This window comes from Electrophorus electricus, chromosome 15, assembly GCF_041902795.1.
Source record: "Electrophorus electricus isolate QZ-2024a chromosome 15, ASM4190279v1, whole genome shotgun sequence".
Lineage (NCBI taxonomy): Eukaryota > Metazoa > Chordata > Actinopteri > Gymnotiformes > Gymnotidae > Electrophorus > Electrophorus electricus.
Window position 1 is genome coordinate 1,191,238 of NC_137511.1, and position 144,179 is coordinate 1,335,416.

General features: G+C 44.0%; 5 protein-coding genes and 1 long non-coding RNA gene across 10 annotated transcripts; 4 read left to right on the forward strand and 2 right to left on the reverse strand.

Annotated features, from left to right (window-relative positions):
• Positions 1 to 3,925: 3,925 nt before the first annotated feature.
• On the reverse strand, positions 3,926 to 7,539 carry tmem26b (transmembrane protein 26b). The gene is given in 9 exon segments (XM_081697988.1): positions 3,926 to 4,339; positions 4,342 to 4,371; positions 5,253 to 5,338; positions 5,691 to 5,761; positions 6,090 to 6,191; positions 6,436 to 6,547; positions 7,032 to 7,057; positions 7,059 to 7,206; positions 7,364 to 7,539. Coding segments are annotated over 9 exon segments (966 nt in total). The 3' UTR covers positions 3,926 to 4,124.
• Positions 7,540 to 8,669: 1,130 nt separating this feature from the next.
• On the forward strand, positions 8,670 to 21,690 carry cabcoco1 (ciliary associated calcium binding coiled-coil 1). 3 transcript variants are annotated; one of them, XM_027009388.3, is made up of 8 exons: positions 8,670 to 8,796; positions 9,102 to 9,196; positions 9,381 to 9,550; positions 9,711 to 9,858; positions 11,702 to 11,774; positions 13,832 to 13,945; positions 14,927 to 15,073; positions 16,566 to 21,690. In XM_027009388.3, the coding sequence occupies exons 1-8, from the start codon at positions 8,710 to 8,712 to the stop codon at positions 16,647 to 16,649; spliced, it is 918 nt and encodes a 305-aa protein (XP_026865189.2). In that variant the 5' UTR covers positions 8,670 to 8,709; the 3' UTR covers positions 16,650 to 21,690. The 3 variants fall into 3 exon arrangements, with proteins under 3 accessions (XP_026865189.2, XP_026865190.2, XP_081554169.1); XM_081698043.1 differs by having other exon boundaries at positions 8,697 to 8,796; positions 9,086 to 9,196; XM_027009389.3 differs by lacking the exon at positions 13,832 to 13,945.
• A 4,650-nt stretch (positions 21,691 to 26,340) lies between these two features.
• Positions 26,341 to 93,376, forward strand: arid5b (AT-rich interaction domain 5B). Of its 2 annotated transcripts, XM_027021639.3 has the most exons (10): positions 26,341 to 26,417; positions 26,704 to 26,958; positions 33,200 to 33,434; positions 47,409 to 47,639; positions 69,672 to 69,793; positions 70,832 to 71,033; positions 73,504 to 73,556; positions 76,234 to 76,331; positions 86,617 to 86,812; positions 89,258 to 93,376. In XM_027021639.3, the coding sequence occupies exons 1-10, from the start codon at positions 26,397 to 26,399 to the stop codon at positions 91,400 to 91,402; spliced, it is 3,558 nt and encodes a 1,185-aa protein (XP_026877440.2). In that variant the 5' UTR covers positions 26,341 to 26,396; the 3' UTR covers positions 91,403 to 93,376. The 2 variants fall into 2 exon arrangements, with proteins under 2 accessions (XP_026877440.2, XP_081554167.1); XM_081698041.1 differs by lacking the exon at positions 26,341 to 26,417 and having other exon boundaries at positions 26,460 to 26,958.
• Positions 93,377 to 118,032: 24,656 nt separating this feature from the next.
• Positions 118,033 to 119,499, forward strand: adoa (2-aminoethanethiol (cysteamine) dioxygenase a). Its single transcript, XM_027021672.3, has one exon. It carries the CDS (start codon positions 118,312 to 118,314, stop codon positions 119,071 to 119,073), a length of 762 nt encoding a protein of 253 aa, XP_026877473.1. The 5' UTR covers positions 118,033 to 118,311; the 3' UTR covers positions 119,074 to 119,499.
• A 2,324-nt stretch (positions 119,500 to 121,823) lies between these two features.
• On the reverse strand, positions 121,824 to 124,404 carry egr2b (early growth response 2b). The gene is made up of 2 exons (XM_027021680.3): positions 124,012 to 124,404; positions 121,824 to 123,692 (listed from the first exon to the last, which is right to left on the reverse strand). The coding sequence occupies exons 1-2, from the start codon at positions 124,187 to 124,189 to the stop codon at positions 122,620 to 122,622; spliced, it is 1,251 nt and encodes a 416-aa protein (XP_026877481.2). The 5' UTR covers positions 124,190 to 124,404; the 3' UTR covers positions 121,824 to 122,619.
• Positions 124,405 to 129,196: 4,792 nt separating this feature from the next.
• Positions 129,197 to 133,144, forward strand: LOC145651390 (uncharacterized). Of its 2 annotated transcripts, none has more exons than XR_014117329.1 (3): positions 129,197 to 130,053; positions 132,642 to 132,693; positions 133,018 to 133,144. It is a non-coding gene; the product is annotated as an uncharacterized LOC145651390 (long non-coding RNA). The 2 variants fall into 2 exon arrangements; XR_014117330.1 differs by lacking the exon at positions 133,018 to 133,144 and adding an exon at positions 132,925 to 133,009.
• The last annotated feature ends 11,035 nt before the right edge of the window (positions 133,145 to 144,179 follow it).

Here is a 144,179-nt window from a genome sequence, read left to right on the forward strand (position 1 = left end):
TTGTTCCCGCTGAGCTGGTCATTTTTCTTTTGTTGGTTATGCTGTTCTAATAAAAGATTATTTCATTGGAAGAGAAGCTGCTGGTTGCTGGTTCTTCTTCTCCACTGATACTACAATATTTAATAAAACAGCAATAATTTGGGTTACAACACTAAGACAACAGACTACAAGCATTTAATATAATTTACAAGAAGTGTTGATCCCCTGAGAAGCAACTTTGACAAGTAAATAACAAGTATATTTACATCTACATTTACATTTATGCCATTTAGCTGGTGCTTTTATCCAATAATAATAGTAATAGTAAATGATTCCTGGAGCACAACCATGCTTGAGCAAAAGTGCAAAAACCTTTTTTTACAGAGGATATGATGGAATATTTACTGACATGTCAATTCACATGCAATCAGATGGAGTTGTATGAATGTGACAGGTGGGAGAACACTATACCAGTCTGCCAGAGTGGGGGAATTTTTTTACTGGTTGCATTTACACTTTGCAAAGTGAGTTGTCATGTCTATGTGAGAGAGAGAGAGACAGAGAGAGAGAGAGAGAGAGAGAGAGAGAGAGAGAGAGAGAGAGAAAGAGAGAGATATGGGATAGATATGGGAGGGCACTGCTGAGACTCCCTGCGGTTGTAAATTAGTTTAAATTTATGCATTTGTCTCAAATAGTTTTTTTATTAGTTGATCTTTATGAATGGTTTATGTGATTTAGGTTGTGTCTGTGTTTAGTTACTGTACTTACGTGGTTTTTTAATTACCTTCTGCCACTTTAGTTGTCCCAGTTCTGGCTCTCTGTGTAAGAGACTTTCCAGCAACAGGAACAGCACCTTCCTTGCTACAATGACGAAGGCCCCTGAGAAGCAGACTTCACTTAACCGTGGTGGCTGTGGCTCAGCTATCACAAAATGGCTGCTTTCAGAGACGTGAAAGCTTAAGTGGGAACACCTAAGCGAGCAGGTGATGGAACTGAGAACGACGGTTGGGCAGCCATACTCAGCTTTTGAAAATGCTAAAAGGAAGCACTGGTGTGTGGCACATTCCTGAAGGGGTAGCTCAGTGGTTAAGGTACTCAACCAGTAATTAGAAGGTTCCCAGTTCAGGCACTGCCCCTGCCTCGTTGGGCCCCTGAGCAAGGCCCTTAACTCCCAGTTATTCAAGTTGTATTTGGTCATAATTGTAAAACTACTTTGGATAAAAGTATCAGCTGAATGTGAGCTGAGATGTCATATGCAGCTCACTGTACCAACATCCACCTGCCAGGTAGAGAGAGCTAGAAACCCACAGCTGGGATTGCCATGATGCTGTGCAGTTTTAAATGAGTTTAAATTTACCTGTTTGATGTGATAAATCTGTTTTTGTTAGTTCTTTCTTTATAGTTTATTAGATTTAGGTCTTGTCTTCTTTTAGTTAATTGCTGTGTTTAGTCTTTAGTGACCATCGTTGTGCCATGAAGTGTTTTTAATGACCTTCCCCTGTTTAGTTCTTCTACTTTTGGCTGTCTCTGTGCGTAGCTCAATAAAGATTATGTGCCTGAGCAGAAATGTCAGCAAACTCTTTACCACAGCTGCATGCCCACAGGAAGCAACATGAACTCACCAACCTTCTTTTGCTGTCCTTAACTACTCTAAAACAATGCAGAGGTAGGCTGAGAATAATTGCAGATGCATGTTTGTCACCAAATGTTCCAGGTACTGCTCACTGCTTGCCAGCTAACTATACCAGGATGTGCGACTAGTTAAACTCCTCATGCATGCGAGTCAGGATCTTGGTCAGTTAATGAGTGAAAATGTCCATTCCCCACAGGCTCATTTGGGCCTTTCCCATTCTATAGACACATTAGACACACCTGTAACATGTCACCATGCCACAACTGTTCCTCTAAAATTCAAATCCCCAAGCATGAAGAAACCTAGCTGGGAGCAAATATCTTTTTACATGCTAACAGCTGATTTCTGACAAGTTGATGCCTGTCAGGAGCAAACTGGGCGTGACAGCTGTCATAGGCATAGTAGCGTTGGAACAGTGTCAATGCACCATTATTGGAGTGGTGACTTCAGCAGTGTGTGATCAGCCATCTTGGTCTAATAGTCTAGTCTAATAGTATTTAACTTTTGTAACGGGTAGGAGTTAAAAGGGAATGTAGAATGACAGTTGTACCATGTGTATTAGGACCCAGCGGAGTTGGTAACTCCTAGGGCAGAACACTGTGGGTCTGTTTTAAACTCACCTGTGGCTGAGTTTGAGTTTGTGATTCATGGCATGTGCATGTGTGGGAGAAGGTGATTTCATTTGGTCTGTTTCTGGCCTGCCTGTGTGGAAGTGAAGGTAAACTTCATCACAGAAGGTTTTCTTGCTAATACTCATATTTCTGCCATTGAGGTGACCGAAATCAGAGCCACTGGGAGACCCGAGGAAGGCCTTAGACGATCAGGGTCTCTTACATTTTAACCTGGTTGGTATTCTCTTGGAATTGTGTTATTGTTGGTGTGACAAAAGGCAGAGATAATGAAGCCTTCCTGACTAATGGTGGTCCTGGGACAATGGGAGGGGTCCAGATGGCAAATAACTGCTTCTAAGATGGGGCAGTTAGCCATACAGGGGTGTACGGCGGCATAGCACTAGCCCCTATTTTGTAATATTGTTTTTGATACTATTCTTTTGTTTTGTAGTATGGTTTGTAATTTTGGTCTTATATTGGTCTTATTTTCTGCGGGGGGTGTTGTCTCTTGAAGCCCTGCTATTATAAACTGAGATTAAAGTCTCATCTTTTACAGTGTTGTTTGCAGTTTCCCTTGCTGATAATGGTGAAGCCCACTGTTGTGTGTGTGTGTGTGTGTGTGTGTGTGTGTGTGTGTGTGTGTGTGTGTGTGTGTGTGTGTGCGTGCGTGTGTGTCTGTCTCATTTATTTGTTATTGGTTTGGTGGTGTCACTGTGATTGGAGTGTTTAGTTTAAGGCCCCCAGTGGGTATCCTTTGTACACTTGGAACTTGTTGGAGCTTGTAGTAACATTATAAAAGTTCATCTTTTATTAGATTGACTAATAAAGATCATTTCTTGCACCTCTGCCATCTGATCATTTAATTGAACAAGCGTTATGAGGGGGAAGGATTCGTCGTTAGTGCTTAACATCTCATTACCTGTGACTACATTACATCGATCAGTGACTCTCATCCTTCAGTTGAGAGTGGCATTGCTGGGCTTGGGTTCAATATTCCACACTTTATTATTTATCTTTTTACTTGATTTTCTTTTTCTTACTCAAAATGTATTTATGTGACTACTTTTATTATTTCCAGGTTTAGATTGCATGTGTTTGTGGTCTTGCACATGTATCTGCTAGCATTTCGTTCCGTACAGCCTGTGTCCTACCTGGAGGAGCTCAGTAAACAAGCTTTATTGGAATCCTGATTCAGGCACTTTATTGCTTCTGGCAAACTATAATCCAACAACAGTGTGTCATACAGTTTATACCAAACCTCCCACACACATATTAAGTGAAACATTAACTGCCAATTAAGTGTTACGATATAATCAAAGGTCTGTTTTCACCTGTGTTTCCTCAATGCAAAGAACCTTATAGCTCTTTATACACTTTACACCCCACTGTTAAACTATTTTATTTACTCTCCCTACAGCCAGCAGTAAAGTCAGTAAGAGGGGGGATTCTCTCTCTCTCTCTCTCTCTCTCTCTCTCTCTCTCTCTCTCTCTCTCTCTCTCTCTCTCTCTGTTTTTTGAAGTGGTAAAGGGGGTGACCTGCGGCAACACATGACAAAATGAAGCGAATGCAATAAAAACACAATACGTCTCAACAGACAGAAAGGTTCAGTCAAGCAGAGTACATTTTATTCTCAGTAGTAGAGATCAGCTACTACAAAGTAAAAGCACCTATTTCTGCTGCAGCAACAGCCACCAAAAGCAAAGCATATGAAGTCTGTGATCAAAGTAGTCAAACAATGAGAAGTTAAAGTAATTATATATCATGTATTTGACATCTTGCATTGTTCTACTTCTCTAACTTTCTCACTCTGTTCTCTGTCATAAAGAAGTAACCTACATCTCATTCCCATTTTATCACCAAGGGCTTTTGACAGAAGGACCTGAAGGTTCATCTTGGATACTCATCTTGAGTCCCAAAAAATTACCCACAGCCGGTACACGTTTAGGGCTACCACTATGAAGTTTTTGATGGTAAAGCAGACCAGCATTTGATGGAAAATTTGAAAACGGATCATGAGACTCAACCGGACGAATAAAAATGGGCCATCCTGAATGAACAGAGCCTCGGCAACACTCCAGAAGTCTGTTCTGTGTTTGGAGAGAAGAGAATCACTCTCTCTCTCTCATCTTTTGCTTTTGACTTCACCACTGTGGATAGAAAATGGGCAAACACAAAAAGCAGATGCATCAAAAAGCAACTGGGGTTGGTTAGCAAACTTTGTTTTTCACATAGACTGGAGACTTTAATCAGATGAGACTTTGTTTACAAAAGACTTACAGAAAATGTACAGTGAGACTTGACTTTGGATAAAATTAATATTCCCTCTCAGATTGAGATCATGTTAGCTAGCTAATTATCTAACAAAGTGAGCATGAGTTGTCTTAAAAAAAACAAAAAAACACAAAATTTCCACTAATCTCCGACCAGTATAAAAGAAAGTAAGCAGATACTTCTGAGACAATAGTTTACAACAGTGGTTGGCTTCAACTAACCTAAAGGCTGTCCTGGTCAGTGTGGTAGCAAGAGAGCTAATGTTATTTTATCACTGTATATTGTTAGCAGTTGATTTACTTCATTTGAGTGTCCTGCTCATTTTATTGACTGTAGTCCAAACAGTTACACGTCTTTTTCTCTTGTCTCAACATGTTTGTCCCTAAAAAAAACCCTGATGGAACTGAACTGGTCTGACTTGTTTGAGACTTGATTCAAGACTTAAAGGTTAAGAATTGAAATTTGTATTTTGTATGTAGGTGTGCCTCTTTCTAACATACATGTACTGAACATATTACTTACATTTATGTATTAAAATATGGCAGCGGAAGCTCAGTGGTTAAGGTAATTGGAAGGTTGCTGGTTCAAGCTGCCAAGTTGCCACTGTTGGGCCCCTGAGCAACACCCTTAACCCTCAGTTGTGCAAGTTGTACTCAGTCATAATTATAAATTGCTTTGGATAAAAGTGTCAGCTAAATGCCATAAATGTAAAATGTTATGGTGTAACTGAACATGCAGTATTTGCATGAGTACATACCTGTGAGGTGAAAGGGGAACTGTAACATACTCCATGTCCATACGGACAGAATTATGTAGACCAACTCTTGGTTATCATTTTTGTTACTGGGAGGATTAGAAGGGGTTAGAAGGTCATTAGTGAGACCTGCTATATGGTCTGCTTTTTTTAAGCCATAAGCTCAAATCATCTATCATGGAAAAAACTAACATTGAGACTTGAAAGGTGTGTTTTTATAAGGACAAGGTTACTGAGATTTTTTTATTGTAAAGTACTGCACTGACAAAGTATACTTTAAGCAGACTTTAAGCGGCAGGATGTAACAAAATACATCCGCAATATATGGGCATTAGAGTGAATCACGGCTTGGATTGAAATACTAAGTCCACATAAGAAACACTACATCCAGAAAACTACACAAATACTGTTCAAAGAAAATGGAAAATTAATTTGATTGGCTGGGTATGGATCTGATGGAGGGTCAGGATCCAGTTGCTGAGACATACCCATGAGAAGAGCCATATAAGGACCTGCAGAAAAATATGAGCAATTACACTTACAGGTCCTGAATACAACAGGGACACACAGTCACATCACCAAAATGTCTCCCACGGATGTTTGGTCAGTGCTAACCAAAAGGGGTCACTGTGTGAGACCAGAAGAGTGTCCCAGCAGCCACTAGCTGCTTTTACTGAATGGCTGGAGATTGAAATTACAGTCTGCAGTCATCATTTCAGAGCAAAGGGAAATAAACTTTGTTGCTGTATTTTACAATAGTCCCATACAACTACAGGAGATGCAAAAGCTAGTTTCAGAGTCTACACCAGTCTGTGAAAAATGTCTGCATAGTGAAGGCACCTTGAATGAAGGATCCAGTGTTCCATTTCCATTTCCATTTGATGAGTTGGTCAACTTATTAAAAATGTCCTTGATGCTCTCTGTTGAATCAAGGCTACTACACTGAAATGATATAAATAATGAAAAAAAAAAATCTAACAATCTACCCCAATGCAGGAAAATGTCAGAATCACACTTTATAAAAAACAATACACAATATTGCATTTCACATGGTATATTCAGCAGTGTTAATTGCATATGTGAATGTTTTATACATACTACTGCTGGTGCAGATTTAATCTGCCAAGAACATATGATCTAATTAGTACATCTAAAAGAGAATTAATTTTGTTCTAGGAGATCGTACCTTCTCAGCAGTGGACTGAGTTTGCTGTTGATGCAGTTCAAAGTGATGGAGATCAAGAACCCAAATGGTGGGTATATTACTGACAAGGAACAGGAAGACTGAAGGAGAGAACCTGTATGGGTCCAAGTCACTTACAGCTAAACTGTCTTCCCCATTACCCAGCAAGGGCCCACATTCTCCTTTTTCATGCTTCTAACTACATACACTATACATTTGTTTCAGTGCAGTTAATGAACAATTTACTTTAGTTAATGAATATTATGCTATAAGATTAATGTGTAATTATAAACACATTACATTTTAGTCATTAGCATAAAGAAACAAAAGAATGCTCTGTGTTCACAAACAAAACTCACTTTAAGAGGCAATAAAGCTCTCATAGCTTTATTTATACAATAACTATTAATAAGGTAATCGATTATTTTTATGCATAACGTATCCCTTTACAAAGCCCATTGATTTGTTTATCCTACAGTTCTTTGTGTGTACTGTACCAGTACTAATGTAGTCTACACCAAATAACTTTATAAATCACAGTGTTTTTAATGTTTCACTATAAGAAAACTTTTTCTATCTGAGACTAGACTGCTACTTACCACTAATAGTTCTTCCCTTTTCTCCTGTCTCAAAGTTAAAATCAGATCCACTATGAGGGGGAGAAAAAGGATATTGAGAAGCCAGTACAGCTCATCCTTTTTTTTTAGCAGTGTCACTCTCCAGACACCAATGAGAGAGATTAAAATAAAGAGTGATCTAGTGATCACTGCACAAATTTACATACATGAGTGCACATAACAGGGGCAACTGACATGATTGTGCGCTAAATGTATAATGCAAGTTAATCTCTGTAAAACGCGTTAAATGTGCCACAAAAACTCAGAAATGAAGTACTGTGGGTTTTATTTTAGATTTAACCCCAGACCCCTACCCCATTCTCGTAGCGGGCAAGGGGCTGTTCCCTTTCATATGTATCCGGACATCCACGGACTCCAGAAGCCCTACGATGTCTCTCGGAGAAGCTTTCGGACTTGCCACCCTCAGCTCGGGATGACCTCCTCGCTCTGATTGAGAGATACCCCTCACTATTTTCTGATACTCTTTCATGTACTTTTGCTGTTCAGCACTATATAGATGTAGGCTCACACCTGCTGATAGAACAACATCCCTATCGAGTAAACCCCGGTAAGCTTGCTTTGTTGGAAAGAAAGCAACATATCTGCTTGATAATGGTTTATCCATCCACAGTAACAGCCCTTGTCTGCTGGTTACGAAACGTGACGGAACCTTTCGCTTTTGCACAGATTATCATAAAGTGAATGATATATACATTCCCCCTGCCTCGCATGGAGGATCTGCTAATTTCGTGATTGAGATTGACCTCCTACAGGGTTACTCCTCAGACACTTCAGCTTTTGCCACCCCTGATAAATTCCCACAGTACACGGTTATGCCTTTTGGTCTCAAAAATGCACCTTCAACCTTTCAGTGATTTAGGAATATTGTGCTGGGTGATGTGCCGAATAGTGAAGCCTACCTGGATGATATAGTGGTTTATACTCGTACGTGGGAACAACACCTGCAGACTTTAGAAATGTTTTTTTTGGAAAGTTGCGAGACACTTTGCATGTTTAAATCTAGACAAATGTGATTTGGTAAGGGCAAGGTAACATACTTGGGCAAACTGGCTGGCCATAGGATGGTTCGTCTTCTGGATGTCAAAGTCCAGTCAGTCTCGGAGGTTTTCTGGGTATGGCTGTTTTTACAGATGTTTTTGTAGAAATATTTCTGTAATTGCGACATCCCTAACAAATTTACTCTGTGAGAAAGTTCCCTTTGAGTGGTCCCCTATGTGTCAGGATGCTTTTGATGCTATTAAAGCATTATTATGCCATACTCCTGTTCTAGCTCGTCCCTTTATATTGGCGGTTGGTGCTAGTGTCGCAGGTGCTGGGGCTGTCCTCATGCAGGATACCCGAGGCTTACAGCACCCCGTGTGTTATTTCTCAAAGAAAGTTGTAAAACACCAATTAGCGTACAAAAAAGGAAGTGAGAATGTGGCATCTGATGCGCTGTCCCGGTCTTAGATTTATTTGGTGTTTTAGAATTGTTGTAGTTGTTAATGTATTTCTTAATGTGGAACTTCTGGGGAGGACTTTTGTTTTTGAAATTCTCCTGAAAACCAGCAGTTCCCAAATCAAACGCTCGATCCGGGTAGGTGCGTGGTGGCCCCGCCTAGTCGTTACCTGGGCAACTCTGGTTGCCAACATTTCTGCCATGGCTGGGCTTGAGAGGGCGAGAGAGAGAGTGAACTCAGCCGAAAACCCAAACATTGTTCCTGAAAAAAAGGATGTTCTGTCAAACGTACGTAAGCTTGATCTGAAGGACAAGTACAAGTGACGTTAATCGACTTAATGGCGCTGTTTCATTGACAGTAACAACAATGTCAATGCGAGTCAGTACCTGGGCAGCTAGCTAGCCATGGCCTAGTGAAAAGGCTTTCACATTAATCTGTGCTTTCAAACATGTAAACATTACAGTGGTTCATGGCAGAGCTTTTTTTTTTGGGAAGTATTGTATTTATTTGTATTTTTATTCGGCTAAAATGGTAAAAATGAAAAAAAGACAAGAGGTTAGTGTCTTTCTGGTGTAGCTGTTTTGTATTTCAGGAAAATGGAGCCGCTGAGATCCTTCCCCAGTGGACACTCTTGCCACAAGAACAAATCAGATTGCTGTGTGGAGTCTCCGTGGACGAGGTGCAGCTGTGAGTACAGTGTCCAACACATGTAAAGTCCTGTCCCGAGGGCTGCTCCAGATATACACCATGTAAGCTGTGTGTGTGGAATTTTAGGCCTAATCTGTAACACGAACTTTATGATTATCCAGTAGGCTTGTATTTGTTTAGTCAAAACGGTTTTCTAATGCAGTTTTATCTCTCTTGTATTTAGGCAATTTGAGGATGTACTCAATCTGAAAAAGCATCAGACGTGCTTACAGGAGGCAGCGTTGTTGGACTGCTTTGTTGCAGGATTTTGGTGGGCCAAAGAAATGAACTTCACTTGTCAGCAAATCTCATTTATCATGGCCGTGTTACAGCTGTTACTTGACAATATAAATGGTAAATTTAAAATTGTTAGAAGTTTAGATGAAGATTAATGTGATTTAATTAGAAAGTCCCAGTTATGTATTCTTGTAATGAAGTACAGTGTCACGTTGCAGTACAGACTCAGTCATCTCAGGGTTATTGGAACACATTTCCCTGTTTTGCTGTGTTTCAGATAAGCAGATGTCGTTTATTGAGAATTTCAAGGTGCTTACGCAGACACTGCTTGCCACCAGAAAGTCAACAGCTTCAGTAGACACTGATGTTAATCCATTATTTAACTCAGATCAAATCAGATCCATTACAGACTACTTCAGGATCGGGTAATATTTCTTTCTTAATAACACATCTCTTAATTTAGCATACTTCTGAATAGCCCGTAATTATCTTTAAGTTATGTGTTGGCATGATGAATATGAATGAGATCATTCTATTTTTCCTGCTCCCATAATTAATGTCTATAAGGTATTTTCTCCTTTGCTCCTATAGACAACAAGCAAATTGGATACTTTTTGTATCCTCCATAATTAATACTATGCATAATGCATAAACCAGAGAACTGGGAATCATAGAGCCAATGCATCACAAGACTGTCAGTTTTAGAAGCAAAACATGTTCCTGTAGCTCACCAGTTAGACCAGGTGGAGAGTGGTGCTAGTAACCCCAATATCATCAGTTCAAATCCCAGGGAACAGACATGCTGTCATATTGATAACAACGTACATCTTCCTGGATAATACTGTCTGCCAAATGCTGCATATGTAATTTGACTTTTCAACTTGTTTGAAAGCCTCAGGACACTGGTTTTATGTTCATCTAAAAGCACCCACTGGGTCATTCCTGCAGTGTCTTAATGCTGTCATTGTGCTCAATGAAATGGCCTGTTTGCTGTGCTGGCAGATGTTGAATGTAGATGAGAGACAGCACACGCCAGTTCTAGTCTTTTAGCAGACCTGCCATTAATTTGATATGCTGTGGACAGTATTACTGGACTTTTAAAGGGACCTAAAACATTTGGCCTTCTTAATTTTGACTAATTTGTTTTCTGTCTCTATAGTAATCATTTTGATTATTATAAACATGGCTAATTAATAATTTAATAGTAAATGGTTGTTTATTATGTGTTGTTCAAATATGAGTCATATTTTACATGTTTTGTAAGCTTTTAAAAAGATTTATATGCACCTGGAGAGGGAAATACTGTAGTGATTTTTACATGTTTTATTTACATTTCCAGGCAGAAAAAATTGTTGTGAGGGATATTCTCCCACTACATATAAGAAGCATTATATGTTCTGTTGCCCAGTTGGCCTAATTTGTAATATCTTCAAAAACTTTTACATTGAAGATTAGTTTAGTTAATATTAGCACTTCCTGAAAATCACTTCCTTTTCTGGTGGGTTAAAATACATAAGTATGAGCTCGCTAACTCTGTCAAGTTATTGTGATTTGACCCATCACATCAATGGAGAACATATTTCTGCAATATACATATTTCTGTAATATTAGCATCAAGTACAGGATTGCCTCACACAACTACACAACATGAGAGCTTCTTTATTAAACTAGGAATAAAAACAACAACAAATATAGGTGTACATATAGCATCTCTAGTTTGCATTTATATATATATATATATATATATATATATATATATATATATATATATATATATATATTAATATATATATATATATATAAATATATAAATATTTATATATATATATATATATATATATATATATATATATATATATTAATATATATATATATATATAAATATATAAATATATATATATATATATATATATATATATATATATATTAATATATATATATATATAAATATATAAATATTTATATATATATATATATATATATATATATATATATATTAATATATATATATATATATATAAATATATAAATATTTCAATCACTTCCATATTCTGAATAAGTGTATATATTATGCAGAGTATGGAAGTGATGGAAATTTTCTATTTATTTACAAATAAATATTTGCACAGCAATGTAACATTTTTTAAGTGTAGGTGCAGAAGAAAGCCTGCCTCCCAGTGGGCAAACCACAGAATTTATATACATTGTTATTTTTAACAAAATGTAAACGTTTCTGTAAAGTCCTTCTAATTATGTTTTGTGCTTTAGTGTTTTTCAGCACTACAAGCTGTATGAGTTCCTGTTCAATCACCCAAGAGATGAGATGCTCCTAGGAATGGAGGTCAGAAGTATGGTTTATAGTGTGTGTGTCTGTGTCTCTGTGTGTGTGTGTGTGTGTCTGTGTCTCTGTGTGTGTGTGTGTGTGTGTGTGTGTGTGTGCGCAGAATCCAGGATTCAAGCCATTTTTATTTTGCCTGCTTTTGTAGATCCTTTTATTTATGAATTTTATTCAGTTGATAAAAGTGCTCTGATGTTTGTTTTTGGTACATCAAGCACACTAATATGCCTAATGGAGTTATGAATTAATGCTTCTTCTTCTTCCACATTCATCGTGCATCCCCTCTGATCCAATAAAGAAAAAATCTAATCATTTCTAGCTAAACACTGTTATTACACTAGTATGAGGAAGTGTCCTATGAAGACAGGAACCTAAACAGAGTTAGTGGGAAGGGCAGTGACCTATGTAGAGAGAGACCAGCCTTTCCTGTGTTTGTTTCCAGTAATATGCTATCTCTCATCCACAGTCTAACGCAGCCCACTTACAAGGGCCTTCCTTTTCATTTAATTCATTTATTTTGTAATACTGGGTTGCCATGGGCTGCCTATGACACAAACCATTGCTGGAGTGCCCAAGATACGCACAGACTACAGGACAGGTTTGACTTTTATGGGAAAACGAGGAAAAGGTCACATGGGATTAAATAACTACATCCTCATTTCTTGGTTTTGGGGTAATTCACAGTGAAAAGTGGAATTATTCTTATATTGTTCAACTGCTTTGAATAAGGCTAGGTTTCTTTTTTGTTTGTTTTTATTATTTTATATTTTCTGTGCGTTTCAGCGCATATATAAACTGATAAACTATCTTAATTATGCCCAGTGAAATGGAGAGTGAGTCACGGGCCACCGATAAAATGGCTTGTTTGAGTTCATTTGTCATCATTTTAATCATCGTGCAGCCATTTAGGAACGAAGCCCCTTTTAGACGCTAAGCGTACTTGCCCATCGGTTACTTCTACAATAAGCCAGATGCTCTGTGGGAATTAAAGCAACAATCATTTCTTTTGCGTGTAGTCTCGGCATCAGAGTGCGCGCTGGCTCCGTCTCCTGCAGGTATTGAGCAGCATTACTGAGAGCTGTCATCGCGCGGGTTCTGCCTCGCAGCTCATTTGTGCACCCATTATTAACGCGCGATCATTATATTCCGTACACATTTTCAAAATGTAAGACAAGAGGAAAGCATATTGCTAATATTTTTTAGTCCACGTGTCCATTAATATTCATGTTGTACAGTTGCTGTCTGTCTCGTGGAACATGAAGTGGAAGCTTCTGAAATAGGGGAAACTCAGATCTGTTTAGCGACCGAATGGTGCTTTAAACCGCTGTGAGCAAATAATGATATTTGCTGTTGAGCATCCTGCAGTGAAACGGGATCAGAAACCAAATCTAGGTCAGGCACTGCACCACAGATAGAATGGGTCCCGAATGTCACATAACACAAGCGCTTTTTATTTGTTTTGATGGAGAGTTCAAAGCTCCGTATGAATATTAATGTACTCATTTCTCTCCCGCCCTCCTTCTCTCTTTGTCTTTATTGGAAACATTTTAGTGACTCAAGATGTTTAACAAATTACACAAAAGCAAAACAGAACAATGAGCCGCAGTGAGCGTTCTATTTTTGCCGCATTAAAGCGATGCCATTAACGTTAATTCATTTATTGCGGGAGATGAAAAAGCATGCATCATGTCAGCGGGAATAATGCGAAGCAGTGGTGTAATGAAGGAGCATTGTTCTTCCCCTCTCCCTCTGTTTGACATTGCAATTATCCCCAATATGTAAACCATACTGCCTTTGTTTTTCTTATTTAGCTGAGTTTGGGATCTTGCTGCCAAGTGAACTGTAAAAGCGTTCCAGCCAAATGATGAGAAAATGTAACTCGCCCTAATCCAGGCCTAAATCTCTCCCAGCATCCTCGACTAAAATAGTATTAGCGTAATAGAAAACGAACCTTCGGAACATCTTTATCCTTATGTTTCACGGCAGCGCGGACATGGTCGTGCTGCCGTATGGACTTGTGCTATTACTGATGTTCGCTGTCCGTGTGTCTGATATTGCAGAGAAACGTTGAAATATTTAATTGCACCGATTTTGCTGCTCCTCTAGAAGAGGGCATGCCGGCTGACGTGTACTTCCGTTACATAGCTCCGCCCCACACCACGCCCCCCGACCAGGTACGTTTTTTCCTCCCGTGAGGCTGCGCGAGCTCATGAATGTAGACATTGGAACGTGACGCCAGGTGGACCTCGCACTTGTAGTTAATGTTAATGTTTTTTTTTCGGGCTCGTGATATGAACAGTGAACGAGAAAATGTGTTTCACATGTGAATCATTTCGAAGAGGAAACATGAATTTGGTTCCAAGTATGAGTAACATTTTTTCCTTTTCGGCTCACACGGAGCGGTGATCCAGCTGTAAAGCACAGGCCGCGCGCTCCGTCGCGAGGGAAGAGAGGCACTGTACTTAACAAACAATCCGCTCTCTGTCCTCAGGCCAAAATTCCACTCAGCCCCCCCCCCCCCCCCCCCCCCTAAAAAGCCCTCTTTGATATATAAAAGTGTTTTGGTTTTTTGTTTTTTTTTAATATAAGAGGAAAATACTGTGTTGCACTCAGGAAAGGTCTAATATACAGCACGCACAAGCTGATTCTCCCGAAACAAGCATGTTATGAAAGGACACCTGAAGTACAAGCCACTGGAAACACTGTTCTGTTGTCCTTTGACGTGCAGTTTAAAGCAGGGCCACAAGTTGGTGCTCTACTTCCTTTAATGACTTTCTTATGAGATCTTACATTAGAACAGATTTTCTCCTGTGTCAATGCGGTATTTTCCTGTATTATTGCCTTGGGTGTAGTTTTTCATGGTTGTTCAGAATCTTATCCAGTAAAGCCACAAGTATGGTATGACATGCAAATGCTATTTTCCTAGTATCAAGTTAATATTCCCATAATAGATGGGATATTTACGTTATGTATTTCACACTTTATTGACCAGTTTTCCTGTATTATGGGAATGATTATAGTTTAAAGGTTAAATAAGTTGCAACATGTGTCAGGTGTGCATTATCACTTTTACATCCTTCTTTGTATGTTATTCACCATACATGGCCTTCAGCCTGGAGCTGTATGTAGTGTATAATGTAGTCAAATGCCTTCAGGGGCTGGACGATCGTCTAGAGAAGAACGAGGAAGATCCTGGTGAAGGCAAACAGGGCAAGATGTGTGAAACCCTGCAAGGCTTCGGCGCGGAAGATGTGCAAGAAGTGCTTGGGGAAGTAGCCAAAGAGATGCTGGCCAAGCTGCAGGTACTCTCTGTCATACAAGGAGACCCTTCTCAAATGAGTATAGTTCTCCTCCTGCTAAGTAACAGCTCCCATAATTACAGTAACGCGAGAAGCCTTGTCTATATATTTAAGATTGCTCTGGCACATGTTTCCTTCTGAACAAAGTATGCCAATGAAGAAGATCCTCAGATATCGGAGAGGATGTTATATAAAGGGAAAGGACCAAAGGGAGACACTGCAGGCTATGTACAAGCATGATATTACTGCCTATATCGGGTCTGAGCTCATAGCCTCCCACCAAGTGATTATGCCAAAAAAAATGTAATATTAAAACTTGAGTAATGTTCTCCATCTTAATATCATTGGTATTCTCCACATAACATGGACTACATTAGACAGCTCTTGGCAGATATTCTGATTAATTTTACGGTAGACTTAAGGTGGAATCGAATTACTGGGTGTGCTGCGTTGCAGAAAACAGCCCTGGTGGATTGCTCAATTGTGTCATCCCTATCGTGGGTTTTCACAAGCCAAACAATTTGGTTTAAGAGAGTATCACATAGGCAGGAAAAAAAGAGTGGGGGTGGTTCATTTTGACAGGATTAATGATTGTAGAGACACTTCATGGTTCATGAAGACCTTTCCCTCCCTCTGATAATGTATTTCATATGGTGGGCACTCTGTAATTCGAGAGGCCATTTGTAGCGTCTTGTGTCTGAATGATCTGCTGTAAGATTGGTGCTATTTCCATCAATTCTCCTGAGCTTACCCCACTTTAATGTCTGTGGAAGGTCAATTACATATTTCACTCAAAGCTAAATTTAGCCTTGTGCGAAACGACTGGTAAGACATCCCCCCCCCCCCCCCCCGCTTAAGTAGATCACACTGGCTGGCTGTTGTGTTCTTTTTTGCTGTTCACATTTGTAGATTTTCTCTGGGGAAAGTGTTAAGTCATTGAACAGTGTGCTTAGTATCACAGTCTGCTCCATCTAGTCTGAAGCGTTTGATTTTGATGCGGATTAGATCTGCCACTAGAACAGCTCCTCTTTCTCTGTTGAGCGAAGTTTAATAACATCCGTTTTTTTTCCCCCTCTCTGGGATATTTTAGTTGCGAAAGTTCCCAGGGGTGTCATAACTCATGTGGATCTCATCATACCTTATATGGTAGAAACTCTGAAAAAGGCAATTGCTGGAAATGCTGTGGGTGACTTCCCAACCATATTGTTACCATTCCAGATGTGCACTGGAGGCATTTAATAGGCCTGTGTGTACAATGAGAATCAGGAAAACAAAGTTTTGCCCTCCCTATTAAAGATTAGACCCTTCATTCAGAGTTTGTAACTTTTTCCCTGTGGTAGAACATTTTTGTAAATTGTATATACAAATACATATAGTATTAAATTTTGCACCATGTCAATTCACTGACCTCAGTGTCATCAAAATGTTTACCTCCTGATTTCAGCCTCTTGGCTTTGGGGTGTTATGGATGCATGCATTCTTGTGTTTCCAACAGGAAGATTTCGCCGAGAGGCTGTGCATTGAGGAGGAGACATACACCGCCAGGCTAGAGGGTCTTAAGCATGTGGCGTACAAATAAGGCTGTCGAGGACCGGGGGAGATGTCTTCTCCCAGCTCCTCACTAATTAAATCACATAACCATCCCTTCCCGTATTCTTTATAAAGCAGTAGAATGAAGCATTACGAGATGGTTGAAAGCCCTTACATTCCTGAGGGCTTACACAATCAATAGAATATAATCGTGATTTAGTGAAAATGTGTGTAAATGTGTGGGGGTTTTTTTCTCTGCATACTTGATTTATGATTATTTTTATGAAGTATGAATTGAATGGTTTGAATTATGTCAGTCCCTCCGATGTTGACAGCAGCTTGATTACACTACTTTCAGAGAAAGACATTCATTCTGGATTCATTAAAAAAGCCAAGGTAAAATGCAGAGCTAGAATATCCCTTAACAGCCAGTGAGCAAACGGAATATCTAATTGAGTGGTTTATATAATGTTTGTGTGTAGCTTTTCCCACAAGTCATTAGCTGTCTGAAAGTAGCCCAGCACTATGGCAACGCAATGTAACTCACAAGCTAAATAGCTGAGTTGCCATATAAAGTGATGTATTATTAAAGCTGAATAGTGGCTTTTCCTCAGCATTTGGGGAAAAAACAAAAGCAGCTACTTACAACTATAAATACACCCCGTACCCTAGCTCGGAGATTGCTGATAAAATGCTTTCTCCCATTCTCTTTGGTCCCATGTTTCCCTCCATTTTCTCTACACAGTTTTTCCCCCTTTTTCAAACATATTGTCCAGTCCATATGCTCACTGGGTTGCCTCAAAGACACTTTATTTATTTCATACCCTTACTCTTGCAGAGAGGAGAGCTGTCTAATTTTACCCCACAATATACATTTTTAACATACTCTGATTTATGAAGTGAATAAACTTTAACGTGCATGTTTAGTCGACACAATATCAGTTTACGTTAATATTCACCCATGTTTCTTGTCACACTCCTTTTTATGCCCTGTTGATTTAGTTCCTCATTAGATGGTGGCCCTTTATGTTGACACAGTGGGGCAAACCGAGATGCTTAGCCTGAATTCCTGAAGAACATGTTCGTGCAGATTGTTGTTTGGAATCATTCTTTTTGTTCCCAGCCTGATTGATAGAGTTGTTACTGAGCCAAGAGCTCAGTGACCTTTTCCATAGTTCACTGAGCAGATGAGCGTCTGCTCTCATCTGCTCCCTCTGCTGGCAGGTGAAGCACATTACATGTGTATATCACCTACCACACAGATGGATAGCTTTCACTTGCTGTTAACGCTGATAAAAGAATGTTATGAGAGAAGAGCTAGGTTTGTGGCCATTGTCTTACGAGCAGTAGGTTCAAAGCACGTCTGAAGAAACAAGCTCTGCTGATGAAAACAGTTCCTTTTCAGTCCAGTGTGTAATCTCTGTCTTCAATGGCCTGCTCCTTTGTGGCAGGGTAAACATGTTTTATGTGACATGTTTGCATTTCTCTCTTGAGCAGTTGGTACAGTCTTGTTTCTCGTCCCTGCTATGGGGGATGTACTCAAGAGTCAAATGTCAAATAGAAAACTCTGTTTATAATATGTTTGCTGTAAAAGGCACATATGTGGTAAACCATGAAGATAATCAAAAGTAGATGTTATTACTCTTTTAAGTATTGTGTATCTTACTTGAGCATTCCTAGATGTTATGTGACATCAAGATTTATGTTTTTAATCAAGACCAGAAATCCACATGAATCAACTGCTTGGCAGTGAAGACCTCCGTGTAAAATATTTCGCAACCACCTTACGTCAAACAACAAAGACTCTGTTGCTGACACTACGAGATCTGGCCTATCATACTTAGCCCTTTGGTGTCCTAAGTAATAGAACATGATGAAAAATACCAAGGTCAAACTCACGGAAAAAGCTCTTGTACTGTTTATCTTACCCAGCTCCCACTGTATCGGCATTCATCAGCTTTTAAGATGTTTTCTTGTGTCTGCACCGGTTTAGGCTTTGCTCCCAGATTCCATCCTGATCGTATTCAGAATGCTGTTAATTGCGATCAAATGCCTGTGTGTGTATACTTCCTGCTGAACGTGAGCACATGTCTATACAGCTCTGTGAAACATAATCCGCTCCTCTCTCAAGTGCTTGCCTGTGACGGGCTCAGGTTTGCCGGCAGAACAAGACCTTGGTAAAAAATGAGATGGCCTCCAGCTTCAGCCGTGATAATATGCTTAATGTCAGAGGGTGTGGAACAGCGTATACAAGAAAGAACGTTTAATTGTGTTTACTTGTTCTTCTTTAAGCAAATGATTACGAAATACCGCTGTAATTCGAAATGTGAGTCACAGGCTTTATATGCCTGTTGAATGACTACAGCCATCTGGCAGCCTCAACACAATGAAGTCCAGAATACTGAATTGTAATAATTTTCCTTCCTGTTGAAAGTAATTCCAGTGTTGGATTCGGCAAACAAATGAGAAAACAACATACTTTTTTTATAGCTCTTTCAAGGACTGCCTATTGTCAGCAGAAAATAACTCACTGTTGTGTTGTGGTATAGTGTAACATTTAATATGTTTTAAAGTGCAAGTTGGATGGAAAAGCTTTGAGAGTCCCTCACTGGTCATGGACCTGGGAGCAGATGTTAGATTTTCCTTGAGCAGAGGAAAGTTATGAGGGCAATCTGGAATGCCTGACTGGTAGCCTTTTGACTTTCCACACATTCCTAAATTACCATGTAATTTAAAACTGTGTTTTCATTGCAAAATACTGGAGAGCTACAGTTAATTCACTGCAGTTATAGCCATGCTGCTGAACACAAAAATAATGTTTGCATTGTTGGGGGAAACCAGGCAAAACTGCTGTTCTGTGGTGGTAATAAAAAGTGGGACAATCATGCCGTGATATAAACTCTCTCTGAGTGAACGGGTTTGGCCCCGATTATTGCACTGGTCTCATATCCATGCAAATGCTACAGATTGCTTTGTTTCCATGGAACTTTCAACTGCCGCTCCCCGTATCATTTACATAAAAATAGTTCCTCTTTAGTAACTCGATACTTTAACACTAACAACATGCTTCCTCTGTTTCAGCCAGATTTTGCAAGAATGCAGCCCATAGTTCAGCCTCATTATCTATTATGATAGTTTATATTCGTCTTCAGTCCTCTAAGGCGCCATTAATGTTGCTTACATAATGAAATTTATTGAGTGTACAAATCATTAATTCCACCTTATACAAGCTGCAGTAAAGCAACTCCACCTCTGCCTTCATTTGCTCCTTTTTCATATGTTCATTTTTTCCCCTCTAACTTGAAGCGATTTAGCGGTGGCCTTAACTGGCGAGATCCTCTGCATTCATATTTACTCGTACTTATTTTAAACAGAAGAACAAGGGAGCACAAGAGAGACAAAACAGTTGTGGAGGTCAGATTTTATTGACATTCTAGTCCCTTTCAATTTATAGCAAAAGAATGTAGTGTGTCTCCACAGAACACAATGAGAAATGTTCCTGTACATGTGAAAAATGTCATACCCACTTGCCCCTGGCTGCAGCCCTGAAAGTGCTGCTGTGTAAATGATTGGATACACCTCTGCTTGCTCATATATCACTAAGAAGGTCAGAATTTTTGAGGTCAGGATCTTGTGAGCAGTGCTTGGTTATGCTGATAAGATAAAATCACCCATTGTATTTGAAAGCATCCAGTAGATGTGTTATATTTATTTGAGCCAAGAGTGTACACTGAGCACTTTATGTTTCCTGTCAATAAACCAGAAGCCCATAAAAAGGTCATTACAGCTGGAGCCAGACAGTAACTTTCTTTGTACTGTGATTAGAACACAGTGTGGCGCTATGTCATTCACAGTGCATAATGTGACAAAACCTTAAGTAATTACAGTAAGTCTGTATATAAAGGACATGACTTTTAGGTGATAATATCAACTTGCCAGGGTTGATATCCAAGTACATAACTGTACCACATAAGTAAGTTGAGCTGTTATGTTTGACATGGCCTCTGATCAAGGCAAGGAATACCCCACATTTGCACTCCTGCTTGTCAGCAGAGATGTGGGAGAATGCTTGAAGCCTTTTCATCCATATTGGTGAGATCTGTGTGTGGGTGTTTATTCATGTCATAACCAGGGACACCAGAGATGGATATTTGCTTTCAAGAAAAGTGGAAATAGTATATCAGGTTGGCTGGGACTAAGCATAGAACCCAAGCAGGTAGAATTGACAATATAACCACCTGAAGATTTTGAGACCACAAGCCCTGACTGTGCGGTTAGCTACACGAACCTCTTCCTGTGGCCTGTACTTTGCTTAATCCATTTACAGTTACAGTAATGTTAAGATTTATATAATGTAAAGCAGTCATGTGCCTCTGTGACAGATGAAACGTGTGTTGTATAACAAGCCGAATAATGCATTTTTAATATCAATCCTAAAAGCACAGGGGCTCCTCTGTAATGAATTGCATTATTACATGCAGGAGTTTGAATTATGCAGAGGCTTCAGTAGGGCTTGCACTGTATGGTAATTACTATATCCACTGCCTGTACAGTTAGCATATTCAGAATATGATCCATCATAACCATATCATAAAAAAATAAAACAATGTCTCCAATTAGCTTCATTTCAAAGGAAGGGCCTTTAAGCAGTAATATAATAAAATCCAATATGTGCCTGAATGATGAAGAGCAAATGCAGCTGTAGGAGCAGACACACATATTGATCTAATATTATCAGCCTGGTGTCATATTCTTCAAGGCACACATTGATGCTTGTCAGCAAATAGATCCATCTGCAGTGAAGCAGAGACCAGAGGGGGCACCAGTCATCTGGAACAATGTGTCCTCTACTCTATTAACCTATGATGTCCATGAGTCACAAGGGTTGTTTTCACTAGTTGTAATAATTGCCCAAGACTAATATCTATACTGTCAGTCAAGATAGTGCCATTTCAGTCCACTCCAATTACTGATCTTACATATCTGTTTGTCTACAATTACAGTATTTACTTGCTTTTGGTTGATTGTAGTTTAATGCATTAAAATAATTTCCAAATAAGAGTTCACAGATTAAAATAACTACACTTAAATGTTTTGCTGCTTTTATTGTATCCACTCAACATGCCTTTTGTTATATCATTTTCCTGATGCTATCAGAAAATCACCAAGGAAACTGGTAAAGAAAAGATTGAACTCTTCTACATGAGTATTCAAAAGAGAAGAGGCATGGCATAATATTCTCATTGAATTCCTCTGTCGATCCACAGATTAAAGCCATCCATCCATGTGTTAATGATAGCCCTCCGTCAAGTTGAGCTGATGACTATTACTTTCCAGAGCTTTGCACATAGACCAAGCCCCATTAACAAGACTATTTATGTTGTACTTATGTGTGTTTGCATTCGCCAAGCCATATTGTCTCAAACTGAGGTATTCCTCTCTTGCAAGCAGCAACCTGCCATTGGTTTCTCAGAAACTTGCAAACACACATCAATTTCAAGCACAGATACAGAGTTGTTACTGGCTGTAATATCCTGTGGGATGGCATGTTGTTCTCATCATTATTGTATGTGCAATAGCAGTGATAAACCAAATCATAATATAGAATTTGATGAAAACAGAATGATTTTATCTTGAGAGGGGAAATTAGTCATGAGTTTCATGTTGCTGAACAGTCATTCCTCTTAATGACCAAGATCAAGAAGTAATGGGGCAGGGGGGATTAATACAAGCACATGCATCTTTCACATGAAACAGCGTTGCTGTTTGGTAGGGGAGGTTGGTTTTACACTGCAGGAGAGTATTCATCTGTCCTGTAGATTATGTTGTATATGGCCTGAAGATAAGAGTGACTGGTGAAAGCCTTTGAGGAATGTGATGATACTTCTATTTTTAGGGGGAACTGATCTATTGCATTTACTGGCTGTTGTCATTATGCTTGCCAGTTCCATACATCATCCTGTTTATTTGTCATGGCATCCAAACCAAAAAGGAACAGATGGGGCTTATAAGAATGATTGATAAGTGGTCTTAACATCCCAGCCATCTCTGTTTTAACAGTAAATTGGTGCAGCGAGAGATTAGGGAAGATTTGACTCTCATAGCTAATAAATAAATAAACAACATGAGGATGAATCCAGAACATGGGCAGTCTGTTTTCATCTGATCTTTTCCTTATATGGCCTTCTCTGGCCTGGCAGCCTGCTTTGCACATGTGCTTTAAACATATATATTCATCTGCTACTCAGATCTGGTAGGCTGGTTTTTTGGCCCAGCTAATGACTGCTCCATGGATGGCACAATTTCTAGAACCAATTGTTTGTGGGCGAGCAACCGAAAATAGGCATTATTCATTTCAAATTATCTTAGCATGCAGGCATATAAGCTACTAATCTTCAGTGGTGTCAAAATAGCAGGACACACACGGTGATCAAATTTACACATAAACGGGATTTCTATAGAAACGTGAGATAAATGTTTCAAAGGATAAAATGCCATAGAAGAGTTTTTCTTAAGAGCACGATAAGCAAGCCCTTGCGGTTTTAAATGTCTTCACCTGCAATACAGGTAATTAATCTCAAATGAAATGGCTGTGAGTGTACATGCTTACAGATACGTTTAGTCTGCTGTGCTGTTTGGGTGGAACTGGGATGATGGGAGAGGGGGAGGGAGTGCAGTGTGTGATTCCTACCACCAGGGGCAGTGTGGAGCTTGTAGCGATTTGTCATTAATTTATCTGTTATCTCCAAGGGTAGAAAAAACTGCTGACATGGTTTTTGCTCCCACCCTGTGAATTACTAACGGTTAGGTGAGCAGCATTTGAATGCCCTGAAGCAATCTCTTTAAATGCTTCTACTTCTAATTCAAAACAGGTTTTTGAAACCAGAGAGGACAACATATAATTATATTGCTTTTGATAAGTAGGAACACTAATGCTTCTTGGGGAAATGATTCTTTACACATCCCTTTTCAATTTATATTTTAAAGTAGCAACACTGACATAGAAATAAAACAGTTTGTTTATTATATTGTATCCCCAAAAAAGAGACAGATATGTGGATCAATGGACTGTTAACTTGGAGAATACTTATCCATCTAGCATAATATATTGACAAACCAAGCGCACGCGCGCACACACACACAAACACACACACACACACAGAATTCAATTTTTCCACAAGCTCTCAAACTGCAAATGTGCCTTGCAGCTCAGAAAGAAGGATTAGACTATCAATCTACTCTACTCATATTGTCACCAGGCAGGAGAAATCCATGCTGCACGGCAGATACTGAAGCACACAGTCTGTAAGGCAAATTTTTCTAAACATTGTTGTCATTCTCATTCATTATAATGACAGGCCGAGCAATCTGGAGGCAGTACAATATTTAGAACTGCTTGTAAAGACGGTGTATCAGCTTTTTAAGACATAAATACCCCAAGCAGCTCGACTTCCATGTACTAAAATAAGAAATGTAACACTTGTGACCTATATGGAGCATACCTAGAAGAACAGATATACAGAGTATAAACAGTTTCATTTTAAAATCTGACATTATTCTGGTAGCTAAATCTCGGTGTACATTCTTTGTGCAAATATACAGTAAATCAGTCTAATATGTAGATACATATCAGGCCTGCAGCTTTTTTTTCTCAATTTCCTTGTAAACAATTCCTTAATCTCAAAATACCCTGGTCCACATCTATCGAAGCATTTAGCACATTTGTAAAACTGTTTGCACATGCAATTTCAGTGCCGTAGTCAATGATTACAGAATCATGACAAATGTCTCGGCCAATCAATGGCTCGCTTACTCATTTCGTTCCAGGCAAATATTTCTCGCATGTGCCAAATGTGTTAGTAAGTCTGGCCCTAAGACGAAGCAGAGCAGCGGGGTCTTCACCTCCACGTCAGTGACAGCGTGGTGTCTTGCGTCTGTGCAGGATGATGGACGGGGGAGTTGAGGGGTCTCGGCATTAGCGCTCACTGTCTCAAATAGAGCTTAATGATTGTTTGACATGATGACTGCGCCATCTCTTCCACCAATCACAGGCGTCCGCCATACTATCCTGGCCACTATTGTAAAGTATCGTGTTACAATGTATTGACTATTGATAGGCTATTATGCCGTTGTCAGACCTAATAGACACTTCTAAAATATTCATATTTCTTACGTTGGGCTATGACTTTAACCTCAATAACCTGTATTACTGTAGCAATGTAAGTGATTTTACATAAGCCTGTGTTTCCTTAAAATAACATTTGTTGGAGCCATATATAAAGGCTTCTTTACATCCATTATTGCATTTTTCTACCACCAATACGCCCACCTCTATTGTTTTGGTAGACTATTCAGAAAGCCACTTTGAAGCCGAACCCCCGCCCCGCCCGGAGGATTAACATAAGCTAAATGCTTCATATTTAAGTCCACGAGCTCAGGACATACCGAGCACGCACGCCCTCGCGCCACAATGGTTAGCCTATCATCTCAAGTTTCTTGTGACTGCCATCCAGTCCATAGTTACAAGCTTCTCTCCTCGTGACTAGAGATAAAACATTGCATAAGGCATAAAAAGCTGACGTAAATGTTACATCCTGTAATTTAGGCTATAGGCTGCTGGATTTCCTCTCAATCTGACAGCCCCTACTTTTATAGAGTAATATCACTCTGAACGCACGGTGCAGCTCCGCATCTATCCAGCTGGGTACAGGCATACTACGCTTCATGATTGTGTTGTAGGTTATCTTCATGTCATCACTGCTCGAAAGCTCGATAGCAACAAACCTATTTCGAGTTCCTCCTGAAACCGCGAGCGTAGGATGTTTACACCCCTAGATTCGGTCACCACAAATTGGCATTGCGTAGTTATTCAGCCCCAAACACAACCATCTCCATCGCCAAACATATAGGAGCTGATTAATCACATTTGTTACGATGAATATGCAGGCTACGTGTTTCTGAAACACGAGGACTGTACGGCTGTTTTAGAACCAGCGCTATGTTGCTCGAGCATAATGAAAAGCACAATGGCAGCAATTCAGAAAAACAATGTTTCCATTGCGCATTAGCAGTGAGAGCCTACGTAGCAATAAAAGATTTATCGACGAATAAAACGTTGCTGTTGTATGCTTTCTCAACCTGACCTCTTAGAGCCCAGTGCGTGCTATCGCGGAAGTACGTTAATTGTGAAAGAGTTATCTTACAATATTCGTGCGAAAATAGTTACAGTAGCCTACAAAGCCACTAGAAATAGGAAGAAGAGCGCCCCTGAATCTCTGCAGCTCTGCAGGAAATGCTCTTTCTATTACACATACAAACGTCCTCGACACAGGTCCTGTCAGGAACATAAAGCTATATTTGTACATTTACCGATATTATTAACAAATCTGAGGGTTTAAAAAGTTGTTTAGTATATATTATGTTCAGTCTTTGCTTATATAATTATGGTGAAGTGTCATTTCGCAACATAAAACATCGAGGAATTTTTTGAAACGATGAGGATTCGTGGACGGCTTGAAAGAGACTATTGTCCATATTGTATTTTGAATTTAATATGAGTATTTTGGACAAAAAATGTTCGGAAAATGATATGCAATTATACAATAATGCTTGAAAAAATATTAGATCATAAAAGCACACATTTTTTGTCAAGTAAATTTCTTCAGCGTCGATTTCATATTGACGGTTGGCGAACTACTGAACGCGCAAATATTGTAGCCTTGCAGGACCGTTAGCAATCCATTCAAGCCAACAAGTTTGGAGAGAATGTTGAGTTTAATCAATTCAGAACGTCGAGATGGAGCTCAACTCACTCATGGTATTATTACCCACTCCGCTTATGCTGCATTTTACTCAGAAACAAATTGGTTGCGCACGTATATTTAACTGTATGCTTTGATATTGAGTCAATGAAAGAAACTTTAAAACTTATTCTTTTATTATAGAGTATTATATTATCAATGTGAATATGTTTGTGTCTTATACGTTGCGTTTTTATGGTGGTGATGTCTAAAATATTTTCATATATTTCTATGACTTTGTCTTTGTAACGTACTTATTATATGTAAATGGTTTAAATGAATTACTTATTGCTGTTTCCGCAGTGGGTAGGCTCTCCTTGTGGTTTGCACGGACCGTACATTTTCTACAAGGCATTTAGATTTAACCTTGAAGGCAAACCAAGAATTTTGTCCCTTGGCGACTTTTTCTTCGTAAGATGTAAGCCAGAGGACCCGATTTGCATAGCAGAGCTCCAGCTGTTATGGGAAGAAAGAACAACTAAGCAACTTTTATCCAGCTCCAAACTTTATTTTCTCCCAGAAGATACTCCCCAGGGAAGAACTGTCAGTCACGGAGAGGTAATTACATATTTTTCTTGTTTCCTGCTTTCTGTGGGGTGTCCGCTTCGTCGTAACGCGTTTGATATAATTTAACACTGGTATCGATGAAATATGAGCTTTATGTTTCTTTCTGTCTATTCCGCTTTCTGTTCACTGTGTCAATGAGACGTAAAGTGATTTCCTTTCATTTAAGTCATTTGATCGCGTTATTCATACCATATTGCCCTTCACGCGAAACCAGAGCGCATATGTTTGATAATAGCCTGTACTCTATAGACTAATGCCACAGCTCTCGCCTGCCGTTGGCGTATCAGCGCTATCATATACATTTAAAATAGCAACTTGATTGCGAAGACGATCGGTGTGGTTGTGTAAAGTTGTCACAATATCTTTTGCATGTCTCATCTGATACAATAGTGCGGAAATTGTACAAGGCAAGGCAGATCAGACGTGTACGCGCTGGGCTGTGAGGTAATACAGTATTTCCACTGGTGTGATAGCCTACATATTGTCGATTTAGCAAAACGGGCAAGGGCGAATATTTCACGCATTCTACGAAAGCTGAATGCGATACGACGCCGTTTGAAGGTTTCCAGTGGCAGGCTGTGCAAACATCGCAGAGACGTTGTTAAATGCCCCATGCACACACAAGATTAGAAGTGCTGGACGTGGACGTTTCCCAGCGCGCGCTCAAACGCTTTCGGTCAGTAAGAATTGATTAATAATGGCACGCTGATAAAGACAGGGATGCCTTAAAGGGAACGAGCGGCATTTCTGAAGGTTATTATGGCAAAGTGCTACACACTTGTGCCGTATTACACATAGACAGCGCATATTCAAACAATTTGCGGAAAAGAAAAGCGTGTTGTTTTTTTCACGGGGATTTAACCCGTCATGTGCTAAACATGTTCAGCTTTTCTTTATTCGTTGCGCCTCCACAGTTGTGTTGCAATACGCAGCGCTTTTCTAGCACAGCTGCCGGCTTCCATGGCTAATGTAATGAGCTCTATACCTGTTTTATCTTGCACTCCTGCTCTAATCAGGGAGCCAGAACACAAAAAAGACAACTCCTCTCTGTTGAACTTTTATTGTACTTTCCTCCCCCGAGGAGTCGAGTATCAAATTTTCTTTTCATAATAAGCAACAGGTTTTATGTGAAGCCTCGTCTCAAATAAATGTCAAGGTTATTTCGCGAAAAAATAATGATGAATGTTACGAGTAGGCAAACTGTCGACTGTATCGACCTTGGGCGCTCGCTGTTTACACAATGTAACGAGGCGGAATTGGGGAAACATTAAGAGTTAACGCTCTGTTTGTTCAGTTGATCAGAGTCTGTCCTCTTTCCAACTTGACACCAGCACAACCCCCCCCCCCCTTTCCCTTGCGACCTGCGCTCCTCCCCCACTCACGAGCAATGCCAACTATTTGCTTTTCAAATTTATTACGCATACACGATTGCTGATCTTGAAACGGCAAAGGAGATAGGATTACAAGGCCAAGGACGGTATTCGGCTTTAGACACAGCCTGCTGAACAATACGGTGCTGGAGTATGGCGAAATAGATTTTTATCTGTCAGCTGCTTAGGAACTATTTTTAGGAAGTATAACACGTTTAGTCGTGTTATGTGGCCCGTTCGTTCTAGTTATAGACGGGGGTGTTTAATCCTAAATGTGGAAAAAAACGAAGAATTGGGGGATATGCATGAGTCTATTGTACTCAGTGTCCTTTATGTAGTTGTTAAATGAGACATGCAACATTTAAATAACAATGAGATTGAGTGTCAACCTAACCACCTGCAGGAATATGAGCCCCACAACGCCTCTGCCTTTCCAAGGCCGATGCACTCAGCAGATTGTCCAATTAAATTACATTTGCATTTTCACAAAGTAATCCACACTTCTCTGCATAAAGTCAACTTGGTTACAAAAAACAGGCAAGTAACTGCAGATGATGAGACATTTTCTGCGTTTTGCATTGCCCAGGGACATCATATTCTTGTAATGAAGGGTATGCAACAGTGTTTAAACCGTTCCCCCTTGAGAATTTGTGATGGATTTGTTTTTAGCCACAACTGCATTCCGTCGTGAAGCATTTACAGCAATAGAACCGATAATCGTCTTTTACTCAAAACGACAGCCAATGTGCTAATGTTTAGCGAATGTGGGTGTACGCGATCAGTAAATAGCTATGATTGCCGGGATAAAAGCGGGCACTGTGTTTCCAGATGCCTTTTTGTTTCTACACCCAGGTGATGTAATTTCCCCTCTGGCTGCAGTTAGTCATTCATTAGGAGGATAGCAGTGGCGGCTGCAACAGTGCAAGGCCTGCAGCGCTCTCTCTCTCTCTCTCTCTCTCTCTCTCTCTCTCTCTCTCTCTCTCTCTCTCTCTCTCTCTCTCTCTCTCTCTCTCTCTCTCTCTCTCTCTCTCTCTCTCTCTCTCTCTCTCTCGCTGGCTGTTGGCCTATAGAATTTAACACTTAGTTTGTGAGCCTAGAGAGGGCAACATTACACTGTCGTTCAGACACGTGACGTTCTTACTTTGTTGAGCTGACTGTATATGCTCTCTCAGGGCTTCCTCAGCATGCTGTCCCCCCGTCCTGTCTAGGCTGTCTTGATATTCTGCTTGGTGCCTCTTGTGGGACCATCCTGCTTCTATAATCATTTCTGTCTCTTCTCTTCTGTCCTTCTGGAGTGGATTTCTCCTGAAGCATGCGATTGTGGGTTTTTTGTGTTGTTGTTATTGGTTCTTTTTTTGCTGTCATTTTTTTATGTTGTGAAAAATGTTTGTGTGCGCCCCCTCCCTTACCCCTCCCCCACTCGATTATTCTTCAGAGCGAATATGTCTAATTTAGAAAGAACAACGTTTATGGTGAGTGGAGAAGACTACTCCCACAGAGGGCTTTTCCCCCTCCTCCGTATTTAATTGGCGCCAGTTGTGCTGCAGCTTTGTTGCTTGGTTGCCTGTAATACCAGCGCTTTGGCAGGAGAGAGAGCTGCATCCACGTTGGCAATACTTTTGAATTGCACTTATGTGACATAAGGGCAGAACTAACTGGGGTTTGCGCATTATAAATAGGCTCCCTATCAGATTCCAGCCAGCACTTTCTGAACACTTTCTCTATCTACCATAGTTTGCATAGCCAAGCGTAAACCTTGGCTGTGTGGATCGATGGTGGTCATACATTTAGCGACCGATCCAAATGTGGACCGAGCGCCTCTGTGTTGTGTGTGGATCTGGAGGACAGTGGTAATACCTAATTAGTCACATCTCTTTACTGTTGATTTGGATGACAAAACAGCTAGGCTTGTGAGCTCAGGTCCAGACATCCTCACTGCCTGGCAGATGGCCATGTCTGTATTTTGAATGCTAGGGACATATTTATACTTCAAATGAGATCACCAGTCTCCTGCTTTTCTTTTTTTCTTGAAAGGCAGCATTCTTCGGCATGAGCTGAACGCTTCACGGCAGCTGCAGAATGCGGCAATAATATTAGTTTGTTACATTGTGGGCGTCACAGCCGATGTTACACTGGATTTTCAGGCATCCTTTTAGGTATGGAGTTTCTCAGTAACCGTGGTGGCTGTTTGTTAACCACAGGGCCAACAGAGAGAAAAGCAGGATTGTCGTCTTGCTTTCCCCCAATCCTATGATGTCTGGGCACGGGCATTTGCATGGCAGGGCTCAGAGATGTAGTGTTTCAAGACAAATGGGTTTCATTTGGTTATGTGGTGTCATCATATTTCACAACTAAGCCATTCTACAGGCGTGTTGTCCACTCACATCCAAATTCGCATGTTAAGCGGCACTGGGAGTAGGTTTCAGTTGCACATTTGGTAGTTATTTTATGCCCGTTCTAGTGATGTTTCCTCGACACTGATGGGGCTAATTTCAAAAGTGTAGGTCCTTGGTATATGTACCACAAGATACAAATCACATTTGTGGTGATAATCCTGTAGAGAAGTGCAATACCACTTTGACAAGGTCTTGCCTCAGGAAATCACTCACTTTGTAGGTATTAAAAAGGGAAGCTCTAACATGAAGTAAAGTTGTTTCACACATATTAGTGCAAGCTACAACTGAGGACCATTGATTGCAGTATTATCCTGATTTTGTTTATTAACTTGTTATTAACTTGAACTGAGATCAGTTAAAAAAACTATTCACTCTACTTAAAACTTTCCTCTAGATCTTTTAGGCACATTTTGTCATGTTAGCAGCTCAATAATTGAATAGGCTTGTGAACAGGTGAACAAATCTGGAGTGACCTGGGGAATTCTTCGCCTGACCCCTCTGACTCAGTGGAGTGAGATGGGCTCAGTGTGATGGTGCTTCACTTAGTTCCTTTGCTGCTCTGAGCAGTTAATGTCTCTGCCCCCCCCCCACCCCCCAAGAGGAATTACAAGAAGCCAAGTGTTATTAATGTGGAACATTATATTCTGAACATCTGTGTATGTGTTTTATCTATCTATCTATCTATCTATCTATCTATCTATCTATCTATCTATCTATCTATCTATCTATCTATCTATCTATCTATCTATCTATCTATCTATATATATATATATATATATATATATATATGTGTGTGTGTGTGTGTGTGTGTGTGTGTGTGTTTGTCTCAATAATATGTATAGGTATATGTATATTATATATTATATATGTTCTTTCATTTCAAAATATATAAGGCAGTCTTGCTGTAGTATTCCAATCAAAGCCTAGGAGCAGTGTCAAATCTTCAAAGGATCCGTCTGGGCCACATGATCTCATAGTAAAGTTTGCTGCGTCGCCATTAGGATTAACAGTGTTTGACCCACTTAGCTTTATAGGGGCATGGAAACAGATGCCTTTGCGCTTAAGTGGTTATTATGCACAGAGCTGCACTCTCCGCCACGGTACTGCAGTAACTTTAAGGTGCGTAATGTAGAGTGCCCGCAGGGAGGCCGTTTCCATTTGTGGGGAGAATGAAAAAAATGTTGTTTAGACTGCTGTAATATGCGGACGTTGAGGAGGAATGCTGTGTAAACCTCTTGGAATGCACTCCCCTCCCCCCCATGGAAAATTAAAGCAAATTAGAGCCATTACATTAATATCCTTGCTGGTTTTATTAAGGACTGACCCCACTGACATTGTTACTGAATGTTGGTATGAGACACAGTTATGAAATTTGTTCATTGATTACAGTGTTTTGTGGGGAACTTTAATGTACAAACTAGTAGATGTTTGAAGATATTACTTGAACAAGACTCTGGTGTCCATATGAGTCTGTTTTACTCATAACCATGATGCTGTTTGTTTCAGTAAGACAATGGGCTCTTTTGTTTGGCAGCCCAGAGAAGAGGCACCACCCCCGTGTTTCAACATAAAACTGTGCTAATTGCATACGTTCCGATCAGGAAAAGATTATTATTGTCTACGCATGCAAAAAAAAACAAAAACCACACTTAAAGAAGATTGGCTACATTCAGCCACTGTAAAGAAGGCTTTTCTCTGTGATCTGGATTTGCTTTTATTGGGTCATGTCTGGAAAATGTCACATGGCCAGAAAGATGTTTGTGACTGTGCAGTGCTACTCCAGTAGGAGAGAATGTTGGAGAATAAGTCAGAAGTGCTTGTTGTTTGGCCCTGGGAAACACTGGAGCATCCAGCTCCGTCCCCTTTCTTTTCTAGGTGCTCCGTTGTCCTCTGCCAGGTTGCGTCCTCCTCTTGCTCTTTTCTTTTTTTATAAAGAAAATAAGGTCTGTTGGTTTACCAAAGCAGCGAGGAATTAGCAGCGCTGTTGCAGGGTTTGATTAATAGTAGGCTTAGTAAAATAAAAATATCTATTTTGAAAAAATAACCCTTATTGCGAGATAGGATCATAGACGAGATAAGTTATTCAGACCAGTCTCTAGCCTTTTGTATTATTGGGATCCATTTGTTTCTGTGCCTCAGTCTACTTTCAATTAAAGCGTTACATGGTGTTCTGCTGGTGTAATTACAGCATTTTGCGTGCGGGGTCTCACCGCCTACAGACTGCTCCATGTCTAAGGAGTCCACACAGTTCCTTTTGATTGCAATGTTTTCATCTGATGCCGAATTTATGAGAAATAAATGCATGCATCCACGCTCAAACACACATACGATCCGTCTCACCGCCCAGCCCCACCGTACCCCACACCCGCCCACCCCCACCGTACCCCACACCCGCCCAGCCCCACCGTACCCCACACCCGCCCAGCCACCTGCAGCCTGCCTGACGTCCCGTCTTTCTCCCGGCAGGATGAGGTGATCGCAGTGTCCGAGAAGGTCATCGTGAAGCTGGAGGACCTGGTGAAATGGACGGTGTGGGACACGTCGTGCTGGACCAAGGGCCTGCGGGCCGTGCCCCTGAAGGCATCCATGCTGAAGGAGCTGAGCAGGACCGGGCAGAGGGAAACCCTGCACCGCTACCGCGAGTCGACCCTCAATAGCGGCCTCAACTTCAAAGACGTCCTGCGGGAGAAGGCCGAACTAGGTAACCCGTCAGCAGGCTTTTCACTTCTTTTGTTCTTCGGTAAATGGTCCACATATAAATGGTGATTTGGGGAAAGGCTTTGTCTGTTGTTCGAACACTTCCTAAAAGTATGCTGGCTTCATCTTTTATGCTTCCGTACTGTTCTGAGCTGGGCCTTGGATGCCGGGCCGATGAAGACTCCAGCGCAGCAGTATTTGGTGCTATTTGGTGCTGTTTGCGCCAAAGCTCTCTTAAGAAAAAGGAGGCCAATCCACTGTGGCTTTCTGACAGCAATCTCCGACTGTAAGCACACGTGCCAGATCCAAATAAAGGACTGCAGATAGAGAGCGCACGGTGCTCCGGACAGTGTGTACCTCCCGATCTTGGAAAAATATGCTCCCTGAGATCTGCAATCAATCATCGGGATCTTTTAATCCTTCAAATATTTGTGCCCCATTTCAAGTGGGCATTAACCTGCATCGGAGAGCAAAGTCATGTTTGTAGTTGGCTGTGGCGAAAAGGATTTGTCTTCGCAGATATGAACACTGCACTCCTGTTTGCTTGTTTGGCCAACACCGTCGTCGATGGCAGGGGAAAGGAGTGAGTTTTTATTTCTCTCTGTGTGAAGAGAGCGGCCAGAGACCGACACCATGGTCGCTAAATCAGGCACGTTGCCACCTCCTCATCTGTATTCCCTCCATCTTGCCTCTCTCTTCTGTTTACATCTCTCATTGGCACTGAACAATATGGTGTCTAAATGTTCATTAATTTAGTCACAGACTATTCTCAGTGTGATTAAGCTTCTTGTCTGATTGCACTGTTAAAAGAGTGTTAAAAAATTTCCCAAGTGAAAGGTTACTGTTGTATTTGCTTTGCTGCGGTGTCGAGTGGCAGTCTGAAACTACACGACATGCATTTCTACATCTGTAACATGCCTCGGTTATTGTGGAGTCCTTCACCGTCCAGCATCAAAGCCTCACTTCTTTACGGCCTTATAAATATGTCATTTTGGCTGCATTCCTGTGTGGCAGACATTCGCCGTGAGCCAAGAAACGACAAAACAAGAATACCCACAATCTCTGGAAGCGTCTTATTTCAGTGCAGGAGTTGGTAGAGAGAACTGTCCATTTGTAGTGTGGAGTGTTTCTTCTTGCAGGCAGTTTGAAGGGACATCTAAGAGAGCTATACTTACATATTTCCCCATTTAGAGGATGGACTAATTATACAGCAGGGCTCAGATCTCTTTTTCCCCCCTGACTTTGCCAGTTGCTAGAATTTGCATACAGCTTTGTCTCTGTCCATGGAAGCAAATGTTAAATTGTCCTTGAATTGGCTGATGTATTAGTTGCCTGGGCTGAGATTAGATAGCAGAATCAATAATGGATGCTTTGTCACATAAGCTTTACATGGAGGCTACAGCTGCAAATGCAAATCAATAGGAGGGCGACCAAAAAAGCTCTGTGATTTATTTACTGTCACTCTTCTAACCTTATTATTTGAGCATATTGCGAGTGCACATTTCTGTATTGTTAATAAGTCGGTTTTTAATGACTATATTAGCCTTGTTTGTGTTGTCACGATTCTAAATGCACTTACTCAAAGTGCCTCCAGATCCACTTGGTAAGCAAAATATTCTGGCAGAGACCCAAAGGCCATCTCTCTCTCTCTCTTCCTCTCCCTCTCCCTCAACTCCCCCTCTCTCTCTCACTCTCTTTCCCTCACTCTTTCTCTCTCTCTCTCAATTTTCTTTGTTACCGAGAGAAAGAAAGGATTCATTCAGAGGCAGAGCTGCTCTTTTCAGTAGCAGAATGCAGCCTTTAAAAGCAGCTCTGCTGATGGGAAATAAACCATTAATTGAAACTGCCATATAAATTAGACATGTCGGTTTTGGGGCTCAGTTTTGACCTTTGAGAAAGTCTATTTACCTTTCTGAAGAGTTGAATTAGTGCAAATTGCTGGTGACATGGAATAAACTAATTTGACTTTTAATTTGTAATCACAAACGGCAGCAAGGTGCCTTTGGATTTAGGTTGATGGCTCTTCCATCTGCTGCCTTGGACAGAGCATTTCAATGGCACTTAGCTCAGGTGAAGAAAGGGAGCACTTGATGGGAAGATTACCTCCTTCATAAGTGAAACAGCACAGTACATGCATGGAGAGAGAGAGAGAGAGAGAGAGAGAGAGAGAGAGAGAGAGAGAGAGAGAGAGAGAGAGAGAGAGAGAGAGAGAGAGAGAGAGAGAGAGAGAGAGAGAGAGAGAGAGAGAGAGAGAGAGAGAGAGAGAGAGAGAGAGAGAGAGAGAGAGAGAGAGAGAGAGTTTGGTTATAATTGAAGCCCCTAAATAAAAAAAGCAATTGTTCACCAGCAGATATGGGGAGTGTTTAAATAATTAAAGGAGAGGCCTTTTTCCAGGGCCTTGTGTGTGGATGAAAGCCTGCTGGAGAGTGTGCCAGAGAGGGAGTGAGAGGGTTCCATAACACGAGCTCCCTCCAATATCTGTCCAGAGAGATCATTTGCCTTTAAAATCAGTTTGGGCTGCGCTCACCATCTCGGCCGCGATTGGCTGCCCTGTTTGGCGATTGATGAAGACTTTTGGAACGCGTTGGAAGATTGCGTGTGCTGATCCAAAAGGGTGGGCCTTCCTGCCATAATTAGGTTTTTAAATGCTCTGCCCTGCCAGGTGGATTTAACAGCGCCGTGAGAAGGGACCGTTATAATTTGAGCCTTGTCTCGGAGGGGATGGGAGGACAGCTATAAAGATTTTGCCATATTAGGCTACAGTCGGCACACTGGGGGAGGCCGTGCAAAGTCGTAACGCTGCGCTCGGGACCAACGTAAGTCTAGTTAACGATGGCCTGTTTCAATTTCAATCATTCTCAAACCCACAGTGTTATTTCAAGGCCTTCAGAAATCTCCAGCTTGCTTCTCCTACCTGTCCTAATTCTGCATTGACACGGCTTTGGCTGGATCATGAATGAAAATCCTCCAGCAGTGGCTTCCACTTGCTAGCATAATTTATCATAGATAATGATCTCTGCAGAGTGGCACTAAAAGCGTTTCTGTATAAAGAGTCGATGTGGTCCAGTAATGGCAAACACAGTATAAGGAGACTTGCTTATACATGCTTATATTTCTTGTATGAGCTGCCAAGTTACTGCCTTAGATGAGAGAGGGAAAAAAAGAAGTTTAATGACTTTCACTGAAGCTGAACACAGGAGAGGGAAAAAAGAAAAGAAAAACAGCTTAAAAATTGACTTGATGCATTCCTGATCTTGTAATTAAAGTATCTCCCTTCTGGCCTTGTTACATTCAGATGAAGTTTGACTTTGTGTCTTAAGGATATATTTTCCCTCATTAAATCCCCAGATGATACAGATAGCTTGTCTCCTTCAGCTCATTACACTGCACGCGAATGGGATTCGGGTTACAACTCTAACAGGAGGAATCGTCCGTCCGTCCGTCCGTCCGCCAGCCTGCCAGTGTGCCGAGCTTTAAATAAAAACATTCCAGGCCGACTCGGACTTCATCCGTATTCCGGGTCGCTCCCCTGCGACTGTCGAGGAGGGCTGGGTGTGATGTCACCGGAGAGTAGGTGCTTGTCCGTACACAATAGACCTCTGTTGTCATGTTTATAGGTAGTTTCGAATCACGCCCTGTCTCCCGATGATATGTGTGACGGAAATGCTGCTCCAGAGGTGGAATCCAACACCAGGCAGGGGATTTCGGAGCTTAACGAGGGTTAATTTGGAGGAACGATGCCTAGCGTTTACATGGAGTGTGGAGGTATTTGAGTAGGCCACAGCTGAGGGAGGGCAATATATTTGAAATGTCTTCTCTTTCACAGAGGATAAGATGTACCCTCACAATTGCTCCACCAGCAGCTGAACAATAGCTCCTAACAACCTGCATGACATATTGTGCCCACAAGTACACAGGGAGGGGTTTTCTCTCTTGGTTAAGTGAGATAATATTAATGCAGTCTGACAGCATGGTGGCGGTGTAAATCGGAATATTTATTTACTTTGTTAGATTGAGGGAGATTGAGTGTTAGATCGAGTGTTAGCTTTTGTTAGATTGAGGGAGTGGTGTGAAGGGTTCTGGGGTTTGGCTTGTCAGTAATGTGATACCGGCTTAGTGTTGGAACCTTGACTTTTCAACAGACTTGGAATAAACTTGCGTGCTTAACCTGATAGAGGACAAAAGGAATTTATTACAGTTTATGGACTGCTCTGAACCTTTCCATCCTGTCACCCTTGTTTATCAGTATCAAGCAGTAGTCATTTATTTGAATATTTTTAATATTATTTATTTGGAATATTCTGAATTGCATTTTGAGTTTGAATGATAAATTGTGCATCCTGACTCTTTGATACATATCTGCTATTACATGAATTCTTCCTGTATCTTTTTTAATGACCATCTGTCCATTCACCACCCATCAATCCCTTCCCCAGCATCTGTACATCATTCCTGTATGTCACTCCGTCTCCACGTGCTTCCGTAGCTCAGCGCTTCCCTCACTGGGCTGGACACACCATAGTTCCTGCATCTCTCGAAATTAAGCCGGAATGACACGCTCGCCCCGTATCACGCCGGGATTCTGCTCTGGTTTGCAGCGACAGGCCTTAGTCGCTCCTAGCCAGCTGGTCGCCCACGGCAGCAGACAGAAGAGAGGGCAGTAGCTGGAATGGGGCCCCTCGCCGGATCTGAACGGACGTAGGAGCGTTTCAGGACGCTCTACCGCTCTCGGGGGCCCCGGCAGGACCCGGCAGGCCCCGCAGATTAAACGCCATTCACATCCAGAAGCTTCCATGCCACCTTTGATTCGGTACAGGGGATCTTTTTGATGTTCAGTCTTCATACATTCTAGAAATGGCAGCCCACGCAGCATTTGTGCTGATTCAGGCTAATGCCAAAAGAGGGTGAAAGGGAGAAAAACAGATTCCATGCTAGCGGTCGCAGTCAAGGTAATACATTCTGCACCGAATACAAATTATTGTGGTACATGGGGATTGCATGCAGGAAATCATGTCCTGTGTTCAGGTCTTGTATAACAACGCGCATTATTATGCAGATACTCTAAGCATATTTCTTTGTTTCAAATTATGTTCTTTCAGCTGCGGTGTGGACTTTTCCCAGTTTTTTCCCACAGCAAAACAGATTGTGGTTATTACTATTAAAGGCAGTCCAAGGAAATGAACAACACACTGGGATACTGTGTTTGTAGTCTGTAACCAGCTCAAATAGTCCTCTCATTTTTCTTTCAAATCTCTTAAAAACTGTATCAGGTCTCTCTGTGCGCACTTAGCCTGCCTCATTTTTTTTATAGTCATCATGTTTTGATTATTGGCAGACCCATTTGGACGATTACAGGGCTTATTGTCCATTATAACCCACTGATCTGCTCATATCGTCATCCCCCCTCGGACTAAACCCTGGATCAGCGCCAACCCTTCTAAATCGTTCAGCTGGGGATTGATGTGGAAAAAGTCTGTTAGTTTGCTAATAATGGCGGTGCAAGGTTTTCTGTGGAAATGTTTTTTCTCACACAAAAGGAAAAGAGAACTGGTGGGGTGGGGGGTAGAAATAGTGTGTGCCGTAATCACGGGCTGGTTTCAAGTCCTCCCCTGTTTGTTTTCTTGTGGGTTTCCTCCACTTGCAGCAGGACAGAACTCCCTGAGCAGGGCTATGTGTGGCGGGCAGATAGCGGCCAGGCCGGCGCGGCCTCACAACAATGCGCATGGCTCCCGAGACTGACCTTTGAGGAAATGAATAGTTTTATTGTCTGTCCATTAACTGAGGCTGAAACAACAGTTAAGTTATTGATGTGACTTTCTCCCTCTCATGACATGAAAATAGGTCCCCAAAACAACCCGAAACTCAGCTGGGGGGGTTCTTTGTGAAAGTTACTGACATGGAAAATCATTTATCTGAATACATTATCGCATTTTTGGACTCTTTTTTTTCTTCTTTTCTTTTTCCCTGCATTTTTTCTTTAAATGGGGGAAATTCAATTAAATGTTAATGCTGAGCTGTCCTGTTGTATTAAGTAGCCCCACCACCTCCAGGCAACCATTGTGGTACTTTACATTTGAACCTGAGGGGGCTGCCTGTGTTTGTCAGAACGCTACAATGTGGCTTTTTTCTGGTCCGTGGTGCCAAGCCCCATTCAGTCAGGATGACTAATCTGTTATTATCACCAGCCAATCACTTCATGTTGAGCGAGCCGTGGGGGTAGGAGTTGCGAAACCCGAGAAGCCTTCTCTTCTTAAATATTAAACGTCTTAGAAATTTGTGCTTTCCATATATCTGGGGCTAATTAATCCACAATTTGGTGGTGGGATCAAATCCTTGCACCAGTCCACTTTCTTCAGTCATAAAGCACTACATGCTGCCCCAGTTATTGTGTGTGCATGAAGCATTTAATTATTAACTAATTAAATTAATCTCTGTTCCTGCCGTATCCTAATATCTAGAAACGAGTTGGGTTGGGTTATTCAGGCACTTCATTTAAAAATGAAGTTGTTCTTTTTTAAGAGGAGGCTGTGGCCCCTCCCCCACTCCATGACGAACGTTGCGGACCCTTGTGAAGGAGCGGGACCCAGGGAGGGGAGGGGCTTCCACGCAGTGACAAATGTCCTTCCATACCCACATCACCTAAAGCTCTCCGGGCCAGAGCTGTCTGGTCTGGCTTGACACCCACCTGCCCGGGCTCTGCACGACTGTGCCAACTAAAGATGCTCGTGATGGCAGGTCTGAAGGCCACAGCCAATCAGCTGCCAGCCCTCGGTGCCTCGTACTGGCGGGATTGACCTTTGGCCCTGTGTGAGCGCATGGGGCCGGCAGGTAGCTGGCCACTCACCATCGGTGGCAGTGGCCTCATTCACTTTGTCCTGGCGTCTGACTCCGTGCGGGAAGATAAATTCACATCAACGCGGCATCTCTCAAACATAAGGTGGCGGGCGCTCACCAGGCTAGTGAACCGCTCACTACCACACTTCCTCCCTCCACCCGCACCATTCTTCCCCGCAACTGGAACACAGAAAGGGGGACAGTATTAGTGTATCGACTTTGATCAAGCTCCACCAGGCTCTGCCGTGGTGAGAGATCAAAAAAGAGAATCCAGCTAAAAAAAATCAACCTCTTGTTTACTTTTCACCTTTTTCTTCCACGGGCCATTCAAGACGCCTGAAAATGTCGGGGAATTTTTCAGTTTGCATGTCTTGTGTGTGACAGCTTATACAATTATTGACAATTTCTTCTTTGGGCAGTGTCTGAAAAGGCCTTGTCTATCAGTAACTGGATGAGGAAATCGACACAATGGTGCACTGATAGCGCACATCTCCTTATCCCTTCCTGGCGCCTAATCCACTCCTTTGTGTCACATTCTAAATACATTTTAATTGGTTTCATCGAGCAGCGCCATTCTTCTCTGCTCTTCTGTCAGCTGAGTGTAAATTGTAATCATTTCTCCCACTCATGTGCTAAAATAGAACGTTGTCATTGTTTAGAGCCAGGCTTGCCACAAAATCCAACATGCTCCCCATTTTACACTAAAGGAGCTTAAGATAATTGTTTTGATGCCGACGTCACTTGTGTTTGTGCTGCTGTGTTTGACACATGTGTCCTGAGTTAATACATATTTAAATTGCTTATTAGTTTGGGACAAAAAAAAAACTATATTTGGTTTTGCGTCATGAAATGGAGTGGAGTTGTAGATAACTGAACAGCGTGCTAGATTTTGTGTTTGGCCAGGGATTAACTCTCAGATATGATCAGGGTTTAACACAATTCAGCTTGGGTCATGTATAGAGATTCATTACCGGAGCAAAATAATTAATATCTTATGCTCTGTTTAATGACCTGATTGGAAATTAGTTCAATTTAACCTTTTCCTGTTGCTTCTAAAAGTTTTATTAGTGTAACTGTTTTAGCGTATTCAGTAGATAATAGTTAAACAATATAATCTCTCAAAACCTGCAAGTCATAAGACACAATTTCTAAAGAAATAATCTATTTTATAGATGCATGTCTCATTACTTCACCAGATCTTCAAGCATTTTTGAAGACTGGATATCAAAGATGTTTCACTTTAGCAGGGTTTAAACAATTCATAGGACTATGCCTGAGACCTCAGTTCGAACGCAATCAGAAATAAATATGATTCCCGTAACCAGTGAATCCCTGCTTCTGTCATTCTGCTGTGTGCCCAGATTAAATGTGCTTGTTGTGTTTCATGAAAAATACTTTTCTAGAATGCAAGTCATCTGTTTCATTTGGTGTTTAGGAACCTAGTAATATGCGTCTTTAAAGGGATTTAGTGAGCTTTGCTTTGACTATGGACTAAAGTAGCAGGCTTACAGCCTTATAGTTTAATTTGGAATTCCAGCTCAGTTACAGCTGTGGCAGCACAACTCAAAATTTCATCTTAATTACAGGCCTTATCATTGTAACTCAAAAGCTGTAGCAGTGCTCCACAGAGGCTGGAGCTCTCTACACTAAAACGTGAGATGTAGAGTATACTCAGATAAAATAAGACTGTCCTGTGTTACAGGCACTTCACTTGTGTTCCCTTGCAAATTCTCCACTTGGTGCACGTTCAAAACCACTGACCTTTTACTGGAGTGCTATCTGTGATTGTGGCCTCATTTTATTACAAGGATACACAATGGATAGGCAGATGTATGACTAGAAATAGCATACGTGGTTTTTTTAGTCTGTGGAAGAATTTAAAATGACCTAATACAGTACTGTGCAAAGGTCTTTGGAACCCAAGGAAAATTGGAGCTGCCATCACGTTACCCTGTTTCTATGGAGAGATGCTGAAAACACCGGACTCATATGGAAGACACGGCCAGCTCAACAAAATATCACCAGGTGACATACATCATCAGGCATGCAGTTTATGTGGAGATGGGGGGAAATATTCTAGGACCTACTTCACTTGGGGATATTTGTGTCCGGACAGGACACAATTAAATAAAAAGCAGCATGTTCTGGAGGTTGTGGGAGGTTGTGGGACGTTTTTGGCTCTACATGCTCATGCACATCTTGAGGAGACTATGATCTCTTCCACTACTGCAATAATGCCAGTTTACCAAGTGGGTGAGAGTACCCACCCCCTTCCACAACCAACACCCCCGCCACACACACACCGCCTGTAACGGAGCCCAGGAACAACAGGCTCCTGCTGGATTTTTCACGGCCCGTTTTCAATCGAAAGTCTCCTTTGGCTTCGGCGCAAATATGATATAGTTCGAGGAGTCCCCCACTACCGCGTGAAAGGAAGCCTGCTGGAAATATAATGGTGGCGAACAGAGAGAAATGTCTGAATAGGGTTGTGACGTTCTCCACCTCTTAAGAATCAGGGCCCGGTGGAAGGGGAATTAGAGTCATTTAAATATGAAAGGCTTTATATATTTAAGTAATGTGAGACCATGGCAGGCAATCGGGGACACAGGAATCCTGCACACATGGTTTGCTGACGGCCCCATACCTGGGAAATAAAGACAAACAGCTTGAGAAGCTGATGTCCTGCTGATCGCTGTGTCCTAGCTTTGTGTGGAGGTTACACAGACAGACGACTATTCACCAGGACAGGCGGAGGCCTTTAAAGGGTAAAAGATGAACCGCCGTGTGGGCGCTAGCGCCGCACATAGCCTTGACTTGCTATATTTGCTTGAAACAAATATATCCGTCCTAGTTTGCAGTCTCAAATATTTCGGGGCTGGCGTCGTATTGTTGTGCTGCCCAGATTAGTACTGCTGTGGATGGCCTGCAATTTCCTGCTTGTTTGGCATTCCAGCCAGAGAGTTACTAAAGCAATAGTATCCCTGTTAATGACCCAGCAGGGGTGCAGAATCCAAGCTGTTTGCCAAACGAGCAGTACAGTGTTGTTGGTTATAGGCTGTGGCTTATTTCTGCATGATAGCAATTATCAAAACATAGATTACATCAAGAAAGGCAACACTAAAACTACTGCACCTGAGGTCTTGTCTTTCAGCGTTCCATAGACCAGCAAAACTGAGCCCCCATTGGTTCTCGGCACTGTAATAACTCGGTAATAACACACCGTCATGCAGACACCTCGATTTACAGAACACAAATGCACATAAAACACGGCTAGCACATTGATTCATGGGTTTATGACCGAAGTGTAATTGTGTTAGCCATTATTGACGAGAAGTCTTCCATTAAAACAGTTGCCTTGGCAATGACACACATTTTCCCTTCGCTGCTGCCTTTCACGACGTGCAGCACGTTAGTATCAATAATAACACACGCCAATAATGTTCGCATCAACAGCCGTCTGTTTTAATAGGCTACAGTAACCTGGACACCTAATAAGCAGCTTCTGCCAGGAATATTATATTCACAGTGTGTCTCTCTCTCTCTCTCTCTCTCTCTCTCTCTGTCTCTCTGTCTCTCTCTCTCTCTCTGTCTCTTTCTCTCTCTCTCTCTCTCTGTCTCTCTCTCTCTCTCTGTCTCTTTCTCTCTCTCTCTCTCTCTCTCTCTCTCTGTCTCTCTCTCTCTCTCTCTCTCTCTCTCTGTGTCTCTCTCTCCTTCCCATTTTCACTCACTCACTCTCTCATGCTCGAATTGATATTTTGACCCGCATGTTTCAAAGAGACAGGTAGCTATTAAAGCTCATTTGTCAAGCCCGATTCATTCGACAGTGAGAATGTATTGGGCCTGGGTTGGTTCAGAGGGCGGAGCTCTACTGGAATGCACCTCAGCTCCTCTGTTTGACTTTCTGGGAATCCACTAGGCCATTTAGAAATCCTTTGAAGCTTGTGCATGTACATTAGTGGCCACCGTTCACTGGAAGTTGTTTTTCTTGCAGCTTAGTCACTGCACCCAGGCGTCTGAGGGGAGAAGGCAAAGCCAGCGCCCAACAATGTCTTAGCGAGCGCTCAGGTTTCCATCGGAGATAATCAAAGGTGCTTTTGATGTTGCTGGAATCCAGCGTTATCCAGATATTTGTAATTGCTGGTGAGACGGAAAGCTCTGTGTCAGGCAGACACGTGGAGTTCGCTAACAGGCTGACAGGTGATGTGGAGAACAGCCTCTGTAAACTTCCCTAACAAGCTCGGGCAGGTACAAGAGCAAGTTGCACGCAGGTATGGATCAGATGTTTATCTGGGTCACGTTGCCTTTCATACTCCATACATCATAATTACAATATGATACGCGCTAATTTTTAGTTAAACAAAACAAAAGGTGTAGGTTATAATTGATGGGTGTCTGTGCTTTTCCCGCGTTGAGCTGCTGTTTGGGCCAGATTTGTAAATTGACATTCTTCACCGATGGGAAATATTCAGGTGAACAGTCTGTTTCATCAAAACCATACCACAACAGGAGCCCTTTTCCAAATGAAGCCATTTCCCAATCTCTTTCTAAGATTGATGTCTCAGATCCTAAAGCCTGTCTCCTAAAATTTTACGAGGCAAAATAACATGAATTATTAAAATTCAGAGGCGTTTTACCACATACGTGCCCGTTTTATGTTTAATTGGCCCTTTTTGGCGGGGGCGCGGAGTGGAGAGGTGTTATGTAAATATATTCCCACAGAGGGCCATTTGACATTTTGTGGAGCACTTGAGCTGTAAACGAGGAGAACATTGCCATAGTTAAAAGTGTGAGTCTCTTCCTGGAGATCTGATAAGACACGTGAGGATTAGTCATGCGGATACGAAGGGTTGATCCTGTGACCAATCAGAGGCTACCTGCCACAACACCCCCACCCTCCCCCAGCTCACATCCACCCTACCACCCCACAGTTCTGGACAAGGGACTCTTGTCATGAGTATTAAAGTAAAATTGCATAATGCAATTTCCAGGGCCCTCTAATGATAGTGCAGCCCTTACCAATTAAATAGCAAAGAGATAAGAATGGCTTTCTTTGGGAAAGGTTACATGTTCTGAGAGAAATGACTGTGTGGCAGGGGAGGTCTGTTTCTTCATCATCCACTCCTCTGGCCTCGTCCCTGGCCCGGAGAAAAATCTAATCAGCAGATTGTTGGCAGGATCCCAGGGTGATTAACACAGGCCAGGCTGGCCCAGAAAAAACGTGGTCATTTTAAGACTGACTTCAGATGTGCTGACTGCAATTAAAGGGGAGTAGAAGAAGACAGCAAAGAGCGAGAGAGAGAGAGACAGAGAGAAAAAGAAAGAGAGAGAGAGAGAGAGAAAGAGACAGAGAGAGAGAGAGAGATGTCAGTGAGAGACAGAGAGAGAGAGAGAGAGAGATGTCAGTGAGAGACAGAGAGATAGTCTCATGTCAGGGAGTAAATTAATTATTTTAGTCATTAATGTCGCTTTTTCAGCCTATAATGTTAACTGCGGAGACAAATCTCCACTCAGTTAAAGATCCGGATGTATGTCTTCACAGGGACGTGTTTATGCATTCGTGTCCCTGAAGAGGAATATAGGACATATAAAGAAGGGAACAGAATATTTCCACCAAATCCAGCCTTTCCCTGCCACGTGTCCCATTAAAGTAAAGAATGGATAAGCCACAGAAGTGGAAGAACTCTAATTTTGTGGCTGAACTGGGGGCGTTATAGTTGCCAAACGCTGCATTTTACTAATTCTGGAGGGCGCGCACGCATTTATCACCATTCGGTAATTTGGTGGACAGAAATAAATGCGCCTGCGACACAGTGGGTGGAGTAGCGCAGCAGGGGGTGTGGCATTTAAAAGCCGCGCATGCGACATTGGGTTTGAACCATTTTGCCTTAACACAGCCCTTGCACTACCGCGTCCTCGGACCTGCGCTTATCGCAAACGCAAGAGCAACATAGTATTTTCAAGCAGGCACTTAAAGAACACAGTCCAGTTTCTCACAGTGGGAACTCGGCTTTCTAGGGAATGAGAGTGGTTAATCTGATTGGATGTTGTGACCACCGTTGACTGTGTTCAGTCTAACCCTCTTTTTGAAGTGACCCTGCTCTGCGTTAGACTTGTACCTCTGTCAGCTCTCTTCCCACTCATGTCCATAATGCTTTCTGATGCTGCTTCCACATCATACATTTATAAAAGCACAGTGTGTTTTTATGTTTTGCTTTTGGTCCTTTTTGTCACCCTGGTTCTCCATTTAGGAGCTCAAACATATTTTGTCCCAAACAAACAGATTTGTCCACCAAAGTGCAGCAGTGGGCTTCGGATCACCATTCAACTCCAACCACCAGATCCTTCGCAGGCCCGCCTTTACCTCGTCTGCCTGCCCCTGTGTCCAGCATCCTCAGTGTCTGCCTCTCAGCGTCCACCTGGACAGGGCTGCCTCCGGACAGGCCTTTGGACTGAACCTGTGAATGTAAACTCTCTGTTCGACTGTCTCACGGCGTTTTTTCTTCTAAGCCACCAGCATGTGTGAATGGCTCTGGAGTGCTGTGGTGTCTCGTGGTGTTGCGAGAGCATGCGTTTAAGTTGTGCAGGCGTTTGGGACTGTCAGCAGTGCCGTGGCTCTTCTGTTTTCATTGTGGCTGAGGGGATTTCGCAGTGGAGGTGGAAGACAGGCAGGCTCTCGCTTGGTGCTCTGATGGCACAGGCTTGAATGATGTGGCATCGTGCCTGAAGTCGTTCGTGCCGTCACTGCTCACAGCGAGCTGTCATGTTGAAGAAGTGGTTTGGGCTGGAGTAAAAAACTGTGTCTCATACGGAAATTTCAGCTCCGGCAAAAGTTTGCTTGGCTTATCGTGTCAGAATCAGCTTGGTAAGAATCGGGTTCTAGTTGAGGCGTGAGGCCTCGGGTGAGTTAAGCAACGTTCAGACCACAGGAGCAGGAGATGAGTGTCAGTGATGACGGTTTACACCACAGAACTTCACACAGCGTTACATGCGGTCACCTCCCGGCCAAAAGATGCAAAGCCAGAACACTCCACACATAAGCAACACTCACCAAAGCAACAAGTGCACTTCCTGGGCTCGTCAGTAGGGCAGCGGCAAGGAGTCAGAGGTGCCTGTACAATGTCTCTGTCCATGTGTGTGCTTGCAGGTGACGACCGGGAGGAGAGGAGAGTCCTGGTGCTGAGTTACCCGCAGTACTGCCGCTATCGCTCCATCGTGGCGCGGCTGCGTGAGCGCCCCGCCGCGCTCCTGACGGACCACGTGGTGCTGGCCCTGGGGGGCATCGTTTCTCTCACCGGCAGCACACAGATCCTCTACTGCAGGGACACGTTCGAGCACCCCACGCTACTAGAGAATGAGAGCGTCTGCGACGAGTTCGGTAAGCACCGGCTGCACAGACTGATGGGGTGTTGGCAGCGTCCTGCAACGGTGTTCACTGGCAAACTACCAGTCGAGGGAGTGAGTGAGTGAGCGACTGAGTGAGCGGCTGCCTGGGATAAATGAATGAAGGAAGCCATAAATTGATGGTTGGATGACTGAATGAAGGGGGGAACAAACAAAAGAATTGAATGAAGACCGACAAGCCAAATAAACAATCATGCTTCATCTCTATCGCCTGACCAGAGCTAGTCCTGCTGGGTTTCTTTGGTAGGATAACGAGACATGCTACTAGCAGAGGAATGGAAACCAGCAACTGCTGCAGCTCTGATCGCGCTGCCCGTGACTGAAACAGACACTCGCTTGCTTTTAGCACGGCCGGGCCGTCGGCCGAGAGCCAGAGGCAGCCAGCGATGTCGGGGAGGTTTTTTTACACCCGGGGTCAGAGCCGGTGCAGCGTGGTCTGTCAGCCACGTGCTGCAGACCCCAGGCCGCTTCTACAGGGTTGCCGCGATGATGGAGGAAAAGACACCATCTGTCCTCCTGTTGGCTGCATGGTCCAAGAGCTCCCCACACTCGTGTAATTGCACGCTGACGGTGCCGGCCCGGGCGACCTGTCTTTGAAATTGAAATCGCTGCTGACACACCGAAGGGGTTTTTATTAGAGCTTGAAGTGGTGCTCCAAGAACTTTCAGGTGACGGATTGCAGGTGCACTCACTTACTCGTAATCCGCATGTTACTGGCTCGCTGTGGGTCACGTGACCGCTAGACTTGACCCGTCCCAGACCCGATGTTGGAAATAGTTCTCAGGGTTTACCATGTAACTGTATAATCACACTATAAACATACCCAAAACTCACTTTTTTCTTTTTTCTTTTTTTTTTTTACAAATTTGACAAAGAGAAGAAACAGAGTGACTTCCAAGAAGCTGCTTTAGAAATAACAGCGAGAGATAAGGTGATTAATAATGCTTTGTAACTCTAACCTTGACAACCAAAATCCAATATTCTTTCACTGAAAAACAAACGTGTAATTTTGCAGGACCTCGGCGTGACTAAACCATTAAGAATGACGTGAATGTTTCATTTGTGGTGCTGTGTCTTCGACGGCGTACTGTAATTCAGCGTTGGACCTGGGGGTCATGCTCAGGGACATTGAGCCAGCAGCTCATGTGCAAGCAGGCACCCAGATCAGGCTGTCCTTACCAGCCGAATCGTGAGGCGCTGCCTGCTTTGCACACTAGAAAGCAGTACTAGCCTTGTTTGCATAATGATTTGTAGCAAGAACACATTTTGCATGAACAGCTCACAATGTGCTTAATGGTTTATCTGTTCTGTATAGAGGACGCATGAGCTGGCTGGGAACAGCACGAGATTCCTTTAATTACTTGAAAATATCTAATCCGCCATCTTAATTCTGGTATAAACAGATTTTTTTTTCCCCCTGTGTACACGTGGTGATTGTTGAGAAATCTGACAGCTTGTAGATAAGCGTTTCATACTTTGATTAAAATGCCTTTTCTTCCAGCTGAGGCTTTAGGCAGAGCTCAAACACACTGTAATAAGGACCATATAGCAAGCTGGAATTTTATTTAACTTACAAGGGCGTGTTATTTATTAGGTACCGAACCCAGCCGTGTGAAGTCACTGCTCACACGAGGCTTCCCAAGTGCTAGCCCACTCACAGGGGAGAGCGTCCGTGCTGGCCGCCTCGAAGCTCATCAGAGACATGAGAACGTCAGTGTGGAGAGAAAAGAGAACAGGAACAAGGGGCAGCCACCGGACACTGTTTCTGCCCCTACAGGTGGTCAGTTGCTGGAAAATGTTTCGTGTTTAGCCTGGCCATTAACTTTCTGAGGCGAATCACTAGGGTCCCAACGCCTTGGCACTGGAGCGGGGCGTCCGACAGTTTTGAGAGGACTCCAGACCTTCGCAGCGGAGAAGCCGGAGTAGAGGGGGATGTTCCAGGAGAGTGTGGCAGGAGTAGTGGTGCTCACTCTCGTCTGCACGTATTTTTAGCGAGTCGACTCTGGACGTCCACTGCCAATTGCAGTTTCATCTGCTCTGTGTTTTAACGGAAATATCCACAGGGTTTTGCCTCTCTCTCACTTTCTCTCTGTCACACACACACTCTCCCTTTCTCTTTTCTCCTTACTTCCCCTCTCTCTAATTCTTTCCCTCTACCTCTCCCTCAGTCCCTGGAGGAAACAAAGGCTGGTAAATTGACTAAAGTCTTATCCACACATGATTAGGTTCTGAGCCAGGTGGATGCAAGCCGCGTGCCCTGTTTAAAATTTCCAGTTAATCCTGTATTAGAAATGTAATTAGTACAAGCAGGAGTGTGTAATCATAATGCATTATATTGTGTGTGAGGTGTTCAAGTAAGATGAAGAAGCCCCAAAGCCCTAATCATACACCTAACTTCAGCAGGACTTAACCCTGACCTCAGCAGGACCCAACCCTGACCTCAGCAGGACTCTGTTCTGTTCTCAGCAGGACTTAACCCTGACATCATCAGGACTTAACCCTGACCTCAGCAGGACCCAACCCTGACCTCAGCAGGACTCTGTTCTGTTCTCAGCAGGACTTAACCCTGACGTCATCAGGACTTAACCCTGACGTCAGCAGGACCTACCTCTGACCTCAGATTAATTTAAACTTCACTGCAGTCAGATGGAACACTGACCTCAACAGGACCTAATCCTGACCTCAACAGGACCTAATCCCTATGCAGAGCACATGACTCCTGCTATCCTGGACAGTCACGTCCCATATTCCTCTCTGCCAGCAGCGCATTTCAAGCTTCTAATGTTGAGTGGTGAAGAGACGCCACCAGCCCTGTTCAGGACTTCCATAATTTGCCCAACTCCTCTCACCCCCAAAGAAAGAGAGATGCTCTGACAAAAGCTCGGAGAGAGGGAGAGAGAGAGAGAGAGAGAGAGAGGGAGAGAGAGAGAGGGAGAGAGAGGGAGAGAGGGAGAGAGAGAGAGAGGGAGAGAGAGAGAGAGAGAGAGAGAGAGAAGAGTGTGGTTAATGGTGGGGAGGGAAGGGGGGTTGGTGGAGAGTATTTGTACGTGGATGCTCTGTAATGGTCACACTGTTTTTCTGCCCTCCTGATTCATTTCCTGTCTGTGAGGAGGTTTATTTTTAGGAAGTCGGTATTATTATGTGGGCATATGCTTAATGATTGCAGAGTGAAGCAGAGCTCTACTGCATAATAACTGCATTATGGAGTGAAGAGGGGAAAATGGCTTACATGTTTTTTTTATTTTTTCATGTCAGAGACAGAAGACATTAATGTTCTCTGTGTTCTCTGATTGTTCCCATTGTGAGGACACATGTTTTGTGGCAAGCGTGATGTCCTCTCTCTCTCTCTCTCTCTCTCTCTCTCTCTCTCTCTCTCTCTCTCTCTTTCTCCCCTTAAAGCTTTATCTCTTTACACTCAAGCCTTGGGACTGTTTAGCAGGTCAGGTTAAAGACAGACAGAGCAGAATGATTATGGCTGTGAATAAAACCTCTCCACTTAGCATGGTGGGATTTGTTGTGTTTTTTTTTAATGTATTTTTATTTTTTGTTTTTTGGGGGGTTTTTTGGTCCCCCCCTTCAGCCCGATTGCCGTCCCAGCCCCTTCAGCACGGTGTGACGAGAACGCGGCGTGTATGATTACCCCTTTGATTGGTGCAGAGCAATGAGGGGGGAAATTAATGATAGCCTGTTGTCTAGTGGAGTGAGGAGGGGCCACTCACAAAGGAGCCCATTGTGGTTTAACTTCAAGGGGCCTCTTCTGTCGCCGCTGTTGTTCAGGAGTGTTCATAATTTGCGTTTAAGTAAATAGATTGGCGGGGCCAGTGGTGTGGTCCGCCGCGCACGGACGAGTGCGTTCGACGTCTGCCGCATACACTGCAATAAAAGTGGGTCATTTATTTTCCTCCCGTGGACAAAAAAAAAAACGTGCACGTGCATGAGCCGTTTCCAGTCATTTCATAGATCTCTGAGACTGCATCCATATGGGCGCGAGTGCAACTCCTGGAGATCTGTAGACGTTTAGAAGAGATGTTAGGGTGAGACTATACTTTGCAAGAGTTCAGCATTTGTGTGTGCATGTGTGTGTCTGTGTGTGTACGTAATAATATTTCGTCTGCATTGTCAGGACTGCAGATTGCTCTGTAAAGGACCAGGCTTGAGGCGTGTGAGGAAGAAAGGCTTGGGAGGAAGTGGGTGCTGGCTCCTTCTCTGAACATGTAGCTCACGGAACATTTGAATAATTAGATGCAAGGAAAAGATTTATCATCCTGGTCATGTGTGGAAGAAACGTTTTGGAATATTGAGACACACTGTAGACCCCTGTGCTGTTTCCTGGAGGTTGGGGGCGGGGCAGGGCGGGGTGGGCGGGGTTACCTATTACCCAGTTCCTTCTGCAATCAGAGCTGGTCTTCAGGCTTGTGCTTGAATAAACAAAGCATGCTCTCAAATCTGATTCAGCATTAAGACTTTCAAGAGAATTTGATGGACTACTCTCTCTTTCTCCTTCTCTCTCTTTGGCCCTATTTATAGCGACAATTTCTCTTTGACTGCAAATGGTATGAAATTCCCCCCATGTTCTTTGGTAATTAAAGTCTGGTATTTTGCTTGCTGTTTGTGTCCCACCAAATAGAGCCTCTTTTCACTACAGTGGGAAAATTTCCCAAATTCCATGACAGCCCTCATTCTCCCTCTCTCTCTCTCTCTCTCTCTCTCTCTCTCTCTCTCTCTCTCTTTCTCTCTCTCTCTCTCTCTCTCTCTCTCTGTTCCTCTATCTCTCTTGTGCTAGCCTGTATTTGGCTGTGCTGGATTTAATGCAGGTTATTAATGCCATCCAGATGTTGGAGTCAGATCTATTTCAGCACTGCACACTGAACACTTAGGCAAGCTGGGGCATTGCTCCATCTACACAGATCCCCTATTCCACTCCAGAAGGATTGCATGAGCAGTTAGGTAAACACTATGTAAAATGATGACTGTTTTCTGTGTACAAACCGTACAATTAGCCGTGACACCAGCCTTTACCCTGATCGTTTCCGTTAAACAAGAGAAAAGGCTTTTGCCATACCGCTAAGTTATTTGTACCCTGCAACTCTTTCTCTGTCTCTCCCTCTGTCTTTACGGGCTGGTTTGGTTTGACATGTGTTCTCAAATGCTGTTTTCTCCATTAGGTTTGATGATTCAGGTCTTTTTCCCCCCACTCATTTCACAATCTGGATTGAGTTACTAAAGGTCATGCATTTTTTAATAGCCCATATGCCTCATCCGTGTGTCATATTAAGGATTCAAGGCCAAAGGCTGACTCTCTCGATCGGCTCTGTTTTCCCCCGCCTCCATCCTCTGCGCGTTCGAAAGAAAAATACCTCTTAGAATCTGAAAACATTTTACCCTTGAGTGAAATTTGCATAATTGTCCAGATAAGTACAATATTTGGTAATGAATAACATGCAAGCCGGTCGGGTGCACATGGCTGCAGGAGCAGTGTTCAGAGTGGGGCACTGGCAGGGTGGGGCTGTCCCCTTCATGTGCTGTGTGGGGCTTTTTTGCTGCTGCGACTCTGTGGTCAGTTTTATCAGTGTGAGAATGTTATACAGTGCCAAGCTCGCTGTTGTCGCACACGGCAGATTGTCCGGTGGTCTCTCATCCCGCGCTATCCTCGCCTTGCTAGCGCCTTGATCACAAGGTCATGTTGGACATTCTCACGACTCTTTACACCCGTAGGTGAAATCTGCTTTTGTTTGTTTTGCTTTCACAAAATGGTGGCGATGTTGCTATATGGAGGGATGGCCTTTGACCCAGTCCCTGATCCACGTCATGACCTGGCGGGGTCATTTCTACTGCCTGTTCCGTGCCAGACTTTGGATGTTTGTCCGAGTTCCCTGACTCCTGCTTCGGTTTGTGTTGCTGCCAGCTTGGGTATGCCATGCATTCATGAATGGCAGAGATTTGGTCAGGCAGCCTTCCCATATGACTCCTGACAGGGGGACTTCCCCTCCAGAACTTTCCAGCAAGTGTTTGTAACGCATCACGTTAAATTAAAACCAAATTGCCATTATTTGCCCCTAATGTTGCTCAGGGCCTGTGCGTCTTTGCGTTCTGACAGCTGTGAGTGGTACGAAGTACTTTATTAAAGTGCTGAGAGCCTCTGAACACACACGCACGCGCGCGCGCACATTCCTTCGCTTAAACGGCCACCTCCAATCCCTTTTTATCTGTAAGCCATGGCTCTGAATGACATCATCACCACGAGACCAAAACTGTCTGTCAAGTGAGCAGCAGAGCATTGAACGGCCTCCTGTGGCCAAACGCATACAAACAAAGAAGCAGCGCACGAGAGAGAACAAGCGACCAGCATCCAGCCCGAGCGCGTAGATTTTGCGCTTAAACGACGTTGTTTTTGTGTATAATGCTCCTGGTAGAGGTTTTCAGGTTCGCCCTGCTGGAATGGATTATCTGTTAGGCTTGACATTTGAGGTTGCGCTGATATTTTTAGTATCCTCCTCAGTGATTTGGACTAATTACGCTACTGGCTCCATTTCTTTATGAAAGCTCGTTCTTGGCAATACGCCCTTAGGAGAAGCGCGAGAACTCGTTTCTTGCCTGAAACACAACTCGCCTCGAGTTTGTCGCCTTTTTCCTTTCGTTCTCTTCGCGAAAGTGGCTCTGGAGTTCTTAAGTAACGGCATAAACATAACCACGGTGTGCATTGATTTGGCAGGCTATGCAGCAAAAGAAAATATTAAGGTTGGTTTTAGGCTCGCATATCCCCAGTAGACTACTTACAAGCGAAATAAATTATTCATGCTAAAAAAATCTTCCTTTCACTGCCGCCTCTGTTTAGTTTATTTATTGTTACGACACTGATATGGCGAATTTCAGGTGCATATATAGAGGAATTACTGCTATAATGTCACTTAAAGACCTTTGCAGGTTAATTCCTGTCTCGAGGAGCTGCGCTACCTGGGCTGCGTTTCCTGCTTCACGGGCCTCGCTGACGCTCGCGCTAGGGACGTTTAATGAGACTGGCGGTGGGCGCGAGCCAAAAGCTCGGCAAACTCTCTGATGAAGCCTGTAAAGCAAGCAGGCTTTCAAGGACTCGTTATGCGTTGCGAGACCATCGGGAAAACATTACTTTCTCGTTACTGGTCTGCTCAGTTGCTGTTTTCCTTCTTCTTCTTCTCCTCTCTCTCTCTCTCTCTCTCTCTCTCTCTCTCTCTCCTCTAAAGTCTTTTACTGAAGGAATGTAGGGGGTTGGTCAGAAACTTGGCCCCTGAGTAAAAGCTTTTTGCTTGCGCATAATAGCCAGGCGGATGGTGATAGATGGTGTCACGTTTAAAGATGTCATTATGCGGGCCTGCCACAGGCCATGTGAAGTCATTTGAAATTGTAATTTGATATTTTGGATAACGTAGGCTTTTTTCACGCTGCATGGCCATATTTGATCGCATCAGTTCTCTAAACAGTAAAACCCATACAGATGACCCCCCCCCCCCCATCTCTCTCAATATTTTTTTCGTCTTTGCCCTAATTTACCTCTGCTTGTTGTGTTTGGTCCGTAGTAATTATAGGTCATTGGTCTTAAGCACAACATATAACTGGATTCAAGTATAGTTAACTGTAAATATTTTATGTTGCGAATAGTAATTTCCTGCATGTTTACTTTCAGCGTGTTTATCAAAGTATTTTTCTCTTTAGAGCAACTCCGTGAAATTGCAACAAAAGTGAAAACAGATATCACGCGCAGCACTTTTTAATTTGCAGCCGACGTCTCCGTGAGAACAACAGCGGATTGTCTGTTTGATTTCAGCTGCACCCTTTTCATTTTCTCTCAAAAGAAAATTGCAGTTGAAATCCCCTGTGAATGGATTAATGCCTATGTTTTATCCTCTATGGAGATATATGTGTGTGTGTGTGTGTATAAAAACACGCATGACTATGTATTTTCTACATGTATTTTTCTTCTTGTTTAGACTTGTACATTATGTAATGTTCTTGAATGTCACACAGTGTGGTGCTCTGTTTAGAGTCTCTGGCTTTTTCACATCAAATTAAACCCTTAAAAGGCTTTTCTCCTGTCCAAACAAAGGCCCGTGAACGCTGCAGCCCACAGCTAAGCTGTTCAGAAAGGAGCTTCAGAGGCATGCGCTTGTCACTCACGCGAGCCTGTCACTATTTATAGTGCCGAGCCCTCATGAATCATTTTTCTCCATCGCCTGTTTTCTCAGATTCATTTTATTGTGTTATTATCATAGGAACTGGTACAGTCTCGTTTTAGCTGCAGTTGTACTCTGTCAAGAGCATAGCTAATTACTAACTGTCACCAAAAGTACTAATTGAGAATTAATGTTATTCTCTTGGCTTGTTTATCAGTAATCAGGACATGTAGCGTTGCCACAAGTGCTGATCATGTTCTGGACTATGTGTGCTAATTTATTTATTTTTATCTAGTTGCAATTTCTGAAGTGGCTCCCCCACTCCGGCAAGGGCTGTCTAGTGTTTGTCTGATGGAGAGGTGGCAGGGTGATGGGGCACCGAGCCAGATTAAAGCCTGAGAGGCCCCTGAGGCTCAGAGATGCAGGCCGGGTTAGAGCTGAGGGCACACGGAGAGATCGCAGTTCATGGCCCCTCTCGTAGTCTCTCTGACTGCCATGTGCTTTAATGAGGAGTGTGGACACTCAGACCTCTTCTCTCCGGTGTCTCTCACTCGCTCTCTCTCTCTCGCTCACCTACACACACACACACACACACACTCACACTTGCTCAGTCATGCATGGCTAAGAACAGAGAGGCATTAGTGTCCACAGCTTTGCTGAACCTTTGTTTAACTCACTGAGCTAGCTGAAGAGGTATCTTTAAAGTCCTGTTCTGGCAGCACGCTTTCGCTGTTACTTTCTATCAAGGCTTACAGTTTTGTTGTATTTTAAGATTGACCTATATTCACATGGTGTGTGAGTCAACTTGGCTACTAAAGAGCTGCACACTGTAGGACCAGCAGGCAGTATGGAGACGTTGGAGGGACGTTCAGATGTTACAGGTATAACCTTGTCGCATCACACATGTTCACCACTGAAGAAGCCCTTTCTTCTTTAGTTCTTTACTTTTTATTCCATTGCTCCAGTGCTTTGCTGTAGTAAGGCCATTTCTCTGTTACACACACACACACACACACACACACACACACACAATCTATTACACACACACACACACACACACACATAATCTATTACACACACACCACACACACACACACACATAATCTATTACACACGTATAATATATTACACACACACACACATAATCTATTACACACGTATAATCTATTACACACACATAAAATCTGTTACACACACACACACACATAATCTATTACACACACACATATAATATGTTACACACACGTATAATCTATTACACATACTTATAATCTATTACACACACACACACACACATGTATAATCTGTTACACACACACGTATAATCTATTACACACACACAGTCACTCACATGTATAATCTATTACATGCGCACACACGTATAATCTATTACACACACACACACGTATGTATAATCTGTTACACACACACGCACACACACACTCACTCACACTTACATACACACGTATAATCTGTCACACACCCACACACACTTGCAGCGCTGGTGTTTGTGTATACCAGTTATGTATCCAGTATGCCTATGGTCCCTGTCTCAGGAAGTGTAACAGACTCCCTGCAGGTTCTTCCACACTATGGGTCCTTCAGTATACTTTTTTTTGGCCACAGTAGCCTTCTGCCTGTCTCTCTTTATGTGTGTGTCTGTGCCAGTGATGGAAAATTAAAACGTGAAGCTGTTTAATTCCTCCACCCTGTTCTTTTCTACAAGTTTTTGGTTACAGTCAGAGCAGATACGATGCCCGTGTTCCCTTCATCTCGTATCACTGCGGCTGGAGACAAACACATGCTTGTAAAGACATTCCTGCAGTTAGTTGGCATTCCTCACAGTACCGTGACTCCAACGTTGTGTACGCTGTGAGAGCTCAAGCCTTTGTCCCTCTGCAACAAGCATGGCCCTCTATTGTCTCATAAATCAATGACGAAAAAAAAAATTCATTTACGCCTTGCCAAAATCTCTCCCTCTCTTTCACTCGCTCGCTCTCTCATTTGACTTTCCCATTATTGCTCCAAATATAGAAGTCATTTTAGGCAAGAAGATAGTTGTCCTTTTCCTCTATAGTGTGCTGCACATTTGCTAATAATGTAAACATTACAAATGGCTCATAATCTGCGTTATTGTTGTGACAGGCGTCGCGTTGTGCTGACTGATGTATCTCCCTAAAAGGTAATTAAATTTTATGCTGAGAAGTGTTCTGATGGGAGCAAGCGAACAGGCCGCATTATACTGGCGTTGCAGGGAGCTCCATCTCTCCACGTCCTGGGCTCAGCTCTCGGGCTGCGTGAGGAAGCGTGCACTAGCCCCACCCCCTGGCCCCGCCTCCCCCGCCCCCACATCCAACCCAGACGCCAGACACGACTGTCATAGCTGGGGCTCATCCGCGCCCTCCCAAGCTTTAGGTTGCATGCACACTTTTCTCTGCATACCACGCTGACATATCAGTAACCCAGGGGACGCATTCACCCCGCGTTGTATTTCACTGTAATTAACTGTCATTATGTCGAGTGGTTTGGGCTGCTCTGGAAATTAAAAAAGGGGTCTTCCATCCCAAATAAGAGGGTAATAACCCTCCAATTTGGTCTCTGAGCCATTTGTGTTTAATTTGTATTGTATAGGTTTGATATTTATTGGAACACTAACTGTCAGAGGCACTGGATTGACTTGGGCGAGCCTTAATTTGAGATTTGTGTAGCGCAGGGCTATTCATGCAGACATAATGAAGGACCGTTTTGACGAGATGTATACTAGCGGCCTTAATAACCCACTGCTTCAGTTAAAGCAGCCGCTCGGCATGTTGTGCCTCCCCGGACTTCGCCAGCGCAGGATCCGCAGCCCAGTCGTACGTCATTTCGTGGATGCGAGCGTGAAGGGACTGTCTGCCGTTTCAACAAGGTCATTTGAAAAGCACGTACGGAACAAAGACGTCACGGGAAGCTCTCGCCGAAGAAAAAATTCAGCAAAGATTCCAGTGGTCTAAATGAGATTGTGCTGATTTGAGAGATTAGTGTTTCAGGTGGGAGCTGGGTCCTGCTCCTGGCTCTTTGGGGTAGGCTTTTTTTGCTTTTTTCTCATGTGACCTTTTTTTCCGGCGTTTGCACTCGTATGCCCTTTGAGAAGCGAAGGTGAAGCGGCACTGGGGCGTCGCGCAGCACAGCGCACTAAATGAGTCCAGGTCCTCAAAACAGCACCTCTGTGTACAAAAACCAGGGGGTGTGGGGTGGGGTGGTGAGGGGGTCTCCTCCAACAGCAACATAGAGAAAGGAACAGAGCTGAAATCGTCAGCAGCACTGGCCTGTTTCTAGCCTCAGATGGCTGGAACACTGCTACGCCTTCACCACTCCCAAGCCCTTCGTGAATGCCCCTAGGGTAATTTCGTTTTGTGAGAGTAGCGTTGTGCTCCTTCGTTACTCTGACATGCGATGATTAAACACTCCTGGAGTGGTTGCAGTTTTCGTGGCTCTCGTGACAAACTATTATTTTACAGCTCTCCACAGTTTAGTCATTTTAAAGGTCAGCGCCCAGACCTCGTGACATATTCTCTGTCTGCCCGGCTCCAGCAGAGTTCCGCTAGAATAAACTTTACACAGGCGGTAAGATGCTTTATTACTGGCCAAGTAAGTACATTACTCTCCATGTGCTGAATACCAATGCTCTCTCTCTCTCTCTCTCCCTCTTTCTCACTCAGTTTACTGTCATCCGGTGGCTTATCAATTGAATGTTTCCTCTGCTGAATTCCTGCAAACACTTATATACTGTGTCAGACTGAGAGGCAGCAGAGCACGTTGAGGCCAGTACAGTGGTAATATTGTGTAGTATTGTACCATAATCATGGGATTGTAAGAGCAGGTCGTGTCCCTCTGGACGTTTAAGGAGAGGCCCTTCACTATAACTCTGTTGAGCCGAACAGCAGAGCTTTTTAAATATTCTGAATTTAAATACAGATACTGCTTTTTCAGTTTCCATCTTGAAGTTAAGGTGTAGCATAGCATAATATGCCTTTTTGATGTATTGCTTTAATATCGGTGAGGTTACTACCCACTGAGATTCCATCTGTTTTGTTGTGAAGACGTTTTTTTCTATGGGAATGAATGAGCAGAAAGTGAAACAATCGTTCTTTGAGTCGTTTAATCACCTCTTCCTGGAGCGGCTTACGGAGCTCTGGCATGGAAGTGGAACACGAGTGCTGAAATTCAAATGGTCCTTTTTAAGCGCTGCCCTTATTTCTCTCAGCGCTTACAGGGATACCTGACATTGACTGTAATTGTTCTTCATAGACTATAATTAATTCCCCTATAAACAAAGTAATATCTTAAACGAGAAGTCATGAGTTGACCCAGTAGCTTGCGTTCCTTTTTTTTCAGCCTCATTAGAATGTTTTATTTATATTTATGCAAACGCACATGGAATTATGCAAATATACCCTGTCAGCCAATGGAGCGGATCCATTCCTGGGCAGACGCTTTGCCTATAAGACAAATGGAGGCTGTCAGCAGCCGTGAGACTGTCATGCTGCCAGGCCCTCCTGGTCCACAGGGGCTCAGCAGGTTAACTGCTGACCCATCGCACCAGTGGGGGAGCCGAACTCGCTGATTCAGATTTTGACAGTGATATGCAAATGCACCCTCTCGTGAGTGGTGGAGAAGATAGAGGAGGAGAGGGGAGGGAGGGGCTAAGGAGTCACGAATTGTTCAGGTCATGGGGATGGGAGGGGTGGGACCCTGGCACTAGGAGTGCTCCCTTGTTATCAGAGGTCCCTGCAGACCTAATCTGGGATGACATTAGTGGGCATGGGTCCATCTGGGGGGGGCCCTGGGAGGCTGAAGCTCCTTGTGGAGGAATCGGGGCAGGCTTTGTATCCATGGCACCCTAGTAAAGCCCAACGCTATGCTATGCTATGCTATGATTGTTCAAACGAGAGCATGTGATCCCTTGACTTAAAAAAGACTGTTTGTACAGGAAGCTTTCAAGTGCCATTCCAAAATCCTCTGGCTTGTTAAGAAGCACGCTAATGCCATTTTAAAAACGTCACAAGTCAACATGAGCAAAAAACGATGCTGATGGCCGACACGGCAGTGTGAGAAGCCCAGACACCAGAGCGCCTCTCTGCCCACGGGAACGCGACGGCTTCATGAAAAACAGAAAAACGGGGCAATGTTTTGCATGGGAATGAGAGGCTCACGGAGATAGCAGAAACAAATGCCTGTAAATTATCGCACAATTACTAAGCGTTTCCTATCTGGAGCAGTAACCTGTTCCCTCTCCATCGCTGAGTCCTAAGACTGTAATATTCTGTTTCTCTGAGCGAGCAGCATGCTCGGATCTGTCCTGTCCAGCCTTTTCAAACAGTTCACCTATATTGGGGGGGCGCCGACTTCAAAGTTCTGTTAAGTGTATGGTACATATACACGTGCCACCAGTAGCCCAGTTGTCATTGGGATCCAGGGACCAGCCAATCAAAAACCATACATGCAGATAAGAGGAGGCTCCTGCTCTTCTGAGGCCTTTCTGTCTCCCACTTCCTGGGGCTTTCAGGTCACCTAATAGGTTTAAAGTTGAAGAGTGGTTCTCCTCTCTCACGCAAGCAATGACAGAGCTTGCATAAAACCAGGCTGCGTTTGCGTACGGATGCGGGGACCCCCCGGGAGTGTGCCCCTTCGCGCAGGGGCCTCAACCTTGCGCAGGGGCCTCAACCTTGTTTGCGTTGTAACCAAAGTCGTTAATGATTGAGGCACAACAAGGGCTGGTGGTATGGCCTCCTTTTGTGTTGACTTTGACAAAGAGCACGTGCTGGGCCGTGTAATTATATTCAGCGCAAATCAAAGTTTGAGAGACAGGCAGAAGATCTTTCATATGCTGCTCTATCTCCCTGGTAATCGTAGCCACCGTGGAATTCACATTATGTCAGCAGGAGGGAACAAACTGCCATAGTTACATTCACTCTCTCTCACACACACACACACACACTCACACACACACACACACACACACACACACACTCACACACACACACACACACACACACACACACACACACACACACACAGACACACACACACACACACACAGACACACACACACAGACACACACACACACACACACACACACACAGACACACACACACACAGACACACACACACACAGACACACACACACACACACACAGACACACACACACACACACTCACACACACACACTCCCTCTCTCTCGCTCTCCCTCTTTTGAGAGTGACAACCTAAATTGGGTGCATGTAAAGAGAATAGTTAATGACTTTAGGGACTTTCTCATAGTTAAAGCCAAAAAAATATAGATTCTGTTTTGTGGAGGAAGTCGGCCTTTGGTGCGGCCTGCGTGGTCACTCTGCTGGGTGCTGGGTGCGTTTATAGCCCCATTTGTGCTCTAGCTATTTCTGCTGTGCTAACCAAAGTGCTTATTACAGAAACCTTAAGAGGCCTAATCTCCATAAACATCCTATCTTATTAGGATCTCTTGTCGCTCTGTTATCGTCTCCAGAAACCCGTGCAAACAAAATAACACACTCAATTACACTGCTGAATGGGTTACTTCTGCCTGGTACATCTACAGTGTCAGAGTTGCAATATACAGAGGTGTGACTGTGGGTGTGTCTGGGTGTGTGTGTCTGTGCACATGTGCATACAGCCGCAGTGTCTTCTGTAACTGGCTCTGTCCCTGCTTGGAATCACAGACGTGGCTCAAAGCCCAGCCCAGGGTCCCCAGCCCAGGGTGCCCAGTGCCCAGTACCCAGGGTCCCCAGCCCAGGGTGCCCAGTGCCCAGTGCCCAGGGTCCCCAGCCCAGGGTGCCCAGTGCCCAGTGCCCAGGGTCCCCAGCCCAGGGTGCCCAGTGCCCAGTGCCCAGGGTCCCCAGCCCAGGGTGCCCAGTGCCCAGGGTCCCCAGCCCAGGGTCCCCAGCCCAGGGTGCCCAGTGCCCAGTACCCAGGGTCCCCAGCCCAGGGTGCCCAGTGCCCAGTGCCCAGGGTCCCCAGCCCAGGGTGCCCAGTGCCCAGTGCCCAGGGTCCCCAGCCCAGGGTCCCCAGCCCAGGGTGCCCAGCCCAGGGTCCCCAGCCCAGGGTGCCCAGTGCCCAGTACCCAGGGTCCCCAGCCCAGGGTGCCCAGTGCCCAGTGCCCAGGGTCCCCAGCCCAGGGTGCCCAGTGCCCAGGGTCCCCAGCCCAGGGTCCCCAGCCCAGGGTGCCCAGCCCAGGGTGCCCAGTGTCCATGCTCCTGTGTGAGCACCAGGCGCACCCCAGCAGGCACCACACATCCTGGGCTGGACTGCAGGCAGCATCCCTGCCATATAGTGGCCCTTTTCTCTTTATGCTCCCTACGCTTTGCCCCAGTAACGTCACTTCTGATGCAGATTTTTCGCTCTGCGTTTTTTTCCGCCTCCCTATGGATACCAGACCATTTATTTTGATGAATTTACCTTGGAACACAGTGATTGTTTTCCGTGTGTGATATTCCACACTTTTCTGTACAGGCAGGAGCTTCATGTCTCATGGGTCTTCAGTGAGAACTGTTTGCATTATGTATTTTTTTTATCACCATTATGAATTGAAGATTACAGTCATATGTAGATATGAGTCCATTCATTTCTGATACTTAATTGTCTGATTTAATCAGTGATTTTTAGACTGCTCTAGTTTTTTTTTTTTAGAGCCAAATTGCTCTTGCTGCTTCATGAATTTATTTCCCGACAGCATTAAATTCCATTGGAACATAAGTGCTAACTATCCAATACATTAAGCGCCAACGCAGAGGGCCAACGCTCAGTCAAACTGCACTGAACATTAGTGTCTTCATTTGGGAGCGGAGCGGAAGAGAGGGAGGGAAAACTAGAGAGATGGTGGTGAAAAGAAATGAGATTTATGAGAAAGCGGTTTGGTGGATATTACGCACACCTAGGCTGGAGTGGATACCTTTGCAGTCGCCAGACCCCCTGACAGGACACACACACACACACACACATTACTAATATGCTGTCCCATGAATCATTTCTGAAATGCAAACTGTGGCCAACACACGGAGCGAATGTGGAGCACTGGGATCGGAGTACTGCGCACTCCGTTCATTTGAGCATCCATAAACCGTGCCAGGGCCTGATGCAGTGGGGTGGACCCTCCCCCAACTGCCCTGGCAGGTAGGGAGCCTGCAGTGTGCTGGGGGCCGCCGAGTGAATGCAGCCATCTCGGATTAAGGCAGGCCTCTCACATGAGTGTTTATGCTGTAGTGTAACGGGAGGTCGTCATCTTAGTGTGTGCTGTGTGTTTATTTTATTTTAACCTCCTCCCCCAAAACACCCTTGTACATAGAAACATGTACACACACATACACACACTTCTCACCTTTACTCTGAAGCCAAAATTCGTCATATCAGTGTAAAGATGGTTCCTGTAACGCACCATTCAGTCTCCTATTACACTGCTAATATAATCTGATATGATCACAGGAACAGCGCTGTGCATGCATGCCTTCTTCATTTAAGTATTTTCAGTAGGATGTTGAATTTCCCTCCTTTGAGATTTTGCCATATTTGCTATCTGTTTGAGAAAGGAAGGGGTTAGTGTCCTGTAGAATTGCCGTGTCTGTACTGTGTGTGTGTGTGCGCGCGTAAGAGTGTGTGGTTTTGTGAGGTCATTATAGCTCAGAGTAATACCTCTCAGTGACACTAGAGGGCAACTAGCTGTCAATGAGACGGCTCCTCTGACATGACACACATAAATAATTCAAGGAAAATCTCCAGCAATGCTGACATTTATTCCCATGGTTCCCCTCTTTAATATCAGAGTGCGCGCTAACAGAGGTTTTAAAAGATCAGAATCATCCACCTCATGGATTTTGTTTAAAATAAATCAAAATTTAAAAAAAAAAATGAAATGTGAATCAATCATAATCAGGATTTGTGCAGAAGTGTGGAGAGAGAGAGAGAGAGGGAGGGAGAGAGAGAGAGAGAGAGAGAGAGAGAGAGAGAGAGAGAGAGAGAGAGAGAGAAGCTGAGTCACATTGGATTATTTTAGGTACAGATCAAATAACTGTTAGTCAGAAGTTAATAACGCAGCTGAAATATGCATATGGGTCGCATTGCTGCGCAGAGCTGCACAAAAGCGCTTCTGTGAAACAAGAACAAAGGCACATGGAGCCGTTGCCGTAATTGGATTCGTCATGTTGCATTTTGCACTCCCCGCGCAGTTTGGAGGCTGTACGTGTATATGATGCTGGAGTCCCGCGCTGCGAGGGCAGCGTGCTCGCGCAGGCTGTCCAGGGTTATTTACCACTGGGGGCGATGGCGATTAAAGATCTGGGTGCTCGTAGTGATATTTTAAAGCAATGCGCGCCAGTACGGTCAGCTAGGCGTTACTGATTGTGAGACGCTGAGGTAGAAGGGGTGAATGCATTGTGCAGAGGCTAGCGTGAGTTACAGCTGACACAGCATTCTGCCCCCATAACCAGCAACCAATGCGGTGACACTGCCAGCTTCAGCACGAATAAACAAACCAAGCAACAAATAAATAAACAAACAAATGAATAACAGCCACCGTGCGCGACTGATGTGCTAACGGCGAGCTAGGTGTCCTACCATGTGTGATTTATTTATGTGAGTATGCGCGCGCGTAACCGCGGTCCTCGCGGTGTGACTGTGCCGCTTACTCCCTCTTAAATTAGCATTTGACCTTGGCGCGCGCGTCACGGGCGCACTCGCGCCGCATATCCCGCCTCGCGACATTGACTCATTGTCCGGCCCCCAGTCTGTTTGCATCGCAAACCCATAAACGTCGCCGGCCCGTCAGCCGAGAGAGTTTCTCCGTCGGTCTGAGATTCAAAGACGGAACAGTTGCCGTCTCATATGGGGCTTGAGAAGCACACAGCATTATTTAGCGAGGACCGTATCATTTATTCATCGTGTATGTTTTGCTCCTTCTGCGCCTCACACTGCCATCTGCTGTATAGTGTTGTATTAAATCAGACCATTTGTGGGTTGGGAATAGGTGGAGATTTATTTTCTCCTGTCTCTCTTACAGATGGCGAGCTGTGTGATATGTAGATAGATTTGAAGGGACAGACCAGTCCTTCCTGCTCTAGTACATTGGTATGAATGTTTCTGTCATGTACATATTCATATAATCCATCTAGCCCAGCCATGCTTGCATACATATTATGAAGTGAATGATTGGGGCTGAGGCACTGATGATGACAGAGTGCAGTGTGGTTTGGGATTGGTCCAGTGGGAGGCTGGGACATGAAAGGTTCCCTGTGTTGCCAGGTTAAGTTCAGGAATAGCTGATTTTGACAGGCCCCAGTGGTCAACCAAGTGGCACTCCTCTATAAAGAAGGGTCTATTTACAGATAAAAAAAGATCAGTGTATATTAGTCATAACATTCGTCCTTCCATTTTTCAGTTTATGTGTTTCTGTTTATTTAGTTTATGACCTGATTTATTCCTTGTCTTTGTAAAATGCTATTATAAACGTGGCTCTGACAAATTACAAACGTGTCAGTATAAAATATCTGATATTTCTATGTGAACTCTTTGATGGCACTGAAATTAATTGACCTCCAGAATAACGTGGACAAATTTGCTGCTAACCAGAGATGAGAATCAGAAAAGTGCACGAGAGGAATTCTCTCTTCTGCATTATAGATGAGGTTGTCGGAGCACTTCTGCAGTGATCGCAGCCACGTTGCATTTGTGTGCTAGTTAGAGCACTAACACAGCAGCGCAGATGGGACTTCAGAAAAGACTTCTTGTACTAAATCCTGAACCGAATAAAGGGCTCAGATCATGAATGCAAACACCAACACTCAAATGCTAATGCAAATACAGCTACCAAAGAGTATTTTAAGATGCATTTTATTAACATTGGAATGTTGTGTGTCTGGTTATATTTTCTGACTGCTGAAAAGTGACAGATTAAGATGTTTGTAGCCTTCTAGGAAGGAGATAAGAGGCAGGGCATTTTTCACATGCTGTTCTGTACTCGCCTGTGTGTGTGTGTGTTTCTAAAGGGGGAGGTGGTTGAGTAACACTCTGTGAGGCAATTCATTTAATTTGGTTTCCTTTGAGACTTCCCTTCAGCTTCAGATGGTGCAGGCCGTGTGTTTGGCAGGAGTGTCCACAGATATGCTTCAGACATATTCGCTCATGGAGCAAACACAACCGCAGGAATGCATGAGCAGATATTCGATCTGCTGGAGACCTTGTAGTGCTGCATGGTGGATTTGGACGAGAGATGGTCCAGCACTGATGTCCACCTCAGTTGCGTTCGCAATCCCGGATCAACGTTCCAACAAATCCGCAGCAGCCAAAAGCCGCCTTCTATGGACCAGACGTGTGGACAGAACTGAGTTACTGAGTCAGAGTGATCAGGCTGTGGTATTTGTCACATGGCTACTTGCTGCTTGATGGAGTGGCAGAAGGTGTGGAAGAGGTGAGGCGTGTGTTGTGTGTGTGTGTGTGTGTGTGTGTGTGTGTGTGTGTGTGTGTGTGTGTGTGTGTGTGTTGTGGTGGAGGTTTCGGGGGTTTCTCTTTCTTCTGTGGTGGAATCACTTTTGGCTTTGTTTGCCTGACTTCTGGAGTGCTGTGTGTGTGTGTGTGTGTGTGTGTGTGTGTGAGTGTGTGTGTGTGTGTGTGTGCGCGTGTGCGCCAATAGTACAGTGAAGAAGGAAAACTGCTGTTATGTGAGTCTTAAAAAAAGATCAGTGAAACGCAGGACAGTCAGTTGTGTGGAGGGTGTGGACTGAGGGCTGCGTGGTCCTGCCGCGGTGGGTGTCGGGGCCTCTCTGTGAACCCTTCACACGCACGTGCTGAACCTGAGGCCTGATGGCAGCCTTCTACCCCACGATGGGGCTGCCCAACCACGGCCCCTGTCAGATGCCCACACAGGCTGCAAGCAGCTGAGCTGACTGGAGCAGTAACACAGGATACTCTCACTCTCTCTCTCTCTCTCTCTCTCTCTCTCTCTCTCTCTCTCTCTCTCTCTTCTCTCTCTCTCTCTCTCTCTCTCCCTCCCTTTTCCCCTCCTCCTTTGGTGTAGTTTCACAGTAGGCTTTAAGATGGTGAAGAAAGAGGCAGATGTCTGCTGCTATCCATGCGATCCTACCACAGCCCCCCTTTACTGTAAACACCCTATTAAACTCAAGCCACTGCTCTTTGTAATACATACATCGGAAACAGTGTCCCCGCACCGAGCAGCTCACCGCAAAGACCAAACAAGCATGAAGAACAAGGGGGGATGCATTCCACCAATCAGGAGTAGCACATTATTCAAAGGGATGGAATTCAAATTATGGTGTGACTTGTGATATAGGGGTAGCAGGGGGAGCGAAAGAACCGTGAGAGTACATTAATCTCAGTGACAAAGACAAACTGATATTTGAGAAAGAAGCACTCCGGTTTCCCAGACTGTCCCAATTACCCCAGCGAAGGACGCAGTGGGACCTGCGTTTGATGTCTGCGCAAATGTGTTTGCCACAAATGTCATAATTGGGATGCATAATAGGGAACACATTATGATGTACATGTATAGGGGTGTGGATGTGTAAAGATGTGATTACAGGTGATTAAAGGTGACACACACACACACACACACACACACACATATACACTGGATGTTTCCTCACTGTATGTTTTCTCTGATTTGGCCAATTCTCTGTAACCCTTAGATGGTTGTGTGTAAAATCCCAGTAGATCGGCAGTTTCTGAAACACTCAGACCAACCCGTCTAGCACAAACAACCAGGCCACATTCAGTCACTTACATCAATTTTCTTCCCCATTTTCATGTTGGTTTGAACTTCAGCAGGTTCTCTTGACGAAGTCTGTATGCCAAAATGCTCTGAGTTGCTGCCATGTGATTGGCTGATTAGATATTTGCATTAATGAGCAGCTGATCAGTTAAATGTATTTATTTATTTTTCGTTTGTTTGTATCAGAAGGCCCACCCATCTCAGGCTATTTGATTCGTTGTCATTTTCAGCCTCGACACACAGACTGGTTTAACAGCTCTGACAGTGAAAAGCAAAGGGGAGCTCAATATCTTGTCTCCCAGCAAAAGCGTGTGAGGCCATTGTTTTGGTCTCCTGTTCGGATTGAAACATTCCACCTGACAAAAAAGCCTTTTAATGAAAATGGTCTGAGGTGGTGTCGGGCCTTAACACACACAGACATACGTGCACACACACACATTCACACACATACACACACACACAGAGAGTGTGTGTTCTTGCGATTGTGAGCAAACATGCACTAACTTTACTCCCAAATGTTATTTTGAGAGCTGGCATGTTAGGAATTTTCTCAGGTGCTATTGAATCTCACATAGCTATTGACGCCTAGTTTCACAGCTTATACTACTGGGATATTTTTTACACTTATGTTGAAATAATGTTGGCAGAGAGCAAAACTAATAATAAAAACAGTCTATATCATAAGGAATGTAAGTAAATAAAGCTAAGATAGCTAAGCTGGTAATATCAGGCTGTGCTTTTGGTTAATGGGTGCCAGATTCAACACTGTCTCCATGGACTATATGTAGACTTGGATATCGTCCAAGTCCTGAGGGAAAAAAAAAAGTTGTTCACAAAATATTCCAGCAGCACCGTATTATTTCAGACAAGGCTCGTGCCTGGTGCAGTTGATGTCCCCATTTATAGAAGAGCCTCATCATTACTCTATTTTGGGTGGCGGCGGCTCATTTGCCGCTGTCTTGCGGTTGCATGGGGCCCGTGTGGCTGGGAGCGTGCGTCAGGCGCCTGCAGGGCGAGTGGGTGTGTTGGCGTAGTCACTGTCAGTGGCTGCCGGACTGTAAGTGGCTGCCTCCTGCTCTCCGCAGCGCCCAACCTGAAGGGCCGGCCCCGGAAGAAGAAGCTGTCCATCTCCCAGAGACGGGACTCCCAGGGCCAGGGTGGCTGCACCAAGGAGCCCAGCGGCATGGAGCCCAAGGTGCCGACGAAGGTAGCGTGTTCGTTATGCTGTTTACTTTGTGTCTGGCCTCAAAGGATCAGACTATCTGTGTCTCTGTCCATCTCTCTCTCTCTCTCTCTCTCTCTCTCTCACTATTCACAGTTGCTGTTTCCTGTATTCTCCATAATATTTAATTAAGGAACCACTGTTGAGCCTTCGGAAACGTCCACGACTGTGTCTCCTCTCGACATTTCAGTGACCTTTGTTCACACTTGTCATTTCCTGTGCTTTCCTCTGCCAGCACAGGCCAAGCCATTTCACACTTCCTGTTTCTCGCGGCCCTTCTTCCAATCGGCAGCTTGCTCACTGCGCTCCGTCTCAGGAGTTTGCCGGATTGCAGTGGAGGGGCTCAGGCCTCGGCTATCCCTTTTTTGGATTGTCCAGTGCACATCGGAAACATTTTGCACCGTTTCTGCTGACAGAGAGTCCCACCGATGAACCGGCAGCCTTAACGAGCATTTGATCGCAGGCTTGCGCGGACGCCGGTTCCAGGTTGTGTTTATTTAGCGGCGACACAAGCCAGTGTCTCCCCCACTTCCTTGCTTGCTCATTCACGCGTCCCTAGCAGCCTTGATGGCTCCTTTCGGAAAATAAACGCGCCCGATCGTCCAGAGCAGATGGCTGAGCAGACGCGTGTGGGCCTGCGTTGGCTGCCGTGTGCCACGCCGGCACCTGGGATCTGACTCCAGATCAGGCTCTGTGCGCTCGTCCGTCGGGTCAGACGCCCACTGTGAGGGCTCTGCTGCTTGAAAACCGCAGAGATGGTGGCGAGAATTTCAGCGTCTCTCTTTTTTCCGTAGCAAATCAAAGCTCCAAATACACAAGATGTTACTGTAGCTCTCAACCCTCGGTATGGAGATTTTGCCTGCAGCACAAAGTTGTTCAAAAGAAGTTTAGTAGTTTAGGTTAGAATTTATATCCACATTCTTACTGGGTTGTTGGGCGTTATGTCGTGATCAGTGGAATCTGGTCTTTTATGAATATCACCCTGGTCCTCTCTAAACCTTCCATATCGCACTTTGCCGCCAGGCGAAAGCGGACACAAAGATGGTGGTGGCCAAACCCAAGGGTAGCGGCGGGTGCAAGAAGGCGACTGCAGAGGACAAGGCCAAGGATGAGGCTGGCGAGGAGTGCCGTGCCGAAGAGCAGGCCTTCCTCGTAGCGCTCTACAAGTACATGAAGGAGAGGAAGACCCCCATCGAGCGGATACCCTACCTGGGCTTCAAGCAGAGTGAGTTTCCCTATGACATCCTCTCTCTCTCTCTCTCTCTCTCTCACTCTCTCTCTAAGGACCCAGCTCCGCTCTGCATGGCCCCGGGGCCCGTTTGCTCACGCGCATGCCTGCTAGGCTTGGCCGACACTTGGCATCGCATATTCACTGACAGGACAGCTGGAATAAATCCGAGGAGGCCAAGAGTATCAGCTTCCCCCGATAAGCCAGGCCTCCGCATTTTCGCCCTCAGACGATGCGCTAAACATCATGCCGCACTCTGGGAAATGTCTGTTCCCTCACCGGAGGCCATTTTGGTATTCTTTTGAAGAAACAACACCAAAAGCAATCTTGTAATCTACTTAGCTCAGCTGTAAAGTAGGTCGAGGTAGCTTAAGAAAGTGTGGAGACAGCCACTACCGGTCAGCCCTGCCCGTTCCTGTTTGATGTCTTCAGCTTCTAACTCTGCAGTCGTGACGCGACAGGGACATGCAGCTGAGCATCAGACAGCAGCTCTAAACTGTGTGTGAAGAGTCCCCTTACTATCTAAACTCTGAAAGCCAAAAATAGTAATTTTCATCCTCATTTTTCCCCTTGATTTCACTGCAGTCATCAGTGAAAACGTCCTCCAGTTCATGAAGATGGTTAAGTGCGTGCCATATCTGACCTGAATTGACAAGCAGTTTATGGCAATCCTAATTACTCCAATTCAAGTCATCTCTGCGTGATGGAAAACCTTCGAGCAAAAAGCCATATTGCTCTCTCCGTTTCTGTGTTTCTGCACTCGTATACAGAAAAAAAATCTTTCTGCTATTTTGTATTCCTGCAGTCACACAACGCTGGGCCTCCTGTTGTTTTAAACAGTGCGTTTGTGTGCTGTGAATAGGCATCAATAACTCATTGATAGTCTGCCAGACGGCATCATTTTATTTCTGTTGTATGCTGAGACACCTTTATTGTTACTGTTGCTGGATCAGAGTCTATTGACAGACACGCACACACACACACACACACACACACACGGGCCGCTGCCGTGGAGATGCCTCCGGGGCTTAGAGAACAGATAAACAGCTGAATGGGACATGCACATAGTCATCAAAAAAATGAGCCCCAGTTTGTTTTCTTTGGCTCAAAGGAAGCGCGTCACTAGACTGCTGATCACTCTGAAAAACAGAATAAAATGTTCTCTTTTTTTAATGATGTGCAAGGCAAAGAAAAACACTTGTTACATGGAGGCTGAATCACGCCCCAGATGGGGTTAGGGTCAGTTACAGAGAGGAGGGGACATGTAGTACTGTAGTGCCGTATTCCTGTGCTGCCCTCTGCACTGCCTGGTATCATCATAATTAGACTTTCTTTCTGGAAAGAAACAAAAATAAGCAGAATGGCAGAGGAATGGTGTAAAGGGAACTGTGGCTGCAGAGCAGAAGGGAAATGACACTAGCAGTATGGATTTTAAAACACAAACACAAGGACATCAGAATGGCTGTTGAATTTCAGAGAAACTTTAATATAAGGTGCTTTAAACATTATAGTCCTATTGGAGCCTGATATTTCATATCAGTAATGGTCCTTGAAAATGGTGAGATGTTACATCATATTTGAACAATGTTTTAATTCAACTGGTTTGTGAGTTAATATATTTGGAATAAAGGTATCATAAAGCTTACTTTTCATAGGATGCCCCAGTAAAACACAGAGTATATGCAGTTCCATTAGGGCCAACTTCACATCAAATATTTAATCAAGGTTTGTGCTCACATAGCCCCCCAAGTGTGTGTGTGTGTGTGTATGTGTGTGTGTATGTGTGTGTGTGTGTGTGTGTGTATATACGCTCTCGTGTGTGTGTGTTTGTCTATGTATTTGTGTGTGAGTGTGTGTGTGTGTGTGTGTGTGTGTGTGTGTGTCTGATGAGAGAGAGATAACGCTGATGCATGTAAGTCTGTGTGTTTGGAGAGAGCTGAGCTCTACACTATGGGCCTATTGTCATTCACGGGGGCTAAAAAAGAACTCACAACCTAATCCTGCAGTCCATCTGAAATTGCTGCTGGGAGGAGGTGAAAATCAATAGCGCAGAAACATGGGGAGAGGAGCACACCGCTCTGACACACACAGTAGGCGTCGTGCACACGCACACCTGTGCTGACGGAATCTTGATTGATAAGTCTCTTCAGCAGAAAAAAAAACTTCTCATTCGTTTCAGCTCATCTTTAACTATACATGTTTCAAGTTTGTTTTTTTTGTCACATACATAGTCATACACAGTATAACTCATAGTGAAATGGTTGTAGTCCAACTCCACATCACTAAAACCACTAAACTAATTGTATTCCCGCCCCCATTTCCTAGAAGGCCCCTGCTTTGCATATAAGACTTTTTGACAAGCACACGAATCATGTTTCAGTTCCATTTGAAGTGTGCTCGATTGGAATGGCATGTGAAGTTCTGCTCCTGTGGTATTGATCTATACATTTATTTTTCCTCCTGACAGTAAACCTTTGGACTATGTTTCAAGCTGCTCAGAAGCTGGGAGGATACGAGTTGGTAAGTATTCGTATTATCTGTTTAAAGCCTTCCTGCACGTTGCCCCGGCGGCTGTGCCTTTGCCCTTTGGCTTGGTTCAGTTCCCGCAAAATGGGCGGGAACATTTTGCGGCTTGCCACGAACCACATGTCTGCTGGAGCCGTGCTCGTTCCCAGCCCGAAACCCACTTTTGACTGTTCCTTATACGAAATTTTCAAGTGGAAAACATGTGTAACCCTGTTTGCTGGGGAAGGAAACTGCTCCGGCCTACTGGGTACCCACGTTGAACCTCTTGAGGGGCTGTTGTTCTGCGAGTGGTGAACTGGGGGAATTTGTTTGGCAGCTGATCTGATATCTGCACAGTAATAATATGGCAAAAACATTAGAGCCCTTTCCGTTTAATCAGGGCTGGTTACCCCGGGATCCTGGGTGATGCGGTGCACTGTTTTGCTGTGTCCATGCTGAGGCAGGAGGAGTGGAGGAGTCTGGTTGGAGTAGGAGCAAACAGGAAGTCCCTTTCATTCTTTTTCTCCCTCTTTCACTCTCGCTCTCGTCTCTCATCTTTTGATCTAGTTGGTCAGGTTTTTGAGCTGCAGCTATGGAGGAGGCAGCTATGCGCGTGTCCCGTGATGAAATTAGTCCCACTCTTAGACACCGCGAGGCTGCCGCTTTCTCTAACGCCAGTCAAGGCGGAGGGGACATGGGGGGGGGGGGGGGGTGATGTCACTGGAAACATTTCCATGGCGTACAGCGATGAAATGATTATTCCTCCGTCGAGGATGACCTCTCTGTGGCAGCGTGTAAGACCATGGCTCCGGGCCTCGGCACTCAACTGGCCCCATTCACAATAGCAGTGCTAAAACCAACAGCAGTCAGGGGATGTTAGGAATGAAGCATCTTTATGGCGAGCAGAGGGGGCCAGCAAGCCTGCCTTGCTCGGACGCCCTAATGACTGCGAGCGCCTCGTTAAGTGCTAAAGGAGACGGTATGTTTCTTGCAAACTAGCCTAGCAATGCCACATATCTGGGTTTCACTGATGTCTTAATTGTGTGAAACACAGACCTAGATTTCAATGGACAGCTGATATTACATCTCCATGACACTAACAACCTAGCATATATAAGGGTTGGTTAGTTATTTGGTGTCCTGATGTACCCTGCATAAATACTGCAACTTAGTGACTTGGGGTTTCAATAAAGCATGTACCTCTACTGTGAAAGGCTGCTATTAGCTGCTGGGAATGGCCATTAAAAATCTTTTAACCCCACGCAATAAGAATGCACTGAGGGTCTCATGAATATCAGTGCTATGTACATTCACTATGCTAATGGAGTGTTGGCAGTCTTGTGGTTCACTGGGTAAACGGGTTAGACTGAATCAGGTGTTGTACAAGAGATTCTGCATAATTACATAATCATTAGACACAAATGACCTTGGAAATGACGTCTATTTACATGCGTAGTGAGCTAAAGAGGCGACGCTATGACAGTGTTCCAGCGAAGCCACTTTGTCTCGAGTCGGAGTTAAGTTCCCAGTCATATAGGAGCGTGAAGACATGAACGCGCTCAGGAGAATGTAAAGAGCATAATTATCCTCTCTCTGCGCTTTTCCCAAAAAACAATTTCGAACACGTTACGTGAGCAATGAGAAGTTATCTGCGGTCTGTATAAATGTTATTTGGTTTGAATTGCTGAAGGGATTCTGCAAAAACACATTTCAGGCGGTTTGAAAACAAAATTAAGACTTAAGTCGCGTCTGAATTCAAAGAACAGCATACTCATAATGTAGCCTACAACCCCATTATTCAAAGCAGATGTTTGACATGCAGACCTGCCCAGGTTAGTGCGTTAACACCAGCGAAACAACAGCATCCAGTCTCTTGAGGATGGCTCCAGGTCATGGTGACGACACGGTCGACTCTGCGACGCTTGCTTATTTGCACCGGAAATGATTTACCGCGGTAATTTGACGATGGGAAAGGCAAAGAGATTTACGGTACTCCCGTGGGAACGATAATAAAATATCTTTTAACACCACTTATTTTTGCCGCTGGTCGCCCGAGGCAAACCAGCGGTTTCTACCCAGAACTATTCTTGATATATCATCTAATCTGTGATCAAAACCCAAACAGAAAATAGCTAATCTAGAATGGTCTAGACAAGAAAGAATTGTTCTTAATTGTTTTTACCATTAATCAGTACTTGAACTTTTCAAAGCAGGGAACTTTTCAGTGGTCTTCATAACAGAATTTGAAAGTGTTTGGATTAAAGCATGGGGAGGAAAACGCAGTCACCTCTACCACTGTTAAATATTTGCACATCGCTCATCCGCATTCCTGTTGTCATTATTTTAATAATATTAATAATAAGAAGAAATGTAATATATAGTAAATTATAGTAAGTGTAGTAAGTTCCTAGACGTGCCGATTCCCGCGGTGAGTCGAGTCCAGGGGGGAATGGCTAGCCTCGTTGAATGGCTGCACTTCGCCATGCTCGCCGCATAAAACGGAGTCTGAGTCATGGGAACTAAGACTAGAGTCGGACTCAAGTAGCCTGCTACTGCTGTAATGCGATGATATGCCCTGATGTATTGCATAGCATCAATAAATCAAAGGCAAAAAATAAGTTTTGAATAGCTTTCTTATTTCTCTTGCACTAATACGTTATTGTGTTCAATCATTCACTTTCCACTTTGACAGATCACAGCACGCCGACAGTGGAAAAATGTATACGACGAGTTGGGTGGTAACCCGGGAAGCACCAGCGCAGCCACGTGCACGCGAAGACACTACGAGAGGTAAATCCCACATGCACGCGCTGCTGCCATGTCCGTTTATGGAAGGGTCGCCAGATTCCATAGATCGTCACAACCGCTTTAAGTGCGCGAGGCAAATGGATTTCCTGTGCGGAGGCTCACGCGTACAGCTTCTGAATGAGTCATTTCCTGACGTCACTTAATAAAAGCAGTCAGTTAATGAATCATTTATAATGCGTTAATGAGGGTGTGGGTTACAGTTAACACTAACGTCGCAGGATATCGGGTTCTCTGGCGTTTATCTTTCTGATGTCTTTCTGATGTGCCTTATCTCCGTGCGTTAGGGCCTAATGATTTTCTGGAGATAGGAGATTGTCTCGTGCTATCATTAGCTTGGCGTGACATCAGTTGAGCAAAGAGGAGGTGGGGTGGTGTGTTAAATCCTGTGGGAAACATTGCGATCTATCGCTAAAATGTTGATGACTTAAAAGAGAGAAAGGAAGTGTTTAAATGTGTGTAGCGCAACGCGCAGTATTGGTTGTGGCATGGATGTAGTGGCGAAAAGGCTTCTTTCACGTCTTTGAAAAGCAAAATCCAACGCGACCTTTTAAGGTTCGCGAGGAGTGTGCCGAGATCGGAGGAGAGCGTGCGGCATCTGGCCAGACGCCATTCCTAACCTGGTGCTCGATCAATACCCGCAATAACACCTGTGCGCAGTGAATAACACGCTGCCAAAAGCCAAAGGAGCATCCTTGACTGAGCGAGCGGGCGCGTGCTGATGTGAGCGCGAGTAATTCATCGAATTAATTCCTTCCAGCAAATGTATCCGTTCTTTCCGGTCGGTCCTGCACCGAAAGGCCGCTCTGGCCGCGCGCGCTTCCCCGGCACGTCCTCAGTCTCGCGCCACAGGATCTGTGCGTTGTTCCGCGAGAAGCTGAAGCGGCTTTCTGCTGCAAAGCGGAGCGAGTGATCCACAGACGGGAACGAGGGGCTTTAACACGGCTACCTCGCTCATGTGAAACAAACCGAACACGCCTATTTCCCCCTTTCTGCTCTGTTTTTATAGAGGTTTAACCAAACTCTTAAAAGCACTTCGTTAAGTATTTAGGGACGCTTTCTAAGGCGACCAACTCGCTCGTGCGGTTTGTGTCGTGTGGTTTTGGAATTGGAGAATTGTGTCAGTTTTGAATTGCTAAAAGTTACATGGTGACATTACATGAAAAGAAAATGGAGAACCAAAAAAGCAGTTTTTGGATTTAAACAGGCATGTTTGGTCATTTGATACGTAAGCGCGAGTTGAAGCGATGTCATTTAAGGCAATAAAAGCGGACAACCCACAAAATCTGCAAATCAATATTTAACATCCTCTGCAGTACTGGCAGTCAGACTCTCACTCATCTTAATGATATTTATTTAGCTCTATCATCAGGTTAACTATCTGCTACTTGGAGAAGAGAGGAGGGGTGAGTGGAGGGTGGGGTGGGGTGGGGGAGTATGAAAAAAACATAGATTGCAAATTGGGTCATAAAAATGACATGAATAACCTTGAGAGAGACTGCAGCATTTCTCCCTCCCTCCCTGCTGCTTTTTAATTATATAGGTCAGTGGCACTGATCAATCAGGCCTCACTTATTTATTTAATCCTCCTCCTCCCAGAGAGGTCTTTGTTCCAGAAACATGCCGCCTGCGAATTCCGCTCCGCAGATAACCACATTCCCAGGCTCTTATCTGGAAACGTAGTATCTGGTTCAGGTGACTTTATTGTGGCATGTAAATTTATAGTGTCCCTTTTTAAAAGCTCTCCAGTCTCAGTTCTTTAAATGTCCATGAGAGGTCCAGGTCAGGAAGGACACACTGCCCACGCTGCACAATGTTAATGCTCGTGGACTTAAGTAACAGCATTGCGGTATTTCGCTGTTCATTTAAAAAGATCAACGTTAAATTGGTGTATGACAAAGTGCATCGTGGCATTTAGAGAGAGGGAGAGCGAGAGAGAGAGCAAAAAGAAACACGTCAGTTCCTCCCAGCGCTTTATTGATTTCTCGATCCCCTTTGGAATTAATGTTTGCTCTAAATTCAAACGAGCCACGCTTCACTGAATGCCTCCTTGAACTTCTAGCCAGTATGACAGCATTTTAATGCAAACCCTTTAAGGAAATTTTAATGATCCGTCTTTGAAGTACCATCGTTTCCTCTGAGGGTTGCATCAGCTACTTGCGTCCCTGGAGAGGTCGCAGCTTCTTTAGAGATTTCAGGCAGTGGTAAACAATAGCAATATTGCATCCATTATCTCCCTGTTATCATTATGCAAATCGTCGAGCATCACTTCACAATCTTTAAACCTCACTGCTGTGAGCTCGTTTGCCCATGACATCAAGAGTGACCTACTCTTATGAACACGCCAAGTATTGATCAGAATCTATCGGTGATAATCGCTGTATCTGTGTTTATAATCTTGATGAAATCTGTGTAATGGAAAGGAGCTTGGTGTATGAGACATGGTTGGCGTACAAAGCAGAGAAATCCTAATTAAATCCTTGATTGATCTAATTAGTTTATCATAGCGATTTGCATGGAGATTTGCAGCCTCATTGGCCCCAGTGAAATGCCGTCACTTCTGTTCTTGCTCGAGACAAAAGCATCTGATTATTAGCGGCAGCCTGACAGTGACTAATTGTGTCAGCCATGTTTGCTAATAAAGATAATGTGTTAGGTATGTTTTTTTTTTGCGCTGCTGGGAGAGGACGAAAGGGTTTGCCAATCCTTGGCGTTAAAACGGTTGAGTCAGCTAACTACAAGTGCCCCGCGTTCCATCGAGGTGTCATCCATGTTGGTCAAGTAGCTTTAATAGATTTTCTCATTCAGACTGCCCAAGGACGTGTAACCGACCCATATTAAACATTTACTAAGGTTAGTCTTTGCTTTCATAGGTGCATGGCCTGCCTGGCTTCACGCTCAGGTTCCCCAGCTATTTATAAAGCATAGATGAAAAAGGCCCTTCGCAAGGCTTTGTTTGGGAACGGGGATTTTTCCTTCTCATTAGCCGTGGCGGCATTGATGTAGTTTCATGTTTATTTGCTGGTCTTATTTATGCTTTTATCACTTTGGATCATTCATAAAAAGGGAGAGAGTGAGAGAGAGAGAGAGAGAGAGAGAGAGACACACAAAGAGCAAGAGGGAGAGAGGCCCATGTTTGTTTTGGACTGAGGAAGTCAGCATGTTCAAAGGAGCTGGAAGCAGAACGCGTAGGGCTCGGGCTCTAAATCATGACTGAGGAATCTGGCTCTCATTTGGACGGCCGCCGAACAAATTCCGACGACGAGATATTTTCTTGCCGAGGATTTCTGAGCATTCAGGACATACAGTACAAGAGCTCGGCAGTCATTACATATTATTCATCTGGCTTCATAATTGAAGTTGGCTTTTGGAAGTTAACGAGTTTATGCCTTCAGGGAATGAATGAGGTCATTTTCAGAGTAAAAGGCAGCAGTGACAAAAGGCCCACTCTGGCTTTACTTCGCCACCCTGTTTAACTGTGCAGATCCAGATTAGTTCAGGGGTCGACTTCTCCACAAAACCTTTCAGGGTTCCAGCAGAGCTGATGCAGTGTTCGGTTTTCCTCCTCACTCATACACAGTGCCCAGTCGCACTCTCTCCCCGTCCGTCTCTGTGATTAATGCAACGTTTGCCCCCTGCAGAGAATGAGGCGAGCTGCTTGCATTCTTTCTTTTTTTTTCTTTCTTCGAAGTGCACTGGATTTTGTGCCATTTCAAGGCTCGGGGTCCGGCGGCGTCTGAGCAGGGTTCAGAGGCTGCGGGGGCCCAGGTCTACCGCTCAGCTGTTCTCTCCATCACGCTCAACCTCAGGCCACGGGTTGTTTGTTTTACATTCATTTAGCATCAGAAGGAAGTCGCCAAACTGACATCTACACACACACACACACACACACACACACACACACACACACACACACAGACACACACACACACACACACACAGACCAGCTTCATGAGATTTCAGAGCCTGCCTCACCCTGAGAGACCTGTCTCTTCCAGTGAACTTTTGGGCGACGTCTTTAATATGCAGTCATGTTTGATCCTGAACATGCCATCCCCCTACTGATGCCAAAGGCTCCGGAACGAGATGAATGGGAGAATAAAATTGTTGGTGTCAACGACCGTTTGTCTTAGATATTATTGTGCTGGGACCTGGAGTGTAGGAAGGGGGAGAAAGGGTTTTTTCTCTCTCTCTTTCCTCTCACACACTGCTGCTGTGTGGGTCTCAATGACAAGGGTGCTGAAAATAGAGTTGATTAGGTTGGTATGTGCAGTTGTAATACTTTACTCCCCTCTAAGTGGGCTCTCAGTGCTGGGAAGCCTGCCACCTTGTGCACAAGCAGGAGAAGTACACCATCAGTATGAAGCATTGCAGAGTAAGAGGGCCGGCTGAGAAACCGCATCGTCCAACGTAATTACATTCATTAGGACAAATACAGACACACTGGTAGACTCCAGCCACCCTAAATGTTAATAACCCACCTATACAGTAATTGAACTGGTTACACTAATGGCTTCAGTGATGACTGTTAATTCTGTCATCTTTACTTTAAGCTAACTTTTTCCATTATGATTTATGTATTGAATTAGTAAAAAAATAAAAATTAAAAATGTTATTATTATATTCACACATAAGTAGCAGCCTACATATGGTTCAAATGTCAGTTTATGTAACACCTTTTATGACTGTGATAAATGTGCACTGTATATTTGTCTGTTACTGTGGCAACATTCAATTGTCCAGCAGTGTTTTTCCCTCTCAGATGTGATCTTATGGGATTACGTAATGGTTATATAAACTAACAAAGCTGTTTGCTCACGCTATTTTAGACAAAAGCAAGTGGAGTATTGATTGTAGGATCTTGTGGGATGTAATGGCAGAGACAGCATTCCCAGTAGCACTGTGAAATGCCAGTAATTTTGCTCTGTGGTGCAGAGAAATGAAAAACAGGGCCTGGACTTAACCACTCAGCCAGTATGTGCATTTCTTTACACATGTGTGAGTGGTAAATAGAAATTAAATTTGGCTTTGAATTCTTGGGCACAAAACTGGAAAACAGAAAATGGGAAGAAAAAAAGCCTATGAGGTCATTATTTTGAGGGCTATGAGTGTGTGACATGAATTCAGAACGGGGCCATTTTTCGCTGTCATCTGCTTCAAGGGCTGCACTTAGCCAGATGCTGGCTGCCTATTTTGAATCTGACCTCCAAGTTTGCAGTCTGTGAGCCTGTGCATGCGGGGCTACTCACTTCCTAAACAAGGCCTGTGAGGCGTGGGGTGTGGAGGAGCGGGGTGAAGGTGATTGGTTGGGGGGGGGCTAGACCCCACAGTGTAGGAAGAGCGCCACTAACCTCAGCCCAGTTTCCTGTGCCACTAACAGCCACACACTCCCAGAGGATGCTACACACACATAAGACAGCCAAAGCCACATGGCCCTGGGCCAGCATAGTGGGCGGGCACTGCCGCTCGCCGCGCCCAATAGGTATAAGGGTCTGCCTGTCATTTGACTTCTGTTCCAGGTTGGCACGTTAGCCCAGGCCTTTTCTCAGCGGCCTACTTGTTCTGGAGAGCCCGTTGGAGGATCCCCATGCCTCTGTGCCTTTTTGGCCACCTGCAGCTCCACCCGAAACAGCCACAGCGGCAGCAGAGGGAGAACACAGATGCTCAGAGACATTGTGCTTTTTAAGCACTGCTATCGCTCGCAACCAGTGTTTTTTGGCACCCGAAAAGCATTTCTCAGGACCAGTCGCCATGGAAATGGGTGTTATGTAAGAGGCCAGATTAGAGGCCACAAGGACAGAGAGGTGCAGCAAAAGAATCATATTACCCACTCAGTGGCACTCGCAGGGGAGATGGGCACACACACACACACACAACCGCATGCAAGCACACACACACACACACACACACACACACACTCACACACACACTCTCTCTCTCACACACACACACACTCACACACACACACACTCACACACACACTCACACTCTCTCTCACACACACACACACTCACACACTCACACTCACACTCTCTCACACACACACAGACACACACTCACACTCTCTCTCACACACACACACACACACACACTTGCATACACACACACACAATCACACACACACACACACACACACACTCACACACACACTCACACTCACACTCTCTCACACACACACACACACACACACACACACACTTGCATACACACACACACACACACACACACACAATCACACTCACACACACACACACACAACCGCATGCAAGCACACACACACATACGCACACTTTTTAGGCTGCCATCTCTGTTGCAGTGCCCTTATCTGTCAGCGTTATGAAGAGGCCTTTATTCTCTCCACGATTCCTAAAGTAATTACGCGTTTGAATTAATGATGGAGAACTGTTATGCATAAAAGAGTCACCCCATTGCTGGATGATTTCAATTTAGACAAATTCATGTAGGCATACTAATCATTCAAAGGCCATGAATATATTTATTTGGCTTTAAAATATGCAAATGTGCCTGATTTGTCTGTCTAATAAGATCTATTCATACATGTATTCAAATTTGCGGCATTACCCTAAGCATGGTCTTTTGGTCACAGATTTATTTATACACATTTTCAGTACCTAATAAACACTCTCTAACCTTGAGACATTGGCATTTCTAATAATGACAGTACCCATTGATTACAGAATGGGATCTGTGTGTTCAGACATTGAACATGTTACCGTCAGGTGAGATGTTGTCCATATGTGCCTGTGCTGGTAACTACATACATAACTTGGTTACAGAGTGCATCAGGTTAATTGAGCAGGTCTGCTGCTTTTTTGGTGCTAATGGTCATTTAGTGACCTTTGACCTCTAGGCTTTGGGCTGACCTTTCGAAGGTCCCATGCACACCAACTCAGTGGACTCCCTAATATGTCCTCCTCCACCAAATCATTCCCACCATTCGTCTTTAAAGCTTGAAACTGTTGGAGCACCTCAAGGAGCACAGGGAGGTGCAGAGCTCACCCTCTTGCAGTGAGGCCTTAGGGGGACAAGGATACCTGCGCATGCACCCGGATGCAGCTTCTGCGGGGCTTTGGCAAGCAAGCGGCAACGTCCCGCCACACCGGGACGTCCTGGAAGCACCGTTGGCCACGCTGCATTTTTCCAGGCCCAAGCGGGACCCAGCCGAGCAGAGCGGCCCATGACGATGGATTTAACATAACCGAGCACAGTTTGCGCTCAGCCTTGTCCTGCTGTATGCTGCCGCTGTGCTTCTTAAAGCCCCACCGCCTCTACCACGTCCAAGACCGTGCTCAGTTTTCAGCGTATGAGACCGCGATTACCGAGTCCAGCTCTTGAGTGGGTGATGGTGGTGGAGGTTGTGGGGGACAGGATATCAGAAGGGAGCTCATGATGACATGAGTCTACCCCACTGTCTGTGGGGTAGCCGTGCAGACTGACTCTAGTGGACTGAGCAGCTCAGCGCTCCTGCCCTGCCCTACTGCTCGCTGGCAGGCCGCTATCACCGTTAAGTTAAACTCATGCACAGAGATGTAATCATTCACTCTGGAGATGGTGTGTCGACAGCTGGGGGGAGCAGGGTGGGCCAGCATTGCCCCCAATTTCCAAGTACAGTAAATGGAATACTTTGTGTAGCCACTGGAAGCTTTTTGTGTCTGCAGAGCGAGTTCATATTAGAAGCATCATGGCAGTTCTGGTTCATTTCCTGGTGAAATGGATTTGTGACTGAGATATGGCTTTTCCTGACAATCAACAAACTCCTTATTTATTATTTAGCGTACAAGGCTGAGTGCAAAGGCCAACCCATTGGGCCAGTCCCCCCACAACTCCCTCATCATCTTGTGTTTTTTCTTTTAGTTTGGTTGCCCCCCCCACATTCCCCGTATCCCCCCCCTCGTTCTCATAAAGGAACGTTTAATTGCAGATTTCCTGTTCTTGGCATGATGCCATGTACCAGCTGTATGGAATGTAGCTGCTATGCTGCTGTCTAGTTGCCAGCAGCTGAGGTCAGTAAAAACAACAAAAATACAAAAACTGAAGTTGTGCAGACCCTTTCAGCCTCTTAGAAGCTCCACCCCTCCCCTCCTGAGGAAATATGCTGTTCTAACTTGGAAGGAAAAGATTTTCTCTTGTATTTCTTTTCTGTTAAGTGAAAAGGGAAGGTACTGGTAACTTGGCATATCCATACATGGACATGTGCTGAAAATGTTGTGTGTGGGGCTTGCTTTTGTTACTCACTAACCTCACTAGAGGGTATTTCCATTCTTATCTCAACAATCAAACATGTGAAACACCCACATATAAATACACAAATTAAGTGGTAACAATTGATATCAATGATACCCTGGAAAACAAGGCAAAATGAGGCCAGTGTCAGCATAATTTTGGCAACTGTACACAAACTACAATGAGGAGATATAAGAGCTGCTCACAGCGTATGGGGGCATATTGGAGATTTCAGAGGATTAGCTACAAAGATAAGTCATTGTGCACATTATTATGCCTCCATTATATAAACATGAATTGAAACATTACAGTGGGAATCAGGTATTTGGCGGCTGCCCGCTATTTTGATTCGACCGCGTGGAGCGAGCCGTTTTCCAGTTTTAGCAGCTGTAACATGTTTAAACTCTTTTGGTAATGGGATCTGAAGATGAATGCTCCCTCTGGGCTCCTGCTTAGCTTTGCCGTTGGCTGGCTGCCAAACCCCAGCCAACATAGTTCTCCTGCGTGCCCCCCCGCCTGTCACAGCCCCTGCCTGAGCATGCTCAGTGCGACCCTGCTCCAAGAGGCCTGGGTGGCTCACTGTTGAGTAAACACCCGGCCGAGCAGAATAGCGGAAATGAATTCCTCCGGAGATGCCTTGCAGATTTTATTAAATGAGGGGAAAAAAGGAGATAAAGAGAGAAAGAGAGTACGAGGGAGATTTCCAGTGATACGAGCTGGAAGGCGAGAGAAGGAGAAAAGCAGAGGCTGCTAAATAATTGAGACAGAGCAGCTGCCACAGCCAGCGCATCTCCAATCCTGTCACCTCCTTTTTGGTGTGCCCAGATTACAACGCACCAAATGTAAAATGTATTTTGATTATGGCTGCCGTCTTCCAGGTGGATATTTATAATTCCGCATGCCTCTGACAGCTTCCTCCCGGCCTCATTAATCACAGCGAGGCACATTATAAAAACTTCGAGCCTTGCAAGCGGAGCGGTAGATTACAGCGTATGTATCACCCCATCCAATTACCAGAGCCTCTATCAAGCTTCTCCATCATCAGGAGACAGACCGGAGCGGATAGCGCCGGCCGGGGTCTCCGTGTGCTCAGCTCGTGCTCGGCGGACAAAGAGCAATAAGCCCGTACTGCGGCATTTCGGATGTAAATCGGAGCTGTGTCCACTTGGCTTTAGCTGGGCGAGGTAGGTACAGGTTAAAGGTCAGTAGTGCAGAGAGAGAGGACTGTGAAAGGGGGCACCCATGTGTCATCGCTGCCAGGAACTGGACCGCTTTTAATTGGGATCAAGTGCACTCTCCCCCATTTGTCCCAGATGCTTCATTGAGGATGAGGTATTTGAGTGTGTGTGGGTGTGTGTGTGTGCGTGCGCACACATAGGTCTTCTGAGCAAATTCTATAAATCCTATAGAAAAATATAAAAACATGTGGGGCGCTGAGAGGTGGGACTAATGACAAGCCTGCTTTAGCAAGTGCAGCAGTGCTCTCAGGAGGACAGAAGGAGGACTCCCTCCCCCGTCAGCGAGCGAACGTACACATGGTCACTGTGACCAGTTAGCATTCTCGAACTGGTTTGACAGTGTGGGGCCATTCGTTTTCAAGGATTCTGGGGCTTTGCTGTAAAATGGAAGTGTGCTGACCTGAGAGAAAATAGCCAAATACAGAACATGGGGGGGAAAAGGTCCTAAAAAATAATAAATATTTGATCATTTGTTTGCTTGGAAAGTGTTGTAGATAATTCCAACGTCAGCACAGGTAGTCATTGTGAAAATATCCACTGTGTTACTTCTGAAAGCAGCTGTTGTGAGTACACAGCTCTGGGGAAATCAAGATCTCAGCATACTAAATATTTTGACTGAGGAAGCAGATGCATTTTCCTGGAACTCCTCATCCGTCATTGTTCCAAAGAATGAAGACAGGGTTGTTTAATGTGGCAAGAGAGCTAGGCGGAATACAAAAGCATTCCCTGAGTCAGTTTGTGGTATTTGGGCCAGAGTGCTAAACCTGTCTCCCTTCCCTCTTCTCCAGGCTAATTCTGCCCTACGAAAGATACACGAAAGGAGAGGAGGACAAACCACTACCCCCCATCAAACCCCGAAAACAAGAGGCCGGCTCCCAGGAGGGAGGCACCAAGACAAAGGTCCCGGCCACGAAGCGCCCCAAAGATGACCAAAATCCGAAGGGCCGGAATGAAAAGGATGGCACAGCCAAAGTCTCTGAGCCGGTCAGTCTCCCATTCTCACAGCGAATCCCAAGAAGCATCAGAACAACTCTTTCTTTTTCAAAACAAGCAGCAGAAAGAGGGTGGGGGGACCATGACAGGCCACTTCAGACTGACTGCCTTTTGTCTCTTTAACAAATAAGCCGTCAAAGGCCTGTAAGAATAGTGCTGTCAGGAGCAGCTGGTTTTAACATAATTATTTGAGCTGAATCGTAGGCCCTGACCGCTGTGCCACAGCGTGGTAAATCAAATGGTATTTCCCTGCCTCACTGACTCCAGGCGAATTTTTACGCTTTGCCTGATTCAGTTATACTCTCCCTGTGAACCTCTGGACTAGAGAACAGTGGGTGCGCTCTCTCTCTCTCTCTCTCTCTCTCTCTCTCTCTCTCTCTCTGCCTTCTAGTTTTGCTGCACAAATCAAGTGAAGGAGAAAAGATCGTGGCCAAGTTACTGTTATTGACAAAGCCTCTTGTGCAGAGAGCGGTACTACGGGAGGCTGCGGTGGAGATGCCTGCTATCAGATCTGATCGGCTGTTCTGTGCCAGATGAGCAGAGGCCATATTTTAGTTCTTATATAAACCGCAGGCTTATTTTTATCCACGAAAAAAAGCCAATAAATCCATGGTGATTTGCAAATGTCTTTCCAGTTAAGCAAAAACATGAAACAAAAGGGGATGCGAGCCGCGACTCTACGAGGGGAATGAAAATTGAGTTATTATTTTCACATGAATAACCAAATGATTACAGAGAAGATGAAAGGAGCGTTTGAATTTTTCTCTTGAAGTGTCAAATTTCGACACGTTTCAGCGCCGCCGTGCTGCGCATATTCATTTGGGCCGTGCGTGGATTGAGTGATCGGCTGTGGGGCAGGAACAATGGGAGCTGTTGTCGGGGCTGACTGCTTTTCCAGTGGCATGCCCAGCTCATCCGTCTGGTATGTTCTGTAATTTGAAAGCCCTCTCCAGATAATTGATTGTACATTGTACAAGGGAGAATACAGGAAAAAAAGGAATTCTCCATTTGAGGCAAAGCCTAGATAGGGTAAGATTTGGGGGGGTGGGGGCATGACATTTCAGCCAAAGTTATAGATCTCAGATGTAAGAGAGGTTTTGAGAGGCAGATGCTGGGATTTGTCTCATGTATCCCATGTCAGTGGAATATAATCAGGGCATGTACAAATATAGGCATGCTTCTCTGGTAAGAAGCAGAGCATTGTCAGCACTGATAATTCAGTCCTTCCTCAGGCACCAAAGACAATCAGGGCTATTGAGTGATACATGCCTTTCCAACCGGCAGTCACACCCCATTACGACTGTGTAATCTTGGCTGTTACTCACCAGCCTCTAAGACCCCCATTCGGCATTGTATTAAGGGCACGTCGGAGCAAAGCCCCTCGGGCCGGAGACTCGCTGATCCTGAAGGTCAGGGGTGATCGGCCTCACAATGCCTAACGGGTGCTCACCCTTCTGCTCAGCAGAATAGACTTACAAAACGGTGTGAGTGTATTCAGCGCCACTCCATCTGATAGAGTGCCATAAGAACTGTGCAGAAGTATGTGCGAAATTGGACACCAGATAAGGGTTTCTTTCCTTTTCCACATCAACGAGCAGTACCTGCTGTCGGGGCATGGCGGAACGCGATACGCGCACAGGCTGTTATTCGCAAGTGGTTGCGTATTTATCTGGGCTGAGTAGGCGAACGTATTCAAAGAGATGAGCCAGCATTTTTCCTGACATGCACGCGTTTCACCCGCCGACACCGTTAATGAGCGGGAGGAGCCAGGCCTCCGTGGGCGCATGTTGTACCACAGACCTGCTAGTACAACACACTACGCACGTCTGGGGTTTGCCCGCCCTGCACTGCCTGGACAGAGGCGTGGCACAGTCACCTGTGCACATCTGCTGTCGCTGCCACTCTGAGCAGCTCCGTGTAAACATCTGACTGTTTCCTTCCTTATACAGCATTTCTCTCATTTTGGATCTTCTCTGTTTACAAGTGAAATGGAGGAGGTGGCAGAGCTGCTTTATGCAACCTCACCTTATATTCCATTTATAGAGAGTGTTTTTTTTTTTAAGTTAAACTCTAGAGGAGTGCACTCCAGAGGCTAGCCTTGTCGTGTCAGTTAAACATTCAGCTGTACAGTCGACAATCAGGCTATCCTTCAGCTGGCAAGGATTCACACAACTTGTTTGAACCTTTTGAGGCCATAGATGTCATCTGTTTGTAAATTGAACTCACGTTTTGTTCCTGGTGTTGGCCACAAGGGAGTGGATTGTGCCGAGTTCATCCCTCGTGGAGGGCCTCTGTTGAGAGGTAATTTGTGAGAAATCCACGGTGAACCTGCATGAATTTGCATAAAGAGTACAGTATGGCTAGATCGCGCAGTGCTGCAGCACAAAGCTCGGTGATTAAACAGCTTTTTGTCTCCGTGCATGTCTGTGTCTCCAGGGTGTGGAGGACGTAGAGGACAAGGAGCAGCCCCAGGAGGAAGGGCTGGCAAAGCAAGCGACACAGAGGCCCCAGCTTCCCGTGCAGCGGGAGGCCGAGGTGAGGAGTCCAGCCGCAGAAGACGGAGGCGATGTCCCACTGGTCATCAAGGAGGAGGAGGAGAAACCAGCACTCCAGAAAGCTTCCTGGGACGGTGGCCCACACGAACCAGTCCATAGAAGCAAGCACGCATCACTTCCGCAGGACGGCACGCCACTCAAATCAGAGGACTCAGAGGTGTTTCCTGTCGCTGCCTCGATGCCACTTCGCCACTCGAACCCCCGCCCTCACGCACAGGACCAATGGCAGCATGGGACGCCAGAGTACAAGGCACCTGCACATACCCTGGGGAACACTGAACAAGCTGCCACAAACGACAGCCAGAACCACGTGGGAATGGTGCTGCCCACTCCAAAGCAAAGACCCCCACAGCCCATCTCTGTGCCAGAGGTCCCAACAGAAAGGGCTGAGCTCCCCACCAAAGAGGAGACTTTCAGCTATCACCCACTGCTCTATCCTCGGGGCAACCCTGGCATCATGTCTCCCCTAGCCAAGAAGAAGATGCTGTCCCAGGTCAGTGGCACCAGCATGCCTAGTAGTTTCCCCTACGGTCCTCCACCCCCATTAGTCAACAAAAAGGTGTCAAGCAGAAGCACGGAGGAAACAGCTGCTGGGCAACTGGGCCCTGAGGTCCCTCCCACCGCAAACGAGGCGAATGTGGTGATCAAGCGTCCATCCGTCATCCAGCATGCTCAGAGCTTCAAGCCTCGAGGCAGCGAGGACAAAAAGCCTTCTGTGGAGCCCACCCAGAGGGAGGTGGGTGGTGAGGGGGAGTCGTACCCTTCAGAACACCCCCAGAACCAGCCACTCCACCAGCCCCAGCCGAGCACCACAGCAGAGTCCTACATGACGAGAGCCAACTCTCACTCCAGCATGGAGAAGTCTGTACAGATACCTCGTCCTGGGCAGGCACCTAGCTTCCTCAGTGACTTCTACTCCTCTCCACACCTGCACAGCCTCTATAGACAGACTGAACACCATCTGAGCAAGGAGCAGCTGAGCAAGTATCTGAACAGAGAGACTTACCCACGGGACTGTGAGACCGCACATGGTTTCTCCCAAAACCAGCACCCTGACAGCGGAAGCCTGACTTACTGCGCCCGTTTGAACCAGAAAGAAAAGGGCCCTCCCATTGAAAGGGTGACAGAGGAGCAACCAACAGACCTGAGCCTCCCAAAACCCACTCCACACAAATTGCCCCACTCCACCTCATCTCTCTGTGGCCTCCAACATTCCATGATGCAACAGGATGTTAAAAGCACTCCTCTGTTCCAGGCTGGCAACAATCAAAGCTCAACCCTGGACTACCACCCCAGAGCCTGCCGTGTCCCTCCAATGACTGTTTCCACTCCCAAGAAGGTGGTGGAACCCCCATCCAAAGCACACAATGTCCGAGGAGAAGAGACAATGAGCTTCAAGATAGAGGAGATGGCTCGGCCCATCCTGAGCAGCAAAAGCAGCCCGCAGAACGTCGGCGCCGCACGGCCTCTGAAGAGGAGCCTGGAGGAGCTGGAAAACGGACACACGGAGAAGAAGATCCGGGCCGTGACGCCCATGCACTGCTCCACGCCGAGAGATGTTGTGGTGAAGGTGCGGACCCCAGAGCCCGATAACGAGTCGATGAAGCCGGCAGAGCCGGCCCACGCCGTGCACATCAACAGCTACGTGGCCGAGGGACACAAGTTCCCACTGCACTCGCCCATCTTCCCAGGGCTGTATCCCGGGGCTTTTGTATCTCAGGTACAGGACATGTGTGACAGCCTGAGCCCCCACGTCCCCCCTGGTTACTCTCATCCACTGCAGTACTTGAAGAACCAGAGTGTCCTTTCGCCACTCATGCCCCCCTTCGCCATTCATTCCATAATGATGCAGAGACAGTTGCTGGCCCAGGCGGCCAATCCAGCCCACCTGTACAGACACCCGATGGGGACATCGTATGGGGACATTCTCCACCATGGCCTCTACCCCATGTCAGCCCTTAACCCCCAAGCTCCTTTCAGCCCCCCTCAGCTCTCCTCGGTTCATCCTAGCACCAAACTTTCCTAGACTGAGTAGCCAGACATGCCGCTAGCTGGAGAGGCTTAGCAGACACTCCAGACTCACACCCAAATGGTCCCTCTTCCCAGGAAGCATGACCATGCTGTCTACCACACGGCTAGCATTGTTCTCTAGACACTTTGAAAAGAAGTCTGTTTCTGTTTTTTTGTCTCTTCTTTTGCCACTTAATTTTAGGATTTGCACATTTCTTTGAACATGGTCCATCTGATTGTGTCTTGTTCCCAACACGTTGTTTGCAGTTGTCTGTTGTCTGGTTTCTCTAAGTGTTGCCTTGGCATGAGCACTGAAGTTAGTGAAGGGTATTATGTCCCGATGGAGGAGAAGCAGCTCTCACTGAACTTCCAGGGTGCTCAAAGGATATAAACAAGGCGGGTGACAAATCAAATCAATGCAATCGTAGCAATGCTATTTCAATCAATCTGCAGAACTCCGGTTTGAAACACTATCAGAACATAATGCAGGAGTGCTGCCTGGTGAACTGTTGTACTTTTTACATATTAATCCTTACTGTGCATCTTTTTTATGTATCAGTGTGGTAGTATAGTGTGTTCATATTTCAAGCCTGCAAGGGTTAAACTAGTAACATCTGAAATTTTGTTTCATCCACAAGAATCACAAGAGATCAGAACATTGCAGTTTGTTGTGTTACACAGTTACATGTAAATAAAACTAACTAAGCTTTCCTTGAAAGAATCTTAAACTTTGACGATAAAATGTGAGTTAGGTTTCACACGCTTTTCTGACCACCATCCACTGACATCCCCTTCGGTTCCTCTCAGTCAGTGAAGCTCCTCCTGTTTGCCAGGGCAATGTGGAATGTGTTTGTCAAATGTAGGGCTGAGGTGTTTGTACATAACCTTAGCTAACTGAAAACACTTTGTGTCATATTCACTGGCTACTGTAATTTCTGGCTGCGCTGAACCGTGAGTTCCAGTACGGGATTGGAAGGCTTTGCTTGTGACGGGATGAATTTCCACATCCGGGACTACTCTCTCATGTCAGAAAGTGGCTTTTGTCTTTACAGGCATACCCTTGTGATCACAGTTTACTCAGAGGAATTCCTTTCAGGAGATTTACCCAAGTTTAAGACCAGGGATGCAGGGATGGTGTGGAGGGGAATTTTAGAAGCACTTAGTGAAGCACACACATAAGACCCCTGCTGACTGTTTCTTCTGAAAGTTGTATAGCAGTGGTTGTCCAAAGTTGTTTAAAATATGTTTGGAAAAAAAAACTGTATTGGCAGTGGTCCGTTCATAACAATTCTGTGTTAAATGATGTGTAACACAAGAAAATAGTTATCAGTAGAAAAAAATATATAATTTCTTTGCACAAAGGATTTTGGAAAAGTACCAACATAATTTGAAAGTGACACAATCTTCCTAGGGGTAATCAATTTTTTGTATGTATTAGTAGGAGAAATTAAACTTAAAATTTCAAGAAATGTATTTGCTCCAACAGTGTTTGGAGTAGCACTCAAGGTTGCTATGTAACATTTTTAATAAGAAATAAACGTTTTTATAACTTAAGAAAGTCTATCCTTTATCCAGTCCTGCTGTGTGTTGGCTGTAGGGATGGGCGAACTAAATATTTTCCATTATCAAGATGATAACAATATGACATCAAAATATGACAAAAAAAATTATCTTTTATATGCTCTTAAAAACTAATAACTCGTAATAAATCTTAACTTTCAAAGTTAAAACATGAACGTGAGCAAATTGCAGTAGGAAATCTTGTTTTATTGCATTTTGTTGTGCAAATGGATGTTTACACTTGAGGTATCTGTGCAAGCATGGAACAAAAGTAGAGGTATTTAATCAGATGTTTTAAATAAACTCAAGAACTTGGAAACATTTAAATAATTACTGTTATGTTTTAATGTTTAATTACTGTAATGCAACTTATTTCCCTGAATTCAAAAAGTGTGTTTTTCCATCAGAATAAAGTATTACTTGGACAGGATTAGTTTTCCAGACATTATGTCTGCAAGTAATTTTACAGAGAAGGAAGTGACTACCGGTTCTTTATTTAAGATCAGAGGTGGCTACTCAACTTTGCATTGCAGATACACATTTACATTTACAGCATTTAGCTAACGCTTTTATCCAAACACAACTTGAGCAATTGAGGGTTGGGGTCTTGCTCAGGGCCCCAACAGTGGCAGCTTGGCAGTGGTGGGGCTTGAACTGGCAACCTTCTGATTATTAGATGAGTAGCCCCACACAAAAACTCACGACTGGTCAAAACATACCTTCATGAAAAATAAATGAAACATAATTTATCTGGACTGTTATTAACCAGCAGAACTGTCAATGCAAAATGTTGATATTTTGAATATCAGTAGGCTACATATATGTGGTAGAAATTACCTAAAGCGCCCAGAAGTGTTGCTCCTGAGAAAAGGACTTTGGCAAGTAAACGCCAAAGCATATAACACAAGTAAAGCGAGAAAACTCATTTTCCGCAAGATGTGAGAAATATTTACTCACATGGCAATTTGCTGGGGATTAGAATGACCTGGGGTTATATTTATCAGTCTTTTTATAGCAGGTAAAAGGCACCAGAAGCTTCCCTGATGCGGGAGCACACAGTCTGTAAAAATGACTGGCATGATGGATTTGGATGCAACTAAAGTCACTGAGGAATGTGAGTAATAATTGCGTTACCCCACCTCTCTGTGTAAAACTAATCCTGTCCGAATAGGGCTGGCTGTGAGAATTATTTCAGCGCCGTGTTAAACGCTTTGGCTTGTGCATCCCTAACTAGCATGTCCCCTTTCACCTGCTCATACTTGCAGGCATGTGTGGTTTTCAAGTGGTAAAACAGATTACTGGTGTTTCTACCTTCAGCAAATACAGAGCAGTTTGCTGGCCATGGTTAGAATATTTGAGTCCAAACCAGTTCCAAATGACCATCCAGCCTCCTCTTTGGTTGGCTGTTGAGGTCAGCTGACATCTCCCTCTGCATTCTGCTTGGTTTTACAGCAAAATAATGTTGATCATCGGACTTAGCAAAGCCAAGTTCCACGTGTTGGTATTGTAACACATGCATTTGGTCCAGCACAGAGAGAGAGAGGCTACATGGAAGCACTGAACCAATCTGCCTACCACATTATCGCAAATATCTAAACGTAAAGCTTGAACCTTTTGCTTCTAATAACAAATGACATTGAGGGCCTTTGTTTTGCTTTTCTTTTGTTTTCTTTGCATTTGCCAGTTGCAGCTATTCGGGTTCGTGTTTGTTTTGTCTCATGAGCTGGGCTGTTTGTAATTCGCCATTTTTTAGTTTGTCACAGTAGCCATGACATGGCAAAATCTATATGGCAGCACGTCATACCATGACATGAAGGTCATGTATGATGAAGTTTAATACCGGTATACCGCCCAACCTAAGTTGGCTAGAATCAAATAATGTTCTTTCAAAACACAAATACAACCCAGCAGCCACAGAACTGATACAGAACTGTGTCTGTCCTACTAATCTCATGACTTTCATAACTTTCTCTTCCTTTTTTTTTCTTTGAAAGTGATAATATATGCTGTATGTGGTACTTGATTTACATAAAATAGACTTCACAGAAGGGTGAGGGAGGCCTATTTAAGGTTGTTATTTTTCTAAAGCGACTGCAGGAGGGAAAAGTCACCCCTGGCTTGATACTGTACACACCCACACACAGAAAAGGCCGTGTACTAGAGCACATCTGCTCCAGTTTACCATCTACATTATAAGTGTAATGAGCGCTGGGAATTTCGAGGCCCCATAATTAGAATGTTTGTCTGGAGCACTTTAAGTACCTCTTTCAGTGTTAGATTGTCACAGCCAGCTGCGCTGTGGAGGTTAGAGTTCAGAGTTTGGCTGTTATGGTTGTTGTTTTATTCTTTTCTTTTCTTAAAGTACAGTAAAATTACTCAAGTAAAATGGCTGACCATACTCTAATATTTAATAGACCTTTATACTTACTATCAATGACCTGCTCCATGAAATTATATTTTAAGAAGCACTGGGCAAGCTCTCGATGCATTAAGTTATTTGAGTGTTTAACATTCTTTAGGTCATGTATTTTAACTGTCGTCGTTTTAGCCACCCTGCTATTTTTTCTGATCCACTCCATATTTAATCAAATCATCTACCACGTGTGAGTTGTAAAGCAGACGTTTCAGTGTATTAAAACAAGTGTGGCTAGGCCGCAGCGAATATTCAAGTGTAGCCTACACTTAAAGTACTTTTAATAATACACTCAATATTTTCAGAAAAACATGTCAACCTTGAAAGTGCACTTCATTAAAATGTAAAACACCCCGCAAATGTTTTCCTTGCGTTTGATGCTCCCTCTAGTGGTTGAATCAAATTTAGTCAGAGGATCAACAACTTAATTACAGGCTGCTTTGCAGTGCGAGTTTGGATTTAAGAGGCCCAGAAAGGCTTTTTGAGACTAAGCAACCCCAAGGAACGGAGCTCTGTGACGCGTCACATTGCACTACGAACCGATTAGCCTGCCGATTTATTTAGCAGCAGCGTTACACAACCTCGAAAACAGCATATTTATACGAGTATACTGCAGGCCCGCAGCCACGGCGCGCTAAATAGCTGTTTAGCGGTTTCTTGCATTCACAGGACGACACTCAGACAAGAGCCACACCATAGCTGCTTCCTGCCTTTCAATGTTCTCGTGATTAAAATATACATTTGTTGTGCAACGGGTGGAAATAACTCTTTCCTGCCCTGCATCACAGATCTTCCGGAGAGGAACTCTCGATTCATATTTATCCAGCACTTCCGTTGACCTGTAAATAGCTTCATACGTGTCGATTATTCGCGATTAATCCATATACACCTAACCCCGCTGTTTTCATGGGATCGCAGATTTATTTGTGCATTTTCTGATGAACACCATCGTTCAATAACGCTGAAAACTTAACGGTATCGCTGTCTGGTCCTGCCTACACCTTACTGAAGACCCATTTAAAATGTAACAATTTATTGACCCGAAAATCAAATGTAGAATTATTCGTTAAATCTAGTGGGAGCGTGCGTAAAACCACCCAAACAGACATTCCTACTAGACAGAAGGCCGTTACTCTGCAACAACGAAAACAACTTTGCACTGGAAATGTTAAAACCAGAAGACAACATGTTGTCTGACAACTCCATTCCAGGAGCTTTCAAGAAAGTATGAGACCTTGAGTGCAGCGATCCCTAGAGGTAAACAGGAGACACTGCACGCACTGACAGCCCTGCAAATATCCCATTACACGCCCTCTGGGGGAGAACAGGAAAGCGTCCAAAAGCTGCATATTTTTAGCCAGTGAAGTCATTCATTAACTAGCAGCATGTTTCTGCAGGGAGGCAGAAACAGTTGAATGAAACATAAAAACAACCACAGCGGGTCTGCTAAAAACATAAAAATGTAAGTCAGTCACATGTTATATATCCATTATAAATCACTGTGTAATTGTTATATAAATTACAGAACAAGCCGTTTTCCTGAAAACGCAATTTCCCCTATCAATTATAAAGAAGTCCGTGTGTGTGTTCACGTTATTGCTGGAGGAATTCAAGATTACTGAAATCCCAGGTGGAATTTGCTTCGCTTGTCTGACACAGTCGGCATGCAGAATGCAATGGAGCCCCTACACCGCGTGCTAACGCGCCTTTGTTTGCCAGGCCCGAGCGGCACAGCTGCTCACGTGCTCACGTTAGCCCTTGTGCACTCAGCAGCTGTGCTCCAGTAATCTGCTGGCATGTGCGAATACTGCACCGGCTATTCATCAGCGATGCCCACTACGGTCATGTCGTCCCCCAATTGTCTTTATTCAGCGCTGTTTTTCTCCAGTCATAAAGGAAATCGGGAGCCTTTGGTTGCTCGAATACAGTCCTCGTGCCTTTTCGACTGAGTTTTGTTTAGCTGAGTATGGGCCGCGAGCGCTCAAAGAACGACACAACAGCTGCTGCCACGCCGCTGCACGTCTCGAGCGCAATCTTGTTTATTTAAAATCTCCACGAGCGTTGTGATCCCGTTCTCAGACTGTTAATAAATCCAACGCCAGTAAGCGAGCAGCTTTCTCCTTTAATGAAGAGACTGCCGTCGCAGGCGATCTCGAAGTATTGACTCAGGATAGCCGCCGCAAACCCGCCAAGCACGAAAAATAACCTCGCGGGAAATGCCAGATATATTGTGCACAAAAATAGCTAAACCCTTAACAAGCCAAGTAAGTATATCAAGAAAAATCTGAGGACTACGAAACATAAAATTCCTACTGAAAAAAAAGTGCTTGTTTGGTGTTGGCGTTTTAATCGCTAATTAAAAAAAAAAAAAAAGTAAGTCTATAAACATTAATTTCTGTCATTTAGCCTTAAACCTGTGACGGGGTTTAGTTCATGTGAGTATATAAGGCTTATGAAACTGGATAAAAGCCATCCAGTTATTTTCTTGTAGACTGTAAGTGTACAGTCTTGTGTGCCCAACAGCTTGTTTCAGTACAGCAGAGTTTTTGAATTTTCTTGGAAATGTGCAATGAGGTGCAACACCACCAGTTACCCAGTTATTATTACTGACAAGTAGAGATCGACTCTCATTGGTGTGTTTGCTAAAACCCTCAAATTCACATTCCGAAAGTCTGTTTTGCATCAAAACAAAAGCCAGGTGCTGTGTTGGACTCTGTGCTCTAGCATTGCTCCTGTCCTGCACAGGTGTAGAAAATGACACCTTTATCAGCTGTGCTGCAGGGAGCCTGTACAGCTGAGTGCGGTAGCAGGCCAGCTCCCCAGACCTTGGGACCTATTCAAAGTCAACACTTTTTCTGTTCACCCTAACTGCTGATCTACTGCCTCTGTGTGTGTGTGTGTGTGTGTGTATATTTGTATGCGCTCCTCTGAGATACGACTTCAGTCTTCATGAGCTTGCAGCTATAGCTCCAGATGCTGGTCTGGACCCTGGATGTTGGTGGAGGCAGTGCATGAATCCTTGCTGCTGCCAGGGCTATCAGCATGTCTGAACCCGGGATAATACTGGACACCACCATGATGGAAAAGGCAGAGCAATAGGGCAAGGAGTAGAAATGATTTATTATACACAGAAAAGAACGGTAGATGTAGGTTTTTCCCAGAAAAATAGGGATCCCCTCATGTCTCGGTACAATGTGTATAAATATGAACCTGGAAGTGGCAGGATTATGTAATATGCAGTGTTTCCTCTGCCGGGGTGCATGGACCAAGTCACTGTGCCTCGGTGAAGAGGGTGTTATGTAAAGAACAAGTTGTGTTTGATAAGGTGCCAAATTCCTGCTGATTTTCCTTGTGTGGCTGTTTGCAGCAGAGAAGCTCAGCATGTCTCATTTCTTTACAGTTCTCACATTTCTAGGAGTCCGTTCAATCTGCGGTGAAATTCATATGAATGGCTTGTTGTAGTTCAGTACAGTGAATTAACAGTCTCCAGAGATGGGGCCTGAATTTGTTGCAAATCTTTGTCAACCCTTATTGGAGAATCTGGAGCCCTGGCATGTGAGAAGTCAAACAGAGAGGCCAGAGATGCCCCCTTGGGTTAATAACTCTGCCTCTGCTCCCGAGGAAGGTGTCATTAAGAAAACAAAAGGGCAGAATCAGTGATGGTGGAGTGGAGGACACCATCTTCCACGGTTACACTCAGTGCCAGGATCATGGCAGCCTCCTGTTTCCAGGGAGAGAGAGGGAGGTGGAGTTTTCATCCTGCGTCATACCTGCTTCCTCATTTACCACCAGCCCACCTGCCGGGACAGCGCTGCAGGGAGCCGGGATTGCCCGCCAGCCTCCAGCAGTCGCCAGCTGCTCCAGCGCAGGAGGACTTACACACAGACACCTACAGCAGCACTGGGTGGTGCCGAACAACCAGGTCCTTCCTTATTACTCAAAGGCTGGACAGTATTCCTGACTGTTAGACTTGTCCGGGATTGGTTTAATCAGGCTTATAAGTGACTTCCCCTTAGGATAAGGTTGTAATCGTGTGAGTGTTGAAACAGCTGGAGGTGAGCTTGGCTGTAACAGGGGAAGACATGCTCCGAGGAGTCACATAATTGTAAAAAATAAGCACGCAAAGTTCTGCCTCACATTCTTCCTCACCATTACAACAAATATATAATGAAATATAGTACAGTACTCTGTAATGTCAAATTATACATTTCATTATGAATTATATAGTAAATCTTGTTATATAGGTCTTGCCAATATAGCCAATGTGTGACATGATATTTTCCCAATTACATGTTTTATATTGGAATGTACAGCTGTATTGTTTTAGAATTGTTTATTTTATATGTATATATATATATATATTTCAATTTTGGCAAAGAAGTGGGGACTAATTTGATGTATATGTATATATTATTGCCACTGATTTAAAGATTTTATTCAACATAATTCTTGACTTCTCTGACTGAGTACAGCCAGAAGTGAGGAGCCACCATGTACTGTAGCACAAGATCCATGTGGATGTTACTGTGTCTGGCACACCACTCTTGGCCAGGGGCCCCTCCTGCATACCTGAGAGGTCGTATTGGCGGCCCTTGACGCTGTCAGAACCCGAGCAGGCCGCGGTGCCGTCACCCGTCACTCCGGCCTCCCATTTTCACAGTGAGTTCTGTAACAGTTTCCAAACAGATTTGCAAGTAGGCTGCAGTGACGCCCCAGTCAGTGTCGCGAGGCAGACGGCCAGCAAAATCTGAAAGGTGGCGAGGCTGACACGGCGGTCCAGAAGGCTCGTCATGCGTCACTTCAGTCGCAGTCTGGTGGAGTCGAAAACATCATCTCTGCCCACACTGTTTGTTTTTAACCATTTCATGCTGAAACTTTAGTGTTTTAGAGCAAGTTCCCGTCAGTGTTTTGGCAGAACAGGATGCCCTTAAGACTGGGCTTGTCATAGACCAAAGTAAAGTTGGAATTTGGTCTCTGTTGTCTCCTTGTGGAGTCTGGCAAGGCAGTGGGTCGAGAAACTTGCCTCTTCAGCCAGTTAGTCTAAAGACACTTGTTCCACAAGCGTGTACCCTGAGTGCAAGTTTTGGTTTTATTTATTATCTTCTTTATTTTTTTTAATTAGCCTATTTACAATTTCAGTCCAAGGCAAAGTAATGCAGACAGATACATACAGGACTAGACAATCCCATAGCAAAAGAAGCAGTTTTGTAAAGGAAAATAAGAATATATATGTATAGTTATTAGGAGGGGTGGGGGTGGCCTAGACACCCTCAGCAAACCTACTGTTAAAAAGATTACACTCGTTTTTTGATTGGATGATATCATGTATGTTCTTTGACCTTTGTCTGGATCTACCTAATCAGCACAGTAAATCAGCTGAAACTTTAGATGTGCAGCAAAAATTGTCAAAGCACATCAGTAATGTTAAAACAAAGTAACACATCACTATATTGTATTTATAGTACTTAAATGCACGTATGTATAATTGCTACAATTTGCAGTCTGTCAAAAGTTCATATGTGGTTGTTTACAATAAGCCTGGCTCCGTCAGTAAGAACATGTTGCATATATACTTAATCCATCCAAAATTGAATTCCAGTGTAACCTATGTTTATTTCAGTATTGTTAAAATCAGTCATTTATTAGACTTCCTAGATCTTTCACTTATGGGTAGTTTTCTGTGCAGTAAAAGTACGCGAACTTTATAGTATGCTTTTTCACTCGTCTTTCCACTGCTACTTACTTCATGGCCATTTCCTGCACAATAATTGGTCTTCTGTTTGGGTGCATGCTTGACTGCTTGAGCGGACGGAACACACTGTATCCCAAGTGCCTCAAGTGCTTTTTACAAAGACTAATCAAGGAAAAAGAGAAAATACAGGGTCTTTTTATTACTGCACCCTCCTTGTTTCTGAAGGTTTGTGTGTGGGGCTGGAGATTGAAGTAGTGATATGTGGGGTAGTGTATTTGAGTCCAGTTACCTGCCAAACTGATAAACACTCTTATTTTGGTAATTAAATAATCTGTAAATCAGTAAAAATCAGTAAATCTTTTGTAAACTGAACCTTGAATTCACTTTGATTAGAGCAAACAGCCCGTTAAGGGCTGCTACCCCCCCCCCCCCCCCCCCAACACACACACACACACACACACACACACACACACACAATAGGTTTATATAACATTTCATACATGCTGCAATTCAAGTTTGTTTACAAATAAAGGAAAAATAGAAAATATTTATATAAAAATTCAATGGAATGATTAACAACAATAATAATGATGATAATAATAATAATAATTACTATTATTATTAAATTATAATAATCTATTTGTAACCAGCCAATGGTTACAACCATTGTAACCAAGTGTTTCCACTTGGTCATGTTCAACATGTTTTTGGCATGTTTTCTTATGTATTTGCATGGTAAATACATAAACGCCTCTCTTTGGGAAAATACAGAACTATTATTATACACAAACATTTTCTTTATTCATCTCAGTCATAGGATGAAATGTGTGTGCGCTGCCTTAAGGCTGAGAGCACTACTGTATGAGAGAATGTTAAATGGAATCCCAAATGGAGTTGCTGGCCCATCTTCAGCAGGATGTCTAATCATCTGGGTTCACTTTAGCAATAATATAAAAATACACATGGGGTGTGAGTGATATTTTAAAGTCGAACACTGCAATGTACCCTGGGTATGCGAGCTGCTTCCAGTACAAGCTTTCCATGCGCCATGACAATCGTACCTGATAAAAAACATTGTTTCCCTCACAAGTTCCTCAAGCCTTATAAAGTGTATCTGACGATCTGCACCAGAAGAATGTCCCGTTGCTGTAAAGCTTTCCTTGAGTGCAAAGCTACACGCTACAGTACAGCAATGGGAAGCGTGCATATGGAGCAAATCAAGAGTCGAGAGGAGGGGAGGGGAGGGGGGGCTCAACTAATCTGAAGTCCTGCAACAAAGGCGCAGTACCACAGTGCTGAAGCGGACTGCAGGAAACTAAACCCTGAGATGTGCCGGAGTGGGGCGCGCTACTCTTCAGGCATAAATAACGTCACGCCCCACTCTGCTTTGAAATGGAAATATTACCCCAAAACCCACTAAATGCAACTTTTCATCATTTCGGGACGTCCCTTTGGAGAACAGTTAAATTAGAGTCACTGGACACGAAATGTATTAAAGCCTGTTCGCGCGGGCGTGCGGTACACGCACGCACTACATGCCTGGTTTTGCCAAGGGTTGCAGTCACATTTAATCAAAAATGCTGGACTGAATCAGACAAGGGATTTTTTTATGTTGTAGCGTCGTCAAAATCACTTTGAATATTTCATTTTAAGTAGGCCTAGGGCATCTGTCATTAACAGTAATATTTTACAGAGTTATGTTGTGCAGTTTTGCTATAATTTGCCAGCATGCATTTTAAAACAGGATGTTTAATACCACAGAGCCTACAGTGTTCCTCAGATAACATGCTGTATACCGTGCATGTTCGATTGACAGCATTGTTCAAAGTAACATCAGATAACTATTTGCATAAAATCCTTTTGTATGTGAAATCAGATAGAAAAACAGCACAGCTCAATTACTGTTATTTGAGTAATTCCCCTTAAGGGTTTAGTTCTTGGATCTGACACATGTGGTCTGGAAAGCGTTCTCCGTTCACTCCCTCGCCTTCATGGAAAAAGTCATGCTGCCAAAACACTTATTCTTTATTATTGCCTTGCCTTTCATCCAGGCGTCCGTTTGGCCCCCAAAATTTCCCGATCTTTATTAGGTACTGTGGGTATGAGGGAAACGATTTACCATATTTTTGTCGGATTTTCAGGTGCCCCAATGGTTGGTCTTTGGTCTACGGCTGCTTGAGTTTGTTTTGGAGCGCTCTCCTGCTAATTTCGTCAGGCTATGTTTGACAGATGTTTTGTGTTTGACAGAGTTTGAACTATTATTTGTCTTATGCTGGTGTATAATGTGGTTTGTGGTTCGCTGGAAATGAACCGGGCGGCACTCCTCATGCTAGCATTGTTCTTGTTTCGTCGACGTGCAAATATTTTCTAAGTAAACAGCGAGCTCAATTGGAGCGCGCGTGTCCAGGTGGAGCGGCTGTGTGAGTGTCCCGGTGTGAACGCGGCAGTGAGCGGAAAGCACTGAGTCACTGGCAGGCTGCTTTACAAGATGTTCATTCAGCGCCAAGCAGCACAGGACATGAAGTGTTTTCCCACACTGTACGCCACAAAGCCAGGCTTTATCGCGCGTCCCTTTGATTGGGGAGAAGAGAGAGACAAAGAGAGCCTTGCAGATGTTAAGGTGCATTGCTGTCTTTTTCTGAAGGTTCTGTACCATCTAAAAAGGGTCACTTTCAAAGATTCAAAGATTTCTGAACGCCTGTAACTCTTCGGTGATTTTCAACAGTTGACAGGGAAAGACAGCACGACGAGAGGGGAAAAGGTTCCTTGTCAGCAGCTGAACGTAACAGAAATTGCATTGAGTGAAGCTTGGTGGAAATGTCATGACTTAATGAGAGCGTTTGTTATTCGTCCTCTTTCATATTGGCCTGGCAGAACATCTGAGGAAACCGCGGAACCATCTGAGCGTTTCTGTTTCTGCTCACTCCAAGACTCCGAGCGAGTCTTGGAGTAACCGTACTTGTTAGTCCGGCGCTTGGCCCTTTGGCCTCTGCTGCCCGCAGGAACCCCTCGTCTTTGTTAACTGTTTCCACGGATGTTATCATAATTCCTAACATGCACGACACGACAAGGAGGAGGCCTGTGGGAAACCGTTTCATTGAGAAGCTCCCGCGCCGCTGGATCTCAGTAGTAGTTACATTTCCGATCTGGAAAAATGTAAAGATTTCCTTTCAGTTAAGTAAAAATGAATCTAGCACATATCCACATGCAGCAGTAACTCGCTCCAACGCCACTTAAACAAAGTGTTTTCCAAACATAGAAAACTATGGATTTCATGAAATATTATATGGTCTGTAAAAGCTGATTTATTAGCCTCAGCAAGCCAGTGGCCGTGGGTTTGCGGGTTGTGTAGGAATATTTCTGGTGCCGGTAGGCAGCCTGTGGGTCGCTCATTTGATTCAGTCAGGTTCCCACAGCGGATAAATAAACCACAAAGTATGGACACGCTCAGAGCGATACACAGAAAGGCCACAGGAATGTGCCCGTTATACACCGACAGCCTCTCTTACCGTAATCGCGCAAAGTTTGGGTTGTTTTATGATTTCATATTTACGATGAGAACATTTCATTTAGAATGTCTTTTTGATGTAGTTGTTAATGGCTACAAGCGCATGGTTGGAATGCGGATTAGGGTTTTTTATGTTTGCATTCACATCGGTCATTTTAAAAGAGCGAACTGGAGAGTGAAAGCATAATACAGCATAACGACGTAAACCTTTGTTGTGCTCAATCTGTGCCTGAACACGTCATGCCTCACGTGCATAGCTGGCCAGGGCGCGACGCGAGTATCACTTCACGGCTCCAGTCACATCATTATCCAAAACCGAGTGCGCAGGGCGCCTCATCACTGGCCGTCTCAGTGTTCACACACACACACACACACACACACACACATGGAAATGGGTGTGTCCCTTGTTTACTTACACAATCCAGTCACTAAAAAGGCTTTATTGAACAAACACCAGCCTCTTTTCATTATGGATGAGAGATTTCCAGTGGGGTATCCAGTGACTGCGCTGGGTGTTTGGATGCCGCTTATGTTCGCGGAGCGCTCTGTATAACAGCACACTAACATTTCCGGGGCCCTCCGTATGGGCAAAAGCTATAAAGCAGCGGAGGAATATGTTAAGCTCTTCTCTTATATTACCAGAACAAGATGTACACGGTTTGAGTTACTGCATACCGCCAGAGAGAAGATTTAGAGTGAAGAACCGAAAATGTGCATATGACCTCACCCTGTTGAACATTCACCACGACCACTGCGTGATTTGGAACAGCTAGAGTGATTCAACTCAACAAATGAAAATATAGTTGTAACACAGTACATGTAATAACAGTATTTTAGCAGCGTCTGTAAAAGATAATAAAGTGCCATGTGGATGTTGAAGTCTCTCTCTATCATCAACAGGTTAATTTGACCAGGCTTGTTTTTGCTTGTCTCCCGCAAACCACTGCACCAGAAGGGCTTTCGCAAGCTGTGCTTGATTATTCAGAAATGCCACATTCCTCTGAACATTTCCCCTACAGTGGCAAAACGGACAGACCGCTGCTGTTTTTAGACAAAAAGCTATGTGTGAAACTCTGAGACCCAAACCAAAAATATACTAAAACAAAACATGTTCCGTAAAGCATGTTAAGTTTGTTTTTGTTCTGAAGTAACCACTAGATGTCACCCGGTCGACACGTTTAACTCTCCAAGTTTTTAAGTGAGTTTGCTTTCGTTTTGAGATAAGATCGCAACATCCGCAGTTATTCCACCTGATATTACACTTCTGAAGAGTAACTCCGGGGTTACAGACACACGGAACAGGCGATGTATTATATGAGTTATACGTGAAGTAACTCTGGGTTCATTAACGTGGGACACAGTAGGTCTATATGAAGCTTACATCCGTTTTTAGTTACAGTCACAGAATTGTTATTCTAAGAACTTTTTTAGCTGCCGCAGCACGCAGGTGATGGGAGGATTTGAACGGTTAGGCATCCATCACAGAGGTTTAATAAACGGTAGTAGAAGCTAAATTTGTAATTTATTTAAGATGAATTCACTGCTACCTTGAGGCAAGACAAATGTCAGCTTTTTGACTCATAAATTCATCATCATTATTCACCAATAAATCCAGTTATTGGCGAGTTATTTTGTTAATTCAGAACCGGATGTTTTTGCTGAATAACGCCGATCCCATCTGATATTTCACTGCCCTTCCTATTTAAATGAACCTACCAGGCAACCATGCATTAAGACAACAATAAAATCCTACCTGAATTATGTTGATATTCAGGTAGGATGTCAAATGTCTGCTTGTAAGACTGGTCATTTTTCAGCATTACCTAGAACATCTTACCCATGGCAAAAATGACCAGTCTTACAAGCAGACATTTGAAGACTGAACACCGTATTATAAGACAGGACAAGACTTCTCTAACACTGACCGCTGTGCTGAGGGGTCGGACCGGCCCATGTCGCAGTCACCGCGAGTAAGATTGTCTTACAAAGTACTCCTCAGCTCCTGCTCACAAAGGATATCAGAGCCACACATGTGCCATTTATGTTCCCCCCGGCTCCTTTCACTTGGCGAATCAAAAGGAAAGAGCTCACTGGCAGTTGTAGTGAGGGACCAAAGGAATGGGGTTTCTTTGCAGTGTCTTTGATGATTTGAGATTATCAGCAAGGACATGAGATTTAAGGACAGGGAACTGTCGTTCATTTTTTTGGTGGGGGGTTTGTTGGCTTTTGTTCTGCATCTGTTTTATAGAAACAAATCATCATCTTCCACATGCATTCAAGTATTTGTATTTTTTTTCCCTCCAGACCTTTAACGCCGTTAGCGTTCAGTTTGCTTTTGATATTCGTCTGCGATTTAGTCATCAGAAGGTAAATAATCTGCACGTATGTTGCTGTAATCTCATTTCTGAAATACAAACGGAGCGTTCTGCAATTAAGACTGTTGTCCGAAAGGTGGCGCTACTTGATAACCGTAAACTGCAAGACACCGCCGCGTGGTTCGGAGCACAAACACGTTTGAGTACCGTAGTATTGCTTCCAAGGTACATTTTCTATTACCGTTGCTCTGATTTATTTGCCAAATATACAAGTGCATTTTTCCAAGTATTTTGAGTTTATCGTCTCAAGTCGCGCCTCATTTAGTGATAACGTTATGTGGGCATGGGTGCGCCACCTAAAAAGCCATAGTGGCCTAAACCAATACAGCTTACAATGAAAAAAAAACAACTGTGTTTTAAAGACAGCTAAAGAAATCTAGATTGTTTAATTATTTATATTAGAATAGATTAAATTTTTTTGTCAATGTTGAAATGACTTGTTTTTAAATATAAACATAAATGTCAGACAGGACAGTTTGCTATTTTATTAGTTCTTTTAGCTAATGAAACTGAAACTAAGAATTCTAATTGTTTCCTATTTTCCTGTGTATTTTCTGGATTTGAGTTACCGTGGAAGTTCATATAGCCATATCAATCCTTACATTTGAAATTGTTATTTAATTTATCGCTGAATTCAGCCCCTGCTTTCACAAGCTCCGGGCAGCTCTGCCTCCAAGGCGCTGACTGCCCTCATGTTCATCCACACACCTCCGGCTCATTTCCTATGGAGGAGTGGGCCCCATCGCACCATCCATGTTTAACCAGGCACACGCCTTTACCTACTCAGCACACCAGGCTCAGAGAGACTCCAAGTCCCAAAACTTATGAAAAATGCTATAATAGTTCAGCTGTTCCTCAGCAAGGTCTTATGGGTGAATTATAATATCTATGATAGAGTGCCAAAGTACTGAAGTCCTTGCATTTTCGATGTAACAAACCTTTATTATGACTTTCTGATGTGCATCTCAGTCATCTGCAAATGTACATACCTAGAACAAAATGCATTAACAGGAATGCTCACAGAACTACAAAGCATAGGCCTGTCTTGCTAATGGCTGAGCCCTCGGTTTGCTAACCTCCCCAGTTCTTCACACCATGGTGTTAACCCAGCGAGGGCTTTCCAGATCGGGAGAATTCCATGCACTGGGGCCCTCAGAACTCCGTGCCCCATTCTCCAAACCGTCCTTGACTCCTATCGAGGACTCCATGCCAAGCGCTCATGCCCACGAGGGCCCTATGGGAGATCAGCTTTTTAGCCAGGAATCTAAGCGCATCTGTCTCATCTCTGAAGAGGCCCTCAGGTAATTAACACTAGCGTGGCAGAAGGGGGGGCAGGTAGCCAGTGGCTGGGACAGGACCTGGCGTACATGCCGATCCTCGAGAGAAGACCAGTTGCAGCAGGTCTTTGTAGCGCTGTGCTAATGAGGCCAGTGTTTGATAAGGACCTGGATCAACCTGGCACCTGCTTGAGGAACCGGCTCTTAAAAGTGCTTCTGAAGTTTTCCTCTCATTTTTTTATTTTATTTTTTTTATTTTTTGAGGATTAATGTCTTTTTATTTAATTTTAACATTAAATAGAAGGGAAATCTTTGAATATCAAGAAACATCTTCCAGGGTGGTTTTTCAGATAATTCCTAGACAATATTCAACAGAGTCACTAGCATACTAGTACACCCCTATAGTTACTATAGTTAGTTTTCAGAAGCAACTACTGTAGCCTCACAAATGTGATTTTTTAGACTTTGACAATAATATATTAATGGTTTTTAAAAAGTACAATGATTCTGCCTCTTAAGATGTTTAGAATGATAACATAATATGATTTTCATATCCAGAATTATAAAAATGATAGAAAACATCTCTCTTCATTTGTTATTTTTGAAACAACCACTGCATTCTGGTATTGTAATGGTTAGACAGCGATGAGAATTTGGGTAAATGAGTGTCTACGAAATCATGTAAAAGGGCCACCAAGGGCCTGCAGTAACTGCGTACAGGAGTTTCCCATCAGCATTGACTGTAAACTGAGGACAGTGAAGTTGCAGCTATTTTAACAGCAATTCAAATATTCAAGCTGTTTCTCTTTGTACTCAATCTTAAATATATTTGAAATCTTGGAGAATGTCTGATGTGATTTGGCAACCTGTAAAAGGAATGCATTGCCTTGACCGTGATGAGTGAGTCTTAGTGCTGTTCTCAGAGCAGTTGCAGTGGGCCGTCCTCTGCTGCCAGTGAGGCCCAGGTTTGGCAGTGTGCTGCGTGGGCAATATTGGCACCCTCTGTCTCACACGACAAAGTTCAGCACGTAGGAACAGCAGCACTCGGCCGTCCTACGAACCCTGGAGACCTGCACTGCTCCTAGGAGAACACTGTGAAAAGGCAGGCAGGCAGGCAGACAGACAGACAGACAGACAGACATATGACATGCCAGTAGTAAAAGAACAGTAGTAAAAAAAAATTAAAAGCTCGCAGGAGAGGCAGACTGGCTGGGGAGAAAGTCACCTCGGGCGTCGGGGCTCGAGGACACCAGTGCATGAATGCAGGAGTTCAGAAGCAGTTCCGTTCCCTGCCGATACCCAGCGGAGCCTGCGTCTGTGTCTGAGGATTGGAGCGCGCATCCTCGTTCATGGCATTAGAACACAGCTGGCATCCTCAAGCACACGACCTGCGGCCCGGCAGGCTCGCTCGCTCACTCTGGGGTGCACTTTCCGCTTGTCTCATTTACCGCGGGCGTTCCTCATGCGACATACGCTTGACTGATTGTACAATTCTGTTTTATAAAAATCAGGCAAATTAGGGTAATTATTATTATTATTAGTAGTAGTATTGTTGTTATTCCTCTTATATATCTTAGACAATTTTCCAAAGTGCTAACTTACCAAAAGTCAATGTTTGGTTAAGCTCAAAATGAAGACTTAAAGGAGCAATAAGTCATTTTACCACCAAAAGTCTACAATATTTATAAAAGTCTACGATATGTATGACTGATTACCTATCATTTTATTATTTTGTTTTAGAAAAGATTCTGAAACATCCAGGCCACTAGGTGTCAGTATAGTGACTTTCATAATGCGAAGACTCATTCAAGAAGAATCATTGGAAAAATGACTAATTGCTCCTTTAATAGTACAAATAGGTGTGTGGGGGTGGGGCAGGCAATAGGGAGGACCTAGAGAGGGCCTGTGTGCACATCCCCTGCAACTTGTGATTTATTCTGACGTAGCAGTTCAGAACCAATTATGCTAAGGCTTACCATGTCTATAGTACCATGTCTGACGAAAAATCGTTTTTTACTATAGGATAACACTTTATTGTGATGTATATTCTCTGAGACAGTGACTGGGCTCTCGGAACAATCTCAGAAGACTCAGGAAAACAACACGCACATAATAAGCCTGTTCGGGGGAGGACCAAACCATTTTGTCACGGAAAAGAAAGTCTTTGTGCCCCCCCCCCCCCCCCCCCCGCTTGCTCCTCCCCCACACACTCACACCCACCTCAGCAACACTTCAATCCATGCACCACTGAATCGGGCCACTTTCACTGTAGTAGCGGTTTGAGATGGTCTCATCACGCATCTCAGTATGATGACCAAACTCTATCAGACACAAGAAGGATGGTGTGAACAGAGATGATTGTCGTGGTTTCCATGTCACTGCCCCAGTGCCTCCGCCAGCGCAGACTTTATCTGGCGCTGAACCTGAGGCAGCCTGCGTACACAGTGATGAAGTCTGCATACATTTATATTTAAATGCTAACAATATATCAAGTATTTAAAGAAAAATACGCTTGATATTATGGTTAGGCGGATACTACAACCTCTACACCTTAGAGAGAGCCGACGAGACTCCACACAACTTGGGCACTGAGAGATTCTGGATCCATTGGTTTGCCTTTTTTGTGTGGTAATGACTAGAGAAAATATGGTTTCTGGTTAGTCGCACTGTGCTATTAGTCATTCTTCTGTTAATCAGAGTGCAGTGATATTAATTTTAGCTACATAAGCAGCTTCAGCAGTGGCATTAAAAGGGCAGCCTTTGACCTTTCGAGGAGAGAGTTGTGCCTGGCGGGTTTCAGATCCACGTTTAGAGGCCTGTGGATTCCCCCTGACTGCTGCATGCCCTTCTGCTCTTTGCTTGACTCACTGCCCCCGCACAGACCTCACTGGTGCAGTGGGACCATGAGGTTGCATCAAAAAACAAACCTCGCTCTCTCTCTCTTTCTTTTTCTCTTTCTCTCTCTCTCTCTCTCTCTTTCTCCCTCTCTCTCTCACATTCTTTCTTGCTTTCTCTCTCTCTCTCTCTTTCTCTCTTTCTCTCTTTCTCTCTCCCTCTCTCCCTCTTTCTCTCTCTCTGCCTTTCTAACTCTCAGCATTTTCTTCTTTTCTCAGCCTTTGTTTCTTTCTGTTACTTTTTTCTTTCTTTCTTTTTGTTTCTATCCCTCTCTTTCTGCCTCTCTCTCTCTCTCTCTCTCTCTCTCTCTCTCTCTCTCTCTCTCTCTCTCTCTCATCAGGGCTTACCTCATAGTTCTGTAATATTGTTTTCATGCAGCCTGCAGAGCTGCAAGTCAAATCCCCTGTGACAGGCCACTTCCTGTGAATAACTTGAAAGAAGTGAAAAGGGATATCATGTGCCACAAATAAAAGGGGAAACCAGCACGTCTGATTTCAGAAGTGCCCTTTATGGAAGACGGAAAGCACCGCTGCACTTAACATGAAAAGGGAATGTTGGCAATTCATGGATTCAAGCCAGGGCAGTAAAAATGTCAGCATGTATAAAGGAACTCTCAGCTGAGCACTGGGGAAAGTTACTTACTCCCACATGCCTCACTGCAACACTACGTAAACGCATTAACATTAATTGTACTTCAGTTCAAATGAATCTGCACATCTGTGTTCCCTTGCTGACAGTTTTGTAATAATCCACCATGACACTGCCATGCAAAGTGTGAACGCGGGATGCGCCTGGTGAAACACTGTTGTGGGACAGATTAGTCAGATGTAGATAGGGAACAATACAGAAGTAAAAACAATGAGTAATAAACAGAGAACTTCTCGGTTTCACATGAAGAGAGCTGACAGCTCCAAAAATTGCGTGGCAGGCTGGATAGAGGGATAGACATTCACACTCCATTTTGGGTTTGTTCTCCATTACAGTAGACTTTACTCCAGTTATGGCAAGAAAAGGATCCGTGTGCATGCAGGAAGGATCCGTGTGCATGTAGAAGTCTGAACAGAGGAAGGAAAGGATTCTGTCTGTCCTTCCGGGTGCCATTATAGAACATTTTACAGCACTTTATATGAATTCAAACATGTCGGATGAAGTAATATGGTCGCCTACTCTGATATGATGGCAGGAAATGAATCATCACCTCAGCACTTTTCTTATTCAGATGTTTGCGTTACCATTATCCCCTCCCCTCCCCCTCCCAGTACAGCGTTTGATTAGAGTCACGAAGTGTTGTCCACTTCATTGTTCCAAGTTCATGTCTGTTTCCTGGGAAACCTCCATTATTATTTGACAGTCACACACATCTGCTCTCACACAAGCACACTGAATAACACACAGACACACACACACACACACATCTTCTGCCTAACCAGCTGAAGGAAGTGAAAGGACCTCGTGGATTGGCTTCAGCTTTCATTGCCGCGCTCTCCATCCTGTCCCAAGACTCCTAACAGGAGATGCGACAGCCGAGCGGGAAGGAAAATGCCAGGAATGCCTCTCTGTGCCGTGGAGAAACCAAGCGCCCGCCGGTGGTCCTCTGAGCTGTCGCCTCCAGTGGCTGTGTGTGGAAGGCCACTGACCAGGGCAGCACGCCCGGCAGACGGAAGCCGCCAGCTGGATGAAGTTCCTCATACGAAGGGCCCCGTTTCAATCTTGGTCCTTGACAATAACCGGGAGACAGGACAAGGCCATCAGTCTCCATTATAGGACAGTGTTTTCTCTCACCTCGGCCCTCGCTGTCGTGTTCTCCTCAGGCTCCAAAAGAGACGCTGTCTCATACATCATTTTCCTCACAAAGCTTGAAAGCCCCCCAGAGAGAGGAGACGGCTCCTTCCTGCCCACCGGCCCCTCCCTCATGTCGGTCCACCTCCACGGGGGCAGCTTCCGCTGATGGGCGGGGGAGGATTAGCATAGCAATGGCGAGGGTCCTCAGGCTATGCAGGGACTGACACTGTAAGTCAGGGGCCGCTTCCCGGCAGGGCCCTTAGGTCCAGGATGTCCTCTGCACTCATACTTGGTATCCCCGTGTAGACACACAAGCTCGGGCACATCCAGGCCTTTCTTCTGAGCTCTCCTTCCACTGCCACTGCCCCACCCGTGCACGGAGGGCAGCAGGTGCTTGGAGCTAATTCAGAGCCCATACGTGTGTGTCTTAGCAAGGTGCCCCAGTGAGGATGCAGGTCATACTAAGGTGGAGCTATAATTATTTTCGATCATGCACTCAAGAGGCTAAGCTTATAGCTATACAATGGGTGCCATATTACAATAAAACTACCCTTAGATAGGGCTTGATAATGGTTTAAAATTCATTTTATAATATCGTTTAATAATCAGGTCAAATGATTAATAAGTAGTATTACATATAACTAAGAAGGGCAACAGTGACATGCAGTTCTTGTACCATTTTACACCAAGGCCACCATTATAAAATATAAATTAAGACATTATAAATGACTCTTTCTGTCTAAGAGCTCATCCTGTGGGTGGTTAAATGATAGTAACTTATTAACAAATGTCTGATTAAGCTGACAGCCATAATGCTGACTGATTGAGAAGGGGAAGCCAAGTAACTAACCAGCAGGATCTGAGCAACAGTGTAGCTGAAGGTGGATTCACTATTCAGAGGTCAACAGGTCACCGTTACTCTGTGTGTGTGTGTGTGTGTGTTATAACAGCTCATTAACAGGTCTCTGTTACCTTGTGTGTGTGTTATAACAGCTCATTAACAGGCCGTCGTTACTCTGTGTGTGTGTGTGTGTGTGTGTTATAACAGTTCATTAACAGATCTCTGTTACCCTATGTGTGTGTTATAACAGGTCATTGTTACCCTGTGTGTGTGTTATAACAGCTTGTTAACATGTCACCGTTACTCTGTGTGTGTGTGTGTGTTATAACAGCTCGTTAACAGGTCACCGTTACTCTGTGTGTGTGTGTGTTATAACAGCTCATTAACAGGTCTCTGTTACCTTGTGTGTGTGTTATAACAGTTCATTAACAGGTCTCTGTTACCCTGTGTGTGTTATAACAGCTTGTTAACATGTCACCGTTACTCTGTGTGTGTGTGTGTTATAACAGCTCGTTAACAGATCACTGTTACCCTGTGCGTGTGTGTGTGTTATAACAGCTCATTAACAGATAACTATTACCCTGTGTGTGTGTGTTATAACAGCTCATTAACAGATAACTATTACCCTGTGTGTGTGTGTTATAACAGCTCATTAACAGGTAACTATTACCCTGTGTGTGTGTGTGTGTGTGTGTGTGTGTTATAACAGCTCATTAACAGGTAACTATTACCCTGTTTGTGTGTGTTATAACAGCTCGTTTACAGGTAACTATTACCCTGTGTGTGTGTGTTATAACAGCTCATTAACAGGTAACTATTACCCTGTGTGTGTGTGTGTGTTATAACAGCTCATTAACAGGTAACTATTACCCTGTGTGTGTGTGTTATAACAGCTCATTAACAGGTAACTATTACCCTGTGTGTGTGTGTTATAACAGCTTGTTAACAGGTAACTATTACCCTGTGTGTGTGTGTGTGTGTGTGTGTGTGTGTGTGTGTGTGTGTGTGTTATAACAGCTCATTAACAGGTAACTATTACCCTGTGTGTGTGTGTTATAACAGCTTGTTAACAGGTAACTATTACCCTGTGTGTGTGTGTGTGTGTGTGTGTGTGTTATAACAGCTCATTAACAGGTAACTATTACCCTGTGTGTGTGTTATAACAGCTCATTAATAGGTAACTATTACCCTGTGTGTGTGTGTTTGTTATAACAGCTCATTAACAGGTAACTATTACCCTGTGTGTGTGTGTTATAACAGCTTGTTAACAGGTAACTATTACCCTGTGTGTGTGTGTTGTAACAGCTCATTAACAGGTCATTGTTACCCTGTGTGTGTGTGTGTTATAACAGCTCGTTAACAGGTAACTATTACTTTCGGCCCAGGACCATCACTCCCGCACATGGCGACTCTATGATGCACTAACTGATAAAGAAAACACCTTTTACACCTTCAGTAGGTGGTGCCACATCCGCTCTCATCCTTTCTAATTCAGGGCTTGTAAAGTCGCTTCCGGTTCAGGGACCGAATATGAAACCTGGTGAGGTTCTTTCTCTCTGTGATAGAGACCATGTTGCTAAAGGTCTGTAGACTCAAGCAGCTTCATCCTGAGTGAAAATATCAGTGGTCATGGGGGAGGAGGGATGCTGATAGGCACAGCAAGAAGATGAAATCTGGTGATCAAAACTACACAATTAGAGGGATGGAGAATTCCTGCAGACATCTGGCAACCCATCCTGCATCACTTATTTGTCTTTAAATTTGAAAGCAGTACTATTACTCTCATGTTTCTGATGTCCGTGCAAATGGGAGCTGTAACAATTGATGGACTGGCAGAATAAAATCCAGAATGAGTCATGATGCCATGCAAGTTTATTCGTTGTTTCAAATTAAGACTGCAGAAACATCATCTGGTGTCTTATCCACTGACAGAGTTGGGGATTGGGATATATTTTGTTTTCTTTTTAATTATTATCATCCAATGGCCTTTGACCCATAGTCAGCAACAAGATGAATTAGTGACTTGGAATTCTCTGGGGCTGAGATGTGAATGTATGATGGCCAATATAAACAGAGATGTTATTTTTCTTTATGTTAGGATGTTTTGTATAAACAAACAATAATTTTCAGTTAAAAATCTGCTTTAAAAGTAGATATAATATTTTTGCATTACACAATCTCCAAAATATGAATCTGTTTTAGAACAACCAATCCATGGTGAGATCCTTCTGGAATGATGTGGCCACCTTTAACATGGCTAAAAGCTGTGTGGTAAACTGTTGTGTTGTTCCATCACAGGACAATCCAATGACAGAAAAGAGTCATTTGTTGCTTGCCAAACCACTGTGGAATTCAGACTTCAGAAGGTAAACCAATGACGAAAAACAGACGTATGTATCGCATTCAGAATATCCACTTCTTCATAATATACAGATTACATAGCAGTCAGACAGCAGCTGCTCTATGTAAAGAACAAATATTTTCACTCGTTTTTGCCTTTTAGCAATGCAGATTTTTCTCTGAGCCAGAATGAATATTTATAATCCATAGAAAGTGAATATTCCTTTGGTCTTTTGAAAGAATCACTTGCGGAGTTATTTGTTTAGTGGAGAAAAAAGAGGTTTCAGTATGGAAAGAACTATGCATATACTAAGAATCAAGCCCGAACAGACAGCAGATTGAGCCGAATACAAAGAACGTTCATTATGGGATGTGTGAGCACTTGGTCTTTTCGTCGTCTGTGGAGATGGTTAGAATCACTCAGCTCATTCAGAACTCTTGGCTGGAATTCTGCGAGAAGTATGAACTCTAATCTACGTGACTCCTGTGCTATGTAAGTCATGCACATTTTAAACGTCAGAGAATAATGTTGCCTTTATCTGTCCCGGACATTAGCCGTGGAGAGTGATCGCATCTGGCTTGGAAAAACTTGACTATTGTCAGCTAATAGACACATGCTACTCTCAGATGTGCTTCTCATAACAATGGGTAGACTGTAAGTGAAATGTTGTATATATAGTCTAGATCAAAAAAGTTTTTTGTTTTTTTTTTACATAGTGAAATCATGTGTTATCATATGAAATCATATGTAATATGTTAAAGGATCATAAGTGTACGATCAATAGGATTTTTTCCAAAACTGCCTTATTAAAACGACCTGCGGAAAAAGTCTGTGTTCATGGCAATGCTTTATGAATGGTTTGACATATTCCATTTCTGTGCCCACTGCTGAACAAACTGTGGAAAGTGATTGCCATGTTGACAAGGATGTTCCACACCGTCAGCTTTCAACTCAGGACAGTGAAAACTTCTCCTCTGCGTATCATCGTAGCACATTTCCACCTCCCAGCTGTTAACGGAGAGAGGGCCTCGCTGAATTAGCCCAGCCGGAAGTGTTTTGGAAGTGCCTCCATTCGAGGCAGGTGAGCAGGCTTCATTATCTCTCAAGAGGACAGGCTTTTGCAGAGCCGTGTGAAAGGACACTTCACCGAGGCCGAGAGCCAGGCCCCGCCAGCCACACTTCCTCACCTCACCTCTACAAATGGGTGTTTACTGCCAGCATTGCTTAATGAGATCAGACTGCAGTGCAAGCTACATACATCCTGGCCATGTTGTGGTCATCAGTGCTCAGTACGCAAACAATAGCGTGGATGTGGACGTATGCTGACACTCTTAAAATTATTGTATGGTGTTTAAGTTATTTGGGCTTTTCAAAATAATTTTTTTAAAATTCCCAATATAAATGTATTAAAATGTTGACATGATCTGTCATCATCATTTTCTTTTCTTTTTTTTAAACATTAATGTTGTGCACGGGATGTTGAAATATGTTTAATAAGTGAGTGTTATGATATCTGAACTGCTCTGTTTATGGGGGTTTTATGTTTGTTTCTGTTTTTAATGTGAGCCATACTTTACCTATGGGCAGTAGAGTATAGGCCCGATGTCTGTGTATGAAGAGGTTACATTGAAGAGGAGGACAAATATGATATAGAGGTCCAGTGAGACTGTGGGGGAAGGGACCGTGCTGAATAGGCTGTCTAAGCTCCCAGCCCGACTCATCAACAGACAGCGACGGGAGTGGCGTTTCTGGGTATTGTAGTGCGAGCACTTCTGAATTTATGATCATACTCAAACTACAGGCATTGGTCATTTTCTTTCACTTTACATGAATCCAATTTCCAATATGACAAAAACTATTTCCGTGAATATATATATATATATTGACAAGGCAATGTTTTTTTGCTGCGATGCGTAACTGTAAATAAACTTCGAGTTCCATGGTGCACCATCGGCGTACGCAGGCGCCGTAGCTGCGGACGTGTAGATGAGCCAGACGTGAATGGGGTGGTAAACGAACGACTATGCGGGGCACAACTATAAGCAAAAAACAATCAATATTATATCATGGGATGCTTGAAATTGTAACGTTGAACGCAGCCAGCGGCATCTGCTCCGCGGTGCTGCCTCGCCTCAGAAAGCAGCTGGACGATTAAGGGCCGTTTTTGATTTCCAGCTGGTCGGGGGTTTAACGCCTGGAGCAGACATCTGACGGTAACGTTTTTAATATCGCCAATTTAAAATGCCACGGGACAACAAATCTTCTCTTATACAGAAAATAGCAAATCAGGCGTACGTGACGTTCAAGAGCTGCCGCTCTTCTGCTATTGGGGAAAATAAAGTCCTTCTAGATAATAAGGCAGAACTCACCGCCCTGTTGACCGAAATCAGGGCTTCAGACTTGAAAATTGCGCCGCCGAAAAAAGGCTCTAAGTCGAGCCATAAACCCCCGGTCACCTACATGCACATATGCGAGACGGACGCCTTCAGCATGGGGGTGTTCTTGTTGAAAAGAGGGGCGTCCATACCGCTGCACGACCACCCGGGAATGAACGGGATGCTGAAGGTCCTGTACGGCAAGGTTAAAATAATGTGTTTGGACAGACTGGAAAAGCCGCCTGCTCCAGGCGCCGAGGCTGAGGCTGTGTTCGACCCGCCGTTATCACCTTTCCAGAAGGATGCGCTTTCGCTTTGCGTGCGCAGATGTACCGGCGAGTTCACCGTACACAGCGAGCCTTGCGCGCTGAGCCCCGTGAGAGACAACATCCACCAGATCGACGCGGTGGACGGGCCGGCGGCGTTCCTCGACATCCTGGCACCACCTTACGACCCCGCCGGCGGGCGGGACTGTCACTACTACAGAGTTTTACAGACAGTGGCTAGAAATGTGGACAAGGAGTCGGATCAGAGCCGCAGAGAGGAAACGTGGCTTTTGGAGATCCCGCAGCCGGATGGGTTCTGGTGCGGGGGCGAGACTTACCCCGGTCCCGAGGTTTCCGTCTAGGAGTGCGTATACCGGAGCCAACGTCAAGCTCAACCACTCTTTAGCTCGTTTGCTTATATTTCCTGGCTTTCAAAACATGGTTTTGGCCCCAGTACACTTTTCTGGCAGTAGTTATTCTTCCAAAGTGTTCAGGCGTCCCTGAACGTTTATCTAGGTTATTTGTTTGTCGCCCGAGATTTGGGAACATGTTCTACTTACCCGCGATTTTAACGTTACAATAGACTGCTTTTCTCATAAATACTGGATCTAATCCATCTTTAAAAGCATAGCCTTTCAATTTATCTACATGGACTATAGCCTGCATAGCCTCTAAAGCTTATTTGTGCTTTATTTATTTAAAACAAATGTACAATCAATTATTATTAAACATACATTTTAATTGTTTATATCATGGCTTTAAAATGCAATTAAAATGATTATACTACATCTATCATTTTCATCTGTTCCTTCAAATATTCTGTATTTTCTATAGTAAAAACACATTGCAGTATGTGGGTTGGGAGTATGTTCTGGACTGATCTGTAGCTCATGAAAGATGGTGGAAGTCCTTGACGTGCCACACGGCATTTTTGGCATCCTGCTCAGTGCATGTGCCGTACCTGCAGTATGTAAATTAGTTTTGCCTTCAGCGTGTTCGCTGGGACTTGCCAAAGTCATGGAGAAATCCACACTGTTCACTGCGTGCGTGAACCTTAAGTGAGCAAACTGTCTTTCACGCCAAAGTCTGATTTGTCATTGTGAATAGTTTGTGAGCTGTCATGGTTGTTGTGATGTTATGGCGACTGTATACACAGTACTGAAGGGAAAAAAGGAAGTTAATTATGCAACAAGCTCCGAGGAGGAAGTCCTGTACTAATCCCTGTGATAGTCCTAGTCATATACTAATCCCAGTGATAGTCCCAATCCTGTACTAATCCCCGTGATAGTCCTAGTCCTGTACCAATACCGGTTATAGTCCTAGTCCCATACTAATCCCTGTGATAGTCCTAGTCCTGTACTAATCCCTACCTGAGATATGTCTTTCTGTCAAAGCCTGATGGACTCGTCTATGATTCTGAAGTTATTGTCTTCTTGCTTGTAGAGTTTTTATTGGGTCTCCTATCTTTACCAGTGATGTCACAGTCTGGACCTTCTGCAACATCAATGATAAATTCACAATATCTTTGACTCATGGATTTTAGATTTGGGAATCTGGAAAAATGTCGCGACCACTGACAGAAGGATAATCCCCAATTTTAATTCTGTAAATCTTACTTCAGGTAACATGGAAGACAGTATTCCCAACACACATTTATTTTCCTGATTAAAGATTTATATCCCTAACTAAGTTTCCTTAGGGTTCCGAGAAACTTAGCAGTACTGTAAACTGGAAAAAACTAATCTTTATGTTCTGACCTCTTTGGATTATGCTTCATCTTTCCACAGTTTAGACCATCTTTAGTATGCAGTAATCCAATTTCAGACCTTTAGTCTGTAATTGTTTGTAATTGGCCATGTGAAGATTGCAGTCAGTGGTCTCAGGGCATCTGTGTCAGGTCACATCTTGAGCCATGGAGAACATTTTGTTAGTAAAAAAGGACACAAGCTGCATTGGATTTATTAGCACACTATAATTGTTTTACAGTAAAAATCGGAGCACAATAAAGAGGCTTGTCAATCAATTTAACAAGCAAAATGTTTACTTGTGCGAGGCACTGAGACAAGGTTTCATTAGCCCTGCAACAAAATTCAACAATCCTTAAAAATAAGACAGTAAAATCTAACAACATAATGTGTACAATAATACACAGTAATGCCCTATATGTAACAGCCATAAACAATTACTCAAAACATGAAAATTTCTTGGTGAGTTACATAGTTAGAATGTGTTTAGAGAAACAATGAGAAATAAATACTTTTTTATATATGTACATAATATCCAAACACTTTTGTGCATTTGAATTTTGTATAAAAATGATTCAGAGCATAATTTGTTCATTTAGCTTTTTAAAGCTTTGAATTTCTGAAAATGATTTCATTATCTCAGACTCTGTTGCTCACAGTGGCACATTGTTATGTATATGGATGTCATCAACAATACAGTTTCCTGCTGCAGCCCAAGGACTGTCCCCACCTCTGCAGATCAGATTTGGTGTTATCTTTTCAACCACAATAACTCAAGGCTTGCCATATAACTTTCATATGTGATCACATCCATAGCCATGGATTCGTGAAGCTTTACTCTTTTGCATGGCTTATTTTGGCATTTGTCTCTCTAGGATAACTTTTTTTTTTTTTTTTTTTTTTGATATTGCGTTCCCCATGTGGAATTACTACACAAAGACTCAGAACAGATGGATTGAAAGTATTTTCACAGCATTGTTTACAAAGAAGAGAAGGCAATATCAACAACCCGCTTAGGGCAGAGTTAGATATGACCTTAAATCTTCTTCAGTGGAAAAAATCTTTTAAAAATATGTTCAGAATTTCTGGGGACAACATGTTCTCTAGCTCCTTTCTTGAGTGTTATAAAAAAATTTGGTGTTGTCACTGCATTGTTCTGAACGGATGTTGGGACGAATACAAATAAACCCACATGCACATTAAATGTTATATTATACTTTAATCCATAGTGTGTGGGGGGTGCTTGTCCTTGTGAGATGGTGAGTCAGAATTGACTGATTAGAAAATGGGAATTCCCCTTCAAGTTTTAGTTCAAAATGTCCTGCTTTTATAATAACGAAAATTAATTGTAGACTACAACAAACATGTCAGAATTTAATTTTTATTATCTTTACGGTGACAGAAAGTTAAGCCAGTAAACTGCTGACCTTCGTTAGTTATTTCAGTCCAATTACATATCAGTTTCAACATTTACAAAACAAGCGTCACGTCATTATAAGTTCGGTTATTCACATTTCTTTTAACCACACTTGATCACTTGCAACACGAAACGATTTGTACAAAAATATATTTTTGAAAAATTTTCTTATTAAAGGACCACTGTACAATTTATTTAAAAGCCTCATTGGGTGTGTAGCTATATACAAAAAGAACGGACAAAGGCACAATAAAGGGGTAAAGATAGCTAGTTAGATTCAGCTTGCCAAAAAACACATTTGAACCAGTTCCAAATTATTGCAAGTTTGCGATTAGAGCGTTTATAGCAGTGCAATAAACTCTCCTGCTGCCAGGTCTGAGACAGGGGCGCAGAAACCCTCCGCGTGCGCCCATTACACAATGATTGTAACCACTCAACAAAACGTACATTTTACTTCGTAATTAGAATACGTAGTCCCACATGCTGCAGTTATTTCATTAAATTATTCCACCTAAATATATATAAACAAAGTGCGTTTTGTCAGTCGACATGCGGCTGAGACAGGTAGAGGAAAAACAGTTGGAAAAAAACGTGCCAATTGAGGACGCGTACAACTAGTGTCCCTCACTCGTGTCCTTTGGCAAAGTGGTTTACGTTTTCGTCAGATACCCAGTTTTGCTTTGAAGAGTGGTGGGTTACACCACGGCTATTGCCTAGTGTTGATGCTGTTGTGCTATGCTGGAGCTTTATTGGCTGGAGGAGCAGACCACTGACGTGCCGATGCTGATGGCGCGCTCAGTAGTAGAGCTGCTAGATGGCGCGGAGGACTTTCTCTCCTTCTGTCTCAGATGGATCTTGGTGTGTCTCTTTCTCTCGTCGCTTCTTGCAAACTTTCGCCCGCAGAAATCGCAAGCGAACGGCTTCTCTCCGGTGTGCGTGCGGATATGAGTTGTCAGGTGATCGCTGCGACTGAAGTTTCTCATGCATATCCGACACTGGAAGGGTTTGTGTCCTGTGTGAATTCGAATGTGTCTGGTTAGCTCATCGGATCTGGAGAACCGCCTGTCGCATCCTTCTGCGGGGCAGGGGTATGGCCGCTCGTGGACAGGGGTCTTGCTGGGTCTGTTGGGGTACTTCCTGGGTCGGAGGATCGGTCTTAAAGGCAAATTCTGGGGGCTGTAGGCTGTGGGCAACCTGGGTCCTTCAGACATTGGTCCACCTAGCGTAAAGTTCCTAATAGTGTTCAGTGGCGTTAACGGAGGGGGAACCCTAAACGACTCCAGCGGACAGGAGAAGGGCTTGCGGTCAGGAATAGTTTGCATGTCCCTCTGGCAAGTTGGCTGAAAAAAAGTGGCATACTCTGGGATTATCGGGAACAGCCCAGCATCGGTGTTCGGCTTGGGAGAGGAGTAAGACGGTGGCGGGTAGGACATGGGACAGGTGGAGGTTGAAAGGAAGGCAGAGGGATCTTGGTAGACCTCTCCACAGCCTGGGTATGACGGAGGAGGGGAGTAGATGTGTTCCATGTCCGCCTGGTTTTGCGCCACTGTGCAACTGAGCGTGCTAGAGAAATGACTCGGTGAGACTGATGATGAAGGAGAGGACGATGCCGAGGAGGGCTGGGTCATGCCCAGAATCCCTGCACTAACGATGTTGATAACGCCTTCTGGATTCCAATTGCCTGGATACTGGGAGTCGATGGAGAACTTTCCCATGTAGGTAAAAGTCTGGTTGCGAGGAGCCGTTGGCTGCGCGAAGCTGGAGTAAGACAGGTCGACGGAGCGCTTTTCTGTGCTCATATCCCCGCTGGTAATGCCATCTGCAAGAGGAAAGTAAAATGTGTGGTTACAAAAACGGCCCACATATACGCAAAAAAAGAGAATTTGCGTCGTATTTGCATCCACTACTTTGCTGCTGGGTTTGCTGTGGTTGCGTTAAAATGCAGGTGTGTTTTGGCGTTAAACTATTTTACGCGCCTAAGAACAGCTCAAATCAGATTCAATGGAATGTGCACATGAAGCGTGTGTCTGCCAGTCCGCAGCGGTGTTCACACTCGGCACCTGAAACTTTTCCGTCCTTTAAGTCACTTAAGAGCACGTGACGACAATAGCAAGCAGGGAACGCGCACGAAAGCTTACCTCCTGAGGGTCCGCTTAGCTGGTCGTAATGTCCTCCTAGATCACCGTTCTGAAATACAGTCACCGATGGTGGCAATGATGTGGCAATCTCGTCAACCGAGTAGATGCCCTCAGAGAGAGGATGGCCAAAGCTGCCAAGAGTAACGGGGGTTTTCTCTAAAGTTTTAGCGGTCATCATTAAGTCTTTAGAGACTCGCTTCAGAAAGCTTTACAACGTGCAGATATTCTGTTTGCCTGCGAACGATCTCTGCTTCCCCCAGACACAAAACTTACATCTGCAACGCTGTCACTAAACTTTGGAGTAGCGTTCACCCAAATAACAACAAAGCAAGCCTCATCTGGCCCGGCCTGTTTCTTGAATGACAGATCCTAGCGGGGCTGGTAGTGGTAGTATGTATTTATGGAGCGTCTTTGAATGTGCCGTTACGTCACTGACCATACAAGGACTGGATGTCAAAAGAAGAGGAGCGCTGCGAAAGCTGATTGGCCTTGGGTCCAGTGACGGCACAAAATGAGACTTGTCAATGGAGAACTCTTTTTCTTAAACCAATTGTAATAGGAGAATGAAATAAAGTTATTCGCGGCCAAAATGAGGAAAGGTACAATTAGAATGTCTCGAAACTAAAGGGACCGATCAACACAGCGAAAATGTAATCACACATTAGCTTGAAAATATAGTTCCTGAAATCGGTGGTTCGAATGTACCTATCGTTCTGTATCAGGAATTCCGGTTTAAGATCACCCATACATGGGTTCATCCGGTGAAAGAACAACACCCATTCGAGCATATATGGGACTTATTCCGGAACATGAGCATCGGAAACTGACGAATCCTGCCGAGCAGAGAGAAGCCACTCAACTGCCATCTGAAAACCACAATCAAATGAGACGTACAATCACGGAATTTCTACCTTTGCTGTCTTACTGTCGGAAACTGTGTTCGATCTATTTGAATAGCCTATGTTTTTGGAAACAGGGAAACGTTTTTAGTAACTATACTCTATAATTAGCGTGCAGTTGGAACATAGGTTTTTATTGATGCTATATTTATTACTGGCACACTATCATAACATAATAATAACAATAACAACAACAATAATAATTGCTGTTGTTGTTATTGTGGTTGATGTTTATAAACAGTATTTTGCCTGATTGCCCTCTAGTGGTTTGCTATGGAAGATCTGTTTAAAATAAATAGATCAAAATTATACAATACCTGGGTTATGCAGCATCATATACATATTTGTACTATCTGAGAATGACGGCTCAGCTAAAATGATCGTCGTTGTTCCTGCAAACCAAAGATCAGTGTCTCACATTCGCTTTCTTTGTTTGCATCTCTTGACTTGTTCCTAAACTAAACAGACTAAAAATTTCCAAATGAAGCCCAAATGACCATGCATCTAAATATAGGCCTAAAATGTTCCGCTATATTCCGCGCTGAGGTTTACGATGCGACACAAAGCATACATGCGAACTGTGTTTAGGGTGAATTTCCCGCGTGGGTTTAGAAAGTTTTCTCAATTAGAGCTGTGGAGGAGTGGGGAGACGAGCGGCAAAGTCAATGCCAAGATAGAAAACATGACACATATAAATTAAGTAGCCTGCCGCATTCACTTGTTCTACATACTAGACAACTGCATATGTGCACGTCGTCCCTGGCCTTTCATTCAGGTGTGCTTTCGCACGGGAGTCCCTGGTGGTGAAAATAATAATGTTGGAGTGGATCCTGTACTCACAAACTACACAATAACTCGATAGAACTTCATTTTTGCCTACAGTATAAACTGAAACCCAAGCACTTAGCTTTTCTCAAGAGAATCCTCAAGACACAACGTTGACAATAAAATAAAATTAAGAAAACCCCATCACACACTTTTGCAGTAAACCGTAAATCGCTTTAAATCAAATAAACTGCCCTGTTGACTGAATTACTACTTTAACTACTTGGTGCGTTTTACCCATATAAAGCATAGCAAACGTATAATGGCGATTAAGGCTCTTATTCTGTAATTACAGCGAAAGTCAAATACTAGATAGGCCTGCTAGTTAATTCAGCATTACTTGCAAGGTTTGTTTCGAGCAACGACGTTCATCTCCGTGTTTCACAAATATACGCTGTCTAAGAGGGAAAACGTCTATATTAACTCTCGGGTACAACATATAGCTCTAGGTTCTTATTAGAAACCTTTTCAGTGCATGTAGCCCAACAGGAGACAGACACTTTTCTCATAGACACGGCTGGCCTGTAACTTAAGTCAATGAATAGCCAAACGAAAGAAACACCAGTGAGCGCAACAGTGGCGAAGACCCGTTTTGCTTGTTTTCTTGCCGTTGTTTCCCTGCCTGGCGAAGGTATTGCCAGCACCGCGTGATATATCTCGGCCTGGATAACCCCGAGTATATACCGCAGGCTCCTGACCTTTCAACTCTGTCGCACAGGGGGCAGTGATGCTTGCCTCACGTCGCACTGCCGCGTAGGGCGTGCCTAGAAAGCTACTGTCTTAGCTGGTGGTTAATGTTGCCCTTTTGCACTGAGCTGTGATTGGGGTTGTGGTTTACTTTAGGATTGGTTCAGCTTTGGATACGGTTAGGAGATGCTGAAGTGTTCTCAGTGCACTTGGGTGTAGGTATCCTCTCACGATAGGTGGATAACCCAATCAGCAGTGCTTTGGGCCAACAACTGCAGAGATTTGGGATCAGATGTGTGGTCATCTCTCTTTATTCCTGTCTTTTTACGGTTTTGTTATGCTCTTGTACAGGAAACACACGCATGCATGTGTTAGGAAGTGTTTGTAATCTTCTGAGCGGTGGGGTCTAAGCGTCTCATACAGGTTCCCAGAGCTTGATTTCGGTGTTAACCTCTCATTCCTTAGCTTAGACACAGAACTACAGCTATGTCTGCGTTGGCCATGTTTCTAGCCACGCGACCTTCTTTTATCAGGCAGAATAACGGGAGTCTTTACACTTTCCATCATCACTGCACCTCTTAAAAACGTAGAACCTTTATTCACTCTGCTCAAATCCAAGGCAACCTTTACTTTTGGCTGGTATGAAGATGTTGTGTAACAATAAAATGAAGGGGAACAAAACAAAATGGGAGGAAGGATATATGCTGAATATGTTTGTAATTCTCTCTATTCTGTCCATTACAGAATCAGGCCAAATATCTCCCACTTTATGTCTGTTATGAACCTCAGCTATGAATAAGGACCAGACGTTTCTCATAGGCAGCCCACACATTTATTCCTCTCATGTCTCTGATCTAGTGTCTGCTCTTCACTGGTCACACAATTCTGTTCTTTGGGATCAGAAAAGGTACCAGCTGACCCCAGTACAGTCATGAGTCCTACCACGGAAGCTGTAACAGTAATGAATGGCACTTCTGTGCTCAGTCAATGGCAAGCTTCACTTTCACGCTCACTTTTATGTGACTTTAAAGACATGACACTGTGTCCAAAAGAAAAGAACATTTAAAATTATGTCCAACATTTCCTCCCCATAAACATAAGGGAAATAAAGTGAGAATAAAAGTGAGGCCAAGTTTGAAGTGGCCTGACTCAGTTTAGTAGCTTCTGTGGAAAACAGGTCATATCATAAGTTACGATATAATTTAAGATCAAGATGAAATAAGATCAGAGTGAATCTTTGAAGTATTGATATGTGGATAGTTTCTAAATAGGCTACTGCTCCATTTGAAGGGAAATTTCACAGCTATACTCAAATATACAGTTATCTGATCTATTGATGGATGCCTAACCGAGTCTAGAGCACAGGAAAGCACTGAAGTCCACAAATATCACCAGGCATCCTGTTGCCATTCGACTGCATATATTTTCGTTGCCTCCCATGCGAGCACTGGTTATTTTTGTATGGGTGTTGCTGTCATCATCATGGTTGGTGATCAGTTCATGATTCTTAATACAACCCAGTACACCGTGGCGTCATAACGATTTTTAACCATGTTACAAACGGAACCATCTGTTGTCACGGCATCGGGTGCCGCGCTCGTGGGCTGGTGTTGCTCAGATGGTATCAGATACCAAACAGAGCCAAAAACAACTTGTTTGCTGTTCTTAATGTGGTGAATTTGAATTTAGGAGGGTCAAGTCAAATGAATGAACGTTCAAATATGAAATATATATTATATATGAAGGATATTTAAAGTGTAATTTTTCTCTTCTTCGGTGTTTTGTGTGATCTGTAATTAGTCTGAGAGTGATCTAGCCTCATACCACTCTGCCTTCCCCATCCTGACCTGCCTTCCTTTGTCAGGTTTGACACTCAGCCCAGTGATTCATTCAGAGGTTGTGTTTGCGTCGTCACCGAGACACCACGGTGAATATCGACTGGAGAGTGGCTGCGCAAATCACACCGGCCGCTCGATAGCGGCTCGCTGAGACATCGACGTGTCGCGTTTACATTCCCTGGTGGAGACGTTCTGGGTCATTTTTCAACCGTGGTACAGCGGTGGGGAATTAAAAAGCTATTGTGACAGACAGCTGACAGAGCATCCCAGGCCTGGCAGATTAGGGCGGCGTGCCAGCCGCTGTTGATGGGGATGCCCTCTGAACGTGGTCTCGGTACATGCAGGTCCGTAGTGAGGGCAGGACGAAGGAGGCCAGGCTGATTTTAAAGCCTGTGTCAATTGCCAGGTTTTGCAGAAGGAACCTGCCATAGACCCTCAGCTGCTGCTGGTGACATGGGGGTGAAAATGGCTACACCACAATCCCCCTGCGTTCGCTGTGGGTTCTGCAGGTACATTACTGGAGCTAAACGAATCTGCCCCGAACAAACGAGAGATTAAGTAGGGTGCTGTTATCAGTCTGCAGCCACGGGGCCTGAGCCCTCCGCATTTTACAGCTGCTGGAATTACAAACTCCATTGTGAGACCCACACCGCAGTTCATTCTCAATGGATAATTGTGGCCGTATGACAACCGGGACGTGAGGTGCCGGGCGAAACACAAAAGCGCTCAAGTCTGGCCAGAACAGTGACGAGCTTTAGCCACTAACTGCCGCTGCGGGATGCCTCACATTTTCGGGGATTCTTTGCATCCTCCCCCACCAAAGAAAGAAGGAAGCTTCTTGAGATGCTCTTGTCCTTTGTTGCCCACCCACGCATGCAAAAATGTTTGCACGCTGTGCAGAAGCGGCCCGTCCTGATGCGGTGGGGCCCGGCAGGCCGGGTGCCCATTGGCTGCTGCGCTCTGGCGGTCCCTGCCGGGAACGATGGGGCTCAGTGTGCTGACCGCCCACGCCGGGCGGCCGCTGAATTCAGGGGCTTTCTCTCCTGCATGTGCTCAGGGTCACGCAGGGTCGAGCGACTACTGCACACGATATATCGAGTGACCTTTTCTTTCTTTGCTTCTGCTCTTTTCCTCTTTTTTTCTTTACAGCTTCTTGTCAAACGCGCACCTAGACTGCCGCGGTGTTGTAAGGCACGGCAAACCAGCACAGCTCGGGGTTACGTGTAAACTTAGCTGTTAGCTCCTCTCCGCCCTCCTGTTCAGCGTTACAGACAACATTCATAACACTCGTAACCAACCACATTCGTCACCACTCTACTAGCAAGCCAGTAAAGCGAACGGTTGACCGTTGTATTGTGATTCACTATACCCAGTCAACTAAAAAAAAAAAAAAAAAAAAAACTTCTTCAAGGAGGCACAAAGGAGGTCACTCACATTTTTTTAGAGTAAGAAAAGAGAGGAGGCCTGAGACAGCAGGGAGAAACCGCAACAGGAGCAGAATGCTCCGCATAGTCTCCCGAAGAGCTGATCAGGCGGATGACAGGGCAGCATAAAACAACCTGTCAGGAGCCGCCCACCAAATTCAGATGAGGTTCCTCGAAGGGGACGGACAGCAACCTGCTCCAGCGCTGGCGAAGATCTGAAGACGAGCCGTGGGAGAGGCCTCTGCAGTGTGAATTGTTCTGTCTTTATCGCGTGGGAGGCTGTTTTTCTTGGTGAATTTGTGTAGGTGTGACTTTTCTATAGATGCTCACCATCAAAGGACTTTGCAGTTTGAGCCTGTGACATGCGGGGTGAGCTTACAAACAAGGGAGAAATTCCCTCTTTACTTTTTAGGTTAAATTGTTTGGTGTTGGTTCTAAATAGCTGTGCAAGCACATATTCTGTTAGTTTTTTTTTTTTTTACATTCTCTCTTCAGTTTAGAGAGTTTTAACTGTAATCGTTCTCAGCTTCTCTGTCATTAACGCCTCACAAAATTGATTTAACAAAGCTTTGCTTATTTGTCTTTAGAATGCAACAGTTTTTCCCCTGACATCTCAAAATAATTAAACCAAAACTCTCAATCAGAATTAACTTTACCTTTATGTTTTTTTGCCCACTTAAGTGGCTCTATTAATTTCCCTCAAAATTGTGATAAATCACAAGGCACCATTAAGATTATTTGAAGTACTCAGACAAAAATAATTGCATGCAAAACAGTCCTAAACTGAAATGACGGCGCAGTGCTGCTTAAACAGGACAGATCTCTCTGTCTCTGCTATTGTAATGTGTTGCGTTTCCACATTTTCTGCATTACCTAATTGAAGAGGGCAGTGCTCTCAGTGCAGAGTGTAGCACCTGTACAGACACATCACACACGCCTACAGTAGGCTACCTAAAAGCACTCTCTCTCTCGCTCTGTCTCACACACACACACACACACACGCGCGCACGTTAAAACCCATGGAGGAGAAGTGTTGCAGCGATGGCGTATGCTGTACTCACATTATCAGGGCTTGGAGAGAAGTGGCTCTTTGTCGTTTCCCATCACATGAGTGGACTTCTTCAAGAGTATTACACTACTCCAATAACACACACACACACACACACACACACACACTCTTCACTCACACACACGCACGTGTGCACGCACGAACACTCAAACGCTCACATACACACGCACGCACGCACACACACTCGAGATACCTTGCGTTCCTCATCCGACCTGATCGTGTTCCAAACTGGTTATCTATATTCTACCAAGGGGCTTTATGGGGAGGTATCCCTGCTCTCTCACCCTCTCTCTCTCTTTAAGTGGGTGTAACAAAAAAAAAATCAAGGAAACTCAAGACAATAGCGCTTCTCCGATAGTGCGCTCCACATCTTTGACATTGAAATTGTCATGGTAATGTCGTATGAGAGGTGTGAGGGCTCGGGGCGGTTTGAGGGAAGGAGATGTAGGTGGGGGTGTCACTCATGTCTCACAGAGTAGTGTGCACATTGTCATTCTTACAACTAAGTTTTAACAGAGCAGAGAGACGGGCGCAAGACTGAACGTTTTACGCCTAATGTTGTTTTCAGTTACTTTCATGGATTTTTAAAGGATGGATTCACTGACAACAAAAAAAAAACTGATTTCAATGCTCTTTTTACTTAAAATGAGAAGCATTTATACTGCTGTATACAAGAACAGCAATATAATGGACAAATCTGTTCTGCAGTTCTGTTTTCAGAAATGTGGTTTGTGTGGCATTTATGTCACTGTGCTGTGCGCGTGCACACACACACACACACACACACGCCTGGCATCACCGCCTGGCCTGAGGCTCGGACACAGGAACTGCCTTCCTCGCTACGGTGCGCACTCATTCTCCATCTCTGGCCTTTTCCCTCATCCAGCAGTAGCAGCACGAAGACGCGACTCTCGTTCTGGGGGAAGAGTCAGAGCTGGGGTCACGCCCTACCGCTGTGTTCAGAGAAGTCCTCCCAGACACAACAGGGTCCCATTAAGCCCCATTAAGCTCTGGCCAGATTTTGGGCTGGAAATGACGGTGAATGTGACAGAGGAGACCTTCCACGAGCAACAGTCAACGTATTTATTTATGTCCACAAGCAACTCCATTTCTATCAATATCCAAGCGACTGCCAGTGTAGTTTTGATGTTATGACACTTGAAGTGTCAGGGCCGGCGTCTCATTGTACCAGGCCTTCTGATGATATAGTAGCAAATGAAAATCAACTCACTGACAGAATGAATTAATGAATTTTTTAAAGAAATGTATCAGCAGAAGCACGAAAGCATCCGGATCGCGCACGCCAAGATCCCATTTGGAGAGTCGACGCGGCCCAGTGTGAAGCTTTATGAGGGAGAATCGTTGGGCAGCACATTAGGCAAATGGCACTATTAAAGGCATTGATCTCTACCTGCGACGGGACTGATGGGGCCTCCGTGTCCTGCGTGGCAGGCCGTTCTAACGAATGGCTTGCGCTAAATCGCCCGTTAATTGGACGCCTCTATTCTGGCAGCACGGAGCCCCGTTAAAGTCATAGCCTCGTGCAGACCCAGTCAAAGTTGACCCATTAGGAAGCCGATCGATCATCGCGTGCAGTTGCCGGTAATGAATTGCGTGCCCGGTGTCATTAGGTCTTTATGAACCGGAGGCTTACGAATATTAAACAGCATCATTAAAAAGGCTCGTAATGTTCTGGTCGGGTTAATGGGGGGGGGGGGGAGCTCAAGTGGTCGGGTGCAAAAATGTGTTGATTTTGATTCATTACATAAATGAAGAGAGCAATGTTGATTAAAAAAGTTTTGTTATTGAACTGCTGCCAACAATGAAAGATAAAGCTGTTTACAGAGAAAAATAAAGATTCACAATTTATTTTCTATCTGTTTTACAGACTTATACACACATGCAGACAGAGTGCTTACTGGGTCACCAGACACTAAAAGGTACCACACATACCAACATCCCTGTCATAGATAACAGATAATATTACACATAAAAGACACTGAAATGTTTAGTTGTTTAGTACAGTGCTTATCTTTGACTTCTCTCTCGTTATGAGACCCAGGCATACTTATGTGGGCAGTGAAAAACACCCAGTTTTGACTTCGGCTTAATTGCCTACTTCAGATCCAGTATCTCTCTCTCTCTCTCTCTCTCTCTCTCTTTTTTCTTAGTCCTCCTCTCTCTTATCTCTCTGTCCCTCTTTCTCTCTCTCTCTCTCTCTCTCTCTCTCTCTCTCTCTCTCTCTCTCTCTCTCTCTCTCTCAGGGTAGTGTCTAAGCAGCAGTTACAGTGCTCCAGTGGAGAGGCTACAAAGGCCCAGCGGCAGATCCCTTTCTCCCCCAAAGCTGATACCACCTGGGGGGGGGGGCAGCCCCTCTTCTGAACAGCCGGCACTATCCAAATGATGATTAATCACTGGGGGCTGAAGTAGGGGAGGGGGGATGCCAGGCCCTGACATGGCCATAATGGTGGTCAGCAGGGCCGGGATGACCGGTGAAGGCAGTGGGTTCGAGCGTGCCTGCGTGAGTGGGTGGATGGCCGAGGAAGATGGACGACCTCAGAGAGAGCCTGGCGGTTTGGAGTCCTGTCATTAACAAGAGAAAAACAGACAACTAAAAGGAGGGCAACTCTCTCTTTCTCTGTCCCTATTTGTGTGTGTGTGTGTGTGTGTGTGTGCGTGTGTGTGTGTGCGTGTGTGTGTATGTGCCTGTGTAAGCATTTGAGTAGTCTAAATGACATTTATGAATGTTATTCGGCATTATGACAAAGACATAATTGACCAAAGAAATCCCAGCAACCAACTCTCTAACTTTGTGATTTTGCATGCTTCTTTCAGCACTGGGAATTGTGTGGGGGGGGGGGGGGGGGAGGGGGGCGGAGGTTGCAGAGTCTTACTGACAGTTACAAATGAATCCGCGATTCATTATTTTCCAGGGAATTCCGGCCGCTCCAGATGATGATGGAGACGCAACCATAACTCGTGTCTCTGCCCATTTGGATGGAGATGAATCACGGAGTCTGAACCGAGACTCCGAGCTGACAATTACATCAGCGCGGCTATCGGACTCTCTCCTTCTCCTCACGGACGGATCCGGTGTGGAGCAGAGCGGGTAATAACGCTCGCGCAGAAGCCCATTAAGAGCGGTCTCGGTAGAGAAGCGCATTAGCGTGTCGGAATATTCCCCCCCATTTGCGTAATTTTATAAGCTGTTATTGCTTCCACAATTCTATTCTTTAATGGCACTATTAATGCGGAAAGTTTATCAGTAAATGAGGGTGTTTTGGCCTCGCAAGCTTGTATTTGTTTTAATCCGGGGTTCAGTTACCTCATTCCCTATTCCCCTAATGACCCATCTTGGTTAATTAACCAGAAGAGGAAAGAACGCTGCCATTTGTGTAGTTTTCCTTTGTTCTCAGTCCCAGACTCTATTTGGGGTCTCTGTTGTTGATTTAAGACTGAAGACAATGAAAGTGTTTGATGATAGTCTCACTTGATCTATAACGGCATATATGCATACATGTCATTAATGATGTCATATGTGCTTATCTCTAGGCTACAGTATAAATAAGTGCCAAAATGTAAATGATATTTGCATTACAAATCATCCAGTTATAGGCTATTACATAAAGGGATCTCTGACTCAAAAAATATGGACTGTATTACTGACCTAAAAGTTCATACAGTACAGTTTCTTTTTATGAGCAAGGCTGCTTAGAATTCAACAGTTATCTCATTACATCTCAAACATAAAATGCTTATTTTCTGTGTTAATCCTGAGAGCAGAAAGTCAAAGAAACGTTTCAATGAACGTCCCACAAAAACGCATTGGTTGCAATAACAATTTGGCACTGTGCTGAAATTCAGAAATGTATAGTCTTCACTTCTCCATTCATACCATCAGTGGCTTTACTGAGAGCTTGAGGAGGAGGACGAGCCATTTCCCGCAGAAACCACCGACACACGTCTCCATCAGCAGAAATAAATTCAGCAGCTCTTGGAGACAAAGGCAGGATCTCTTCACCAGTCCGGCTTGGCGCTGAGGGGGCCCGCTTTGACACTTCCTGCCTAGCTTAGAGACGTTCAGCGCTGCCCCGGGGACGGACGGTGTGGCGAAGATTAGCCGACTCAGTGTGGGCCCGGCTGGCAGGACGCCTTGTTGTCCAATCAAGGCCTCTTCCGTCATGATCACAGCGAGTGTCTCTGCATCCCTTCTCCAGGCTGCGGGGATGAAGACGGAGCACCCCACGAGATAATTGGACATGGCGCGTTACAAGCAGAGAACAAGCTAAGTGGAGCTGGCCGTCACAGGAGACAGATCACGTGCAGGGACCCGGGGCGGACCGCTGTGCTTCCTCTCTGTAAGCACGTCAGTTCCTGCTCCCGGTTGAACATTAACGCGCGGGCCAAAGCCTGGTCCCTCCGGCCGCTCCCCAAGCTTCCAGAGGAAGTGGCTGCACAGGCCTGGAGTGGCCACACAAAGCCATCCATCAGGCACTCTTTGTTTTAATGAGCTCAACAAGATGCCAGTGGATGTCAGAGAAAATTGCCCTGTTTGTACTTTTAGACTGTATGAGAGACATTCGTGCACTGGGAGGAGAATGCAAAGGTTCGGGGTGTGGCAGGAAGCCGTGATGAACCAAGACCACAATGTTGATACGACACGCTGTCCTGCTGACCTGAGAAGAAATTACCAAATGAATAAAGGGTGAATTTTCAGTGGGTCTGCACAAGTCCACTGCACGAGCCGCATGCACAGGGCTGGGAAGTCAAAGTCTGATCCTGTTCAGCTTGCTTATTTTCTCGAGTGTCTCTTCACTCGCTGTTGCCGCTACAAAATTGCTGCTGCCACACGCCAAGTGCAAAATGGCTCGTGTGTGTGTGTGTGTGTGTGTGTGTGTGTGTGTGTGTGTGTGCGTTCTCCCACATGGTCCAGTTCTTATCTTTTTCCGAGCTTGTCCCAATCCATGCATAACTCCCAAGGCACTGCAATGCACTGAGCATGGTAAAAAAAACAAAAAGGCCACAAAGGAACACATATACACTGGATCAGGCCAATAATTCTCCATTCCCAAACTTTCCATCTCTTTCTGTGTCCTATAGAAAATACAAGCACCACTCAGTCTGGCAGCTGGGATATAATAACAATTCCTGTCACCCTTTCAGCAGTGCTGGAGTTAGAAGGGCTTCTAAGTTTTACTGGTAAAATATTCAATGTCTAATTTTTCAAAGCCTAATTTATTGTCAGTTTCCCAAGATGCCCAATTTATTTATGAAGCACTTTTTGCAACAGACATCACAAAGTGTACAAGTGTATGGGTCCGGTTTCCCATCAAGCTACTAGTCTTGGGTTCGGCTGGGGACAAGCCCTGAGCACCTGTAAGCTCATCCTCTGTTCCTTTTAGCTTTTGACCTCAGACCAAACACAGGTTTTAGTTCCCAACCTCAGACAAGAGGATGTGATTCTGATGGTGGCTGTGCAGGAATCAAAAGACATTTCGAGTAGCAGAAGCAGTCATGGAGGAAATATTGCCAGATTGATTAATGTGCAAAAGTTAGCTTTGGATTGAGCTGCAATAGAATTACTACAATTGGCAGTATTGCAACATCTATAAAGATGCCGGTGATTGGAAAGATCGTTACAACCGTAAATTGTCTGGCAGGGATATGAGAAAAGGCACTAGGCAATTTATAACCCCTAGTCCTGCTGGGGAGTGATTGAGCCAAGGCAGTTTTGCTTGGGAAAACCATTAGTATGTCTCTCCTATAGACGGGGTTTAATTCACTGTGGTTGTTAAGAGGATAGGGTAGTTAATATCCCCTGGAGTCCATAATGAATATTAAACACAAAAGCATATCCATAAGTCTAACAATGGAACTGATTTCAGAGCCTGAAGGATTTCACGCTTGGAGCTACAGGATTTGAAGATTAAAAATCAAAGCATGTCACTGACGTTATCATATTTTTGTCTTTCGAAAAAATTCTGAAAATCAATTTCTGCTAAATGGTTATACATGCAGGACAGCTTAATTTGATGTGATGAGTGTAATCTGGATATGCGGCATATACAGCTAAACAGTGCTTAACTTTGTGAAGAACACACCAAAATTCTTCACCCATTTTCTCCTCTCAAGCAAAATGAGGCAATAAAGCATGTAATAACATCAGTAATGCCCTGATGTGGAAGTTTATCCTGTAATGATGTTTTGGCCTCAGACTTCTGTTTCTCAGCAATTAAAAACAGTTGAACTCAGCCAGCTGCCTCGGATTTCTCGAAGCGGTGGAGGGAGTTTGGTCCGTCCTCTGGTGACAGCAGATCTAATAAATACCATCATTCTCTCGCTCACTTTCCCACAATTCATAGAATGCAGGTGCTACGTAAATGAGACATTTATCTTGTGTGATCTCTAACAAGAAAAAAAAAATGATCAAAGGAATTATGAAATATGAAATTACGAATTCTGAAAGCATCGGGCAAGGCAGCGGTTTCACTGGATAAATCCACAAAGCAAAGATTTGTAAACACCAGCTCTCGTCTTCCACAGACCTCACTATCTAAAGCGCCATGCGCGTTAACCTCCTCCTCTACATGTCTCTGTCTCCTCAGACTCCGTGGGCTCTTCCTTACACTTCACTCTGTCTTCAACCTCCTTCTTTACATCTTGTTTGTTATCTGAAACAACCGATCGGCATTCGACTTGATTGGTATTAGCAGTCCGGGACTCGCGTTGACTAATTCACTCCTACTCTGATGTACAGACATTAGCAACTGCCCTTTAATGCCTCTCTTTTTTAGGCTGGGCCCGGTAATGCCTCTGCATCCCACTCATTTGCAGCTTAATGAAAGACTTCGGCGTCCATATTCCCAGTTCTCCCAGTTCCCCCAGTTCCTCCCACTCGCGCCCAGTGCATTAGAAGTACTTTAGGGCCGATATTGTTTCCTATCAGTTCAGTTCGGGAGAAATGCGAGCTCTCGCGCGGCATTACGAGGCCGCTAATGAAATCATACAAGGTGTTTACGTGTAGCGTAATCGTGCGGCTTATTAAAAGTGAGCTTACCTCCAGGCTTTTTCTGCTGTGGGGTAGTCAAATGACAGTCACTAAGGCTTGGGGTCAGGGGTCACGGTTTGATTACAAGTCATGTGTCAGTCTAATTGCTGGGCTAATATATGCATGAGCAGGCTTCTGGGTCTCTGGGGTGAATGCCACTAACAGAAGTGTAGAGTTGGAGCAGTAAGAACTGGTAATATTGCAGTGGCAGCAGTCTTGAGTGGGTGAGTTTTTGTTTTTCTGTGAAACACACCCACACCTGACATAAAGTCATAAAAACAGCAAACAGAAAAAATTTACAAGCCTTTTTTAACAGCTAAACTTTTATAGACTGTGTTCCTTTGCTCCTATAAATATGTATTTCCTTGACCAGATAAAAAAAAATTCAACCGAAAAGCTTTTTTTTTCAACCTAAAAGATTTGTTTCCTTCTATAACATGACATACTCATTCTCTTTCACCCAATGCCTCCTACCAAAAAGATCTTTAAAAAAACAGAGCTGCACAGTTACCTCCGTAATGAGTGGTACTTGTTTCATGCTGTCTGTCTCTATCTAACCCTAACCCTTCTAGCAAGCTTCTTCTATATTCATATTCAAACTCTAGTTTTGTAGTGTTATTATATACGTACAGGTTTGATATGTATTAAACATTCAAATTGTAAATGTTATGGAGCATGGGCTGATCCAGGTGTGGAGTGTTTGTGTTATACAGGTCTCTGAATGTTTCAGTTACCTTTACATTGCACCATGGTCACTGAAAACTGCAAGTCTCATGCACAGCTTCCAAAAGAAATTTCAACTTTGAGCTGTGTTTCTCAGTAGTGATTTGGTTACTTTTTTAAAACATGCAATGTACTGCTTAAATGTTCTCATTGAAATACTGAAATGTTTAACCTCAAACTTGGGGCCTTATTATCTGTCATTCTTAAGGCTTTAGTGAGCATCTCCTGTTATCTCCAGTGTCTGTGCCCACTGGTGTCTGTGCCCACTGGTGTCTGTGCCCACTGGTGAGGTTAGAAATACAGTTCCCCTTCACCCAGCCAGTGCTCACTGTACTGACAATATGTACATTAAGCCGTTTACAATCAAACACTGCCGTGCAGTGACACAGAAACACATTCTAGGATCGTTGGCATGGCGACACATCAAACAGCTAGTGGACGATTTCTGATCACAAATCTTATTTAAGGTTTAGGAAACTCCCAGCAGTGCAGACGCTGATGGATGTCTGTCAGACGTCTCAGCACCTGTGGGAGGATCGCCAGAGACTGATTCCCTCCAGCCCTCAACAAACAACTCTCTATCTATCTATCTATCTATCTATCTATCTATCTATCTATCTATCTATCTATCTATCTATCTATCTATCTATCTATCTATCGATCTATCGATCTATCGATCTATCTATCTATCTATCTATCTATCTATCTAGTCATTTTCTGTCTTTCTGTCCATCACCTTGTTTGCAGTGTCCAGCATCACAACCTAAGGAGTCTTCTACTCTAACACTAAGCTAAGCTGTCCTGGGACGAGACGGCCCTTGTGTCAGACTGCTGGAAATCTGAGACACTGGTGTGGAGGTGTTGAAATGGACAGCACATTTTGCATGTGCTAAAAATGCCCAGATCACGTCTACGGGGTCGTTGCATATTGTTGTGCACCTTGTGCACAAGTATGTACTTGTGCCCTGCTCACTAAAACTGTAAAATTATTGCTCAGTGAGAAGCACTCTTCTCTCAGAGAGCAACACCATCCAAATGAGATTTTCTTTCTTAGTTCACAGTGATTTGACACAAACGCATCCATCTGTTTGGGGAATGAGATTTATTCTGGATCCTAAGGAATATTTTCATATTCATATTTCTAATATGTCATTACCATTTGCTTCTGTCAGCAGAGTTATGACTGTAATAATATCTACAGTTCTGTAAATGTATCTTTCCCAAGTGCAATATAGAAAAGCCATTTATGGAATCATTAGTTTTATGAGTTACGTTCAATGTACAGGTTTTATCCCCCTGCCAAAATGGCAAAAGAACTCAATGTGGAAATCTTTGAATGCTATGAATTTGAGAGTGGGACTAGTTAACATGTAAGAGATCAGTTCATAGTGGATAGATAGTCAAATTTCAAATGCAGTGAAATGGAAGAGAAAGCGTGACTCATCTTTCATTATCATTGCAAATAACTCTCAAAAGTCACTCGAGGTCAACTGTGATTTGCACAATAACATCGTTGTTATAATAAACCAATTTGCTTTTTTTTGGGCAACTCAAATGAAATATAATTTCAAACATGCAGCTAAATGTTTTGAGATTCTCTCATTCTGCTTTTGGATGAGGGTTTTACTGACAGTACAAGTTTAATGCACAAAATCAAGGAGAGTTTTAGCATTTTGACAAGTGTGTTTACAAATCCCAGTCTGAGTTTGTGGTCAAACAAAGTTCTGTCTGATTACTAATAACTGCCTGTCTGTCACCTCCCAAACTGTCTAACGGTAGGCCACTTCTCCTTCTCACATCACATCTCTCAGATCTTTGACAGCAAAACCTGACTGACTTCTACTTTGCTTAAATAAAACTTCACGCTCAATAAAAACAGAAAAGAGTTGGTTTCGCCTCAGAGCCCAAACAGAGATCATGCGACGTAACTTTAAGGATGAGGTTTAATTGTAGATAAGTGCTTGTGCCGTTCCCACAAGATCCAGCGCATATTCTGGGTTGTGGGCGGAACACCTGACACCACTGCAAGACCCAGAAGTGGTCTGCAAGCTTAACATGTGTAGTGTAAAGGAAGGAATATTTGTCGAGCACATTAGCTCACCCAGGGGTTCCTATTGTCTGTGAGGGAATGGCTTTCAACAGCTCGATGCACTCCCTTTCTCTCTTTTGGGCCTGCGTGTGTGGGAGGCTGTGTGGGTTTCCCCACTCTGAAAGAGCACAGGAACCTGCCTCCCCAAACGGCCCGTCTAAGCGCAATCTGGACGCCAGGGCAGAGGAGAGAGGACAGGACAATGTGTAGAGCGGAGGAGCTACATCGTGGGCTGGGGGTTTTTGCTTCCCGAGGAGTCCCAGGGGGCCTCGGGGGCGCTGAGCTGGCTCGTCGATACTTTTCATGCAGGTGAAAGGACACACGATGTCTCCACCTCCCACGCCCGGACACTGGCGGATTCTGGACGCGCGAGCTCCCAACTGTGGGGCAGTGAGCCAGATAGCGACGTGGCAGCCGAGGCACAAGGAGCGCTTGGGTAGCCACGCAGCCCGGCGGCCCATCACCGACAAGCACGTGCTCAGAGTTGAGGTTTATTCAAATTTGCGCTATTAACCAAGCATGATTTCCCCTTTTTCTCAAGCTCTGGTTCATGAAGCACAGCTCACATCCTTCCATACTGCATATTTGTCTCTTCTTTCATTTTCTTTTTCTTCAACCCTTTCTTTTATCGCTTCTCTGTTGCTTTATCCACTGTTTCCACAACTCTCCTCATTACACTTCCTCCCTCTCTGTCATCACTTTAATATGTAATATTAAATATCAAAATATAACGTATATGAAGACAAAACTGACCTCCAGAGAGGGACGATAGTAGCAGGGACAAACACCACCAACCAACCAACAAACAAACAAACTTACTAACCGTGTTTTATTTCAGCATTAAGTGAAAGACAAAATTTAGAAAAGTAGAACAAAGTAGGACTCAGCACTGGAGATTCTGTAAGATATTTATTTCAACACCTGTGCGATGGCTTTCTATCAGTAAGACGTCTTGTTTGGATCTTGTTAGTTACAATTTAGATTAACCACACTGGCTGTGTAGATCATACAGTATACACACATGGAGTATGGACATATGGACACATGGACACATGCAGTACAGACACATGGACACACGCAGTACAGACACATGGACACATGCAGTACAGACGCATGGACACACGCAGTACAGACACATGGACACATGCAGTACAGACACATGGACACACACAGTACAGACACATGGACACACACAGTACAGACACATGGACACATGCAGTACAGACACATGGACACACACAGTACAGACACATGGACACATGCAGTACAGACACATGGACACACACAGTACAGATACATGGACACATGCAGTACAGACACATGGACACACGCAGTACAGACACATGGACACACGCAGTACAGACACATGGACACACACAGTACAGACACATGGACACACGCAGTACAGACACATGGACACACACAGTACAGACACATGGACACACGCAGTACAGACACATGGACACACGCAATATGGACTCTGTAAAGAGGGAGCACATTCTGCCCTGTAGAGAGGACAGCTCCAGCTCTATTCCACTGTATAGCTTTTCTTTTTTTTTCAATGAATTATGACTCGATTCACATTTGTCTGGACGCTCACTGGACACCCACAGAGCTCTGTCTTCTTGAACACATTGTGCTGGGAACAGGACCAGCTATGCACATGACTCACTACATCGGGATATTCACGTTCATCCCGGGGAGACAGTCAGAACAATTTCAGCCTGTTAAAGTCCACAGAATTCGCATGTGCCTGCTGATTAGCAGTGACTCCCTTTACTTAAACGGGTTCAGGTCGGGATCGTGGCACACGGCAGAGCTGCTGGCCTGCACAGCTAGATGTGGTGAACATGGATCTTCACTGATGATACCTGCAAAGAAAATAAATTGATAAGATCAAAAGGAGAGAAATGAAAGATATCCTATCTTGTTCAGTTATCGAAACTGTCAAATTGTCATCTGTATAGTTCAGGTTAGGCAGTTTTAAAGTAATCAATCGAATTAGATTAGGAGGGTCTGTCTATGATACTCCTAAAGTCCCAAGAGCAACTGGTGAGTCTCTGTCTTCGCTCTTGCTACTGCAGAGTTTCCAGATTAGTGTTAGTGTAGTTTTATTATAGGTACTGAACCATTCAAAGTAGCTACAGCATTATATGCCATCAGATTCATTACAGAATAGTTAGTGAGGACTTTTAGAGGTTAAAGCATTCTTTCTTATTCCTAAAGTTGCTGTCTTTTTTTTCATTATGACAATGTATAAATATGTCTGAAGGGCTCTAAGATATGAGTCACCTGACCGTACTGCCGTTACCCTACTCTCTATTAGCAATAATTATGGGACACTTGGCCAAAGTACGCAGCACTGACCAAAACAAACAAAGTACTTGAGCTGATGATATCATCTGATAATAAGCAGCAGTGCTGAACGACGGGGAGAGGTGGTTTGGTTGGAGTTTCCAGGCTGCACAGAAGCAGGTCCTGTGAAGAGATCTTCACCTCTGTTCTGTGCTTTTAGGTCTCTTATAGTATCTGATGCCTTCTGAGTTTGTGTAAAGAGCTTTGTTTGTGTATTAAACGTTCACTGTTCATTCATGTTTGAACTCTTAGTATGATGTTGGAAAATGACAGAAAACATCTGAAGTCATTATTAATCTTTCTGAACTACTTATATGGGTATAATCCTTAAAAAATAAACTTAAATATTATATGTTTAATAAATAAGTGTTTATTCAGATACAAATTTTTATTTATTATTATCAATATCAAACATAAACATTAGACAAGTCAAAATAATATGCTTATAGACAACAGGATGCACTAATGCGTTTCATATTTTTGTTAATGCAAAAGCACATCAAAATCCCCCGCGTTGAAGTGACATCTTCTGTGTCTGTGTACGTGGGGGATTTTACCATGTGTTACAGCATGGCGTTACATTTATGACATTTAAACTGTACTGGCTTGGTGTGAGCTGCTACTGTTCCTGTACCCACATATACACACATAGATATGACACGTCAGAGTACTTTTATTAGGACAAGATATTTATTTGTTATGTTACTAAAGAATGACAACATCCAGAATTATGTTTAGTACATCATGTCCTCTGTATGACATAAGTTTGCATTTGAATACAAGAATTCTATTCTATTACTCTATTATCTGGCTTATTCATTACACTTAGCCTAATTGTTTTCCACAAAATTCATCACTGCCACTGGTCCAAGGTTACACAATAAAATGAAAAATTGCTATATTTGTGCTCTGTATTTACACTTTCCAGTTGCATGTTTTTACCTTATTTTCAATCTGTATTTATTTAATATCCTTGTGCTGTTTCTGTGCCAGCCACTGTTAAAGTCACTGGGTAAAAGTTACACTGTAAACAAATTACTCATTTGATTTATTGCAGAACAACTGCAGTTCCTTGTTCAGTACTTGTACTTTTTGTCCGTGGTCATACATGAGTTGTATTTTAAATTTTGCAGAACTGGAAAAAAAAAAAAAAAAGCTCACCTTTTGTGAGTGTATGACTTATATGTTCTGTTTCACAAGCCCTAGTACGT

What these genes read in the sequence shown, in the direction of transcription:
- cabcoco1 (XM_027009388.3), top strand. Translation starts at nt 8,710, where the DNA reads ATGGCTGGGCTTGAGAGGGCGAGAGAGAGAGTGAACTCAGCCGAAAAC. An exon ending in TCCGTGGACGAGGTGCAGCT is followed by an intron (nt 9,197 to 9,380) that starts GTGAGTACAGTG and finishes TCTTGTATTTAG; the next exon opens with GCAATTTGAGGATGTACTCA. An exon ending in ACACCACGCCCCCCGACCAG is followed by an intron (nt 13,946 to 14,926) that starts GTACGTTTTTTC and finishes AAATGCCTTCAG; the next exon opens with GGGCTGGACGATCGTCTAGA.
- arid5b (XM_081698041.1), top strand. Translation starts at nt 26,677, where the DNA reads ATGAATTACTTATTGCTGTTTCCGCAGTGGGTAGGCTCTCCTTGTGGT. An exon ending in GCGGGAGAAGGCCGAACTAG is followed by an intron (nt 33,435 to 47,408) that starts GTAACCCGTCAG and finishes GTGTGCTTGCAG; the next exon opens with GTGACGACCGGGAGGAGAGG. An exon ending in GAGCGTCTGCGACGAGTTCG is followed by an intron (nt 47,640 to 69,671) that starts GTAAGCACCGGC and finishes TGCTCTCCGCAG; the next exon opens with CGCCCAACCTGAAGGGCCGG.
- adoa (XM_027021672.3), top strand. Translation starts at nt 118,312, where the DNA reads ATGCCACGGGACAACAAATCTTCTCTTATACAGAAAATAGCAAATCAG.
- egr2b (XM_027021680.3), bottom strand. Translation starts at nt 124,189, where the DNA reads ATGATGACCGCTAAAACTTTAGAGAAAACCCCCGTTACTCTTGGCAGC. An exon ending in GCTAAGCGGACCCTCAGGAG is followed by an intron (nt 123,693 to 124,011) that starts GTAAGCTTTCGT and finishes TTCCTCTTGCAG; the next exon opens with ATGGCATTACCAGCGGGGAT.